We start from the raw sequence: 135340 nt of genomic DNA, 5'->3' as shown, positions 1-135340 counted from the left end.
GACTTAGCAGCGAGTTTCAAAATTAAATGTGGATTTTTCTGATCCAAGATATCCACTTCAGTAGTGTTCATGACTCACACACTTAGGTTGGAAGTGATATCAAGGAAGGTGTCCTCACTGCAAGGAATGGTAATACCCCCCATTGGATGATGGTATCCGAATTCTTCTTCAGCCTGACTCAGCAAATCCAAAAACAAAGGTTCGTTCAAGTATGATATCGGAACCAGAAATCGTTTCTTTTGGCTCTCTCCGACATAAACTGCAAAGTAGCCTTTTGGGATATCTGATGTCTTTGAGTAAGCAATTCGAGGAAATTGGAAACCCATGGTTCTATACACCAAAGTGATCAAAAGAAGAAAGAAATTCAAAGGACTTTGGAAACAGAGAAAGCTTAATTCGATGCTTGCAGTTGCAAGGAGAGGAGTTGAGTTTACTCAAGAATGCGATCATGTGTTGTATATATAGATGAAGAAGTGGTATGTGGAATTGTGGAAAACCATCTGCTACATGAATGATTGGTGAAGAAGCCTTGAGATGGGCTCCAGGTAGGAGCACTAGGTTGTGAGAAACCACATGGGTTTGTCTTCGTACTCAAATCACATATTAGTGGTACCAACCTGTACACTTGGATAGAAATATTGTTCCCTACCTCCTTTAGATGATATGTAGCAGATAAGAGGACTACCACAGATTTCAATCCATTTAACAAACTCTTGTGAAAGATAAGCATGGGCTATGATAAGAGGCTTCAATCATCGATCTGCTACATGCATGAAGCTAGTAAGTGGTGAAGAGTGGTGGATTGAGGGACACTGACTTGTGATCTCATGGGTTTGTCTTGCTATTCTCGTAAGCTATAGTCCTCCTATAGATTTCATGTATATATGCTGCTGGAGAAACTGTGTTTTTTTTGTCAAAACATGTCTTCCTTCCCAAGAAAGTGACTGCCAGAAGTGAAATTTATATCTAAGAAATAAGAGACAGGCTTTGGATTGATAATTAATGCTGCTCACAACAAGAATTGGTGGAGCTAAGTGATTAGACAATTTTCCGTGGGGCCAGAGCAATGAGAGCATGAAGCCAGCCTAGCATACGGTTTGTTATTTCATCGATCTACAATCTACGATCTAGTTTCAACAACCTGAGGAAGTATTTGTTTTGTATGATTGGTCTGGGAATAGAGTTCATTTGATGGTCAAGCATGAGGAGAAAACCACACAAGTACATATTTGAATACTTCAGAATCAGTAGATGAGATGAGGAACATTGATTCTGTATTCTTTAATGATTAGAATCATTCCATGACTAGTAAAATGTGTAGTTCCATTTGATTTCAATAATTTGGATTAGCTGTGACCACTGCCTACTCATTTGTTGTGCATGTCCTTTAAAGTACCCTGGGAACTAATTCTTTTGCTTCTGTTTTGATACTGCTAGCTGCTGATTTAAATAGTGAAGAGGAGGAACAATTAATGGTCATTGTGGTTGGTTAAAAAAGAAATCAGTTCATCCAAAATAAGATACTAGGTGTACTCATCCATAAGAATAACGAAAATGTGAATAATGGACATGTTAATTCCAAAGAGTGTCCAAGGAAGATAAAATGTTACATTTTTCAATATATTTTTGGGTTTGGTTCTGTTTTATCTAAGTTCATTCTATACATTTTTTTTATGGGTCCTCTGTTTTCTAATTCCTTATCTAGTGTTTGCAGTTAAGGAACCTAACATTGACTCTCCAACTTTGATCGATTGAGTGACTGAGTGTAGAAACATCTATTGGTGAAGAAGAACTGAGATGGGTTCCAGTTATGAACAGCAGCTTGTGAGAAATCATATCCTATTATAGAAACATCCATCCCTACCTCCTCTGCATAACAACCAATTCATTTTACAGACACGAATTGCTAATATTTTTGGATGGGGCAGTACAAAAAGCTATATGCAGCCTGACTGAGATCACCAAGCCAGCCAAGCACTTTTCTTCATCCATGTTCTCTAGATTCAACAAGCTGAGGAAGTATATATATATATACACTTAATGGTTAATAGACGTAATAGTCAAATGTAAACTTAATCTGCAATTATAAAGTATGTTTGCTTCTCTAACCCAAGAATAAGATTTAGATGATCAGTTTGATAGGTATAAAATATATCACCCAAGTAGCACACAATACACTCACGTCTATTATTAAAAAAGAAGAAACCAAAACAACTTCGAAACCGAAGAATATCGGAATCGCAACCGATGGTCATTCGTCAGCTGCCACTTCTCAACACATTCAAGGAAACAGAATTTTTTTCCCATTCAAGTTCCCATTTGGGATCCGACAATACATACAAACCAAAGCGTTGATATTCTCCCCACATAGCGAAGCAGAGGGGGGGAGTCCCCTTAAAAAGGGAGATGAAGAGAGGGTTTCGGATAAGGGAACGCCACAACTTGCACACGCTTGTAAACCTTAAAAGGTACTTGACATGTAGCCTTGGGAATATCTGAAAGCACAAGATTTCGAGGATGGGGTCGCCATGAGTGTTGTTGTTGTTGTTGTTGCCATTGTGGTGCTTGAAGTGTTGGTAGGCGTGGATAAAAGAAAGGCTGCGGGTGAGAGAGGACCAAGACTTGCACACACACCTGCAACTCATTACATCCTTGATCGCTAGCCTTGGCAATATCTTAAAGCATAAAATTTCGGTTGGGAGCTGGGGGATATTAGATTCGATGTTTGTATTCTGTTTTGCCTGCAGATGTTCCATGCTTAGTGGAGAATGAAATATTGAGGATTATACCGAAAGACGAACAGTCGATCCACCCAATTTAATTGTATTGTGATATCCCTAGATTGAAGGTATTAATGACAAGACATATGGGTTTTCTTGGTCTGCAAGCTAGGTTTCTTAATTATTTCTGAAGTAGGTATTGAATAACTTTTAAATATAATTTGTTCTTAGAAAACAAAATAGTTATGGAAAATTTATTATATTGTACGTCCTAGACCACCACATGTATTATGATTCGGGCTAATGTGATTTTTATTTTTTTTGATATGTTCGAGCTAATGTGATTGGTCCATATAAAATGTGTACGTTTTTTATTGGTCTATTAATATTTCTTGTTTTTTATTAGTCCGAATAATATCGTTTTTTAATGGACTAATAATCTAATTTGCGGGTGGACTTGAAGGCAACCACAAGATGAATTCTTCAGGACAACCGATTTCTAGGTTTCCTACAACTAGTCAATAAAGCAAATCAATAGTTAATGTAACCTCGCTCGACGTTTTGTGCTTGACTTTTGTTATTTGGCTTTATAGATTAGCATATCAGTTATGATGTGTAGTAATAGTGTAATACTAGGTAGTAATACACTAATAGTGTAATACCGTATTTGGAGTGTTATTCGAACATTCAGCTTTTCTGAAACTTTGATTACAAGGGTGGTTTTGAAATTTGTTTTCAGACATTGTACTGGCTCCATGGATAGGATCTCAAGACTGTATAAAGGAATTCTCTTAGGGGAATTTGAGGCCTAAAAACTAGTCTGGTTTCTGTATACTTGGCTTCAAAAATGCTCTTTTCTTTTCAATTTGTGTGCTGAGATTTTTTGTTTGGATTGAGTGATGATGAAAGCGGGGAGGAGGTGGTTGTATTATTGAATTGTGGTTCTCGTGAAACAAAAGTGCTAGCTTGTGTCCCTCTATAACCACTTCAATTTTGATTTCAGCATGGTTGTTGCACCAGTTAACTAGCTAGTTTTCTGAGAGGATTGGGAATAATTTGAATCATCAGTTCAGGGTCAGTAAATCTGAAAAGTAGTTGTTCTAAACTCCAAACTATGTTTTTGTGAATCCTCATATCTATAGCATTTTGCATGGGTCTTATGCTTGGTAGGCCTTCCCTTTTATTACGATGGAAAAGATTGGGATTTTTTCATGTAGGCTCCTTGTTAATTAGTAACTTAGTATCATGTTGTATGGTTTCGAGACCTGACTAATTTTACTGTCTCTGCATGAATTATGGCTTTTGTTGTTACTTAACTTCTAATTTCTGTTTTCTTTCTTTAGGGTGCTAGTTTGATTGCTCAGTTTAGATTTAGTGAATTTCATAAGAAGAGGGTCTGGCCACTTCTTAATCTTCACTGCATATTATTGTAGACACAACAAGATATCTTTTTTGTCGTGTACGCATTTTCATTTTGTTGCGCAGGCTGCTCCTTGTTATTATGCACCCAATAGTAGGTCAAGAAAGGGATTTTACTGGATAGTGTAGGTCCTGGACAGTTAAATCTCCAATTTTCATCTTTCTTCTGGCTATGCTGGTTGCATTCCATGATTTAGTGTTATATGCGTACTGCAGTTTACTTAAACCAAATAATCAAAGAGGTGGTAGGTTCTATTGATTTATGTTTCTCCATTGCTCTTCGAAGAAGCCAGCAGTTCAGGGCTTCTGTAGTCACTTATGAGTACTAATTTATTCTGGACATGATGACTTAACCTTTACATCTTGGTTCTGTAATTCGAAATGTTTTCTCCTCGATCTGCATTTGTTTAGATCAGGCATAAGTACTGATGCCTGTCAACTGGTTTGAAGTTACATATTGACTTGTCCACTATGTAATTGTTTTTAGTTTCTGTGGGGTGTAAAAAACCTTGGTTCTTAACTGGTTGGCATATCAACTTCTTGTGACGGGGGAAGTGATTATGTAGGTATTTATAGCAGCTCAAAGATGAGGATTTAATTAGTTTAATATATATGGATATATATCTAGCCCAAACTTATTAGAGTTTCCTAGCCTGATCAATATTTGGTGCGCATGTAGCTAATCATTTCTATTTTTATCTCAAATTGTTCATGATCTTTTAAATGAGATATCCCTCTCTAGTGAAACTGGTTTTGATGTTGATTAATTGCAGCCTATTCCTGTTATGATAATGAGGTTGTTGGCTGTGAGTGAAATGCTCATGAACAATGTTGATCTTCTTATCTTTACGGGTTAGCTTTGCTGGTGGCTTGGGCTCCCAAAGTTGTGGTGTAATTGTATTACTATAGAGGATTGCTCGACTTGAATCTGATTCTCCATTACTGATTAATCATGCAGAAATTGTTGGGATCAGTAATGGAGAATCACCTAACTGAGATCTGACTCCCAAAGTTGTGCTGCTAGTATCTAGTATCTAATCTGAACTTCATCAATACCCATATATATTACTTTGTAATATATCAATGTGGATATGTATTTATTTTCTTTAATTTACATCATTATTTTAAATTGTGGTTCCATCACCTTACTACTAGCTAATTAATTCTTAGAGATTATAATGCCACCACAGAGGAAAAGCCCAACTTCATTAATGGAAAGCGCACCACAGGTACTTCTTTGTTTCTTTCTATGTTTGGTGTTCTTTCTTTCTTTACCAGGAAGAAAGTTTTCTATTGTATTCTTAACATTTTTTTATTTATTTTTTTTTTACCATTTTTCACCTGCCATGATATTATCCTTTCCCTATGGGTCAAGCACGCTGTTAATATCAGAGTGTATAAAAGATTAAAGCCAATATATGACTCTTTCTGCAGTGCAGATTGACGTGGTCTACTAATCAAAGATTAGATAAGCCATTATATCATCAAGTGTTTTAATATGCTGCGATTTGGTAATAATAATAATAACATGCCACAAAGCTACAAGAAGAAAATGATATAGTGAAAACTAATACAAGAAAGTTGATCAGGAATTCAGGATATGAAGTAATTGTTTTGCATTCCCATATTTTATAGAGAATGAGAAAGTTTTACATAGGAGTAAAACACAGAACTTGACTGGCTTGAATTCACAAAATTTTGGAGTCTCATGAACCTTTAGACTAATTGTTTATGCAATTTTCATATTTGCCTGAACTGATTCTTCTTCAAAATTTGGAACTCTTTCTTCATCAGCTCAGAAGCAGCTTTAGGAATACAGCCGGCCAGTTTCCCCTCCACACAAGTGATTTGATGCAGTGGATGATAATTATCAACCCAAGCCTCTTCTTCATCTTGACTCAGCAGCGAGTTTCGAAATGAGTATGTTTTGGATCCAAGCTCCGCTTCATTAGTGTTCACTTACACACTTAAGCGAGAAGTGAGATCAATGAAGGTGTCCTCACCACAAGGAATTGTGATACCACCCATTGGATGATGGTATCCGTATTCTTCTTCAGCTTGACTCAGCAAATCCTGAAACAAAGGTTGGTTCAAGTATGATATTGGAACCACAAATCGTTTCTTCTGACTCTCTCCAACATAGACTGCAAAGTAGCCTTTTGGGATCTCTGATGTCTTTGTGTTGGTGATTCTAGGCAATCGAAAACCCATGGTTTCTGTATACTTAATTGATCAAAGAAGGAAGAAAAGATTTCAAAGGACTTGTGAAACAGAGAAAGCTTATTTTGATTCTTGCAAGGAGAGGTGTTGATGAGTCTCATGAATCTGATCATGTGTGTATATATAGAGAAATGGTATGTTGAAAATCATCAGCTACATGAAATTAGTGGTGAAGAGGCATTGAGATGGGCTCCAGGTAGAAACACTAGCTTGTGAGAAACCACATGGGTTTGTCTTCCAACTCAAATCATTATAAATGGTACCAACCTGCATACTTGGAGAGACATTGTTCCCTACCTCCATAGCAGACAAGAAGAGGGCTACCACAGCTTTCAATCCATCTACCAAACTATGTTGAATGATAAGGCTGCAGGGTTATGATTTAGAGGCTGCCTTGTGAGAAAGCATGTAATCACGTGGGTTTGTCTTGCCATTCTCGTAAATCTTTATCCTTCAACAGATTTTGCATATATATGCTACCGAAGAGTCCAATCTTGTAGAAACATGTCTTCCCTCCCAACACCTTGTCCATAACGCAGGAGAGAAGCTAGCAGTAGTGACATTTCTGTATCTAAGAAATAAGAGCTTTAGACATGCAGTTCTGCCCAACATTGACTATCAATGCTGCTCAAGAACAAGATTTTGTGGTGCTAAGAGAACTTTCCATGGGGCTGAAGCACAAAACCAACCTAGCATTACGTTTTTTGGCTCATCTACAATCTATGATCTCCAGCATCAACAACATGAGGCAGCAATTGATTCATTTGATGGTCAAGCAGGATGAGAAAACCGGGCAGGTACTGATTTAAAGACTTCAGAATCAGTAACAGAGATGAGGAACATTGATTATTGCTTAATTATCTAGATTTGCTGTGAATTATACCTATTCATTTGTTGTATATTATGTGTTTTATGTACCCTTGGAAGTTGGAACTAAGCTTTTTGCTTGTGTTTTTATAGTGCTGGTCCAAATGTCTTTTGATTTCTCATTTTTCTGCATCTCTATCTCTTCTCGCTCCATTTGATTCCAGGTAGTTTAACTTTCGCGTTCTTGTTCTTCAATTTTCTTCCATTTTATTTTCTTCGTGTTCTGACTCAGTGATTCAGCATTTATATATGAATGCAAATGAAAAATTCAAATTCTTGCTCACTAGCTATTTGATAAATTATTGCTGTTTTTTTCTCTTTTTTTTGGTCATTCCTTAGTTCATCCATTGTTTATGGCCAAGCGACTTAAGTTTGAGTGCTTGAATTTATTGGTTAAATTAAATAACCGAGCGTTGGTCTTAGACCATTGAGAAAAAGTTGATAGGAATAAATTGTGAGCATGCACCAGCTGTTTGATGAAATGACCCTGTGAATCTCTTCTATTGTTTTGTTCTGCTTATGTTTGTTTGAACTAATCGAGTATTCGTTACATTTTTCTATTTGAAGAATGGAACTCAGATAACTTATCAGGAATGTTAGTTTATGATGGTTAATATGTTCTGACATTGTGGGCAACGTAGCTATACATATTTTCTGTTTGTTCATAGTTGTAAACTGAACCTACCCATTAGGCTATCGTGAATTTTTGAATCTGTTTATACTTGAAAACGATACCCTTTTTATAACTTGAACTTCCCGATTTAGCATGTTCTTGAATCTCTTACTATTACATTACCTACTTTAAACAGTCTTTGAGTTCATAGTTGGAGTCTTCTTTTTGAACAAATACTAGAGCTCATATGAGATCACCATTTGTCTGCTTCATAAATTTTATCTTTCTCCTCAGCTTGTAGCTTGAAATATGTGTCATTCAAGTGGAAAATCAATCATCTCCTTTGAATCAGCGAGTGCAGAGATCACACTGCATATATAGGTTAGTGTACGTTGGTTCAGCCAAAGCCTTTGTCTACTGCTTTTGTAACTTTTTTTTTTTTCCATTTGTCTGATGAGTAAACGCAAATGCTGCAAAGCATGTTGACCCTGAACTCTTGTTTTTTTTGCTATCCTTGTTACTATCCGTATTCATTGAAATATATGGAGAAGCCGCTGAAATTCACTTTGTTAACTTTTCAATCATGTTTAAATTCTGGACATCAATTTCAAGCTCTTCAGTCAAAAGTCATAAATCAGTAACATTGGTGAATCCTGATTTGATGTACTCTTATCTTTTTCTCTGGCTTTGAAAAAATTCACAAAGAAACTTCAATTATCAGTTTCACCAAAGCTGCTAGTTAAGAACAATAGAAGATTGCATTATACCTTTTTAAAATTGTCTATGTCCCCTGCTTCTATCCAGAGAGTCATCTTGTTGCACTTGTCTACTTTGTATTCATCATCGTAAACCAAGACTACTTATACCTGTAAGCAGTCCTGTTCACTTGGTTTCAAATATCACATGGCCGGTAAACTGTATTCTACACGCATTCTTACATGAACCAATACGTCTGTCTCTACTAATCTACCACAATGCAAACAAGTTTGGTCTTGAATGCTGCAGTGGTAAATTCAGCCTAACAACTTGAAATCTCTTCTGCAGATGTTTTTAGTGACAAAGGATCGCCTTTATTAATTTTGGATATCTGGATGTCAGAATGTTACAAGGCACGTCATGATTTAGAACTACTGAATGTAAGCCATTACACTTTATTTGTTGTGCAAGTATGATGCCATTTAGTAAACTATATATGGCAGTGTTGTAATGGACAATAAGAGAAGAAGTTCATGAGAATTGGACTATATATATTATATATTTCCAGAATATGATCCTGGGAGAGATACGTTTACATGGCATTGAAGACAAAATTTCACTGTTCGTGAGTTCAAAAATGGAGTTGTGATTTTCGGACAAAATGTTACTTTAGACTCATATGATGTCGCCATGTGTCTGATTCTAGCTACTTCATGAGTTTTGTATCTCTCAGCTCCATAGCAGCTGCTGAGTTAAAGAAGATCACTGTCATATTATCATTCAGTCACACACTTAAACTGGAATTGAGATCAAGGAAGGTGTCTTCACTGCAGGGGATCGTGATATCGCCCATGGGATGATTGTACCCAAACTCTTCTTCAGATTGACTCAGCAAATCCAGAAATGAAGGTTGGTTCAAGTATGATATTGGAATCACAAATCACTTCTTCTGGCTCTCACCAACAAAGACAGCAAAATAACCTTTTGGGATATCCAAGGTCTTTGAAAGTTGTCTGTTTTCCTAGAGATAGAGATTGAATAAGACTTCTCTTCGGGTTAACAATTCCAGGCAACTGGAAACCCATGGTTTCTATGTTCTGAAGAGGGAGAAGAATGAAAAGACTTGAAATGATCTGGGAAAGAGAGAAAGCTTTGATGTTTATGAAGGAGAACACTTGAGTTCCTGATGATTTATTTGTATGTCCATATGTAGATGATGAAAGGGTGTGCAGAAGATCATTTGCTACATGAATTGAGTGGTTAAGATGAGCAGCAATGAGAGACACTAGCTTGTTTGAAATCAAGAAATCACATGGGTTCGTCCTGTCATTCACGTATCTTATTTTTGAAACATCCTTCCCTACTTCCTTAGATTCTAGACAAGACAAGGACCACCTGAAGTGAGATATCTTTCTTACAAAGGGATAAGAGCCATGCATGCTTAGACTTGGAGTTCTACTCTAAGCTGGTGAATAGTATTTCTTTGCAGACAAGAATCAGTGGATCACCAGCATGTGGTTACTTGATGTATGATATCTATGATTTCCAGTTCCAACAAGCTGAAGAATTATTTCTAGTTGTCTAGTCAATCAAGAAAAGTCAACTCATGGTTTACCATGACGAGAAAATAGCACAGGTATAATTAATTTAGATATCAGTTTCAACTTTCAAGTTATTTACTCAACTTTTCTTATCCTGCTATATATTAAGAAACTTGTACACACTGAGACACACCTACACACACATTATATTTATATATACTTATGTGCTTCTCGATCTGAACAAGGAAACACTCAAATCTGCTTTTAAGAAAGAAATTCAGATAATCATTTTCCTACTCCGGATCCTACTGGAACTGATTCTCAGTGTAATGATGGTTTATATGTGCCCATAATTCTAGATGTTCTACTGCATTTGTATGCATTTAGTTACCACCGAGTTCAAACAAATTGCCCCAGCCAGTCATTCTGAGCTGTTCTAAATGAAATCCGAGGAAAATGAATGTCACCAAGGAATGGCTTTCATTTAGCCTAAATGATTTAGGGGAGATGCAACAGCTTTTTTACATTGATGTTGCATCTCCCCGAAATGAAAGCCATTTATCAATCAATATAAGTTAACATCTAGTTATCCATCAGAGTCACAAGTTTGGTTTTGAACGCTTTGTTGAATATATTTGTGAAATTTTAATTTATTCTACTTTGTATTTGAACAAAATATAATCGAAACCACAACTTGTTGATTTGATTAATTTACAGTAGCAAATGAAGCATGAACAGATGAACAAAAACCTCAGCAAACGTTGTGCTTTTAGTTTCAGAATTGTTCTTCTATCGATCTTTTCATTTATTTTTTACATCAACCAACACTTCCCTTATATAGGGTACAAGATTAACCTACAAAATATCTAAGCTAAAAGCATATTAAACTAGATTAAAAAGTACTTTAGATACAAAATATCTAGTTTAATTTGAGTGGAACAAATAGTAATGCAAGTTGCTGTAAAATATCTTTCACCGCAGCTAAGACCTTCACTGCAGCATGTTTCGCGGCAACTAAAAGACTCAACCTTCGCGACGATAGACTTAGTTATTCCGCGACCTGTTATTCGTGAATACTACTTCTCAGCGACCTCACGACTTACTATTCCCCGCAGTGACGTTATCTCGCGAGCATTTCGTCGCGGTGACTTCACCTCGCGACCATTTCTCCACGGTGACTTCTCCTCGCGGTGACTTTTCCTCGCAGTGACTTTTCCCCGCATTGACCTCATCTCGCGAACGCTCTTTCGCGACCATTCGCGGATGGAGCAGGGAAGCATTAATTCTATCACTCCCTCTTAATGCTTTGCTTCTTCATTCCGAGTAGGCCTCTAAGGTATTCAAACCTCTCTCTTGGTAGAGCTTTGGTGAAGATATCTGCAACTTGGTCTTCAGTATTGCAGTAGACCAAATCCACTTCATTCTCTTCAACTGCATCCCTGATGTAGTGAAACTTCAAGGCAATGTGTTTCGCCCTACTGTGATACACCGGATTCTTGCTCATGGCAATTGCAGACTTGTTGTCGCAGAGAATGGTTGTTGCAGAATCTTGTTTCTCACCAAAATCTTCAATGACTCTTCTGAGCCAAATTGCTTGTGAAGTAGCTATAGACGCAGAAACATACTCAGCTTCAGTTGTAGATAGGGCCACTGATTTTTGCTTCTTCGAAGCCCAAGAGAATACACCAGTTCCAAGTGTGAAAGTATACCCAGATGTGCTTTTCAAATCATCTACACTGCCTCCCCAATCACTATCACATAAACCAAAGAGTTTTGGTTCCACATTCCTCTCATACATGATTCCAAAGTCAATTGTACCTTAAATGTATCTCAGGATCCTCTTCGCAGCTCCATAGTGTACTTTGGTTGGCTTGTGCATAAATCTGGATAACAAACTTGCAGCATACATAAGATCTGGCCTTGTTGCTGTTAAGTAAAGCAAACTTCCCACTAAACTTCTGTATATACTCTCATCTGCACTACCACTTCCATCTTCTTTTTGAAATTTTTCATTGACAACTAGAGGTGTTGCGACAGATTTGCAACCAAGCATTTTGAACTTCTCTAGAATTGCCTTTGCATATTTTTTCTGTGTAATGAAGATTCCCTCCACTGATTGAACTATTTCAATTCCCAGAAAATAATGCATGATTCCCAAATCACTCATTTCATATTTCATCATCATATCAGACTTGAAATTTGAAATCATTTTTTCACAACTTCCAGTAAATACCAAATCATCAACATATAAGGAGACAATAAGAATACTTGATTTACCTTCAGTTTTGGTGTAAAGGGCAGGTTCATTTTCACTCGTTTGAAACCCTTTTCCTGTGAAATAGGAATCGATCTCACCGTACCAAGCTCTTGGGGCTTGTTTCAAACCATAAAGAGCCTTCTTCATTTTGTAAACTTTCTGCTCTTTACCCTTGATGGTGAAACCTTGTGGTTGTTCCACAAACACTTCTTCTTTTAACACTCCATTTAAAAATGCAGACTTTACGTCTAACTGGTGAAGAAACCAGCCTTTTTGTGCAGCAATGGAAATTAGACCTCTTATGGGCAAATGCCTTGCTACTGGTGCAAAAGTTTCATTGAAATCGACTCCAGGTATCTGCGAGTACCCTTTTGCTACCAATCTTGCTTTGTTTCTTTGTACAGAACCATCAGCATTTAGCTTGGTTTTGTAAATCCACTTTAAACCAATAACATCTTTGTTATCTGGTTTATCAACCAGCTCCCATGTATTGTTCTTCACAAACACATCGATCTCCTTTTTCATCGCAGTTCTCCATTCATCTTCTTTCACAGCTTTTTCAAAATGTTCAGGTTCGAACAAGCATACATTGCAGCTTTCATACACATCATTCAAGCTTCTTAACCTGATCGGTGTTGAGCTTGGAGTTGATTGTGCATTTGAAGGTGCTGGCGAAGGTTGTTGAGAACTGTGAGGCGGTGACTGTTGTTGTGGATCAAGTTCCAACTGTTCTGGAACCTCTTGTTCATTTTGAACAACATTATCTTGCACATCTTGTTGCAGGACTGAACCTTGATTCCAATCCCAAGATGATTTCTCACTGAAGAGAACATCTTGGCAGATAATTATTTTTTTCTTTTTCAAATTGTAGAGCCTATAGCCCTTTGTATGTGAGCTGTATCCCATGAATACAGACTTTTCGCTTGATTCATCAAGCTTCTTTCTCAGCTCCTTTGGAATATGTGCATAGCAGATTGAACCAAACACCCTCAAGTGATTAACACTTGGTTTTCTTCCACTCCAGGCTTCAATTGGTGTCATTCCTTGCACAACTGTTGTTGGATGACTATTCATCAAATATACTGCGGTGTTGACAGCTTCTGCCCAAAATTCTTGAGGCATCTTCTTGTCATGCAGCATTGATTTCGCCATTTCCACGATTGTTTTGTTTTTTCCTTTCAGCTACCCCATTTTGTTGCGGTGTATAACTTACTGTGAGTTGTCTTTCCAAACCAATGTCTGCACAGAAATTTCCAAACTCATTTGATGTATATTCGCCTCCTCGATCTGTCTGATCTTAACACTTTGATCTTGAGATCAGATTGTCTCTCAACCATTGCTTGAAACTTCTTGAATACTAAGAACACATCAGTCTTCTGCCTTAGGAAATAAACCTAGGTCATTCTTGAATAATCATCAATGAATTCCGTCAGAAGGTATCTGTTTCCAGCTTCTGTTATGGTCTTCATTGGGCCACACACATCAGAATGGACTAACTCAAGTGGAACTTTGGCTCTCCATGCTTTCCCTTTTGGAAATGAGATTATGTGCTGCTTTCCCTGTGCACATCATTCACATACATCAGTAACTTCTTTAATTTTTGGCAATCCCTGCACCATTTCATTTTGCTGCAGTTTCTTGAGACTTTGAAAATTCAAATGTCCAAGTCTTCGATGCCAGAGCCAAGGATCATCCTGTAGCTCCATTTTTTTTGCACTCTCTGTTGCATATTTGAGAGTCAAAGGAAAACTTCTGTTCCTCTTCATCTCAACTTCTATCATCAGCTTCTTGCTGCTCCCTCTCCCGAAGATCTTGCAAGTGTTGTCACCAAAGTGTAGGTGATATGAGTGCTCAATGAGTTGACCAACACTCAGCAGATTCGAATCAAGATCTGGAACTAACATAACATCTCTGATGAACATTTTTCCATTTTTGGTTTCCACCGCAATACTTCCTTTGCCTTTTGTGTCAACCAACATTCCATTTCCCATCTTCACTTTTGTGATGTTGTAGTCGATATCATACAGAAGATTAGCATTCGCAGTCATATGGTTACTGCAAGCACTATCAACAAGCCACACATTCTCACTCACTTGTGTAGTTGCAGCATAGCTGACAGAGAACATGTTGTTATCACCTTGTTCTTCGATGCAATTTGCTTGTTGATGATTGCCTTTGTAGTTGCAATCCTTCTTGACATGACCAAACCTGTTACAATTTGTACACTTTGGTTTTCCTTTAAACCAACATTCACCAGTATGAAGTTTTGAACAAATAGAACACTTTGAATAACTTGAACTGCTACTTCCTTCATTATTTTTCTTTGCTAACTGATCTGATTTGCCTTCCCACTTCTTGCCTTTATTTTTCCAGTTCTTCTTCATCTTTTGTTTTCCCTTTTCTGAATTAGAACTAGATGACTCATCATTTTTCTGATTTGAGCTAAGACTCAGTGTTTGAAAAGCTTTCTCAGATGGTTCATCATGGCTCATTAACCTCTGATCAAAAGCCTTAAGTGTTCCCATCACATCTTGAACACCAAGAGTTTCCATATCCCTAGTCTCCTCTATAATACAGATTATAGCATCATATTTTCTATTTAGACTCATAAGGATCTTCTGGACTACTCTCTTCTCCGTAATGGACTCACCATAGGTTTTCATTTGGTTTACAATATCAGTTAGTCTAGTACTGTAATCATTTAGCAATTCAGTCTCATTCATTCTAGTATACTCAAAATCTCTTCTCAAAGATTGAAGTTTAACAGCTCTAACCTTTTCTGAGCCTTTGAACTCAAGCAGCAGGACATCCCAAGCTGCTTTCGCGGTTACTTCATTCGAGATTCTTGGAAAGATCTCTTCTGAGACTGAGTTTTGTAGTATCCCTAGAGCTTTTGCATCTTTCTTTATGTTTGTCTTCAGCTCCACTCTCTGAGCATTAGACATATTTTCACTTTCTGGAACTGTATAGCCTTCATCCACATAACTCCATAGTTCATGTGAGATGAACATAGTTCTCAATTTGATCACCCAGAAGTCGAAGTTCTCTCCACTGAAGATTGGAACTTTGATTTCTGATGAGTTACTTGAACTAGCCATATTAGATCAGTACCTTGTGTTTGATTTTTTCTTCCTTTTTTTTTCAACAGTTGATACAACCCAGTTGATATTGATCAACAGAGCTCTGATACCATGTTGAATATATTTGTGAAATTTTAATTTCTTCTACTTTGTATTTGAACAAAATATAATCGAAACCACAACTTGTTGATTTGATTAATTTACAGTAGCAAATGAAGCATGAACAGATGAACAAAAACCTCAGCAAACGTTGTGCTTTTAGTTTCAGAATTGTTCTTCTATCTGATCATTTATTTTTTACATCAACCAACACTTCCCTTATATAGGGTACAAGATTAACCTACAAAATATCTAAGCTAAAAGCATATTAAACTAGATTAAAAGTACTTTAGATACAAAATATCTAGCTTAATTTGAGTGGAACAAATAGTAATGCAAGTTGCTGTAAAATATCTTTCACCGCAGCTAAGACCTTCACCGCAGCATGTTTCGCGGCAACTAAAAGACTCAACCTTCGTGTTAATGCTTGGATCCGTGGGGATCTAATTAACGATAAGTAGAGAGAGAGAGAGAGAGAGAGAGAGAGAGAGAGCGACACAAGCGAAGTATAGTGGTTCGTTTCCCGCCTTAGCGGGAAACTACGTCCACTTGAAAGCTTAACTAGTGTGTTTGGGCCTTGCGGCCCAAAGGGGATTACATGAGATGTAATGGGATGTGGAGTAAGTGGGAAGGAGTCTCCTTTTATAGGGGAAGGAGGCTCCCTCATTTACATTTTCTTAGATGTGGGATGTAGAAATCACTATTCTAGTCTAAAAAGCATGTTTGTGAAGGCAACTTGGCAAGGCCGGAAAGGTGGCTTCCCAGCGACGGATTTGCAACTTCCGGATACCGTAGCGTAGCTTGAACATAGGGCTACAAGATGCAAGTAGCGGTTGGGCCTCACCATGGCTTGTGGGTGTCCCAAAGAGGGTGTTACTTATGCTTGGTGAGATAGCAAACTAGTCATGCTAGTAGAGGTATCTACAAGTCCCCGATGTCCCCAAGTAAGAGGAGCTTCTTGGTTGGGGAGTTATAATCATGAAGTCATCAAGCATAAGTAACCGGGCGGCACGGAGCCCCTACAAGTCCCCGAACTCCGTAAGCAAGAAGGGACTCGTTAACCTGCACAACAAAGATAAAAACACGCATATGTAGAATGCTCGTTGCATGGATATGCGTTGGCATATATGCACGTATGGGGTGCGTGATACATGTTGATGTATACACGCGAATGGTGCCGAGTACGATCGATTATGACGTACAAACTCGAGAACGGGTATGGTCGTGTGAGCATATGGATTGCATATGATAAATGTGTGACGCGCGCAAGGAACGAACGAGGTTGAGTTTATCATGGATTGCATATGATAAATGTAAGTTGCATCAGCGGTGCGAAGGTAAGCGTTTGTAATTCGTGAATGATGAATAAGTGAACGCTTGTGTTTGTTTGGTTGTCACTCGTATTAATGGAACGCGAAAAGAATTCAATTTGTCGCAAGTGACAAATGGTAGAAGAATTCAATGTTCCATTAACGTGTGGTGTGTCGAGTAGACATGAGTGTAAAGCTAGAGGACTGCCGGGAAGGCATGAGCGGAAAGCTTGTGAGCGGGAAACTCGGGGTTGCCGGGAAGGCATGAGCGGAAGCTCGTGGGTTGCCTGGGAAGGCATGAGCGGGAAGCTCAAGGGTTGCCGGGAAGGCATGAGCGGGAAGCTCAAGGGTTGCCGGGAAGGCATGAGCCGAAGCTCAAGAGTTGCCAGGAAGGCATGAGCTGAAGGCATGAGCGAAAACTCAAGGGTTGCCGGGAAGGCATGAGCGGGAAGCTCAAGGGTTGCCAGGAAGGCATGAGCTGAAGCTTGTGAGCGGGAAGCTCGGGGGTGCCACGAAGGCGTGAGCGGAAAGCTCAAGGGTTGCCGGGAAGGCATGAGCGGGAAGCTCGAGGGTTGCCGGGAAGGCATGAGCGGAAGCTCGTGAGCGGGAAGCTCGGGGGTGCCACGAAGGCGTGAGTGGAAAGCTCGAGGGTTGCCGGGAAGGCATGAGCGGGAAGCTCGAGGGTTGCCGGGAAGGCATGAGCGGAAGCTCGTGAGCGTGAAGCTCAAGGGTGCCGTGAAGGCGTGAGCGGAAGCTCGTGAGCGGGAAGCTCGAGGGTGCCGTGAAGGCGTGAGCGGAAAGCTCGTGTTGCCGGGAAGGCATGAGAGGTAAGCTCATGAGCGGAAGCTCGGGGGTGCCGCGAAGGCGTGAGCGGTAAGTTCGTGAGCGGAAGTTCGGGGGTGCCGCGAAGGCGTGAGCGGTAAGCTCGTGAGCGGAAGCTCGTGGTGGTGGGAAGGCACGAGGGGGAAAGCCTGGCGGTGTCGCTGAGGCACGAGCGCGAAAGCTCAAGGGTTGCCGCTGAGGCACGAGCGCGGAGCTCGGTGTTGCCATGAGGCATTAACGGGTAGCTCGATGGTGATGCCTTAAGGCATGAGCGTGGCCGTTGCTAATTATGCTGGGCTGTATGTATAAGTCCCCGAAGTCCCCAGTCAAGGAGGGTGTTCTTGCGGGTTGATACCAAAGCGTAGCTTTGTGCCGTATATCAAGCATAATTAGTGCGAGTGCGTCGTCCATCTAGAATTGGTCGGAGCGAACGCTTTTGCCTTTTCGGGTGGGCCCCTGCTAGGCCCTGCGAGGAGTCCCCCACTCCTGGCTATAGATGTTACGTCCCGAACCCAAATTCACCCGTTTACTGGTCATTTGGACGGTAAACGACAACTATTTTCACTTTGACTGTCGTTTCAGCACTTTTAGTGGCCCTAAAAGTTGACTTTTTGTTCGGGTCAGAATTTGAGAAAATTTTCTTCACGAAAGTTGTAGAGGATGTTAAACCGAGCGCGTGCATATGTGGTTCGTAAAAATCGGAGCTCGTATGCGAAAGTTATAGGCGAAAAAGGAAAAGTTACTGTTCAAGGTAAGTTTCTATATAAAGGGAAAATCACTGTGGTAAGTTTCCAATTGGAAACTTACCGGGCTCCCTCTCTCTCCTCTCCCCCGATCTCTCCTCCTCCGGTTCGGGGGATTTTTGAATTTCCGGCCTAATTTCCGATTCCGGCCACCTGACGGCGTGCCACTGGTCATTCTGGGACCGCCTCTTCCTTCCCTACACGCTGGTACCCTGGGCTTTCGACAATTTGGCCGAAAAACCTCGATTCGAAGCAAATTCTCCTCCGGGTGCAATTTTGGTTTTTCCGGCGATTTCGCAGTTTCCGGCCGTCTCCGACCACCAAACTTGGACTGAAGGAGCGCCTTGAGCCGGCGAACATTTCCCCTAAGGTCTCTTGCTCCGATTTGCATCGTGGAGGCCGAATCGACGAAGAACATCCTTGGGTCCGAAGCAATTTTCTGGGCAAACTTCATCAGCTTAATCCGAGCTCTTAAAGGTAAAATTGTGAGATGTTGTAGTTGAATGAATGGTTAGTTTTGTTGAGTAGAAGCTACTGTCCAAATTTGGTGGCCATCGGAGGTGGTGGCCGCCGGCGCGTGGGCCCCACTCGCCGCCACTGTGGGTGGCGCGTGGTGGCACGTAGGGCTGACATTTAATTCCAATTTTTAGCCCATTAAATCCTATAATTTGAGTAGAGCTTGTTTATGAAGTTTGGTAATTTTTGGAGGAGTTTGGAATTGTTTGTGAATTTTGAAAGTGTGGAGTTTCGGTTGTTGATTTGTGGGAATCCGGCCTTCGGATTTCCCTTATTCCGTCATGGAATACCTTAATCGATGGATTGATATAAATGGTGAAGTTTGGCTTGAAGTTGAAAGGAGTTGGAATTGCTAGTTTACGTGGGGTTTTCGGGATTCAATATAGAATCGTATTGTTTTATTGAATTGTTGTTTACGGAATACAATTGTGTACAGGACGAGATACTGACTCATCGCTCGACGAGGATCCTTACGCTTGGATACCACGCTAGCCGTATACTGTGAGTGGACGTTTGTTTTTGAATATTGATGCATGCATTTATTTTTCGAGTTAATGTTTTATTAATTATCATATTATTTTAGTTTCGAATACGATTTCGGTTTTGGAATATTGCTTGGATTTTCCATCATGATTTTTGGAACGTGAGTTTTATTCACTCGGATTTGAACTTGTGATTTAAGTGATTTTCGACGAATTATTTTTCCGAGGTGATTTCCGAAATTTATTAATATATTTTATTTTATTCGTCGATATTGAGATTTCTGGAATATTTTTTTCGAAATGGGATTTCGATGGAATTATATTTCTTGTTTATTTATTGACTTTCGATTTTGGCATTGGGAATGCCTTATTGTTAATCTAGTTATTCTTTTAGCGTGTGGGACACGCTGTTGCTTTATACGACTTTTACGAGAATTTCCGGGTACGGTTGGGAATCGTACCCGTGTTTTCTTTATTCGTGGGACATGGGGAAGCCTTATAGATTTACTGGATTTTAATGGTTTTTACCCGCCATACCTGGGTCGTCATATTTATTGCTAGCTAGCCTATTAGTACTCCTCCCTGCTTACTATGTGTTTGTGGGTGAGTAAGAGCAGAGCATGGGATGCTCCAGAGTGTGGGACACTCCGACCCGAGCCTGGGAGGCTCCCTTCTCGTATGGTGATAACTTCTTCCCCATACTTTTTCGTGACTTGACTAGCGGGGCTAGTCCATTATTTTCGTAACCAGCGGGGCTGGTGTGTTTTCACGAGAATTTTGGATTTCGATGTTATCGTAACCAGCGGGGCTGGTGTGTTTTTACGAGAATCTTGGATTTGTTGATAAATGTGTTTTTCTTAAAAGTTGCATGCATCGGGTTTTTAAAAGGGATAAATGTGGAAAAGCACAAAACCCACTTTTCTTTACAATTATTTATTTATTTATTTTGTCCACTCACGCTAACGTTTTATGTGCTTTTCCCCTGGGCCCTTCGGTTTCAAATGCCCAGTTTGCAGAGTAGCTGGTTCGGCATAGTAGGATTCGGGGCATAGCATCTGCTGCTGTTGTTTTCATATTGTAGGTTAATCGTTGAACCTACTTGTATTATGAATTCTTAATCTTCTTTAGATTGCTCTGATAACCTGTGGGACAATTGTTGTAAAGTTTGGGTGTTGCCCCTGTGTATGTTGAAATGTTCGGTTTTTAGTTGTAAATTGTGGAGTTGTTGGATTTTGGGGAGCAGGGTGGCTCCAGGAGATTATGGATGATTTGTTAGAAGTGTGATTGTAATTCTACAGGTTGGGTAGTCCATTTTTAGGGGTGACTCTGCTGAATTTTCGGTAGAGTTATTCCTAAGGTGGGCCCCACAGGGCCACCTCGGATTTCAGGGTGAAATTCGGGGCGGGTCCTGTCAACTTGGTATCAGAGCATTAGGTTGTTAGGTCCTGTAGACTTCTTTCCTTCCTACTACTCTATATGCTTAATGGCGCCTAGTACCTCCCGAGTGATGGCCCGACCGCGGCGGATCCCCATCATATACTCTTCGGTGCTAGTGTGTTCATTATGTATATAAAGTAGATAGGTTAATGTCCTAATCCTTGAGCTTTGTTATCCTTCTCTTCTTCAGGTGCTATGCCTCCTAGACGCCGAAACCGCAGGGAGACTACTCCCGCTTCAGGAGATGGGAATGCTCCTGAAGGACTAGCGAATGCCTTGGGGCATATTTTCCAGCAGCTGACTGCAGCGCTTCCTGGTTCCAGAACCGATTTTACCATGGAGCGAGCGAGGAAGCATGGAGCGTATAGTTTCTCCCATGCTCCTGATGCTATGGATGCTCAGAATTGGCTGAACAAGATGGAGAGGGTTTTTACTCAGATTAATTGTCCGGAGGACCGGAAAGTGGGCTTGGCAGTAGACTTTCTTGATGGTGTGGCTTTTGATTGGTGGAATATGACTAGCAGGGATTTAGAGAATGATGGCCCAATCACTTGGGAACAGTTTAAGGAACATTTTACTGAGCGGTATTATGGTACAGCTATCCGTGACAGGATGAAGTTTGAGTTCTTACATTTAGAGAAAGGGGACAAGACTGTGACGGAGTTTGAGCAGCGGTTCACCCAGCTAGCCCAGTTTGTGCCTGATTTGGTTGGCACTGAAAGAGAGCGGATCTATAGGTTTGTTGATGGATTGGGGGGTAAGTATCGTGAGCAGTTGACAGGAGTGCCATTCAATACTTACTCTGAGGTAGTTAATGCTGCTCTGCGACTTGAGACCATGTATTTGTCCGGTGTTCGACCTCGAGATGCGGGTGGCCCTAGCCAGGGTCCATCCAAGAGAGCTGCTTCTACTTCTGGTTCAGGATCTTCTGGAGGTGGTAGACGTGTTAGCTCGGATTCAGTCACCCTATCTGATTTTGGAGGACTTAATATGGGAGATGGTCAGTCTGAGTGGCAGTTCAGTGACGGCACTAGTCAGTACGGTGGTACCTCAGAGGGATTCCATACTTGGAGGGATCGTCCCCAGCGTTGGACGAGGGATGTGACGTGCTATCAGTGTGGACAGCAGGGTCATTATAGGAGGGATTGCCCTACTTTGACTCAGGATGTTACTCCAGACGTCGGTCAAGGTTCTAGTCACGCATCAGGAGGTTCATCTAGCGGCACTTCCACTAGTTCTGTCAGGGGCGGCACTCAACGAGGTAGTGGTCGCCGTGGACGTCCTACGACTCAGACGAGACTTCATGCCATGTTTCAGCGAGAGGATCACGTTCCTCCATATACTCCTGACGGTACGATATTCTTTTCCTTGTATTATTTTCTTATATTGTTTCACCGGGGAACGCGTAACCAATAGAGTTGGTTTAGTTAAGCGTTTTATTGTTCGTGTGAATTTCGAGGACGAAATTTTATAAGGAGGGGAGATTGTTACGTCCCGAACCCAAATTCACCCGTTTACTGGTCATTTGGACGGTAAACGACAACTATTTTCACTTTGACTGTCGTTTCAGCACTTTTAGTGGCCCTAAAAGTTGACTTTTTGTTCGGGTCAGAATTTGAGAAAATTTTCTTCACGAAAGTTGTAGAGGATATTAAACCGAGCGCGTGCATATGTGGTTCGTAAAAATCGGAGCTCGTATGCGAAAGTTATAGGCGAAAAAGGAAAAGTTACTGTTCAAGGTAAGTTTCTATATAAAGGGAAAATCACTGTGGTAAGTTTCCAATTGGAAACTTACCGGGCTCCCTCTCTCTCCTCTCCCCCGATCTCTCCTCCTCCGGTTCGGGGGATTTTTGAATTTCCGGCCTAATTTCCGATTCCGGCCACCTGACGGCGTGCCACTGGTCATTCTGGGACCGCCTCTTCCTTCCCTACACGCTGGTACCCTGGGCTTTCGACAATTTGGCCGAAAAACCTCGATTCGAAGCAAATTCTCCTCCGGGTGCAATTTTGGTTTTTCCGGCGATTTCGCAGTTTCCGGCCGTCTCCGACCACCAAACTTGGACTGAAGGAGCGCCTTGAGCCGGCGAACATTTCCCCTAAGGTCTCTTGCTCCGATTTGCATCGTGGAGGCCGAATCGACGAAGAACATCCTTGGGTCCGAAGCAATTTTCTGGGCAAACTTCATCAGCTTAATCCGAGCTCTTAAAGGTAAAATTGTGAGATGTTGTAGTTGAATGAATGGTTAGTTTTGTTGAGTAGAAGCTACTGTCCAAATTTGGTGGCCATCGGAGGTGGTGGCCGCCGGCGCGTGGGCCCCACTCGCCGCCACTGTGGGTGGCGCGTGGTGGCACGTAGGGCTGACATTTAATTCCAATTTTTAGCCCATTAAATCCTATAATTTGAGTAGAGCTTGTTTATGAAGTTTGGTAATTTTTGGAGGAGTTTGGAATTGTTTGTGAATTTTGAAAGTGTGGAGTTTCGGTTGTTGATTTGTGGGAATCCGGCCTTCGGATTTCCCTTATTCCGTCATGGAATACCTTAATCGATGGATTGATATAAATGGTGAAGTTTGGCTTGAAGTTGAAAGGAGTTGGAATTGCTAGTTTACGTGGGGTTTTCGGGATTCAATATAGAATCGTATTGTTTTATTGAATTGTTGTTTACGGAATACAATTGTGTACAGGACGAGATACTGACTCATCGCTCGACGAGGATCCTTACGCTTGGATACCACGCTAGCCGTATACTGTGAGTGGACGTTTGTTTTTGAATATTGATGCATGCATTTATTTTTCGAGTTAATGTTTTATTAATTATCATATTATTTTAGTTTCGAATACGATTTCGGTTTTGGAATATTGCTTGGATTTTCCATCATGATTTTTGGAACGTGAGTTTTATTCACTCGGATTTGAACTTGTGATTTAAGTGATTTTCGACGAATTATTTTTCCGAGGTGATTTCCGAAATTTATTAATATATTTTATTTTATTCGTCGATATTGAGATTTCTGGAATATTTTTTTCGAAATGGGATTTCGATGGAATTATATTTCTTGTTTATTTATTGACTTTCGATTTTGGCATTGGGAATGCCTTATTGTTAATCTAGTTATTCTTTTAGCGTGTGGGACACGCTGTTGCTTTATACGACTTTTACGAGAATTTCCGGGTACGGTTGGGAATCGTACCCGTGTTTTCTTTATTCGTGGGACATGGGGAAGCCTTATAGATTTACTGGATTTTAATGGTTTTTACCCGCCATACCTGGGTCGTCATATTTATTGCTAGCTAGCCTATTAGTACTCCTCCCTGCTTACTATGTGTTTGTGGGTGAGTAAGAGCAGAGCATGGGATGCTCCAGAGTGTGGGACACTCCGACCCGAGCCTGGGAGGCTCCCTTCTCGTATGGTGATAACTTCTTCCCCATACTTTTTCGTGACTTGACTAGCGGGGCTAGTCCATTATTTTCGTAACCAGCGGGGCTGGTGTGTTTTCACGAGAATTTTGGATTTCGATGTTATCGTAACCAGCGGGGCTGGTGTGTTTTTACGAGAATCTTGGATTTGTTGATAAATGTGTTTTTCTTAAAAGTTGCATGCATCGGGTTTTTAAAAGGGATAAATGTGGAAAAGCACAAAACCCACTTTTCTTTACAATTATTTATTTATTTATTTTGTCCACTCACGCTAACGTTTTATGTGCTTTTCCCCTGGGCCCTTCGGTTTCAAATGCCCAGTTTGCAGAGTAGCTGGTTCGGCATAGTAGGATTCGGGGCATAGCATCTGCTGCTGTTGTTTTCATATTGTAGGTTAATCGTTGAACCTACTTGTATTATGAATTCTTAATCTTCTTTAGATTGCTCTGATAACCTGTGGGACAATTGTTGTAAAGTTTGGGTGTTGCCCCTGTGTATGTTGAAATGTTCGGTTTTTAGTTGTAAATTGTGGAGTTGTTGGATTTTGGGGAGCAGGGTGGCTCCAGGAGATTATGGATGATTTGTTAGAAGTGTGATTGTAATTCTACAGGTTGGGTAGTCCATTTTTAGGGGTGACTCTGCTGAATTTTCGGTAGAGTTATTCCTAAGGTGGGCCCCACAGGGCCACCTCGGATTTCAGGGTGAAATTCGGGGCGGGTCCTGTCAATAGACCTCAGAATGGTCGGAAAATTGTTTGATGAGGGGAGCTGCGTTTAAGCAGTGGGCGTTAGGTAGCGAACCTAATCTTAGATACCCAAGCGTCGGGGTTAACTACCGGATCAATGGCTGCCGTGGGCTCTGTTAACTGGTCCCTTTACTTTTTTTCTCGAAGGAGAAAAACTTGACTGCAATGCCGCGTAGCGGTCATTGTCATTATGAGGCGTTGCCTTGGCGGTTGGTTGTAGACCATAGACTCGTAAAGTTTGTATCTGTATGAAAAAATGACAAACACATAGAGCAAGTAATAACATTTTGTTCGAGTGTCCCATGTTTATTTAATGGAGTTGCAATTAAAATAGAAGCATGGCATATGTGTATAGCATGTACTTGTAATGTGGATGCTAATATCATTTTTGCATTTTTGTAGATATGCCTAAGGATCATTGAGATCGGTATGTGAAGCATGGCATATCTAGCATGTGAGGTGTAGAAAGTGTTGCCAAATCTACGAAATGTTGTAGGCATGCTTAAAAGTTATGGAAGCATGTAAAAGCATATCAAGTGTGATATATTTGTAGGCATGCTTAAAGTAGTTGTTAATGCTCAAAGTCTGGCGGTAGCCAGACCTTCGTTTAACGCAGGTCCGTTGGGCGGACCGCTACTCTGTATACTTGATGATCTTCGCTAGCTGTCAAATGAGAGACAGGGCGTCAGAGGGAGACCGCGTTGGGCGGTCTTCACTTCTCCGATGCCTAAGTCAGTCCATGCATATAGGCAGCATAACAATAAATGAGTAGTAGAATGCGTAATTAATGAATAGAGAAGAGAGGACCTATTTATAGGTGAGGAGAGGTCTGATCTCATCTCTGTTTTCGATGTGGGACAGATGTGCTTCAGTTCTTAGTTTCAGTAGCTTCTGGCGCCATCTTGGAGCAGCGCGTGGCGGCGCATCGGCGGTGATATGGGGACGACCCTGCGCTCAGGCCGTAGCCCGCCTGGTGGTCTATCCGTAGGACATTACTTTGGTGGGAGTTTGATACTTCTGGTGGTATAATGAGCGTAGCTCATTATAGCTAATTATGCTTGCAAATGTACATGTAGGTACAAGTCCCCCAAGTCCCCAGTCAAGGAGGGCAATCTTGGTTGGGGAGTTGATCGGCGGTTTGAAGCGTTTCTTTCGCTAGACTTTGCAAAAGCATAATTAGCGTCAGTGCGTTGTCAACCATGGATTTATTGAGCAAACGCTTTATACCCTTTCGGGTGGGCCCCTGCAAGGCCCCCCAGGGAGTCCCCCACTCCCCGGCTAAGATGGACCTCCGGAAGGTCGGTAAATTGTTTGTTGAGGGGGAGATGCACGGAGCAGAGGGTGTTGGGTAGCGAGCCCAATCTTAGTACCCAAATGACGGGGGTCAACGTACCTGATCAGGGTCGTCGTAGACTGTTGACTAGTCCCCGTGTCCCGTAGGGACAGTCTGACCGTAATGCCGCGTGGCGGACGTTTTGGCAGAATGAGGCGTGGCCTCGGGATCCGCCTCTGGCGGATAACCCCCCGCTGGTTGAAGCAGGAAAACAGCGTCCAGTAGACGTGTTTGGCGGTATTCTATTGAGCGGTACAGCACTGAATAAAGCACGCGACATGTCAGATAAAAGAGGGTGCCGGTAGCGTTGTGTGGTGTAGCGGAAGATGCCCAGTTTGCAGGCTGACAAGGGAGACGCTCCACTGTCGGAGACCGATGGTGATGAGACCGGCGGGGCCTCGCCCAGCGGAGACTTCGTCACGAGATGAAGTGAGAAGTTCCGCTGGCGGAGTGTCGCGCAGCGGAGACTTCGTCACGAGATGAAGTGAGAAGTTCCGCTGGCGGAGTTTTGGTCAGCGGAGACTTCGTCACTAGATGAAGTGAGAAGTTCCGCTGGCGGAGTTTCGCTCAGCGGAGACTTCGTCACGAGATGAAGTGAGAAGTTCCGCTGGCGGAGTTTCGCTCAGCGGATACTTCGTCACGAGATGAAGTGAGAAGTTCCGCTGGCGGAGTTTCGCTCAGCGGAGACTTCGTCACGAGATGAAGTGAGAAGTTCCGCTGGCGGAGTGTCGCGCAGCGGAGACTTTGTTACTTGTTAAGTTGGCGCAAGTGGTTGCTTCCAGTAGACGCTTCGTCTGATGGTGGCTGACACGTGGCAAACTGCGAGAGGGTTAGCGTCCGGAGGCCGGGTCTCGTCAGTCCGGCCGTCTTCTCGTCATTAATGCCAGTAATGATGGATTGCGGAACCGAGGCGTCGCTTCGGTTAATCCGGAGAATTTACTGCAGGCGTGGGACACGTGGACGGTCGGTAGGTGATGTCGTTTTTTCCTTCGACGGCCCAGAATCCCCTGAAGGGGACATAAAAGAGGGGGAACGTATCGAAACTTTGTCAGTTTGGCAAAACTTCAAACCCTACTCGTCTTCAAGCTCTTCGCGTCTGAGATTCAAGAAAGAGGCTGCTGTGTTTTGGTGGAGTTCTCGTGCTCGGAAAGACGAAAGCTTCTGTCGTCGGAGACCAACGCGCACCACAACCTCACAAAGTTTAGCGCTGAGGTTAGCATTCTGGTTCTCTGTCCGGTTTCTTTTGCTTTATCGATTTCTGGGTTATTTGCTATTTCTGGGATTGGCGTCTTCTTTGCTGTTGTGGGAGGGTATAAAGTGTGATTTGGGGGTGGGTTAAGGTGTTTGACAGAGAGTTGGTATATAGGGTTTTGCTAGATGGTCGAATCTGGGTTGAGTGTGTGTTCATATTTTGGTATTTTTCTGGGTAGTTTGTTCTTGGTGTTCTTTGCTATAACTGGTGTGGGGATGGGTTAGATCCGTTTTTGAGCTAACTGATTTGGGTTTTAGGGTTTGGGATGGCTAACGTCGTAGAGATTTCGAGCAGTGAGGACTCCGGGTCTGACGTGTCGTTCAGCGCGGCGGATAGAATTTTTATTGACTCGTTGCATCCGTCTGCCCGTGCTGGAACCTCACTTCCAGAACCGCTAGAAGTTGAGCCCTGGGAAGTAGTTATGGGTCGTGGGTCGCGTCCGGAGAGTTCTAGGGCGGGGGAGGCTACCGCTGCGCAGGAGAGACGTGAGGAGCGGTTGGCGAGTAACAGTGCGGCCAGTGGTTCCGCTGAAGGGGTAGATGTGACGGGTGAGGATACCGAGTCGGCATGGGTTCTCCAGGATGGGACCCCCATTGATGAGGCTGGAGGGAGGATGAATGCCGTCGCCGTCAATCGGTTGAAGCGGGCGTACCGGTTGCCTGGCGTGGTAAAACTGCGTCCGCCGACGGTGGATGAGAAGGCGTCCATTCTTCCAGCGGGGTTTGCCGCTGTGCATGAGGCCATATTTCGTCAAGGGGTGACATTGCCGCTCGTGCCCAATCTACAGATTTTGGTGTGCGAGTTCGGCCTTGCTTTTGGGCAGATCTGCCCCAACATGTGGCGGCTGATGTTGGCGATGACCTCACTGTGGCGGCTGTCCGGCTGCGAGGGGCCAACTGTGGCGGAGGTACTGCACTTCTACGAACTGGTGTACGTGAAGCGCCAAGGTTGTAGAGGGCAGGTGAATTTGAGTCGCCGCCAGGGAGCGCCCAAGCTGATTGAAAACTTGAGGGACTCGATGTCCTACTGGCGAGGGACCTTCTGCGTTGCCACGGCGGGGTGGGAGTACCAAGCGGAGTCCAACGAGGGGGAGCCGACGTTTAGGATTAAGTCGGAGTTTCAGCCTATCCGAGGTTGTCTGGCGGTCTCCGCTGAACACGTATGGTTTTACGTTATGTATAGCCTTTGTACCGTACGCTAACCATTATTCTTGTTTTGTAGCGGGCTTGCGGTATACCCTGACTCGTGAGGAAGAGTGCCACGTGGCGCGCATCAGAGGCTGTTGGCGGAATCGAAATTTGCTTGACTTCCGCATGCTGACCGGTTGGGAGTTGTTGGTCGATCTGCAACTGACTCGCGCCGTTGGTAAGACACCTCCGCCAGACAGTATCTTTTGCTAGGTTGTTCGAGGCTGATGTGTTCGCATTTTATTTGTTGTAGAGACTCCGCCAGGGAACAAAGCAAGCCGCGACGTTTTCGAGAAGGCCATGGACCGTGCTGAGATAAACAATTTCTTGGAGGCCATGTACGCCTCAGGGCAGGCGGCCCAGGAGACGGTTGTAAACCCGGAGACACTGGCGCTGAGCCCATCCGAGGTACCGGTGGTGTTGCCCATGCCGCACCACTCCCACCTTGGCGCCGACGGCCTGCCAGTTATTCAGGCTGGTGCCACTGTGGAGGGCGGGAAGAAGGGGGCCGCTGCTCCCGCTCCGCAGAAAGAGAGGGTGGTGGCCCTCAGGCGTGGCTCACAGAGGGCGGGACAGCCGGCGGGGACTGTCACGGTGCCCGCTGGAAACACACGGGTGCTCCTGCGGAAGCGCCGACAGAACGACTCCGCCGAGGAGGATGAGGATGAGGATGAAGGTGAGGTCATCCGGAGCCGCCAGCAAAAGAAGGTTCGGCAAGCTCCGCCAAAGGCCCCGGCGGTTTCTGAGAAAGAGGCGGTTGTGAGCGATCTGGACTCCTTCGCCGCCTATGCCGAGTTCATGACCGACAGTGAGCGGGAGTTTCTATTCCATCTCTGCGAGCGGTTGGGCTTTGGCGGCCTAGCGGGGATTTCGCGCCCCACGGCGAGTGACAAGTCCCCCTTCAGTTCGGCCTTTGGTCACCTGGCGGTTGGGCTGAACGAAATGTTCGTGGCAGCGTCGAAGCAGCCCCGGATCGAGGTGCAGCTCAGGGAGGAGGTCAAGAGGCTTGAGGGGGAGCTTGCGGATGCCAAGGACAGGCTGGCGGATGTGGAGCGGCGTCTGATGAAGGCTGACTGCGATGTTGCGGACGCTCGCGGCAAGCTGGAAGTCGCCATCCAGCGGAATGTGGAGCGAAATGATCGCGTTTCCAAGCTGGAGCAAGACAGGGCCCTGCTGCAGGAACGGGTAGCCGCTAAGGAGAAGAAGATTGATATCCTGCAGCGGGAGTCTGCCGCCAGGCAAGGGGAGGTGAAGAAACTAGAGGGTGAGGTGGCCCGCCTAAGGGGCGAAGGTAGCCGTGCCGCGGCCGCCGCTGTGGAGAAATTTAAACAGTCGGCGGAATATAAAAAGGCGATGAATGACGCGGCGAAGGCGGGCGCCCTGGCCAATGTGGAGATGCTGCGCCAAAAGGGTGCCATTGACTGGACAAAGGCGTCCCAGCCCGCCGTGGCGCCAGCGCAGACTGTTCCGCCGGTGAAGAATGCCCTGCCAGTGCCGAATGTCCCTGACGCTGGCTCAGGCAGCGGAGAAAATACTGCTCAGCCGGTGGATGACGCTCAGCGGACTCCTCCCACCCAGTCGGATGTGTCCCGTGCCGGTTTTATGGCAGCGCATACCCGGGCAGATGGGACTAAAGAGACTCCAAGTCCCACTGCGCGAGAGCCGGAACAAACAAGCCGGGCGCAGTCGCCGCCGCATGCCGCCGAAGAGGACGCGGAAGCCAACCCTTGAGACGCTGAACTTTCCTCCTCTTTTTTTTTTTTTTTTTTTTTTGTGTAGCTGCTGAGGCTGAATATTGCGTGGAATGTAAAGAATATTTTTGGGTGGGGAGTCCCAGCCCTCAATATACGAAATGAAATTGGAATTTTGGCTAGTGATGAGATGCTTGTACCGCTAGAGGTTTGACGTAGAATTTTCTTTTGCAATCAATGAAACATTAAAGGAATTAAGATTGGTCCAAGTGCACAACGTAGCGGACGTAGTCCGCTGACGATTACTGGCGTTGCCAGTTGCCCTCAGTGCTAGACTTGGTAACAATGGTTTGAATAATTCCTCGTTTCATTGATAACTGACGGATCAGTGTTTACAAAAGCGGGGATGTACCCGTTGGGTAGCTTCCCTTAGCTAAATATTGAACAAAAATTTAGCTAAGTCAAGATGCTCCTGGGTAGTGACATGACTATTTATAGTAATACCGAAGGTGTTCGGTATTCCAAGGGTGGGTAGTTGTGACACCACCCTTGTCCATTAAGTAGAAGGTGCCGGGGCTAACGACTTCTACTATTTTGTACGGACCTTCCCAAGTTGGGCGGAGTTTTGTCGGCGGTGGAATGACTTCCTTCATTACCCAGTCCCCCAGTTGGAGGTTCCGGGCCTTGACCCTGGCGTTATAGAAACGTGACACCCGCTGCTTGTTTTGCAGGTTGTGCAAATGGGCCTTGTGTCGTTTTTCCTCTAGGAGGTCCTTGTCCAGGTTGATGTCGTCACTGTTGGTTGTTGGTTGGTAGCCTTCGATCCTAGCGGTAGGTTGAGTTACCTCAATATGCAGGACAGCCTCAGTGCCGAACATCATACAAAAAGGAGTTTCACCAGTGGCGGAGGCCGGGGTTGTTCTGATGGCCCATAGTACTTCTGGAAGCTTCTCCGCCCATAATCCCTTGGCGGTGTCGAGTTTCTTTTTTAGCAGCTTCTTGATTATCTTGTTTGCTGCTTCGACCTGGCCATTGGTTTGGGGTTGTGCGACAGATGCAAAACGCATCTTGGTGCCAAGATTGGCGGTGAAGGAGATGAGTTCTTTGTTGTTGAATTGTGTGCCGTTGTCCGTAATGATTGTATGTGGGACACCATAGCGGCAGTAAATGTTCTTCCAAAGGAAGTGAATGACTTTGGCGGTAGTTATTGCCGTCAGTGGTTCTGCCTCTATCCACTTGCTGTTGTAGTCGATGGCAACGATGATGTACTTGAACTGTCCCTTGGCGGTTTGGAATTTTCCCATCAAGTCGAGGCCCCATGTAGAGTGAATCCATGGACCGATGATGATTGAAAGTGGTTCCGCCGGTGCATGTGGGAGATCAGCAAACTGCTGGCACTTGTGGCAAGACCTTGATACCTGCCGGGCGTCATCACCGAGCGTAGGCCAAAAGTAGCCCTGTCGCATTGTACGATTGGCCAGGGATCTGGCGCCCGAGTGGTTTCCGTACTCCCCGCCGTGGATTCCCGTCAGCACGACCCTTCCCTCCTCTGGGGTTAAACAGCGGAGGTTGGGGTGAGTGAACCCCTGGCGGTAAAGCTTGTCATTCTGGATATTGTAGCGGGTTGCTCTCCGCTGAAGTTGTCGTGCCTTGACCTTGTCTTCTGGCAATGTCCCGCTGCACTTGTATTCGATAATTTCGCTCATCCAGCTGGGATTGATATCAATGTTGAAGATCTCCGCCAGGGTTTTTGTGATGCTAGGGTTATCAAGACATTCCACCCTTGTGTCCGCTGGGCTTTTTGACCATTACTAAATTTGAGATCCACTGGGGATAGATGACTTGGCGGATAAATCCAATGTCCTGGAGTTTGGCGACCTCCTCTCCGATTGCCCGGTACTTTTCTTCATCGAAGGCCCGCCGCTTCTGCTTGATGGGATAAAAGGAGGGCTTGATGGTCAGTTTATGAGTGATAATTTCAGGGGACATGCCTGGCATGTCCGCGTAGGACCAGGCAAAGACGGTGGCGTTATGGCGTAGGAACTGAGTGAGTTCCGCCTCCACCTCTGGGTCTAGTTGGGCGCCTATGCGGACTGTCCGCTCAGGGTGCTCGTCTGAGATGCAGACCACTTTCAAAGACGTGTCCGGGTTGACCGGCTCCTTCCTTACATATTTCTCCTCCTCATCCCTCAGATCCTCAAAGATGTTTGGAGGCGGTGCCTCACTACCTACAGTCAGAATTTCATGGCGGCGTGCCGACCGTGCTATAGTCGTTGAATAACATTCGCGTGCCAACTGCTGGCTTCCCCTCACACTGCCCGTGCCATTAGGCGTGGGGAACTTCATGAGAAGCATGTATCCGGCGATGATGCACTTAAGCTTGTTGAGCGCCGGTCGTCCGAGGATGGCATTATACGAGCTGAGACAATCAACGATTATGAATTCCGCATGTACCTCCGCCATACATGGGCTAGCGCCAATAGTCAACCGCATGTAGTCAGAACCGAGCAGTTGCGTGACGTCATCGGAGAAGCTGAGCAGTGGCTCATGGTCTTGGAGCAACTTGTTATTCCGCTTGAGGTGGCTGTAGCAACCGCTGAAGATGACGTTGACAGCGGACCCGCTATCCACCAATATTCTCCCCACTGAGAACCTGCCAAGAATGGCGTCGACCAAGAAGGGGTCATCATGGGGTAGATGCACCCCACGCTCCTCCTCCTCTGAGAATGTAATAGGTTCCCAACCCGCCTTTGGGAGTTTTGCGGCTCTCTCGTAGCGGATATTGCAGACTTCCTTCGGGTGATTAGCGCGTACATAACACTTCCTTGCCCTGTGAGACATGCCCGTGATTGGAGCACCGCCGTCGATGGTGTTAATGCGGCCTAAGGTCTCTACGTTGGCGATCACAGGTGGCGGTTGGCGCACCTTGAACTGCTCTATCTTGCCTTCACGGTATAAGGTCTCAATGGCTGTTTTCAGTGCGTTGCAGCTGTTAGTATTGTGGCCGCTGTCTTCATGGTACTTGCACCACCTGCCAGTGTTTCTAGGTTTGCCCGTCTTTGGGTATTTTGCTGGGGGTGGTGGTGGGATTTGATCCTTGCACTGATTGTATATTTCCTCGTACGAGGTCGTGAGGACCGTGAACACTGCATACCGCTGGGAAGACTCCGTCTGCTTGTTGCGGTTATCCTCCTGGGTTGGGCGGTTGCCCTTGTTGTGGTATTGGTCCTTCTGCTGCTTGTTCTGGTAGTGGCCCTGTTGCCATTCCCTCTTCTTGTCAGTTGGTGGTGTGGCGGATGCCTTATTAACGGTCTCATGTTGACTGGAGATGGGTTGTGTTATCTTTGCTGGCATCGCCGGCGGCGGTGGGGCTTCTCCATATGTAATGAATTCCGCCTGGGCGTGAATGACTGCCTCACTCATGATATGGTCATATGCCGCATTTGGATGGTTGTAGTTGAGGTGATAGAGGAACGGTCCCTTGAGGAGTCCCTGCTTGAAGGCCGCCGATGCCATTGATTTGTCTAGATCGCGGCACTGAGATGCTGTCGCTCGCCACCTTGTGACGAATGCCTTTAGTGATTCGTCCTCCCCCTGTTTGACGCTGAACAGCTGACTTGTGTTATGACGTCCGGCGGACAATAAGATGAACCGAGAGAGGAAGGTATGCGATAGTGCATGGAATGAGTCAATGGATCCCGGCGGACACTCGAAGAACCAATTCATTGCCTCTCCGTCTAGTGTTTCGCTGAACAAGTGGCACAGGGTGGGGTAGTCAAATCCTTTGTTGTTGGTGACCTTCTTGAAGGTGTCCATGTGGACGAAGGGGTCGGACGTGCCGCTGTAGTGTGACATCTTTGGAGTTTTTGCGCACGCCGGTCTGATAGCTTGCAGAATTGCAGCGGTGAAGGGTCCTGGTCTGGACGTGAAAAGTGGGCTTTGAGTTGGCGCCGGGGCGCCCGACTCCGCCCGGACCAACCTCTGTTCCAACTGTTGCATCCTCTCCAGAATTTGGGCTGTGGCGTCGCCGGTAGATCCGGCGTATGTACTCCGCTGGGCCAGCCTACGCCTTGGTGCAGGCGGATTGCCCTCAGTTCCTGCTCTAGCCTCCGAGCGGTTGGTGCGCGGCACTGACTCCGCCTCCTGTTCTAACATTAGCTGGGGGTCGGGCGGCGGTCCCATCCCCAATAGTTCAGGTGGGTCCAGCGGAACCTGCATATGTGTAACGCCCCAAGCTGCACCTCACCAGCTTAAGCACGTCACAGTGCCGCGAGTCTCTAAAACATAAACCGAACTCTCGATTTACATCCTAGAGAACCGCTAGGCATTTTGTTTGAAAAACTTTTTGTATAAACACAGCGGAAGCTACAAATATGCTTGAGGTGAAAAACTTGAGTTGCTGAAATCTATTTCACTCGTTCAGAACTTGGATAAAGACTCACACAAGGTTGAATTTCACTTGAAGAGAATTCAACTAAATGATGACACGAGACTAGATAACCACAAGTTCCAGAACACAAAGTTCGAGAAATAGAATTTAGAATAAGGTTCACACGGTAATTTACCGAACTTGTTCTGCACACCCAGCTCCATCCGCTATTGTCCCGTCACCAGTGCACAGTACCTGCATTCATACTGTTGTAGGGGTGAGTTTTCGTCCTCGCTGCTCAACAGGAACTCTAACTCGACTAGGTTTGAAAATCAACAGATAAATGTTTGGAGCTCCAGTATGAACACATGCTTTAAACCAAATATTTAAAGGAACGACAAACTTTAATGTTTTTCAACTTAAAAACCGATGCATGATGCTTAAATAAATACGGCGCCAAATCCAAGCATTACCTGATGGCCGGTCCCATAGACCCACTACACGACCTTACCTCAATTTAATTTATCACCAGGTAAGCGTAGCGAGAGCGTCCGCTACCTAGCTACACACACGGATCGGGTCGTCATTGCGATCGCTCACCGTCCGACCGGTGTAACTAACCCTCCGGAGGTTTTGGGGATCGAACCCAAGGAAGTCAGAGCCACCCTTCGCTCTCAAGCCATCACATTTCTCACATGGTTTGGTTAGTATGCATTGCATTTGAACATGACCAAACCATACCAACTAACATGCATCATTTAATAACAATATAAGAAAATCACTAACCGAGGAGAGTCCTGAATCCCTACCTGGATTCCGATGCTTTCTCTCACGTACTCCGAGAGTCGCGAACCTTCCGTTCCGTTCCTCGGGTAACTGGAGTCCTAAATTCCGACATTTCGATAGTCAATATCTTTTGAACAATTATACGAAATCTCAACGATTAATATATCGTCCAAACCAACTTTTCCTGGTTTGACCAGGAGTTGACCATTTGACTATGTTGACTGGCACTTTTTAGTTTGACCAACATTGACCAATTTGACCACATTTGACCAATCGATACTGGTTCGATAATTAACCCAAATTACCGAACATTTACTTGAAATTACAATATCAACCAATTACGACTATGTCGAAGTAAATCAAGCAACGACTTAATTTCAAACATATTAGGCGTACCCGAAATTTACTAAGGCCACCCAATATGCTATTTTCATTTCTTTACTTATTAGCCTCACAAGGGTGTGTCCAAACTACTAAGGACACCCAAAATCACACGTGACCAAGTTCACTCTTCACAACCATTTCCTTGACAATTTACCTTATAAACCATAACAAAACATCAAGTTTACCAATTATCCACTTCAAGATCACAATACCCGATTATCAACTCTCAACAACTTAATAAACTTGAACACACAACCAGGGTAATCCGAATTCAACCACAACACTGTTCATAACACATACAAACAATCAACTCCACCAAACTTAATTCCTAATTCGAGCATAAACTCCAAAAGCCATCAGTAAACTAACTTAACACAATCGATATCAGATAGAGATTTCATCTCACCATACCAAACCAAACTCAGTTCCCTATCTTCCAAGAACCAGACCAAGATCAAAACTTGATTCGAGGTTTGAAATATACCTTCAAAATCCCACTGCAATCAAGCCAAACCACCTGCCGAAACTAGGTAGCTGAGGGACTGAGGATGTTGACGTAATCTACCCAGAAAGCTGGCCAATATCTTGTCTACAGTTGCAGTCGAGCAAGAAACAAAGCCCAGCAATGCCGGAAAAGCTACCGGCGTCGAAGAATTTCGACGGAGCCGAAGTCACCCAAGAACGAAAAACATCAAAACTTAATCCAATTCGTAAACTATGTACACAAACGTGTAGAGCATGACGAGGGGATAGTTTTTCATACCACTTGCAGCTCCGACGGTGGCCGGAAATTGCAGAACTCGCCGGAGAGACTCAGACCTTCTCACTGACGTTTCTCCCTCCTCGTCCGGTGCATGGGCAATCGAAGACCATAGGCGTGACGGCGACGACGAGACGAGGCGATAGACATAAATTTCTCGGCCAACGGTGGCCGGAGGTGAGATTTCCGGTCGGGTTTCTCTTCCGGGTCGGCGCTCTCCCTTCGGGTCAGAAGCTTCGAGCTTCTCTCTCGATCCTTCTCTCTCTCTCTCGTGTTTTCTGATTCAATCTCTGTCCTTGATCTGATCAAGGGCTTTATACACCTCAACCAAAATTGTAATCAAGGGCCAGGATGAAGCGGTGGATAGATCAACGGCCAGGATTGCACCGCAGAAAATCCTATTTCTTTAATTTATTTTCTAAAATTCCACAACTTTGGAAAATCGCTATAAATAGCTCGGGTGTCCAGAAAATTCCCCGAAAATTTCCACGAACTCATGGTGTCGTGTACTTTATTATCCAACTCCTAAATTGAGGATTTCACTTTATGAAATTTTCTGAAAATTTTCTCAAGCATCTTGACATTTATCGAGATCGTAAATAAATAAGTTGTTGAACGATCTTAATTTAAGCTCGATAAATTTTCCGGGGCTCACAATATGTATGATTGGTCCTGGCGCTAATGTGCCAGTGTTGGGCTGACTACGCCTTGTGCTGTGCGAATGCTCGCTCTGCGCTGGATTGGCGGTTCTTTCCAACGTCCTTTTCAGGTCATCAAAACGTGACATCAGTGTAGCCACCTATTTTTGAGCCTCAGTCTTCTCTCTGCGTTCCTCTTCACGCTCTCTATTTGCCTTGTGAAGGTCTGTCAGTGCCAGCTCGTACATGGCGGCGAGGTCCTGGCCTGGTGGGCGGCTGCTGCCTGGATTTGCCTCACCGCCGGGGTTGGCTGGGGTGTTGAATAGTGCGCGGTTAACACCTACCGCTGGATTGGAGGGTTGGGGGATGGTGGATTGGTCTGCCTGCTCTTCAGCGTTTCCCCCGCTACCGCTAGTCATGGTAGTTGTGATGGGATGACCTTTTGTTGAAGGGTTCCCACAGACGGCGCCAATGTTAATGCTCAAAGTCTGGCGGTAGCCAGACCTTCGTTTAACCCAGGTCCGTTGGGCGGACCGCTACTCTGTATACTTGATGATCTTCGCTAGCTGTCAAATGAGAGACAGGGCGTCAGAGGGAGACCGCGTTGGGCGGTCTTCACTTCTCCGATGCCTAAGTCAGTCCATGCATATAGGCAGCATAACAATAAATGAGTAGTAGAATGCGTAATTAATGAAGAGAGAAGAGAGGACCTATTTATAGGTGAGGAGAGGTCTCATCTTCTCTCTGTTTTCGATGTGGGACTGATGTGCTTCAGTTCTTATTTTCAGTAGCTTCTGGCGCCGTCTTGGAGCAGTGCGTGGCGGCGCGTCGGCGGTGATATGGGGACGACCCTGCGCTCAGGCCGTAGCCCGCCTGGCGGTCTATCCGTAGGACATTACTTTGGTGAGAGTTTGATACTTCTGGTGGTATAATAAGCGTAGCTCATTATAGCTAATTATGCTTGCAAATGTACATGTAGGTACAGTAGTAAAAGCATGTGATTGGCATGACACTAGCTCAATTTGAAAGAGCGTAAAAGATAAGATATAATTACTTATCTTATGCCGATTTGGAAGCGGAATTGGCTGAGCATGACGGTCCATTGCATCGGCGAAGCACCATAGTAGAAGGCTAATGGTTTCGTTGATTGAGACGGTGCCTTTTCCTTGGCATAAGATAGATGATTAGCATATAAATTTGTAAAATTTATTAAATGTTTGGAAAGTGCACTTGGCGGAGAACAATGATAAGGCCTTAATTGCTATAATGCAACCTTAATTCACCATTTAGCCATATAGTAAATGTCCATAGTTGTTAGCCAAATAGCCACCCTCAAGTATAAGGGCCAAGTTATAGTGTAGGGATTTTGAGTAGGGGATATCGTACCCAAGGGATTGGAAAATCCACTCTAGCTAAGGAAAACCTAGAGGATGCTAGATAAATATGCAAATGTACAAGTCATAAACAAGAGCTCACAAGTGAACCAAAGTTCATGGTGAATATATGCAATATGGTGTAGTGGTTTGATTTTTGGCTTTGAAAATGGTTTCGAATCAAATTAACACAAAATGAAACTTGAAATGTAAACTAGGCTATGTTAAACTAGATGTGATAAAATGGATGGAAGTTAGAGCTTTAGGTTGTTCACCATAGCCTCCCTTGACATGCATTGATGTTCAAACTATAAGTAATGCAATCCCAAATATCCAATTACCCTCTTAGCATCCGGATAAGACTACTAAGGCCTAAACTTCTTTTATTTTATCAATTTCCACCGGATAAGTGCGAAACTAACTACCCAAGAACAAGTTATATTACCGGATAAGTATCAATTCCTTGCTCCTAGATGCATAAAGATTTGAGTTTAGATAATCAAGCAAGCAAACCAATCCTAGATCTAGGTGATTTTAACTCACTACCCTCACATGCACACCTAGTGTGCTATCATGCTTTCAATGTCTAAAGCTAGCTATTCTCTAAACATTGTTCATGTAATGACAAATGCAAAGTATTCAAATTAGCTAGATTCAAATACAAGCATTCACTTCTTGAATTAGCATGTGAAGATGATCATGGTAAATGCATCAAATAAGACTCAAACATCAATTCATTACAAGTTTGGCTAGGGCTTTCAACCCTAGCCCCAACAAACTAACTACTCACTCATAATCAAATACATAAGCTTCAACATGTTTATGAACATCAAACTAAAAAGTATGGATAGAGAAAAGACTAGTGATAATCAAGTTGAGGATGGTGTAGATGAACTCATGAAGGCATTGACATGGTGAAAATGGTGATGGTGATGATGATTCCTCAAGTGATGCTAGACTCCTCTCCTTCTTCTTCAAAGGTTGATGATGGAATATGAGATGTAGAGATGATCAAGTGGTGAAATGGTGGAGTAGTGAAGCTTTTTGTCTATGAAATGGAATGGGTAGATGGAAAAGATGATGAAGGTTGTGGTGGTGGAAATGGAGATTTTATGAAGGAGATGAAGAGAGAAAGAAGATGTTATGGGATGGAATGGTTGATGTTGAGAGTGAGAAGAGAAGGTGTTTATATAGGGAAGAAAAAGAAGAGTGAAATAAAAATAATGAAAGTGGTTTGTAAAATATGGAAAAGATGGAGTAATGATGAAATGAAATCAAGGCATGAAGGTGCAGAAATATGGAAGTGATGATGATATATTAAAGATGATGGAGTAGAAAAATATATCCAAGGAAAAAGAGAAAAGCATCTAGCTTTCTTCATGTGGGTAGGAATATGTTGAACTGTTTTTTTTTAGGTCACTTTCTGCCCCTTTATTCCTTCAATTATTTCTCCACCAAGACTTCAGAATGGGCCTCCGATTTCTTCATATCAAATGTTCCTCTATGAGTGTAGATCATTGTGTCAAATTTTCAGAATTTATTTCCGTGCCATTGGGCTGAAATTGCTGCTGGACTCCCTACAGGTCCAGTTTTCCAGTTTTGCTTCTGCATAAAATTGGGCTGACTGTTTGAAGGCCTTCCACTTCTATTTGGCTCTTGCACTCTTCATAAGAAATGTTTCTTAGGATGTCTAGAATGGATCTGGAAGGTTTCAGCTCATTTGAAGTTCATTTGGTCAGGTGGTCGCTCATTCTTCCTTGCTTGGCTTGGTTTCTCCTAGCCGAAGTAGGAAAATGTGTAAAGTTGACATTTTTAGTGCATTTCCATTTTTCTCCATCATTTTCTAGCATGATAAGGAAAACATAATAAATATATATAAATAAACACAAAGGTTAAGCAAAAGTACAAGATTAGGGAAGTCAACATTAAATTTGGACTTTAGAACAAGTAATTTCCATGTTTTAGGGGACAAATATGTATATGAATTATGATCCAACAGTAGTGTAATGGCGACTTGCCACATAACATGTATATACACATAAGTGTAAGCAATTCGGACATAAGGATTATGTGCATGAATAACTTGAGTTTTCATTTGACAATGAAATATAGCCAATCGACTTCAAATATGTGCCCACTGGCTTGTATCATATTTAATAGGTATCAAACTATGTATATATGCAGCCATTGTAATTGATGATTTAGATGAGGCCTAGTGGAACTTTGGCGGTGGAAGTACATACATGCATCACGAGCCACGTACTGGATATTATAGATTCCATGCAGGGATATGTATGTGAAGTAGAGATGGCATGTCACATACACCGCTAGGCAGCCACTAAATGAATATATGGGCATGTATACTAGTGTGGTAGCCGACATGTGCATGTGTACTAGTAATTAAGCTATAGCCGTGTTTAGGCGTATAGAAAATATAGTCCAAGTTCAATTATATGTGGCCATGCTATTATGGTATAGTTTGTGTGATAACTACCCTGGTAAGTGGCACATGTATAGGTACTGATAATTTGATGACAAGTACACGCATGCACGTGAAATCAACATATAAAGCATGTGCATGCTAAGGCATAGTTTTGCATGCTGTACGTGTGCACAGAAGACACGCATAAGCTATATGTGGCATGGAATTGTCAATCATGCATCTGTTGACCAATTGCCCTACACGTGAATAACCAGATAAATGGATAAGAAGACTTATCTTATTGGTATCTCTGTTGCAAATGGCCTGGACTCGATGGAGAAGCCAGTCGTTCAAAGCAAGAGCAGAGTGTAGCCAAAGAAGACATCAGGGTGGTCGGAAGATTGAATGGCCGCCCGGAAACTTGAAACTCTGCCAGAAATCGCAGGTCTGGGAGGATTAAAGCTCCGCTGGTCGCTGGGATTTGGAGCTCCGCCTGTCCAGATTTCGACGCCTACGAGGATGGAGCTTGGCGGTGCCGACGCGCTGCTGTGCTTGGAGGACAGAAGTCCAGTGCTGCCGCTGACCGATCTCGGCGGTGCCGCTAACATACGGTGAGAGTTTGGTGCTGCTACTGGCCGAGTGCGGCGGTGCCACTGACAGAAGCTCAGAAGCCTAGCCTTTCCGCTGACAGAGGTGAGCGGAAAAAGTGCCGCGGAGTTTGCCGGTGGCTAGCCTTGCTGCCATTGATGATGCTTAGCGGTGACTGCCGGTTGGCAGAGCTTGGTGCTCGGCGGAGATGGCTAGCGAAATAAGCTTTGGTCAGCGGTAGCCTTGTCCAGCGGAGCGGAGCCTTAGAGTTGGGCGGAGATTCGGAACTGAATGGAGCAAAGGTGCTCGACTGTGCAGTTTTGGCAGTTGGTTTTGCGGCTGGCGGAGGTTTTGCCGCCGACGTCTCCTAGTGGTGTTGTAGCTAGCTGAGGACTTGGTGCTCAGCTGAGAGTCGGACCGAAGAGCTTAGGGTCAGCGGTGTACAGTTCGGCGGTGTATAGTTCGGCGGAGCGGAGCTCGTTGATGGAGTGGAGCATGGTCAGTGGGTCATTGACGGCGGAACCTTTGGATATCAGCGGAGAGCCGGAGATTGATGCTCCGTCAAGGCTTTGTTAGTGCTTGGAGCTGGCTGTGTCGTGCTTGGAGGATGGGATCCGCTTATGACGTTGGCGGTGCAGCCTAGCGGTGGCCTGCCGGCGGAGGTGGCTAGCGGTGAAACTAGGTGCTACAGCTTGACAGAAGCTTGGTGCAGACTGACAGAAGCTCGGCGGTGGCAATCGAGCTGAAATTTGAAACTGGCGCCAGTCCCCGCCAGCGGAGGATGATGATTGAAGATAGGATGGGTGCCCATAGAGGTTTTCTGGGTGTCCAGAGTGAATCACCAAAATTTTTTTTTTTTTTATATATATACCGCTAGGATGGGATTTTTTTTTGTAGGTCAGCGTTGACTTAGCTTTGTTCGGTGTTGACCGCTCATGATCAGCGGTGACCAGACCTGACCGGCGTTGACCAAGGGTTGACTTGGTAGATGGCACAAGTTGCCGCTAAGAATATCAATTATATAACTCAAAGAAAGAAATTATTTTGAGCTCGGTTAAGATGACTTAACTCAATGGTAACTGACGAAGCCTTTGTGTTGGCTTCCCACAGACGGCGCCAATGTTAATGCTTGGATCCGTGGGGATTAATTAACGATAAGTAAAGAGAGAGAGAGAGAGAGAGAGAGAGAACGACACAAGCGAAGTATAGTGGTTCGTTTCCCGTCTTAGAGGGAAACTACGTCCACTTGAAAGCTTAACTAGTGTGTTTGGGCTTTGCGGCCCAAAGGGGATTACATGAGATGTAATGGGATATGGAGTAAGTGGGAAGGAGTCTCCTTTTATAGGGGAAGGAGGCTCCCTCATTTACATTTTCTTAGATGTGGGATGTAGAAATCACTATTCTAGTCTAAAAAGCATGTTTGTGAAGGCAACTTGGCAAGGCCGGAAAGGTGGCTTCCCGGCGACGGATTTGCGACTTCCGGATACCGTAGCGTAGCTTGAACATAGGGCTACAAGATGCAAGTAGCGGTTGGGCCTCACCATGGCTTGTGGGTGTCCCAAAGAGGGTGTTACTTATGCTTGGTGAGATAGCAAACTAGTCATGCTAGTAGAGGTATCTACACTTCGCGAAGATAGACTTAGTTATTCCGCGACCTGTTATTTGCGAATACTACTTCTCAGCGACCTCGCGACTTACTATTCCCCGCAGTGACGTTATCTCGCGAGCATTTCGTCGCGGTGACTTCACCTCGCGACCATTTCGCCGCGGTGACTTCTCCTCGTGGTGACTTCACCTCGCGATGACTTTTCCTCGCGGTGACTTTTCCCCGCATTGACCTCATCTCACGAACGCTCTTTTGCGACCATTCGCGGATGGAGCAGGGAAGCATTAATTCTATCACGCTTCAGTGGCAATCAGGCCAAGGAGCTACAAAATAATGGAAAAAATGACTAGAAAGATGAGGAAGATTCTGAAATAGAATCGCATATGATCTTGGATAGCAAGCTCTACAAAGAAGTTTACATGGGGTGAAAAGACAGAATTTGACTGTTTGAGTTCAAATTTGGAGTACTGTCTTGAACTTTGGACGAATTTCTTTAAAGTTTAGAGAGTTCATAGGATGTTGTCATTTTCCTTCTTCACAACTCTTATATCTTTCTGCGAGTTGATTCAATTTATCGTCATCGATAGCCTCTTCTTCATCTTGACTCAACAAGCAGTTCTGAAATAAGGATGTTTCTGATCCCATATTCACTTCATGATCATTCACTCACACACTAAAGTGAGAAGTGAGATCAAGGAAGCTGTCTTCACTACAAGGAATTGTGATACCACCCAATGGATGATTGTATCCCAATTCTTCTTCAACTTGACTCAGCAAATCCAGGAATAAAGGTTGGTTCAAAAAAGACATTGGAATCATGAATCGCTTCTTCTTGCTCTCCCCAACATGTTAAGAATTCCAGGCAACCGGAAACCCATGAATTTTATATTCTCAAGTGAAGGAACAAGGAAAATAATTCACAAGACTTCAGAAAATTTGATGCTTTTTTTTTTTTTTGAGAATAAGAAAGTTTGATGCTTAGCAAGGTGAAGACTGAAGACTTGAGTTTCTGGTGAATCAGATGATGCATGCCGGTATATATAGATGACAGGGTATGTGGAAAATCATCTGCTACATGAAATGATTTACCAAGAGGCCCAAGGAGATTTCACATGGTAATGATACCTGACTGTTTCATTGTGTACAAACATGATTCCCTACCTCCTAGAAAAGGACTGCCAGTTTCAAAAATCATTTGAAAGATAAGCCTGGGTTATATTGTGCCAAGAGAAAGCATGAGTTGTTCAGACTTCATCATCTGCAACATGAAATGAGTGCTGAAGATGGCAGTAAAGGGGACATTAGGGGGTGAGAAATCAAGAAATCACATGGTTTTGTCTTGCGGGGATCTTTTTGCAGAAACATCCATCCCTACCTCCTGTACATGACAACAAACTCATTAACAGACAGAAATTGTTCGTGTTATAAAGGATGGTATGCAGCCTAACTGGGATCACCAAGCCAGCCGAGTGTTTATGTTCTCTAGTTTCAAGTGGAGGCTGAATCGACGACCAAAATGATCAGAACTCTGTTGGTTTTCTTCGATACTTTTAGTATTGAGCGTCTTTTTTGTGATTCTTTTTCTTTTTAAAATAGTGGCATTGATCCTGAATTACATGCTTTCGATCTCAAATTTTTTTACACTAATTAGTGGTGCAATCATGGTAACAAAAAAAATATTGTTCTTCATTTGAACTCACGTTTTGAAGCAAATTCGCTCCATCTTTTTCGGAGCTGAGTATACCAAAACCCTAGGGTTTTTGGTAGCAGGGCGGCGGCAATTGGGTCGTTCCTTGCCTGTCAGGGGGGTCTTCCGGCGCCGTTTGTATATGGTGTGAGACGCTCGCGTGTGCAGCGGAGGGGAGTATTCTCGGATTTGGGATCGGGGACGACCGGCATCTCTGGACGAGAAGTGGGTGTGAGGCAGCGACGGATATGGTTTCTAGTTGTTGGCGGTGCACCTTTGTCGGCATCTCTTCGAAGGAAATTCTGGTTTTTGCAGCAGGTTGGGCTTGTTTAGGCTGCAAGGCTCTCTTCCAAGTCGGACCCAGGTCCCTCAAGGTGGCGGGGATGGTTGAAGATTGAGGTCGTCTGCCGGAATGGCAGTGGCGGCTTGCTTGCTTGGTGTGGTAGCAGTGCCTCCAGCAAGCTTCCTAGGGTTCCGGTGATCGACGGTCTGAGTTGCAGATTGAGGGCAGTAGGTGTTGGATGGGCTTCTGGTTTCCGTCCATTCTCCCTCCTCTCTCTTGTTTGGGCCAAAGGTTGGGCTGGGGCTCTTGTTGGGCTTGTTGTGGGCTGGACTTCTATATGACTCTAATTTGAGGCTATTCATTGCTTTGAACGGTGGAAGGGTACACCAAGATGGTCTTAGGCCCCAAGCCATTCATGGTAGATGCGGAGATTTAGGGTTGTATTTTGGAATAAACATAATTGTTAGTTGTTTTTTCTTTGTAGTTTCCTTTTGGTTAGTAGTTTTGCATTTCCTTTTTGGATTTTAGTTTTCGCATTCCCTTATGGGTATTAGTCTGACTATTTGTGTAGTCAGTTGAGCAGTGATTGTAATGGGTGATCTTCGGATCCCCTAGATTGACCTTGTACGGTCGTCATAATCTTTTGATCATTGGAATATATTCCATTTCCCTAAAAAAAAAATCATGGTAACAAAAACCCCTGGTAATATTGTGATTACGCAGCGTACCTTTTGGTAATTAAGGAATGTGTTTACGTCTCCCTTCTAGACCTGTAAATGGATCGGATTTTGATCCGGACCCACTCCAGATCCGTGACTATTGGACGGGTTTAGTGATGCGCTCAAAGCAAGCGCATAATTTAACCCTGAAATGTCATTAGTAGTATAGAATAAATAGGGATCGTTCTATTCCGGGGATTGAGGGTACACCTGTCATTGTCAAACAATTAAACAATTAAAATTAAAACAAAGTATAATATTTACACATATGCACATTATTTACGAATTAAAAGGGGGTTTTTTTTTTATTTTGATTTTCTAAAATTAAACTAAGTAAAGAAAATAATTAAAATGCTAAAACATAAAAATATAAATGGAATGCAAGAACAAAGATCAAAATCGAAACATATGATTAAAATTAATTCAAGTTCATCATTGTTCATCATAGTCATGCAAGAGGAATTGATCATGTGAAACGTTCAAAGCAAACAATTTCCCATATTTTACTTTCAACGCTAATTAATCTAAGTGAAAGCACATAGACTAATCCTATCAAACATGCATTCAAGCCCTAGAAAGCTAGTCAATCATACATGTCTAACGCATTAAGCATCTAGAAAGGCTATCAATTCAAATGTGCAACTTAGTATGAAAAAGTCCACCTAATTGCAATCTTCTTTGATTAAATTCGGTTTTTGTACAAAACCTTTACTACTTATTGATTCAAGAACACAAAACCAAAAAGTTGATTCATGTTCTTAAATTCGTAGCACCAATTATATAAAAACCCTAGGTGTTTGCAACCACATAAGATTAAAATACAAAAGTTATCTATCATGCAAATTTAATCAAACACTCACACATAAGCAACTATAAATCGCAAAACATGAATCTGAAAATTAGTAATTAATCATAAAATTTCAGAATTCGAAAATTGTTCAAACATATGTGTCAACTAAGGCATAACCAACGAAAATACAAAGCAAAGGTTACAAGGAGAATCGGATTACACCAAGAGATGGAGATGGTGATGAACGAAAAGGTGATGTGGTCTCTTGAATTTCGAAAGCAATCTTCAAGGTGGAGGATGGATGGTGTTCACGGCTTGTCTTCTTCTTCCTTGGCCTTGCTTGCACTTCGTGGTTGCCCTAGAGGATGGAGAAGAGCACGGCTAGGCTAGAGAGTTTTCTGAATTTTTCTCAAAGTGTAAATTGTATCGGGAGAGGACCCTTGACGTTGAGAAGAGGGGAGACTATATAGGGAACGGCAACTTGGTCTCCAAGGCCGTGCAAAACCCTAGAGAAACTCACGGCAACAATGTCTAACTCCACATAATTTCCTCCAATAGAATCTTGCCAAGTAAGCCCTATGACATGTATCAACCAATCACATAATTTTCTAGAATATTTCCCTTGATTTTCTTGCCGAAATACCATGATAATATTCTGATTTTATCTCTTGAAATTCGGCAACAACTCCTTTAGAGAATATAGGAATGTATCTAGACTTCCTTTGAGAGCTCTTTGTGTTCAACACATATTCTCTTCCCTTAAAAGTCTCCCAATAAAATCTCCACGAAATCTTCTTATTATTTTCTGATTTTCACGGCAAGACTCCTTCTTTCTCTCTTGCTTTGGACGGCAAACCTTTTTAGGGTTTCTTCCATGCGTCACAAACCCTAATTGCTTGGGCCTTGATGGGCCTTGATCCATTTTGCCGAAAATTCAAAGTATTCTTGGGCTTCGTTGCTTCATCTTCAAGCCTTCTTATTTTCCAACGCAAAACACTTCATTTCTTTCATTTCTTTTCATAGTTGCGTTGGAAACTTCATTGGTAAGCTCTCCTCCAGTTCGCAGGATTTCCTGGTTGCACTAGGAAAGCTTGTTTCTTCATTTCTGCTCAAATGTGTGGTTCAATGTTCTTCATTTTTGTTCCCCTTGACGTTCGCAAGCTCCTCTTTCCATTCGTGTGTTCATTTCCACTTTTTAGCTCGGAGGTCCTGAAAATAGAAACTAGTATGAGAAATAGAAACTTTCCTAATTTGAAAAATAGAAACTTACTAAAAAATGAAAAATAGAAAGTTACTAAAAATGAAAAATAGAAACTTGCCAGAAATGAGAAATGAAAACTACAAGAATAGAAACTTTCTAAAAATGGAAAATAGAAACTAAGAAAAATGGAAACTTTCTACAAATAGGAACTTTCCCAATCAAAGAATGGAAACTTTCCTAAACAGAGTTTTACTAAGGAAATGGCGCAAGAAATGTAAGGAAATGCAGTTAAAACGTCGCATTAAAATGCTCCTATCATTTAGATCGAAAGTTTTGATCCGTTGATCTGTTAATGATCCGAATCCGTTAACCCGTTTATTTAACGGATCAAATACGGATATAGGTCGATCCGATCCGTTAATGATCCGGCCCGTTTTTGTAATAATAAATTTTTTTTTATTAATATATTATTAGTTTTTTAAAATATAAAATATAAAATATGAAGAATTTCTAATACAATTTTTTTGTAAAAATCTAAAGGACAGTCTATCACCCAAGATTCCAAGAAGCATTAAAAATTTTGATAATGTAATTCTACTTTTGGTGATACTTTTCATATTGTTTTAATATTTTATTAATATCTTATGAGGTATCATGATATAAATTTAATGTTACTATTTAAAATTTTAAAATATTTGAAATTATAACGGGTCGGATTAGCGGATCGGGTATCCGTTAACCCGGCAGATACGGATTTGGATCGAGCTATCAACGATCCGCCGAGTTAACGGAGCGGGTTTGGATCAAATTTTTTTTTTAAGTAAACGGATTTGGATTTAGGTCGATCCGATCCAAATCCGGTCCATTTACAGGTCTACTCCCTTCTACTAATTGACTTATAACAATTAAGTCTGACTTACATATTGCGTAAGTCGAACTTAGGACCATCCGCCACTAATAGTACTGCTAGCTATTTGAAGGAAAAAATAAAAACAAACAAAAAAAGAAGAAGAAAAACAAAAAAACAAAACAATTTGGCAAAATAATGGGTTAGCAGTCTAGAATGTTCGGCACCCTTCGATTCTATTCCTTTGTTGATACAAAATTCGGAAATTCCCCCCTTTTCTGAGGAATAGAATTGGATTTGGATTAGGACTTTAGCATGTCGCTACTCTGTTGAGCTAGGATTGGGTCAAATTGAGGTGCCATAGATGTGGTGTTTTTTCTGGGGACGAATTGGATTATTGTTGGTTTTATCTTATGGTCAATGTGCTGAGCGATCCTTGCATGTGGTCTGGCTTTTTTGGGACACAGTGTGGAAGAGGGCGTTGGTTGTTTTAGCGGTTGTCTATGAGGTGGTATCAATATTCTCGGGATTCTCGGTAGCCCGAGAGGTTGGGCAGTATAGGTGGTTAGGGGTTGGGCCCTTTCGGCTCATGAATGTCATTTTTGGTGATGGACCCGTAACTGGTTTAGGTTCTAGGGAGGAGAGTGGGGAATTCTTATCCACCACCGGTCATTCCCATGTCATGTAACTTTGATTCATTTTAATAAAGGTTTCTTATTCTAAAAAAAAAATAATAATAATAATTATGTCAGACTTACATATAACAATTAGTGCATAAGGCGAACTTAGGGCTGTCCGCTTACAAACTAGCACTAATACTGAGATCAAATAGTACAAGAAGAAAACAAATAACAAAATAAATTGGCAAAATAATGGGTAAATAGTTGGCACAGAAGTCTAGAATGTTCCGCACCCTTCGGTTCTATTCCTTTGTTGACACAAATTCGGAAATTCCCCCCTTTTCTGAGGATTTGGATTTGGATTTTGAGTTGGCTATCTCCCCTATATAAAGCGGCCTCCTCTTCTCTTTCCACCACAAATTTTCTGAATCGTTTTTCAATATTGAAATCCCAATCATGCAGATATTTGTGAAAACCCTAACCGGCAAGACCATCACCCTCGAGGTCGAGAGCTCCGACACCATCGACAACGTCAAGGCCAAGATCCAAGACAAGGAGGGCATCCCTCCTGATCAGCAGAGGCTCATCAGGCCGGAAAGCAGCTCGAGGATGGCCGTACCCTCACCGACTACAACATCCAGAAGGAATCGACTCTTCATCTTGTGCTCAGGCTTCGTGGGGGTATGCAGGTTTTTGTGAAGACTTTGACAGGCAAGACAATCACTCTGGAGGTTGAGAGCTCCGATACCATTGAAAATGTCAAAGCAAAGATTCAAGACAAAGAAGGAATCCCATCAGACCAGCAGAGGTTGATCTTTGCCGGAAAGCAATTGGAGGATGGCCTCACTTTGGCTGATGATTATATAACATTCAGAAGGAGTCTACACTCCACCTTGTCCTTCGACTCCGTAGTGGTGATATTTGAGAAAGTTTCTTGGTGTTTCTGATAGGGTTTATTTTGTTTTGTTTAGATATGTTGGTTGGTAGTGGTGTACTAATTCACCGTTTGGAATTGTTTTGTTTTAGGGTGTCTATTTGGTTCCTTCTATGTTGTTTTTTAAATTGTCAAGAGTCAAGACTGCTGTGTAGTTTCTTTTACTTGGTAATAATATTTTTCGTTTTAGTTATATGGATATCGGTGTTGGTTTGGATCTCATTGTCTTTGTGGATAAGGTGTGGATATATATGCACTTTGAGAAGGTGTCTGCAGGCTTGAGTTGCTGATGAATTTCTCTCCTTTTGAGAAACAATTATTGAAAACCAAGCCTTGTATAAGATACTAGATCATATTTTGTCCTGTAGAGTCCTTGTTATTACTCCACTCCCAACAGCAGGTGATTTTGATAGCTACCTTAGTTTCTAGAATGCTGGCTTAGCGCTTCTGTTGTCACTTACATTGTTTTGTATCTGTTCTACTGTTAGGCTTGGTAATTTTAAGTTAGTCTTTTACTAAAGGCTGTTTGATTTTCAGATACAGTCCGATATGATGCTAGCTATGCTCCTTTGCATTCCATGATTAATGCAGTTTTATTTGTTTCACTACAAAAAATATGTCCTTTTCCGACTGAATTTTTCCGACCAAATCCTTTTTTGGTCGGAAGTGACATTATTTCCAACCAAAAATTTTTCCCCGTCGGAAATACAATTTTTGGATGACCATTATTTCCGACTAGGCCTGGGATCGGTTTGGCTCGGCTCGGGAACATGCCTATACTGATACCGATACCGAGTTTATAGTCGGCTCGGTTCGGTTCGGGACGCCGGAATCTCATCTGCAATACCGATTAGGCCCGAATCCAATCAGTTTGGTACCAATCGGTACCAATCGGCCTGAACTGCTTTGAATAGCAAAATTTCCAGAACCTGAAAAAATGCAGCATTGTAAATTTGCAAACATTTCTAATTAGTTCTCCAATGAACTTCATGCACATTTCTGTCCAAAATGCAAATCAAAGCAGAACTTGGAACTACAAAAGTACAAATAACTAAAATAACTAAATAAGTGGTTAACAAATCACATAATAAAATCAGAACTCAGAAGTGCATAACTGCAAAAAGCCAAATAGTTCCCAGTTCCCACTGTTCTAAGCCTATCAGCTTAATATTACATGGAAATGTTCACAAACCAGTGAAACCACAGTAGCAAACTAGCAATTGAAATAAGTTCATGAAAATATGAAAGTATGAAACAATCAAGTTGAAAAATGAAAACTGAAAGAGTCCATCCTTGCGGCATAAACCAGAAAGTCAGAAACTGATCACATCAAGGCAATAGGCATCAACTGTTTTTTGAATCATCAGACACCATTTCATCCTCGGAGTCATCTTCACTGAGTTGAACAACTTCATCATCAGTTCCAATACCATTCTTTCCCTTAGCTTTTGGAGGAGGACAAGAGGTTGAAGAGGCTGAGGTTACATGATCTACATACCAAAGTACAAAACACAAGAAACTATAGTCAGAATGTAAAAAATAAATGCAGAAACTAAAATGTAAAAAGCGAAAACTAAAAAAACAAACACAGAAAGTTAAAAATCTGCACCTTTCTCACACTTTTCATAGAACTCATAATCTTTGATGCATTGTTCATCTTCTATGCAGCTAATATCATTCCCCCTCAACCAACTTTGTAGACAAATCAATGCTTCGACAGATTTAGGAGTCAATGAACTCCTAAAGTTGTCGATTACTCTCCCTCTGGTGCTAAAAGCGGACTCCGATGCAACTGTGGAAACTTGAACAGCCAACACATCTTTGGCTATTGCTTGAAGTGTAGGGTACTTGGCTCCATTGATCTTCCACCATAACAGAATCAGGAACTCGAACCCTTCCTTCTCATTTGTGAATTCAAGAGGGTCCAGCAAGTATTTGTCTACTTCATGTGAAACCATAGCCTCATCAAGCTCAGAAATTACTTTCCTCCAATCATTGATGTAAGATTGTCTTCCTCTGCTGTTACTTCATAGAATACCCTAAGAAACTGCATAAACACTTCCGCCTTATCCCATTCATCCTCAGATGGAGGCCTCACTCTAGGCCTCTTGCTTTTACTTGGAACCAAATTTCCTTCCTCATCATACTCTTCCTCAGGCTCTTTGAAATAGGCTGAAAAGCCGCTGTCCGGTTGCTCCTCCATCCTTGCAAAGGCTGCTTTGAACTTCAAGGCAGCTTCCAACATTAAGAATGTTGAATTCCACCTCGTGGGAACATCCATAGCAACCAATCCTCTGCAAGGGATCTGTTCTTGTTCTACACATGCCTTAAAACTATCTAACCTTGCTGGTGAAGACCTAACAAACTTCACCGCATTTCTAATGGCCAACACTGCTCTATTTAGTCTCTTCAGCCCACTACCAACAATCAAATTACAAATATGGACAGTACACCTAACATGCATGTACTTACCCTCTAAGATTGATTGTGGTTTTTCTCTTTTGTTAAGTTTGGACCTAACAAACTCAATAGCACACTTATTGGCTGCTGCATTATCTACTGTGATGGTTAAAACCTTGCTAATCCCCCATTGAAGCAAACAAGACTCAATCAAAAGACCTATGGAATTCCCACTATGATTAGAAATAGTGCAAAAATTGATTATCCTCTTATGCATTTCCCACTTATCATCGATAAAGTGTGCTGTTAGCACCATGTAGTTGAAATTTTGAACACTTGTCCAAGTGTCAGTGGTTAGGCAGACCCTATAGTGTGCTAAATCAGTTTTCAACTTCTTCTTTGTCTTATCATACAATGTAAGAAAATGTTTAACCAAAGTTTTCCTACAAGGGACCTTAAACATCGGCACTGCAACATGACAAAAATGCCTAAACCCTTGCTTTTCAACGAAGCTAAAAGGAAGCTCATCAACTACTACCATTTCTGCACATGTTTTCATAACTTCATCAGGATTAAATGCTACCATTTTCATAGAATTACCCTTACTTTTATCACCAGCAAGCACTTTCTGATTTTTATCTATCGCTCTCCTTCCGGGATAATACTTACATGATTTGTTTATGTGCCTAATCATCCCTTGAGTTCCATTTTTGTAAGAATCACAAGCATAGTCTCCTAGAGGACCCTTAGGACAATTTATACACTTAGCCCTCCTAAATTCTTCTACAATATCTTCTTGACCCTTTACTTTAGTGACTTTTACATCTTTATATTCCTTAAAGTGCTCCCACACCCAACTACGTTTTTTATCAGCTCGAGGATTGTTACTAACCTTGTCAGATGAGGAAGATGGAGCTCCTGCTTGAGTGACATCTTCTTCAGCTCTGTCAGGGATTGAGGGAGAGGTACCAGTTGAAGAAACAACTAGACTAGAATCTCCTTCTTTCTGTCCTTAAGCTTTCTTCTTACTGCTTTTAAACTGAAACAAGTAAATTACACAACAGTCAGATTACACGATTACATATTAACATGCAAATGCAATACAATGCAGCTTATGAAGTTATGAACACGAAAACAGAAAGTACAGAGGCTCAAAGACTTTGGCTTTTTCTACAAACCTTCTGCGGTTTCTGCAAAAGTCAGGTACAACATATATCACCAAAAACTACCATTTGTGACCTTGTGACCTTTTCTGCCATCATTAATATCATTCATTTATTTTTAATCTAGCTTTCCTTTTTCTCTTTTAAAAACCCAGAAGAAAAGGAGGAAAAACAAAAACCCAGAAGCATATTTTTCTCTTTTTTTTTGCTGCAAATGTAAAAATTAGAGGGAAGATTAGGAAAGAAATTGGGTACCTGAAATGGGGATTGATTCAAGAGAAGAAGATTATTCTAATTTAAGAATAATTAAATCACTGATTACCAAGAATTGAGGAATTAGAGGGGGGTAATTTAAGCTTTCCACATAAACATAAACAAAAAAAAGAAATGGATGGTCTGAGCTTCGCTGGTGTACAAGAGGAAATGGTGAAGCAAGGTAGGCTCGTATAACAAAATTAGTTTTCTGGGGTTTTTTAAATCCAACCACTAATCAACCCCAAATTCAATCATGCATGAACGAAAACAGAAAAATCTGAGAAAGTGAGAGACTTACCCGCAGTTTTCCCATCGATTCAGAGTGGGAGGCTCGAAGAATCGAGTTGAGTCAAATCGAGGCTACTTCTTCACTCTTGAACTCTGATTTGGTCTCTGTGAGAGGACTGAGAGGAGTGACTGAGTGAGAGACTTCGATTCTTCGATGGAGGGGAGAGAGGAGTGAGAGCCTTCGAATTTGAATCTCCTCTCTGGGCCTTCGAATCTTCGATGGAGGGTAGAGAGCCAGAGAGGAATTTAGGGTTTGTGTTGTGAGTTGAGAAATGAGAACGGCAAAAGGGGAAAATGCGAAATGATTTGGGATTTGGGAGTATTAGGGCTGAGTGGCTGATCACATACGACAAGTCGTGAAAATATCAGAAAATCGGGTCGGGTTGGACAATACGGTACCTATTTGACCCATACCGATGCCGACCCGTTTACTTACTATTCGGTACGGTACGGTTCGGTATTATGTGGAACTGGAATTGCAAACCGACCTGATCGGTATCAGCTCGGATCGGACGGTTTCAGTCTCGGTTTGTCGGTTTGGAGTTCCCAGACCTATTTCCGACGACAAACAACCTCTCGGAAAAAGTTTAGAGTGGGGTCGGAAATAATTATAATTTGGCAGCAAAAGTTCCCGCTAATTGTTTTTCCGACCAAGTGTGATGTCGTCGGAAAATAAATGGTCATTTTCCGATAAGATTTTGTTTCGTCGGAAATTATAGGGTTTATTTCCGACCACATATTCACCGTCGGAAATACCAAAAAAAAAAAAAAAAAAAAAGAGGGTTAAAAGTAGCCAATATATAGATTCCTGCATTTTTTTGTCTTCATATTCTTGCAAATTTGGTCATAACATATATAATGAAAAACCAGAAATAGGTTCATCATCATTCAATGCAACAAAGTATAGCCACTATTAGAAAGGTCATATAATAGTAAAAAAGTACACAGTAAGAAGTAATCCTTTTTGTTTTTTTAAAAAAGTGAAATAAGAACTAACTCTTCGCCCTTATTCGAAATTTTATTGATAAAAAAAAATACAAAAGGGAAAGGGGACTAGACCAAAACCACTCCCAAGGAACACAAAACAACAAAGAGATACAATTCAAATTTATGTGAATTACAATTCAAATTTATTCGAGTTTTTGTTTGTGCTTTACTGTATCAGGAAGTTAATGCTACTTAGCTTCACAAATTCAATTCTAATGTTATGTTTTCTTTAGACTATGGACATGTAGACATGCCGTAATTTATCTTTCGCGTTTCTATATATCATATCGTTTTATCTATATTTTATTGTGGTATATATGGACATGTTTTTGCCTTGAGAACCTTGAAGTGGTGCCTACAGCATACTCAGATGATAGGGTGTAATGTTAGACAAAATAGTCACTTTAGCTATAGAAAATTTTAGCCACTTTTCTGTGTTAACTATGGTCTTGCTTGATTTTAACAAAATCAAAAGGAAAAAAATACGGGGATTTGTAGGATTTGGATATGAGAAATGTTTATGAATTTGTGAAAGATGAGGGTGACAACGACTCCATATTTATAGACAGTTTGAAATGATATCATCAAATTAGATATAACACGTGGCAGATAAAATATAAACCGTAATTTGAACAGCCACTTAGAGTTTAACAAGTGGCGACAAAATCACATTCAAATTCAAAATAAGAAACTATATCTATACACATGGCCAAAATATCTTGTCAATAATTTCATTGTTTGTCAAATATGCCGAAATAACACCACAAAAAAAAAAAATGAAATAATTTTTAAATATTTATGATAAAAATAGAAAATGTGAAATTTTACTTTATTTAATTAAATTAACACATTTTTAATATAATATTTATAAACATTATATTCATATTATATTTTAATCAAGAATAGTGAAACTAACACCTCATGGTTGGAGATGAGAATTAGGTGCTATATGAATAGTGCAAGAATAAGGTGCTAAAATGAGGATAGCACCACCAAATAAGACTTCATGGTTGGAGTTGCCCTAAGGCATACCACGGCTTTATTTGATATACAATTAATGACCAGATGAAAATCTCCATAAAAACTATGTCGACATACTTTACAATTTCTTTTCATTGTCTAAAACAAATAGATTTTCAGTCCAAATTTTTTAATATGTCAATTAGTTGAAATTAATTAGACGGTTGCATGTCTAATGCATATGTGTATATTTTTCAAGAACAGGTTGAAATATATCAATCGAGGTTTAATTTCCCTTGATAGGATGTAATTTCACAGTGAAGGGACGTGCCCAACTGACCCTACCAATTGTCATCTTAAATGAAGGGGGTGTATCCTCTAACTTAGAGGAAGGAAGGCCCAGGAGGACAACTCAAGGACAACCTCCTGCTTATTTGCATGATTATGTTGGGAAATAATCATACCCTAGTTTAATTATGATTCTTTGCTTTAAAGACGTTATGTATCAAACATTTAATTCCCATATATTTTATTATTTCTTTCCAGAATAGGATAGGTTTTCGTCACTAGTTATGTTGCTACTTGTAAGACTTTGAGTTATTGAGCTATATGATATAAGAAAACGTGGCTTTGGCTACAATTACGTGTGAGCTCTTTAATCATCATGTTTCTGGGGTCAAGTGGTGGAATTAGAGACATGTGTCTGACTTAATTTCCCATTAATCTGGTATCAGAGATTAGGCAAGAGTTTGGCGGATTCCATGTCTCAGGTCGGGCGAAGAAGGGGAGGTTTCCGAATGGAGGGTAGTGCCATGAACAACGACATGGCTTAAATCAAAAGGATGCTTCAACAACTTGCGGTACGTGTCGATGGCATCGAACCTCGACGACGGGGTAGTAAGAGTTCCAATAGGGAGAGAAACGTTACCACCTATCATCAACGTGTTGATCGCATCGAAACTTAATTTCCACCAAGATTGTGATGGTTCCGAAGAGGAGGTATGCGTTGGCTCTATTCATAATTGTGCTCCGTTGTGTGAGTCGAATGAAGAGGGACATAGTGCTTTCAACCATTCCAATTGTAAGTTTTACTATCTTTAATTTTCCATTTGTTGAGAAAGTATTTTTATAAAAAGAAAAAAATAGTTACATGAGTTTTGATAAACCACCGAAGTATGATTGTTATGAAGATTCTCAAGTTTGTGATCGTGATGTGAAGGACCAAAGGAAAAATGATTGTGTTCCAATTGTTAGAAGTTGTGATGAGTCTCTAGTAAAAATAGCAAAGAACTTGACATTGGAAAACAACTTGAAGAAGAAGATGAAAATTTGTTTGTATTAGATATGTTTACCGCTGCCTTTGTTAGTTCTCTTCATGAAGCTATTGATCCAAAATTGAATGCTTATTTGATGCCTTCACTCATGGAAAGATAATGTAGTGTACATTTTAAAAGAGAACTCAAATAGAATGGAAGAATCTTGGAGAGCAATGGTTCATTCCATTATAGGCAAATTTGCTCAATGAAAGATGGTCTTGTATATGGTAAGAAAAGAGACAAAGATGAATACGACAATAAAGACACAATCCAGTCAATATTGTGGAAAGATATTGAGCGTAAATTTGTTGCTTTTGTTGAAGTAAATGCATTCATTATGCAGATTCCCAAAGATATTTAGTTATCCCTGTCAATCAAATCAAGGAAGGTGAGAAAAATTTTGGTTGCAAAGTTAATGTTGGAGAGAAAATTTATGGAGCTAAGATTAAGCATTTATCTCAAATATCTATTTGTGGATTCGATTGCAAGTTGATGGTTTAACAAAAGATCTGAAGCAATGGAAGACTTTGTTAGGATTTTCTTCATCCAATGAATCGAATTCGAGGGCTAAGTCTTTCCAACCAAGGGAGTCTGATGTAGGAGCATATGGGCCAACATCAAATGCATTATTTTGTCATTTAATGATATATTCATTATTTTTGATATTTCATTATTTATATACTTTTAGAGTGCCTTTACATTTAATTTAGGATTTAAATTTAATTAGCTTTTCATTTTAGCTTAAGTCTACTTATTCTGCAAGTATTGTAAACCCTATAAATATGGGTATTGTAATTTTTTTTTTTTTTAGAGCAAGACGAAAGAAGTTTTATTACTCAGAGAGTTCAAATGGTACAAAAGGAAGCAACAAGACTTCCCAAATCTGGAGGAATAGCTCCCTGCCAGGGATCAGATAAACCTGACAACATGGCTTGCTTGGCCATTCTATGTGCAGCCGTGTTAGATTCACGGTAAGCATGCTGAAAGAAGGAACCCGGCAGACTACAAAGCTGAACCTGAATATCCTCAATCACCCTCCCTAAATGGGATGTATCTTCATCACCTGAATTTATAGAATTGACCAAAGAGAGGCAGTCACTCTCAAAAATAACAGGCGATTGATTAAACTCTATTGCCCATGCACACGCTGCTCTGCCTGCAAGCGCTTCCACAGCTTCAGGGGAGTACACTAGCTACATCCACACTAAAGCATGAACCCCCTACAACAGACCCATTAGGATCACGAACAATTATCCCAACACCTCCCTTCTTCGCCTTAGCATTAAAGGCTCCATCAAGGTTCACTTTGATCCACCCTACAGGAGGAGGTACCCAAGCAACTGCTACACGCTGAGCTTTGAAACCCTTCAATGGTTGAAGAGTACAAACAAGGAGAAACTAGAAGAAGCTTGGAAGTAGACTTGATGCAGAGAAAAAGCCCTAGACTCCCAAACTCTCTGATTTCTTTCTTTCCAGATCACCCAAATAAGGTAGAGTAAAAAATCAAAAAAGGTCATGTGAAAGAACCTGGATGCAGTACGTCACCTAATCAAGAAGAGAAGCATGACACTCTGAACTAGAAGGCAATATCCCAGACAACCCTGGGACCTGTCCCACAATGTCGTGCATAAAAGGGCAGTCCCTACAAATGTGCGTAATGGATTCATCCCCCGCATTGCAGAGAACACAACCGTCCTCAATCCGGACCCTCCATGACCTTAACTGCGTCACCGTTGGAAGAATTGAAGCACAAGCCTTCCATATATGAATTTTCACCTTCCCAGGAACTCTGCAGCCCAAATACGCTTCCAAGTGTCTACATAGTGTGATGGGTTAGAAGCAGAAGGAATATCAACGTGATTTAACTGAACAGCAAGCTTATAGGCACTTTTGGTAGTGAATCTCCCTTTCGCATCAAAATGCCAGATTAACCGATCCGAAACAGCTCATTCACTTAAGGAAATAGAACATATTAAGGAAGCATCTTCTAGTCCAAACCAACGAGCTATCAAGGTGGTGTGCCAAGACAAACCTAGTAGAAGCGAATCTTTCACAAGAGTAGGAGCACCCTCTTGTCTAATGATAGGACTGAAAGAGAAAGGTCTAGGCAACCATGGATCATCCCAAATGCGAATAGAGTTCCCATCCCCCACCTGCCATCTCAACCCTCTCCGTATCACGGACCTTGCTTCATAAATACCCCTCCAACAAGAGGAAGGTGAAGATGTTAGTGATGCACTCCAAATATCACCACTAGGAAAGTACTTCGCCTTGTAGAGACGACCAAGAAGAGAATCCGGGTAACGCATTAAGCGCCAACCTTGTTTAGATAAAAGTGCTAAGTTGTGAGCATACAAATCATGAAAACCCATGCTTCCTGCTTCTTTGGGCTTACATAAACCCTCCCAGGACATCCAATGAATTTTCTTGTATTCCGTCTTACTACCCCACCAAAACCTGGCACACATTTGATGGAGAGACTGACAAAAATCCTTTGGTAGCAGAAAGTAACTCATAGCATAAGAAGGGAGGGATTGAGCTACCACCCGAATTAATAAGTCTTTCCCGGCACCACTAAGAAGCTTTCCTTGCCAACCTTCAAGTTTCTTACTTAACCTTTCCTTAATATAAGAAAAAGTTTCAGATTTATTCCGCCCAACATAGGTTGGGAGACCCAAGTACTTTTCATGCTTAGGAACAATAACCACACCTAGAGACTCCGCAACGCTCTGCTGAAGCTGCACATCCACCTTTTTGCTAAAAACAATACTACTCTTAGCAAAATTAATTTGCTGCCCCGAAGCCTTTTCATAGTCCTTTAAAACTGATAAAATATGCCCACACTCCTCTTGTGTGGCCTTTCTGAATATGAGACTATCGTCTGCAAACAGAAGGTGGTGAATGATGGGAGCATTCTGACAAACTTGAATACCTTGAAGCAGTCCAAAGGAAGCCTTACGCTCAAGTAAAGCTGAAAAAGCTTCAGCACACAACAAAAAAAAGATAGGGTGAGAGTGGATCCCCCTGCCTTAATCCACGTGTAGGACTCAAATACCCCTCCGGTTGTCCGTTAATCAGGAATGAGTAACGAACCGAAGTTACACACTGCATAATAAGCTGAACCCATGATTCATCAAAACCGAAGCGAAAAAGAACCGCCTCCAAAAAACACCATTCCATACGATCATACGCCTTACTCATATCCAACTTCAAGGAAAACACCCCATCAGTTGAAGATTTACAGTTGTGAATAAAGTGGGAGACTTCATTAGCTATCAAGGAATTATCAGTGATCAACCTGCCCGGAATAAAAGCACTCTAGAAGGGTGAAATAAGTTCAGATAAAATCTTCTTTAACCTGTTGGCAATAGCTTTAGAACAGATCTTACAGAGCATATTGCATAGTGCAATTGGACGTAAGTCAGACATAGCAACAGGATTCTACACTTTAGGAATGAGGCACACATGAGTGTAATTAACCTCACCCAATAATCTGCCAGAGTGGAGAAAGCTCTGAACAGCCTTAACCACGTCGTCGCCAAGAGAGTCCCAATATTGTTGGAAGAACAAAGGGGGCATCCCATCAGGCCCTGGTGCCTTGGTGGGGTACATTTGGAATAAAGCCTGCCTTACCTCCATCGCAGTATAAGGAGCACATAAAGCTGCATTCATCTCAGATGTTACTCTGGGTTGAATTAGGTCTACCACTGAGTGCATATGACCATAATCCACTGATTCCGCTGCAAACATTGTGGAAAAATAATTCAACACCACGTCCTTAATACCCTCTGCAGAAGACTGCCACACTCCCCCTACATCAAAAAGACCGTGAATTCAATTTTTTGCACGCCTGTTCGAGGCCTTGCGGTGGAAGAATTTGGTGTTGCCATCACCATCAGCCAACCATGTTATTTTCGATCGCTGTTTCCAGTAATCATGCTCCTCAGACATAAGCTTTTCCAGCCTAGCAGATAGAGTAATATTTTCTTCTTGAAACTCTGTGGTCAAAGGCAGGCTACACAGCTGTTGTAACCTACTTCTGATCCCCGTAATTTCCCGACTCCTATTCCCAAAGGTGAGTCGCTGCCACTTGTTCAGCTCAAGCCTAGTACTCATAATCTTTTTAGAAGCCTGAAACATATGACTACCAGGGTATGCAGCGCTCCAGCCTTCCTGCACCACCGTAGCACACTCCTCATGCTTCACCCAGCAGCTTTCAAATCGAAAGCGATGCCTCCTACGTTGAATCAAGGCCGGAGAAGAATGAAAAGCTCCTAGCAACAAAGGTATATGGTCACCGTGAATAGGTTCCAAGTGTAGCAACCTGGCTGTGGGGAACAAGTCATACCAACAAGGTGATGCAACTGCTCTATCAATTCTGCTTATGATTCCTGCACCTTTCCAAGTGAAAGGGGCTCCCACATACCCTGCATCATGAAGATCACAGTAGGAGAGACAATCCCGAAAGCTCTACATATGCCCTTCCCTTCGAACCACTTCTCCCTCCTTCTCATCCGCATGGAGGATCTCATTAAGATCACCTATTACCACCCAAGGCAATGAACTCTCATCACCTAAACGGTGCATTAAAACCAAGAGCGATATCGCTCTGCAGTTACTGGGTTGTCATAAAATCTCGTAAGCCTCCAATGGATACTCGAACCATTATTCTCCCGAATCTCAACATCAATATGATTGAGGGACTTGGACCTGAAACGTACATCCAGACCATCAACCCAAAATAGAGCAAGACCACTAGATTGGCCTACACTAAAAACTGCTTCACAGTTGAGTAACCCTAATTCCAGTCGCAAGTTCTGCATGTAATTCTTATCATGAACCTTTGTCTCACAGAGGAAGACAAAAGAGGGCTTCTTTTGCTGGATGACCAAGCGCAGAGCCTGAACCGCCGCATCATTATTGATGCCGCGACAATTCCATGCTAGCTAGAATCTCCATAGAGATCGATGGATGTGCAAAGAAGAAACGAAACCCTAGAGCTCCAGTTTTCTCTCTCTTGATATAAGATATAGGTCTCGCCGGACTGAAACAACCCGCCGTACCACAAACCCTAGAGGAGAACTGGGAAAATGTTAACAGTGACCCCCGGCTTCTCTTCTTCTTGCCATAGGTTGAATGATTGGTATTGTAATTGTTATTAGGGAGCTTATGGTTTATGCATAATGAGAAATTTTGAAAAATAACTTTTTTTAGGCTTTCGTATTGAATTTTAACCATGTTTTTTGAAATTAATGAAAAATTATCATATTGAGGGATGAAAAGTCATAACTATCCTAATCAAAGTTCTAATTTCTATCAAACCCTATAGCTTTCAATTGCAAACACTATATATATTTTTTTTTCTTTGCAACTCAAAGCAAAAATACATATTTACAAAAATTGCATGTCCAGGATATGTGCAAGAACGAAATTTTTTCAAGTTCTTGGTTATTGTTTTATCCCATACAAATGTAGTATTCTACATGATTAAACAATACGAAACCACCCATATTTAAGAAGAGTATATAATGAAGGCACATGCTTCCCTCAACTCACACCACGATATATTACACGGGGGGAAAATCATCCATATTTTCAATATTTCTATACCCATGCATCAAACTCCCGCAAACATGTCTGTGTGGATTGGTTTACTTTTGCTCCAGAATTCATACCGGATGCCCTCATGTACGATCATATTCGTATTTAGTTAATAAAGTTTCTCCCTTTTCTTCAAAAAAAAAAAAAAATCAAACTCCCGCAAACATGTCCACCCCATGCCAGGTTAGGAATTCACAATAATCATGTTCAGTGTAAAAAATCTTCTCCTCTGTATGTATGGGGTATGTTGTTTGTCTCATTTTTTTTTAAAGGGGTTTGGAACCCAGCCTAAGTAGGAGGCTCAGCTCCACTCCCGATTCCATTTATTAAAAAAGAGAAAATTACAAAAGAAAAAGGGGGACTAGACCAAAACCTCTCCCCCGGCCTAAAAAAGAAAACAATAGCAACTCTAGACTAAAAAACAAGACAACAAACTGACAAAGGCTATAGTAAAATATATGGGTGGCCATAGCAAATGTGGATCACCCAGAAATGGTATCACTAGCCATAAGAAAACAAAAATCAAATTGTAGAGACTCACTGCAGCTTCAATAGTGCACCATATAATTAAACAATTATAGGTGGCTATGCAGCAACAGTAACAAAGTGCAAGCAAGTCGGTAGGATTTTGTCGCCTTTGGTTCACATGTTGCTCGATCCATTTCAAACTTTATTGATATGTTTCTAGCTTCATACTCTGTCAAGACTAAAGCTTGCTCCAAGTATAAATTCTGAAGGTAATTAAATAGACTGTTTCCAAAATCTGTTGCTTCCAAAATCACCGAAAAAGTATACCTGCAACCCATATCTAACTGCAGAATCACAATTAATTCAGCGATAATGAAGGACTCCTAAGGCATCATCACGAAGCTTAGAAACAATCTCCATTAGAGCCGTAGGGAACCAGCAAAGAGAAGGAATTGCCAATCCCAAATTCGCCAAGCAATCTGTCACTGAGTTGCCTTCCCTATGAATATGACTGCAATGAAATTGCATCAAATTGAGACGAGATAAACAATTGCGCCAATGAACACGCAGACAGGCACACTTTCACAGCCAATCCTTCGTCAAGATGAAGGGTGGTGTAATTTCCCAGAGGCATGTCCCTATCAACACTATGTTCTCATTTTCCTAGCTAGTGACAAAAACCACTCCCTAATTCGCCTTGTTTAGCGTAATTTTTTGCTTCTTGTTTTCAACCAATGCAAAAGATCTCTTGTCATCTTCATCTATCTCTTTCATTCTGTTTGTATTCTTGAACCAATTCTAAGTCTGGAAAATATCCTTTCATAACCATATCAGGGGTAATTAACTTCTCAAATTGAATTTGGATAAGATAACCATTTCCTAAGCCTATGATTCTTTACTGATCCTTCATCATTTGAGCTTTGCAATTGCAAAGAAATTTGTATTTATGAGAAGGTAGGAAAGAAAAAATAATAATAATGCTCCTAGTCATAGAAACTTTTTATATTATTTTTTCATTATTGAAGTAGGAATTTAATAAGGAGAGTTGTGACTTTTCATCCCTGGATATGGTCATTTTTCAATGATTTAAAAAAACATGGTTAAACTTTCAAAAAAAAAAAAAAAACACACACATGGTTAAAAGTTAATTTCAATGCAAAATATCATTCTTCAAAATTTCTCATGAATATTATCAGTTTATTTGCAGCATAAATTTGCCCTTCTTTACGAGTTTGCTACTCTTTATTTCTAGTATTTGTTGATTGACTGTTGGAGGCTTGTGTGTTCGATACAAAAAACAAAAAATATAAAATACGTTCGTACCAAGCATTAAACTGAGCACAACTACCAACCAACTCCTTCCCAACTCCTCCCACACGTACACACTTTGAGTAATGACATATATAGTTTGATAGAGATATCACATTAACCTTACTACAAGATGTGGCCAGTGATGTTTCAATTAATTACAGTGATCAAGGAAAATTCATTTTGCTTAAAGTTAGTCTCGTTAGGTTTAACAGAAATAGTTGGAAGCATTTTCCATGTTGGAGAGTATTTTCAATTTTCTTGAAAAAAGATACATAACAAGTGAAAGTGCACACATAATTTGGATACTATTTTTTACAAGTTTCTAACAAAAATATTGCAGAAAAGTAGTTCCTACATGGACTTGTTTATGCATGTAATTCTCACACCTAAATTAAGCTTGTAGTCCAGAAGTTTCTAATGGTTTAAGAAGATGTGGCACATATAATTTTATATGTTTTAAGCACATAAAATTTTATATGTTTTATCGACAAAACATCATCAGAATTGATGTAATAACTAATAAGTAATGATTGATGTGATCGACCCACCCCACTCCCTTCCCTATATAATCCCCATCCGCGTTGCACTTCACTACTCACTCAAGCTCTCCCAAAACAAGTGATTACATACCCATTCCAAGCTCATCATCCTCAGAGTGCATTATGGCTAGCTCGACCGCTATGAAGCTTACTTTGGTCGCTCTCTTGTGCATGGTGGTTGCTTTGCCCCTTGCCCAAGCCATCACATGCGGCCAAGTGACGAGCAACGTTTCACCTTGCCTAAACTACGTGAAGAATGGCGGCGCTGTCCCTGCCGCTTGCTGCAGCGGAGTTGGAAACCTTAACGCCATGGCCAAGACCACCCCTGACCGCCAGACCACCTGCAATTGCCTCAAACAGCTTGCCGGTAGCACGAAAGGAATCAACCCTGACCTTGCAGCTGGTGTTCCCGGCAAGTGTGGAGTTAACGTTCCGTTCAAGATCAGCCCCTCCACCGACTGCGCCACGTAAGTAGATATACTACTCGATCGTTGGCAATTGGTTTTAGTTTGTCTATTGTACGTGTTTTTCTCGAATGGAACCTGAAGTTAATTTTTTGTTTTCTTCTTTTTGATGTTGCAGCCTGAAGTGATGAGCTAATCGATGGAAAGTGAACTTCCCAAGTGATAGTATAGAGCGTTAAATAAAGCGTGGGTGATTACATCCACAGTGATAGTATTACCAAAAGACTCTATATGTCATCTACTAGGTTATAAACTAATGATCGATGTAATACTACTTAATTTCTATGAACTTACGCTCTTTGCCTTTTTTCCTTGCTTATAATTTGAGTTGAGACAAGATATAATCATTATTTGGCTGAACTGTTTATGTGGTTGTGGTTATGGTTATGGTACTGTGACTACAATTTCTATATTAGCATATTGGTTATGATCTGTAAGATACTGGGCAGTAATACTGGATGTGAAATGTTATTCATACTCGATCAGTGTGAAATTACCATGGGTTGTTTTGAATGGATTCGGCTCCTCTAAAGTGAGGATAGTGTGAATTTATTTCAATTTCATAAAATCTGAACTCTCTGTCTAATCTAATGATTCTGATAATTAACACATCACTCTTCTACCAATTTTTAATTTTTTGTCTAAACCCTAGCCCTAGTTATTTCTCCTCTACGTCAAGTTCATTCTTTGTGCTTCCTTTTCTATTTGTCTTTGCTTCGATGGCTGCGTCACTAACCATGGAATCACTTCTTGCACTTGTGTAAAATTCAAAACTATACCTAATCAAATAATCACAAGCAAAATTCAGATGCAAGGTTCGATTCCAAAGATAGTAATCATAAAGCACTTAAGAAGAATATATGATTTATATCTTACGATAGATTTCATATATTCAGTTTTGTCTTGTTATTCGTTTTCAATTAAATAGGATCACAAAGTGAGTTTCGATTGAAACGTGGTGAAATTGATGGGTTAACCATCAAGTAGGAAACTTATAACTGATTTCGTGGTCTGTATGTTTCAGTCTAGGGCAAAATTGCAGGTCTGCATGTTTCAGACCCCATTAAATCAAATCCAATATCCCTCTCATCGAGAATTGAAAGGTTTCTCGCTGAAAGTGCCTTAGAAAATGCATAAGCGAATTTGACAACCTGTGATGAAGTTTGTCAAATCAAATCATCACTTCTGGAGGGACTTCTAGTTGAATTCTGTCTTTTGTTTTTCCTCTTTTGGTTACTATGTGGGCGAGTTTCCATGAAAGCTAGCACAGAGAACCAGCAACTTAGTAAGTGAATTTGGGGTTAAGACTACGCATAGAAGAAGAAAGCTACGTGAAGGGGTTTAACTCTATTTTTTTTTTTTTTTTTTGCGGGAGTTAAGTTAACGATAGTTAACAGCAGGTTGGGGTTTAGGCAAAAAATTAAAAATTGGTAGAAGAGTGAAGTGTCAATTGTCATGACCGTTAAATTAGACAGAGAGTCCAGATTTTATGAAATTGAAGTAAATTCACACTTTCCTCACTTTAGAGGAGCCGGATCCGTTTTGAATCTTAATTGCACACGTATGGAAATTTTGTTTTGTTTCGAAACATTGTGCTGTGTTTCTGGACAGGCTGCATATTAAGACGTGCAAAGGAATTTGCTTTGGGGTAACTGGGGGCCTAAAGATTAGTATGTTAGATTTGAGCTTCAATTTGTAATGAACAAACCACAATCAATAACACAACATAGATGTTTGATGAAAAACGGGGTCGTCTTAGGTACCTTGATGTATGCCATACCTTTATTTTTTTATTTTTTTTACTTTTAGTAAATTAATATAGTGGAAACTTACTGAACTGGTCAACAGGTTACCCAATTAAATATCGACATGTGTCATTTTTAAAAATAAAATTTACCATATTAACAACACACTCTTTCTTGATATGTAACATTGTTACAAATCATGTAACAAGTATTGTTAAAATAATAAATTACACATAGTTGAACTACAATTACGACTTATGACAACAGTTGTTGTGGTTATTGTAATTGAGTAGTCAAAGATGTAAATATCATATTTGGACAACTTTTATCAAATTTAGAACCTTGATTATCAAGTGGAGAAGCTCCTTACAATACTGAGTTGTTACATATCTTTTGGTCTAATTTTAATTTTACCATGTTCACAACACAAATGTTGTCGGAATTGTAAAATGGTTGGTAATCTTGTGAATGGTATAGTTTTTGAAGTAATTATTACAATCAGAACAAAAGTTACCGCTTTTACACCAATAGTTGCGAGTTATGGTAAAATATGTAGTTCACTACAAAAAAAAATTGCAATAGCCACGGCGCCTTGCCGTAGCGAAAAGCTATTTTGCCGTAGCAAAAAAGCATTTGCGACGGCTCTGCGACGGCAAAGCTTCCGACGCCGTTGGTGGCGTCGCCAATATCTTTTGCCACGGCATTTTGCCGTAGCAGACCACTTTTGCGACGGCAAAATTTTTGCGACACTAACTCTGCGACGGTTTTATGCTACCCCTAATGCCGTCGCCATTACAAAATATACTACGGCAAATTGCCGTCGCAGCATAATTAATATTAAGATAATTATATTACTTCCCGCCAAAATTTGTTTCCTACTAAATTTTTTTCCCGCCAATTTTTTTTTGGCTGCCAAACTAATTTGCTTCCCGCCAATTTTTCAATAGGAAATTTTGCTAGGGTCTCGTTGCCGTAGCTTCAGTGTGGTGTTATATAGAAATATATTCTTGGCTACGGCAATTCACTGATGTTAGTAGCCAACCAATATTTTTTTTTTTAACAAAACCTGTATTTTTGCAATATCCAAAAATGGGATAAAAATATCATGAATACACAACACATATATTGTTCATTAGCTCATCTATTTCATTGCAATGTAATTAAATTGTTGCAGTGTCAGTATAGGTAATTAGAAGAAGTACAAATTAAGTTATATATGCCCAAAATCAAGTTCCTAATGAAGACAACTAAGAGTAACACTTAACAAAAATATGCAATAACATATTGAAACTCAGCCCATTGCTCTATCACTGCTTGAATCTGGATTCCTTTCTTCTCCTACAGACTCTCTCCGAATTTCATGGTCACTAGTTGCATCTGGAACCTAAGACATCAAAAAAAAAAAAATTAAATATATCATGTATGGCTTTGCATATCACCCTTTTTCAATGTCACACCATAACCTAATTCCAATAACCAAACACGCAGATTCGCAGGTTGCATCATTTTTTATAATCATATTACAAGGAGAATGGCAATATGAGAGGAAATTTCAAACCAAGTGTCATCAAAGCTAGTGTTTCTTTTACAAGTTGATACTAGTATGTATATTCATCATTGATAAAATAACAGCAAAGGGAAAACAGATCAAATAATAGAACAATTGTAGGACTGAGGACATATATGATCATAATAAAACATTATGATCCCCTTGCCTACTATACACATATAGAACTAACAAAAGTGACATACTTAAACAAGGAAAAACATCCCACTAAAAAGACCTTTTAGAGACCTTTATACAAAACCAACATATGATCTATATAGGGAAGCATATTAAACTAAACAATTCTTGTCAAAGCTGAATATACCATGAAATTAGATTGCTAGCAAGGTAAATATGCAGTAACCCAACTTTAGATAACAGAATTCTCGTACAAGTCAAGCTTTAGATAACCATTGTCTTTTCCTTGTTTTCTTCCACACCAGAATTGTTTACCACTACCCTGTTCAGGAACCCCCAAAAAAAAAAAAAAAAAAAAAAAAAAAAAAGGAAAGAAGAAATGCTTAATCACCACACAGAAAACAGAAAAAGTACAATTATAATAGAATCAACCACTAAACTTGAACCAAAGTATTACAATTAAGGAGTTACAATAGCCCATGGACAACGTATTAAAAAAAGAGATTATACAGACATTAGCCCATCGACATGAAAAAGAAAAAAACTGTGCAATTTGGGAAACCAAATTAGTTAAATGGAGAATAACAGACTCTAATTTTGAGAAAGGCCAATACGAAAGTTAAAAATCAACAAAAACATTACTCAAATCTACAGGAGGAGAAAAACAACAGAAGAAGCAGAACCATTAGCAAAATTACACAACCAACAGATGCATACAGCTGCTATAAGACATTAAGAGCTTAATTCGAAAAGAAGGGTTATGGGTGCCAATCACTACTAGAAATATGCCCTATGGCCACAGCCATAATTTCATGGCCATTGATGGTATTAGGGACAGATTCTTGTACCTATTGGTCTTTAGCCACAGATTTCCTGTCCGAGACGATTTGTACTGACTCCCAATGCTGCTGAACAATTTACACAAACTCCTCCATTGACTGCTGTTACTTCTCCCTTGCATCAAATTGTTCACATAACCCTGCAAAAACAATTTCTCTGTATTAGAAGAATAACATGTTCAGAAACAATCACAAGTTCCCTATATTGAGCAGTCAACAATAGAAGAAAATGCAGAATAACATATCCAAGTACTTACATGTATTACCAGCACAGGATATTTCACCAGAGGGAATTTATCAATGTTCTGCACATTAAATAAAATCAGGTTAGGGACACATACACAGGCTTCAATATTATCTAGATAAAGTAATTTGATAATACTCATCAGCTAAAGGACACATACACAGGCTTCAATATTATCTAGATAAAGTAATTTGATAATACTCATCAGCTAAAGGACATCACCATGTGGATATCAAACCAACAACTGCACTTCACAGAATACATAGAGGATAATCGAGCTGGTGACCGAGTCACTTTACCTGAAATATCAAATATTTATAACGTAAGCATTAAATCAGACAAGGATTTGACTCTAAAGCTAGATACTCAACCATTAGAATGATGGTTCCCAACAATTTAGAAGAAAAAATTGTGACCACTTGTACCTGTCGAATTGTAAAAAAGTTCCATAGCGATTTGAACATTTGTTCAGAGTCTATAGTGACAAAACCATTGTGTATCCAGTAGCTTATATAACTTTGTTTACAAGCAGCACAACTCTGAGCAATTTCATTCTCATGTGGGGGAAACAGAAGGTCCATCCCTCCACCATGTATGTCAAAAGAGTAACCCAGATAAGCAGTACTCATGGCACTGCACTCGATATGCCAACCAGGTCTTCCAGTGCCCATGGACTGTCCCAGAAGGGTTCACCTTCCTTTGCAGATCGACTGTAACATAACTTCTGCAGTTGAACTAATAAACAAAAATAAGAGAGCATAACCAATAGCTACCATCAGTTACTTGAGTTCAAGACACTACCTTCCATAAAGCAAAATCAGCAGGATTTTTCTTCCTTGAATCAACAGTGACTCGCTCACCAGCTCGATTATCTTCTAATATCAGACTATGCAGCACAATTGCTCTTAGTCGAGGCAAACGGGCAGCAAATACGGCCACTTCCGACAGATTGACCATAGAGGATTATGTCCTCCTGCTTGGTCTCATATCTCTCTTTGAGACACTTATATGCAGCTTCACTATCTGCATTAGTACGTTCACTTGGCTGTAGAAAGGCATACAAACTAGCGTCACAGAGATGTCTATGGAGCACTGTATATATGAACCAAATCCAAAACCGACTGGAAAGCAGAAATTAATTTTCTAACACATCACCAGATACCTGATTTTGTATGCTTATCTCAATCCATGATGCAAAACTAAGATACCCACTTTCAAAGCCATATAATCAAATGGCCCAGGAGAGAAAATTAGAGCAGGAAGAATTAATTGTCGAGATTTTGTTCATCTTCCTCCGTTGAAAACTGCGAATTGCAAATCAAACGTATCAATTAAAGTTTGAAAGGGTTGAAATTTCATACCAACGAAGAGCGAGTTAGGGCTAGATGTGAGAGAGGCTGAGAGAGAAGGCTTTGGGGGTTTTCTTTTGGTTCGGAAAGATCTGGTTTCAGTCTTCAGATTCTTCTCACCAGGGATTGATCCCCAGCACTGATTCTTCTCAAGGAAGAGAGTGTATAATTATGTCTGAAGATTGAAAGCTAGTTCAAAGAAGAAACATATATATAAGACTTGAGCACACACACACATATAACAACAAGAATGATTCAATTCAACTTTCTGCTGCACCTGTTAATTTAGTCATTATTCATTAACAGAATGCACTCAATGCAGTAACATGAATAATTGAAGGAATTTCACTCAATCAAGACTAAATCACACAATCACACATTCACAGTAAACTTAGAAGTAAAAGCATAATTAGTAATTAATTAATTAACAATCAACAGTTAATTCTTCTCTTCAAACAGAAGAACAATGCGAAGAACTGAAGAATAATCAACATCAACACCAACACCAATAATCAATGTTTCAACAATCAACACCAATTCATGTATCCAAAATAGATCAGCAGAGTCAGTAGTCAGTACCCAACTACCCACTAACCAAAATAATGAAATACAAATTCAAACTTCCAATCGTATCGAAATTTCCGTCGATTTGAATGGAATTTGTAAGAAAATGAATTAAAGGTAGAATCTTTACAATGAAATTAGTTTCCTTTGTACAGAAGATCATCATGGTTTCAAAGGGTATCAAGCAATGACATGGTTTTGGGATTGATTTTAGCAGACTGAAGATTCATTGCGGTTGAAGTTTAGAAATTAGAACTTACCGTTTCGAGGCAGAGGCACGGAGCAGAGGGAGTCTGAGGCAGAGACGCGGTGGAGCTGCGGTGGCTTGGGGGAGGGCGGAGAGCGAAGACCTGCGGTGGAGCTGTGGTGGCTTGGGGGAAGGCGAAGGCCGAAGAGCTGCGGTGGAGCTGCGGTGGCTTGGGGGAGTACGAAGAGCGAAGACCTGCGGTGGCTTGGGGGAGGGCGAAGAGCGAAGAGCTGCAGTGGCTTGGGTCTGTTTTGCTGGTTTTGGGGATCGAATGAATCGATCTGTTCTGCGGTGGCTTGGGGGAGGGCGAAGAGCGAAGAGCTGCGGTGGCTGGGTCTGTTTTGCTGGTTTTGGGGATCGAATGAATCGATCTGTTCTGCGGTGGCTTGGGGGAGGGCGACGAGCGAAGCGCTGCGGTGGAGCTGCGATGGCTTGGGGGATGGTGAAGAGCGAAGAGCTGCGGTCGCTTGGGTCTGTTTTGCTGGTTTTGGGGATCGAATGAATCGATCTGTTCTGCGGTGGCTTGGGGGAGGGCGAAGAGCGAAGAGTTGCGGTGGAGCTTGGGTCTGTTTTGCTGGTTTTGGGGATCGAATGAATCGATCTGTTTTGCGATCAAAAGAAAAGAGCTTAAAAAAAAAAAAGGCCTAAATCCGCCCAGCCAGAAAGAAAAGAAGAGAGTTTGTGTTTAGGTTTCAGATCTCAGGGGAGTTTGTGTTTAGTTCACAGGGAACTAAAATCTAGACGCGCCTAATTTTCGTCTCTTGGCGCCTTGGAGCTAGGTTAAGTTTGTAAATAAAGGCTACGGCAATTGCAGCGAAGTAAGTATTAGGAAAAATTTTGCTACGGCATTTTTAATGCCGTTGCCATTTAACCATTTTCATGCTACGGCTCTCTTTTGCCGTCGCAAAATTTTTAATTTTTATGCTACGGCTCCCCTTTGCCGTCGCAATTTTTTTTTTTTTTTGCGACGCCTTGTTTCCCGTAGCAAATCTAGGACCATTAGCTACGGCATTTTTGCGCCGACGCTAACTGGGGTGGCCATTGCAATTATTTTTTGTAGTGGTTATTGAGTAATTATTCCATTAATGATAAAAATATAACGATTTACCACTTTGACAACAAATTTGTTGTTGCACTTGTTAAATTGTCCATAAATTAGTACATTAGTTTAGGTTGAGTAATTACTATAAATAGGACAAAAGTTACCACTTTTACATCAATTGTTGTGATTGTGGTAAAATGTGTAATCAATGTAGTAATCATTTTATTAATGATAAAAACATAAAGATTTACCGCTCTGACAACAAATTTGTTGTCATACTTGTTAAATTGTCCATAAATTAGTACATTAGTTTAGGTGGAGTAATTACTATAATTAGAACAAAATGTTTCGTTTTTTCATCAATTGTTGGAATTTGTGGTAAATTACGTCGATTAAAAGTAATTACTAATTCGACGATGGACATTACACAATATATTACTTTCATTTCGCAAGGGAGAACTTTATTACACAAATGAGGACGGGTAAAGCTATAGACATTAACATTTCTCATACATGTTCTATTTTATATAATATTTATCACTCTGAGGACTCATGTAACCACTTTGAGGATAATTAGAAAAAAAAATCCTCATTAAAGTAAATAAGGTCTTCGTTAGAGTAAAGTAGGTTCTCATTTGAGTAATTAAGTCCTAAAAGTGGTAATTGTGATAGATTCTCATTAGAGTAAAGTAGATTCTCATTTGAGTAAATAAGTACTAAAGTAGGTTCTCATTTGACTACATTTAAAACAAATATTATTTATTTTTACACTAATTGTTGTGGTTGCCATAGAATGCATGTAAAAAGAATTATATTTGGTTAAGGAAACTACTAATGATATAATTAATTGGTAATAAAGACTACTTAACTAATACTAATTTTGCGAACGTAGGTTAGAAGGTTTTGTTTTTAATAAGAAAAAAACATAATTTTCAATTGTGTAATTTTTTTTTTTTTTTTTTTTTTGAACAAAAGACTTTTATTGATAAAGACCTCAAGTGAGGTACTGGAGATCGTGACTGAGAACATCACGAATACATTCAGGGACTAGTCCCAACCATACAGAGTTGTGGTTTGCCTCAAAACCTATTCCCGCCAATCTATGTGCTACCAAATTACTAGATCGGGGTTGATAGCAAATGCGAATGTTGGGGATGCATTGCATGGCACATTGTATATCATCTATTAAACCTCCATTAGCTAACATGTTGTGATCTGGGCTGAGAGCTTCAGCAATAGCCACCGTACTATCACTCTCGATGACAGCCTGCTGCACTTGGAGGGAAACCAGAAAATCTACTCCTGCTCTAATGGCTAAAAGTTCACATTGCTTAGGAGATGCAGCATGTTGAACTGGTCTTGCAAAAGCTGCAACAAAATTTCCTGAGGCATCCCTTAACACTCCCCCTATTCCACCTGTGGTTTGTTGAGGTAAGAAGGCTGCATCCACATTCAGTTTGAAGGCCCCATCTTCAGCAGGCTTCCATCTTGTTCTTGGTTGTTTGTGAGGCTGCTTCACAGTACCTCGAGCTCTCTGATACTCATCACACCATGCAAAACTGCTTAATATGATATCTTGAGCTGTCTGCCTGGTTCCTGCCCAGAGCACATTGTTCCTGTTCTTCCAAAGGGCCCATATTATCATCATTAAACGTGCAAAAAGATCTGAGCTTAGAGTTAATGCCCGTTCCAACATCCAATCCTTAAAGTTGATCGATGGCAGTAGGGTAGCTTGTAAATGAAATGGTGGACCTGAAAGAATAGTTGAAGCTGTTTGACACAGACAGAAAAGATGTGCCACATCTTCGATCTGGTGGTTACAGAGTATACATCTGTTGTCTCCACTATAACCTTTAGTAAGTAATCTCTCTCTTGTGGGGAGTAGGTTGTTGCACGCTCTCCACACACATATGCTTACCTTTCCAGGTACTTTGGCCTTCCATAAACATCGCCAAAGTTCTTTGTATGGATCACCATTGGAGGTAGACGTGAGAGTATTTTGCATGACTTCGACCCTTGCAATCCAATTTGCCGACTTGACAGAGTAATGTCCTCTCTTTTCCGGACTCCAAATTAACCTATCCGGACTATGATTTCTGCTCAAAGGAATACAGAGAATACGAGAGGCTATATCATTTGGAAAGAGACTATGCACTTCCCCCGTTTTCCATTGCCGGTTTGGAGCATCAATAAGATCAGCAACTTTGTTAAAAGAAGTGTTTTGGGGTCTAGTGGCTTGATACGAAGCATGTACAGGAATCCATCGATCACACCAAATATCAACCTGTTCACCATCCCCAATTTTCCATTGGACACCCGCCTTAAGCACTGCCCTACCTTGGAGTATACTCCTCCAGGAGAACGAAGGAGAATCACCCAGTTCAGCCTCCCAGAATGAACATTGTGGAAAGTACCTAGCCTTGTACAACTGAGCAATTAGAGAGTGAGGATTGGAGAGAATCCTCCACCCCTGTTTAGCCAGCATTGCAATGTTGTAAGCATAAATGTTTTTAAAGCCCATACCTCCCTCATGCTTGGTTAAACATAGTCTCTCCCAACTTCTCCAATGGATTTTCTTTTTCTCCTCTGTGTCACCCCAAAAAAATGAAGCACATAGTTGATGTATATCATCACAAAGACTTTTAGGCAGCAGGTAGCAATTCATGGCATATAGGGGCATTGTTTGAGCAACTGCCTTGATTAGTATCTCCTTGCCAGCACAACTAAGAATCTTGGACTTCCAATTAATCAACTTCTTGGACAACTTGTCTTTGATATAAGCAAACTTTGCTGTTTTGGATTTACCAACTCTCATTGGTAGACCGAGATATTTATCATGTTCATCCTTCCTTACCAACTCTCATTGGATTTTCAATTGTGTAATTGTCCATTAATAACAAGCATTAATCAAACAATAATTCACTAATAATAAAATTAATTAGTAATATAGACTATTTAACTAATAGTAATTCGGTGAACTTAGGATAGAAGGTTCTTTTAATTTTTTTTTGAAAAAGGAAAAATCATAATTGTCAATTGTCAATTGATCGATAATCAAACATTAATTGGCTTTATTGTTTTCACTATCTTTATTGTTTTCAATTCAATTAGTAGTTTGTGTTAACATTTTTGCTTATTGGAAATGAGTAGCATAATTAGAAAGGCTAAGGGCTAAACAAGTTACCAATTTATTAAATATTTTGAACCATTGGATATATTACTAATCCAATAGTCCAAAATATTTAACAAAATGAGGGTATGACAAACACCAAGGTACCCAAGAATTCTCCGATGAGAAACTGCAGTAGCAATTTGAAGCATGAACTGATGAACAAAAACTCAGCAATCTTGTGTGCTTGAATTTTGGATCAAGTTCAACGCAATTACATCAACTATCTCTTCCCTTATATATGTATGGTACAAAGTTAACCTACAAAATATCTAGAAAAGAGAGAATATTAAACTAGATTAAACAAGTATCATGAAATTTAACTGCAGCAAGTGGAAGGAAAATATCATTAACTGCAGCTAAGTATTCTGCAGTGAATTCACTGTTGCAGTTACCTAGTTGGACTAGGAAAGCATTAATTCCAACATAGTATAGTGTCTAGATACTTTGCTTCCCAAGTGCTCTTTCTTTTCTACATATGATGTTTGTATTGCATGGTCAGTGTTACATGTGTGCTCAAATTTTGTTTGGAGTGTGTAATGATGAAAGGGGGGAGGGGCGTGTATATAGTGTGGTTCTCGAGAAGCAAATATGCTAGTTTATTTTCCTATCGCCACGTCAGTACTATTTAGCACATCTGTTAACAGGTATCCATTAGGATTGGGAGCTCCTGGTTCAGGGTCAATAAATTTCATGAAAAGAGGTTCTGAACCGTGTTGTGATTCCTCATGTCTATAGCATTCGCAGCCGTCTGTAGATCATCATCTTGTGCCTGGCAGGCTTTTGCTGTTATTATAATGGCAAGATATATGGGATTTTGTTTCATGCATGTAGGCTCCTCGTGAGTATCATTGTACAACTCCTAATTCCTTGCACGCCTCTGTTTACAATGCACTTCAATGTCTGGGAATAAAGGAACTTACTGTTTTGAGAATTTGAGATATTTGGCTTTCGCATTGCTCTTTATATTGTTATAGAGGTTCCTTTCAATGGTTAGTATTATTTTGGGGCGGAGGACTTAGTCCCAGGTGTACGAGTCTGTACTGCAAGTTCTTACTAATTTTACTGTTCCCGAATTACAGCTTCTGTTGTTACTCAAATTCTAATTAAGAATATTTGCAACATGTTGGTCACTGGTTTTGCTGGAGGTCATATATTGCTCCATTTAGGGTTAATGAATTTCATTAAAAAAGAGTCCATTGCTTGGTCCTCATTGGCTTTCTGGTAGATCACTTTTGTTATTGTGTTGTGTCTACTGACAGGATATATGAGACTGTAGACTCTTTTCTTACTTGCGTACTTGATGGTTAATTAGATATCCTATTTCTTTGGTTTTTTTGTTTCTTTTTTTTTTCCTTTTTTTCTTTCTCTTTTTCTTGCTGTGCTGGTTACATTCCATGATTTAGTGTTATATGTGTCTTACAATTTATATGATTTGAAAGACATGGTAGATTATTTTGATTTATGTTTCTGCATTCCTCTCTTAAGTACCCAGTGCAAGTTCAGGGCTCTTTTGTCACTTCAAAAATTCTTTTGGTGTGTTTGTTAATTTATGAGTACCAATTTATCCTGGACACGAATACCGGACCTTTACGTATTGGTTATATACTTCAAATTGCTTTTTCCTCTGCATTCTGTTAGATCAAGCATATATCTGTTATCTGGGTTGCATATTGAGTTACGGACTAGTCCACTGTACTAAATTTAACTTCTGTGATGCATTAAAGACCTTATTCTTAATTGGTTGGCATATCAACTTGTTGTGACTGAAATTTTAATAGCTGCTCAAAGATGAGGGTTTACTTTGATGAATATCGGTTGAGCTATATATTATATACAACCATGAATATCTAACCCCGAGCATCATCATGATTGAAATCTTATCCTCAAGTGGTCTATCATTTTCACTTTTATCTTAAAACCTTCATGATTTCTAAAATGAGACCAGCAAGGACGGAGCCAGGATTTAGAAGCAGACAGAGCTAAGCTTCCATTTGATAAAACTTTCTAAATATGTGAATATAAATAAATTAAATTTTGTACAATCCAAAATCAACTTATTAGACCAAGTAGATTTTATTGCTATATATAAAAAAACGATAAAGTTAAATATGCAATCTGACGACCTAATCTTAAGCTGTGCTCTACGATTCTTTGTAGCAAATTCGTCAATTATTGACCCCTTGCTCTACGATTTTATCTTTATGTTTTAATGAGCTTTATCTATTAATTTTTTTTTTTTTTTTGATAAAAAGAGGTCAGCCCATTATATAGATTCAGCAAGCAGTACAAAAACGAAACACCCCAATGGGGTCGACAGAAAGAATCGTTCCTTAGGGAACCCTAAACACCTATTCTATGACCAGAACAAGCCCCAGGCCACCCCGAGTACACCCACCTTTTAAGGAAGATAACGCATCTTTATTGCAAACAAAGATCAAACATTCTCCGAAGCAAAAGTAAAATGAACCCTCAGAGAATGTGAACTTTGCGACCTATTAAAGAAACTAAATGCTAGGAATGGAAGATGACAAGTCACCTTCCATTCCTTCCAAAATTAAACAAGCCCAGCAGGCCCTCCAAGTCCAGGAATGAGAAGCCCAAACAGGCCCTCCCAACCAAGACCAGACCCAGGCCCCAGACCACCATTCAACACAAACCCTAGACAGGTAACTGCCAACTTGATTGTCTCCGCCACCTCCACCGACATGATCGCCGCCACCGCCATCTCCTCGAGCGTCGTGATCAACATCGACCCTGTCACCAGCACCGTCATACGCAGCCCTATGATCTGCAATGGAGGAGGTTGTCAAACTGCTATGGCCATCGCCGACCAACAAAACGCCGCCATCGAAGCCCCAACAAGCCAACACCACCCCTCTGCCCTCGCCACCAGATTTTAATTCCCATCTATCCGGCCAACCACCAATCACCACCGCATCTGCAGCAAGACCTCGCCCCAAACCAATGAAATCATCGTGGCTTCTATCCGGATCCCATTCCTTGCTCCGACCACCGTTAAACCTGCCCGTCCAAATTCGAGGCTTGGCGAGCTCAATCAACGGAGGTCTAGCACCGCCCACTCTGGTACCCAGTTCCGGTCCACGTACCGCATCCACCTCAAAAACCCGAGAGAGGCTCCAGTCCGCATCCCAAAAACCAAAACCACCAGTAGCCGCCACCACTGGATCGGAGCCCATAGCCATTGCAGGTCCGCAAATCAACATGACCAGGAACAGAAGTCGAAACCAGAGTTCGACAGGTTCAGAAACACGTAGACGAAGAAGAACTCCGCCTCCATCCTTCCCAGGCTGACCAGAAAGAGATGAGAAGCCATCTACCCAGGTCAGAAACTTGGCGCCGCCACAAGCAAACCCTAGCGAAGCCATTTTTTATCTATTAGTTTTTATGACTAATCAAGGTGTTGAATTCTCTTCTAATTACAACACAGGCTATTGAATTCTAGACTATTTGACTAGGCTAAAATAGATATGGATGTGATATTTAGGATGACTAAGCCTTATTTAAAAAAATATATATATATTGCCTGTGCTACAGCCCAGTTAAGCTAGCATAATTCTCCGTCCTTCAGAACTGCCTTTAGTGAACTCGTTCTGATGTTGATGAATTGCAGCCTATTCCTGTTATGATATAGTGGCTGTAAGTGAATTGCCCATGAAGCCTATTCCTGTTATGATATAGTGGCTGTAGTGAATTGCCCATGAAGCCTATTCCTGTTATCTTGAATGGTCAGCTTTGTTGGTGGTTGAGCCTCCAAATTTGTGCTGTTATTGTTTCTGAATGAAAGGATCACATAACTCGCATCTGACTTACCATTACTGATTAGCCATGCAAAACAAGGTGCTAGCCAGATAGCTGGGGAACAGTTGGAACACGTACCATTTGCATGTGAAATATCAAAGCCAGGTACTTACCAAAACACATAAATAACTTGATCAACATGGGGAGTGATCAACTCCCTATTTTATGTATGCCTTGCCTTAGTTTTGATAAAGCAAAAGAAAAGCCATCAACCAAGAAAAACAAAAGTGAGAGAGAGAGGAAACTAAGTTGTTGAATATTGACCTGAAACCGGGCACATGAGACGAGTACGAGTACTACATATATATATATTTTTTTGTTATCAGTGGCCAAACAGTTCCATCAGGGATGCTTTCTTTGGCGGTTTCTGAAATTTAGGAACTTGGCTAAGGAATACATGGCTTGAGCTGATTAAGGTTGACTTTCTCTACATTTGTTTCTTTTTCTATGATTTCGATTCCATTGTTCCACAAGAATAAGTTTCTTCTGTACTTTTTTGAAGAAGTTCCGATTGGAGTCCACCCAAAATACAAATCAAAGCTATCTCCAGTCGCATTCTCCACCCGCAGTACTAAAAGAGACTTTCTTTAATTTGATGAAGAATACAGCTGGAATAGCTTTGATTTGTATTATGAGTTAATTATGTATAATAAGAATGCAATGCAACATCTGGAGAGGTTGGACATGGCATTTGAGGATCTTAAGATACAGTTTGGGAATTTGCATGTGATATGTAGGAAACATTGCTTTGGGACTGCAAAAGGGGTTAAAATTCTATGAGAAGAAGAAGCTGCAAAGCCACAGAAGTTACTTTTAATTGTTGTTCAAATTAAAAGCAATGAGAAGCTCAATAAGGTTACCAAAATAGTCATGCGCTCCTCTCAATTCAGGTTCTATGGCTCTAAGATATTATGCTCATTGTAAGTGCTGTTCCCATAGTTTTAGAGATTGTGCTGGGTGCCTCTATATGTTCTGTTTCTAATGAAGATCAGTTTTTCTTGTTGTTTGTATTTTAGAATAATATGACGATCTGAATTATTCAGACGATGTAATTCTTCATTGTAAATTTGTAATGTATATTAGGTAAGCTACAAGTTTTGGTTCTATCTTTACTAATTGATGCATGGATTTGTGAATCTTTTTACATTTTCTTTTTTTACTGGTGGCAACCATTGTCCGAACTTGAGAACTTCTCCCCTTCACTGTTGTAATACAAGAGTTGTTTTGAAAGGAGCAGGCTTCTTGGTTTCTCTTGAATATAATTAGTCAAGTCCCTTTCATGCCCCTTGTGGCCTCTTGAGCCAGTAGCATGCTCCCTGTATATGATCCTGGCGTATCATCTGATGACTCTCGTTTCTTTGTGAGTGGAACATTGACTTCCTTTCGCACTTTCATTTCCAAAGGTAAGAGAATGTGCATCCATTTGCAAATTCATGTCCGCAGTTGACATATTGAAGATGTCTTGGCTGGAAAGCAGTTGGAGGATGGCAGGACCCTTGCATAAAGGAGTTGACTTTTATGGGGTGTGTTTTTTTTTTTTTGGGGGGGGGGGGGGGGGGAAGGAGCCAACTCTTCGCCTTCTCCTCAGGCTTCGTGGTGGTATGCAGATATTTTTGAAGACCTTGACTAGGAAGACCATCAATTATGTAATTCTCACTGCATATCATTGTAGCCACAAGAAGAATTTTTTTGTTATTGTGTTGTATATCTATGTAGACCATTTTGCTGCACAGGCTACTTGTTATGCACCCAATGTTAGGTGAAGAAAGGGATTTTACTGGATAGTATAGTTAGTTATCTCAAAATTGCCTTATTCTTTCTAGCTATGCTGGTTGCATTCAATGATTTAGTGTTATTGTTCATACGGAAATTCATTTTGTTCGAGTAATCAGAGATGTGGTAGATTCTTTTGAGTCATTTTTTCACACTGCTTTGTGACGAAGCCAATGCTAGTTCAGGGCTTCTGTAGTGACTTCAATAACTGCTTTTGGTGTTCTGGCAATTTATTAGTACAAATTTATTCTGGACATGAAGACCTAAACTTTACATCTTGGTACTGTATATACTAAGAAATGGTTTCTCCTCTGCATTAGCACTGATTCTTGAGTACCAATTTATGAGTACTGATATCTGTTACCTGGGTTGAAGTTGCATTTTGACTAGTCTCTGTGTACTTGTTTTAGTTAAAATAACTTTGTATAGATGAACTGAAGATTTGAAAACACTTCAATATGCATTGTCTGGTGTAGGGGGTATATATAAGGTGCAACGGCTGGGCTGGGGAGAAATCCTTCAAAGGCTAATTGTTTATCGCTGAATCAGAATTTGCCTAGCCAGTTGACCTTCAGGGTAGTAAATAAATTTGCAGGTTCTTAATTCATAGGGAACATCTACTTGTGTCTCATATGTTTAATATATCCTGTTAATGGAAATTTTGTAGACTAGATTGATCTGTTTGTTGTAAATAATTATGGCTAATATCATGTAAATAGATGGAGAGTCATATATGCCTTTCACTATAGATTAGTGATTGATAGGATTGTGAATAGGAGTAATTGACGTTGCTATTAAACGTTGTCTATTTGTATACATCATGTACTCCTATATAAACCCCTTCATGGTAAGATGAATACACACATTCTATTCTCTACGTCTATACTCTCTCTCTCTCAAATTCGTTTACTATAGTTTTACAACACGTTATCAGCACGAATAGTTCTACCATTGAGACAAGATTGAGGATCATCAACCCAAGCTCTAGCCAGAAAAAAAAAAATCCCCCTGCTGCAGCCTGTTTGCACGCCCCGAAACCTCTTGATCGGGACCTCAGATCAAAATCTTTCCTTCATCAAAGTTGTTCGTCTCTGCCTCTTCTATCTGACCTCCAAATTTCAGCCCTATTGGAGTCGTTTTGAGACCTGTACACCATTCGAAGTGGGAGCTGTCCAGAAGAGGCCAATAGCTCTTGGATTGGCTGAGAAGACAACCTTCTCAGTTCTGCACACATAAACTGAAGCTTTATCCGTCCTTCATCAAGTAATGTTTTCCAAAATTAGTTCATGCTTATTGAGCCTAATGATTGAATATGAACAATCACCATGATGCATGAACCCTAATATTTGGTATATACATATTTATATATATTCGTTTATGTGTCTTGGTTTATTTGGCTTGGATTGTTTGGTTGGAAAAGAAAAAAAAAGGTTAGGATTCTTCGAGTTGAAGCATTTGGTCCAGTAGTACCATATAGTGCATACCAATTAAAAAACAAGCAAAAAGAAAAGGGATTCTGCTGCTCCTGGGATTCGAACCCAGCCACGTACAACATGCATTAGCCTAGCACATTGTACACTATGCCACTATGGCTAGCTGGAATTTATCAACACCATTTAATATTAATACTGCCAGAAGCAGATTCAACTCCATATAATTGGTGATTGATCAATTGATTCAACCCATGATTTGATTTTGATTGATTTTATCCAAAGCAATTATCATAGTAATTTATGCTCATTACCACAATCACTTCATTATCACATTGAGACAATTCTGAATTATTGCGTGAATTATGATAGAAGAATTATGGGCTTAATTTTTTGTTACACTAATTTGAATTATGCCATTATAATTCCTTATGCCAGAAGCATTTACCCAATTTATTACCTATACGAAATGCCAGAAGCATTAATGGGATTTGAACCCATTTCCTTAGGTATATAACTGCTGCATTAATTTATTTATGTTACGATTTAATAACATATATTGAATTTGGTTATGTTATAATTGTGAATATTAATAGAGGTTGAGTCAGAAGCTCAAATCAAGCCCAAAGTCATAACAACAAATTCGAGCCAGAAGCTCAGGCCCAAGTTGCAAGGCCAGAATAGAAGCTCACTACATGTTACCATGACAAAAGTTATGAATCTTCTCAAACTAGGCTCATCCAGTTGGATGCGATGTCTAGGAAAGGTTCAGATGAGGCTGTGTACTTAAGCGAGCCTCGCTCCACCTAAACCTCATCTTTCCTTACCTGGTCGTATTCAATTGGAGTTACCGAAATGGTTGAGTAATAACTTTTCATTCCTTGGCAGACTAGCCTGAGCCCAGCAGGCCCACTCTCCCTCTGCAGGACCTAGTAGCCCAGCAGGCCTCACATACTCTTTGACTATTGCATGAAAGCCTAGGTCACGAGCCCGCAGACTAAGCTCAATAGGCTTCACTATCAAGCTCACTCCTTCTTTGGTCCAGCAGAATCAAAATAAAAGGAAAAATGATTTCATATTGTAAATAGATTCACCATATTTAATATGTGTAATTAATTGCCAGAAGCATTTATTCACATAATTGTGTGATAATTAATCTGTTATATTACTACCATGCAATTAATATCTCAATTGATTTGTGATTTTCATTTAGCCAATTTGTGAGATATTATTACAATTTGCTCTATTCAGTATCATTTTGTTACTTGCCAAATTTTCGCATTAGAATATATGTGTAGAAAATGCAGGTATCTAATGAACCAGTAGTTCATACATAAATCGAACTTGTAGTTTCGATAATGCTGTTTAAGAAACTTGAAGTTTCCTTCATATATTCACCACACATGATAAAACCAGTAGATTTTACATGTCTAATCCGATTTTTCATACCATGTTATAGAACCTGAAGTTCTCATTACTTGCTTATGGACAATATTACCCGAAACACTAATATTATTTGTTCCTTTCCTATAAGAAATGTCAAATCTCAACATGTTTGACTTTGTTGCTTTGGAGGTTTCCGGAAGAAACTATCTAAAGTGGACTCAAGATGTGAAAATTCATCTGACTACAAAGAAGATGACATCAACAATCGATACTCATGACAATGTCGTCACTAAGGTTTTTAAGGCGAGTGCCATAATGTTCAAAGGAAACATATGGAGAAAACACTTCAAGTTGAGTATCCGATGAAGAGGATACACAGACTCTTTGGGTCGCTCTAGAAGAGCACTGTCACCATCAGATGACCATTTCTTACTTGAAGCAAGACATGATTGGCAGAACGAAATTAACCCATATAACCGTCTGCCACTTGGCCAAAGCCCAAGAGGCCATGTAATCAGGCTCCACGTGGCCAAGGCCCACGTGGTAGGAACCATGATGCCATAACTCAGCAAGCCCGAGTTGAAAGGAACACTGGTCCGGCCCGCTGCCACCAGAATCAGCATGATCTTTGTTATCAATGTGGAGGAATTGACTGCTGGTCCCGCACCTGTTGTGCGATAGCCTAAGCAGTAGATGAGTATTACGCCGGTCGCGGAACTCGAAATACCAACTTTATTAAAGGGTCATTTTCTATTGATTCCACACTAGAGATCATGGATTTTCAGGCAAGTTACTGAACATACCGAGGATTAGAACTCGAAGACATGGGTATAATTGGCCCCTTTGTGCCATATCTATTTCATCTTAATGAAAGAAACATCTTCGGATTTTGGTGATTTATGTTTTCAATTATTTTGGATTATAGAAATGTGGTTATGTTCGAATATATTTAATTCAATAAACTTATTCATACATGTGATCCATTGAATTAAATAAATGAATAGGCATATTTTGTGGGGAAGTTTGTTGTCTGGTTAAAAGTGCTATTACGCACACCATACTCCCAGATCGGAGATATTTTTCAAACTTATTGTCTATTCATACCTCTGTGACAACCGTATTAGGTCAATCCAACCTGATAGAGGGTTATGGCAAAACCCACTATATGTTGTCCAATGGTACTGAACCTACCATTAATGAGGCCTTATATTCTCCACGTTCTAGAAGAGCGTTATTGAGTATTAAGGATATTCGAACCAACGGTTATCACGCTGAAACCACTGAGAAAAATGAGTGTAATATCTTTGCATAACCTCCAAAGTGTGTGGCCAGAAGCGTACATTGGAGAAATTGGAATCTATTAGCTAGAAGCTAACTAATTCAAGCAACTACTTGCTATGGCATGACCGTTTGGGACACCCAGGTCAAAGTATGATGCACCGTATTCTCAATTCATCGCAGGTGCATCCCCTTCTGAATAAGGGTCTTGTATATAATGACACGCTATGCCATACTAGACCATCATATGCAAAGACTAGTACATACACCACCATTTTTCTACACAGAATGCAAGGGAAATTTGTGGACATATATATCCAACCACCATGTGGACCAGTTAAATATTAATGATTTTTGGTTGATGTATCGACAAAGTGATCACATGTTACACTATTGTCCGCAAGCAAACGATGCTTTTGCTAAACTCTCACCCAGATCATGAAATTGAGGGTTCACCACTCGGATTATCCCATAATGTCTATAAGACTTGATAATACCGGAGAGTTTACATCGAAGTCTTTCGATGATTATTGCATATCCCTTGGGATTGATGCTGAACATATAGTTCCCTATGTTCACACCTAAGATGGTCTCGCAAATAGAATCTTGGTAATGCGCACCAAGCTTCTAGTTTTTGCGTGGGGCTATGCAATCTTGCATGCAGCTATGTTGGTCCTGTTGAGGCCCACTGCTACCCAACCTTACTCCGCGATACAGTTGGTGACTGGGTACGAACCTGATGTTTCGCACTTACGCGCATTTGGGTATGCAGTCCGCGTGCCAATTGTGCCGTCACAACGTACAAAATTGGGTCCTCAACAAAGGATGGGCGTGTATGTCGATTATGAATCCCATCCATTATGTGCTCTTTAGAGCCCTTGACAGGCGATCTCTTTACCGCTAGATTTGCGGATTGTCACTTTGATGAGACAGTCTTCCCGCCGTTAGGGGGAGATAAGAACGTCACCGTTCCTGATGAACGGCGTGAATTAACATGGAATGTCCCCACAATGTCTCATCTTGATCCCCAAACCGCACGAAAATAGTGAAGTGCGGACAATTCTAGATCTATAGAGTATAGAATACAATATGCCAGACATTTTCTCTGATCTAGCAAAAGTGACGAGATCATATATACCTGCTGCAAATGTGCCTGCAAGGATAGACGTCCTTGTAGGATGTGTCGTCCTAGATGGACGAGGTACGACCATGGCGGCTAACCAGTCATATGTCCCTGCCCAGAAGTGAGGTAGACCATTAGGTTCGAATGATTCTTATCCCCAGAAGAGGGTAAACTTGGCACAAACAAATCCTCTTGACATCGCAATCTCAAACCGATTCATCTCACGAGATAAATCCGGATTATGGGTACGTCCTAGAAGAGACCATGTTGGGGGACGCTTCAACATTTGAACCCACTCCCGAGAATAGAGAAATCTCGGTAAATTTAGTGAGATTTGGAATCGGATTGAGATTATCATCAATGATATATTAGTATTTGCGGTGGCCACCGAAACTATAATATGCGATGACCTCGAACCTTGCTTTGTTGATCAATATCAATGAAAAGACGACTGGCTAATAAGGAAATAAGCAATCCTGGTCAAAATAGATTCCTTGACAACGAGAAAGGTGTTTGGACCTGTTGTTCCTACACCTACCCATGTGAAACCCGTAGAATTTAAATGGGTATTTGTAAGGAAGCGTAATGAGAAAAACGAGATTGTGATACACAAGGCTCGTCTAGTGGCGCAAGAATTTTCTCAACGCCCTGTGATTGATTACGAGGAGGCGTATTCTCCCGTAATGGACGTCATAACGTTCCACTACGTTATCAGTTTGGTAGTTTCTGAAAAACTGAATATGCAGCTTATGAATGTGGTCGTAACTTATCTCTATGGGGATCACGATACAGAGATATACATGAAAGTTCCTGAAGGACTTATGATACCCGATGCAAATAGTTCTAGACCACTGAACACGCTCTCCATTAGTTTTGAGGCGTTCACTTTATGGATTGAAACAATCCAGACGGAGGTGGTATAACCGTCTAAGTGAATATTTAATCGGGATGGGATATGTGAATAATAAACTATGCCCATGCGTGTTTATTAAGGAAGCAAGTTCCTAGTTTGGAATTGTGGCGGTCTATGTCAATGACATAAATTTGACTGATACTCCTGAAGAGATCAAGCAAACCGCAAAGCACCTGAAGTTGGAATTTGAGATGAAAGGCCTTGGGAGAACAAATTATTGTCTCGACCTGAAGTTTGAGGACAGTGCAGATGAAATTTTGGTCCATCAACCAAATTACATCTAGAAGATGTTAAGATGCTTTAATGAGGATAAAAGCAAGCACACCCATGGTCGTCTGAAGTCTAGAGAGAACCGTATCGTCCTGCAGATGATAACGAAGAGATATTGGTGCCAGAAGTCTCATATCTAAGTGCAATAGGCGCATTATTGTACTTGGCTCAATGCCCTAGATAGGACATCTCATTTGAAGTGAACTTGTTAGCTAGATATAGCTCTGCGCCAACACGCCGCCACTGGAATGGCATAAAAAAACATTTTTCGCTACCTTAGAGGTACAACGGATATGGGCTTATTCTATCCCTATGCAGCAAGGAATGGATCAAACCCCCTTGATCCTCAGAATGATGCTCGCCTTGTTGGATATGCTGATATAGACTATCTATCAGACCCGCACAAGGCATGTTCCCAGACTGGTTATGTCTTACCATTGGGAATACTGCAATTTCTTGGAGGTCTACAAAATAGATACTTGTTGCTACCTCTTCGAATCATGCTGAGATACTAGCTCTTCACGAAGCAGTATGTGAATGTACATGGCTAAAAGCCGTTACAAAGCATGTTCGAAGCACATGTGGACTGCATTCCACCACTGATGAACTAACCATTATCTACGAGGATAATGCTGCTTACATAGAGCAGATAAAGATGAGTTTCATCAAAGGAGACAACACCAAACATATTGTATCGAAGTTCTCCTTCAATTAGCAACAACAGGAGCATCAGAAGATTGAAGTTAAGCATATTTGATTTGAAGACAATCGTGCAGACCTCTTTACCAAGTCACTACCAAAGTCTACATTCCAGAAGCATGTTCAAGGTATTGGTCTACGTAAACTATCTGAATTACCTAACATGTAATTTTCAGGGGGAGTCGAAATCAGGGGGAGTATCTTGAAGCATACCCATTTGACCATCGTGTACTCTTTTTGTCCTTCGTCCAGGGTTATTTTGTCCCACTGGGTTTTGTTACCTGGCAAGGTTTTGACGAGGCACATCTTTGGCATGGTCACCCCACTTACTGCATCCGGAAGATGCTTTGATTTGACATATATGCATTTGCTCATCTTTTCCCTTCGACCACGGGTTTCTCCCACAGGGTTTACCGGGCAAGGTTTTGGTGTAGCAACTCTAATGCATACCTCTCGTAGACATAGTATCTACTTATGATGCTGATAAGAAGACTTCACCTATCTCTGTTGTGATACGACTACTCCACATTCACGCGCGTTGTGCTCTTTTTCTCCTTCGACCAAGGTTGTTTTTCTCCCACAGGGTTTTTATTACTTGGCAAGGTTTTTGACGAGGCAACTTAGAAGCGCTCAGCCTAGGCAACACTATTGACATGAAATATCCAAGGGGGAGTGTTGTAAATAATTATGGCTGCTAATATCATGTAAATAGATGGAGAGTCATATATGTCTTTCACTATAGATTAGTGATTGATAGGATTGTGAATAGGAGTAATTGACGTTGCTATTAAACGTTGTCTATTTGTATACATCATGTACTCCTATATAAACCCCCTCATGGTAAGATGAATACACACATTCTATTCTCTACGTCTATACTCTCTCTCTCTCAAATTCGTTTACTATAGTTTTACAACACTGTTGATATTTATATATCATTCACTTTTCTAAACTGGCAGTCATTCATTGTACCCTTGTTCATTGCAGCTCATATAACACAGGATGATTTTGTTAAAGTTTAAGTAGTATAAAAAGGGCAAATACTTAAAACATTCATTGACAGTAGATATATGACCAAAAAAAGAAAAGATTTACAGTATATATCTGAGCGTAGATCGATGAACAAACTATAATAATGCCAACTGTTTTGAGTTCAAAATTGGTGTCATTTCTTTCTGGACTAATGCTGTTGGAGATTTCACATGATAACATAAGTTTTTGCTTCTTTGTTAGGAAAATAACAGATCCAACCAAAGGTTTTGATCAGTCGATTGAGTTGAACCAAATCGTTTATACCCTTTGTACCAGGATTTGCATACATAGCTACAGTGTATAATGGAGTGGAGTGGAAGCCTTGGGAATATCTGAAAAGATAATATGTTGAGCAAGGCATCATGATCAATGCTGTTCCTATTGTTGCTGTTGAGGCCCTCAAGTTGCGGCAGGCATGGATAAAGTAATTAAGTATTACGTGTGAGAGAGGACCAAGACTTGCATACGCTCCTGCAGCACTAGATGATTCACAGATAGCCTCGGCAGTATCTTAAATTATATATATGATCTCGGTTGGAAGCTCTGGAGTATCAACTTCCATGTATCTCTTCTTTTTAGTCTGAATCTGAAGGTCTATCTGTTATGGTAATGAATGGCTAAACTAAAAGGCAAATATTTGATAGTCTGGCCAGTATAAATAACAAGACAGGTTCCTCATTCTACATGGTTTCCTAGTTATTTCTCAAATATTGAAATTTGATAGTGGCCGGAGGTCTAAATTACAAGACGAAGGAAACCCTCATTACAAGATTTCCTAATTATTTCTCCATTAGTAATGGATGTTTCTTGAAACAAATTTGTTCTTCAGATATCGTTTACATCTCCATAATTGGGGTTGCAAGGGTGCGGGGCAGAATGAAGAATCAAAAGCCAGTTAGAGAAATGGCCGCTTGAAACTAGCTTGCCATATGAAATTTGATCTTATAAAAAAAATGTGTTCTTAAATCTCAATTATTTGTATGCTTGAACTATATACTTGTTCCTGAAGATACTTCTTGCCCTGGATAGGCCATATCGGTTTCGTTCAAATTAAAAGAACCCTTAATTTTTGTTCTAAAACTTTCAGTTTGTTAAAAATGTCACATGACATGATGTCCATATATATGTCCTCTCTCACAACCTCCATTCAAGCTTAATGACCCTAATTTTAATTCATATAGTTTCAGTTTTGATACAATACAGGGTGCATTTTAAAGCTTGAAACAATATCTTCAAATACATATAAAGTTTTATTCATAAACATTAACATAGATAATCTCTACAAGCAGTCAAAAGCTGTTAGTTTTATACTTTATTACGATATAATTGCACTTGAGATAGGACACGTGAGGTGCACGTACTATCTTTTGAATCTATTGTGTAAATCCCATATCGAGAAACAGCGGCAAAGCAAGACTGTTCATATAGGCTGATCTTGCAGGAGAGATTGTCCCTTCGGGGACATCCGATAAAATTGGAACGATACAGAGAAGATTAGCATGGCCCCTGCGCAAGGATGACACGCATAAATCGAGAAATGGTCCAAATTTTTTTTCCCAAATCCACCTCCTTTTTCTGCATCTCCTTCAGTCCTTCTCTTTTGATTCGAGATACTTAACCTTCGCGTTGTGGGTTTTCGTTTTTCTTCCATTCTATTTGCTTTTTGTGACTTCCAAGCATCAGTGACTCGGTTCTTCACGATATATGGATACATATCACAAACTGAAATTGATGCTCACCAGATGTTTGATGAAATGCCTGTGAGACATTGCTATTTTTTTTTTTTCATTATTATTATTATTATTTGAACTGGGTATTCCCTAGATCAAGTCTAGTTCTGGGGGTTGAAAAAAAAAATCAGATATACGCATCCTATTGAGAAACTTAAACACAGTCAGTCAGTCATGTTCATGATGGTTTTGAACTTTTGATGTACTGCAAATTTCTCACTCTCTATTCCTGTTACAAGGAAGTTGCTTGGCAGCATACAATGCCATTGTGAACTTATTGTTTATATATCGTTGTAAACCCATGCCCGAGTAGTCATACTGGCGTTTGTTTGTGTTACTTCTTTGGGAGAGATCTGGGGTGGCGCATGAAAACTGAGCATGGAGTGGATCATCGTGCTGTGCTGTGGTTCATGTTGTCAAAGAGTGGAACTGTATGATCAAAGTTATCACTATTGCTTCTGTGAAGCTTTGTTCAGATGCCTGGAACTTTGCGAGGATTTGATTTAGTGATAGTGATGAGTTTGTTTTAAGAGTGTGATAATGTCGGTCTGACACAATCTTGCAAGGTAGAACAATATTACCCCGCCGCATTCAAAGTTCCATGACATGTTGAAACATAATAGCTTGAAGGTGTTGGATGAAATGCATCAAAGGCGTCCTCTGCCTTCCATTATCCGTTTCAATCAAATCTTGACTCAAGTTTCCAAACTGAAACATTATTCAGTTGAAATTCCAAGAGAAGAAGAAACTGCAAAGCCACTGAAGTTGCTTTTCATTGGCACTCAAATTGGAAGCAATGAGGGGCTCAATAAGGTTACCAAAATAGTCATGCTCCTCTCAATTCAGGTTCTATGGCTCTAAGATATTATGCTCATTGTAATGTGCTGTTCTCATAGTTTTAGAAATTGTGCTGTGTGCCTCTATGTGTTCTGTTTCTAATGAAGATCAGTTTTTGTTGTTGGTTATATTTTAGAATAGGGAAAATAACTATTATCTGAATTATTCAAACGATGTAATTCTTCATTGCAATGCATATTAGCGCTTAGCTACATGTTTCAAATCCAACTTTACTAATTGATCCATGTCATTGTGAATCTTTTTACTTTTTCTTTTGTGACTGATGGCAATCTTTGTCTGAACGTGAGAACTTCTTACCTTCACTGTTGTAAAACAAGAGTTGTTTTGGTAGGAGCAGGCTTCTTGGTTTTTTCTTGAATATAGGTAGTCATGTCCCTTTGCATGCCCTTTTGTCATCTTAATTAAGCCACTAGCATGCTCCTGCATATGATCCTCACGAACCATCTGATGACTCTCATTACTTTGTGAGTGGAAGACTGACTTCCTCGCACACTTTCGTTTCTAAAGGCAAGAGAATGTGCATCCATTTGCAAAGTCATGTCCGCCCTTACAGATTACAACATCCAAAAGGAGTCAGACTTTTTTGGTGGGGTGTGTGGAGTGCTTTGCCTTGTCTTCAGGCTTCATGGTGGTATGCAGATACTTTTGAAGACCCTGACTAAGAAGACCATCCAATTTGTAGTTGTCACTGCATATCATTGTAGACACAACAAGATTTGTTGTGTTAGTGTGTTGTATATCGATCTATGTAGACCATTTTGCTGTGCAGGCTACTTGTAATCATGCACCCAATATTAGGTGAAGGAAGGGATTTTACTGGATACAATAGTTAGTTTTCTCCAAATTGCCATATTTTTTTCTAGCTATGCTGGTTGTATTCAATGATTTTACTGGATATGTAGTTAGTTATCTCCAAATTGCCATATCTCCAACTCCTCTAGCTATGAGTACCAATCACACTGTGTACTTTCTATAGTTAAACTTTGTATAGATGAACTGAAGATTTGAAAACACTTGAATATGCATTCACTGGTGTTGGTGGTATATAACTATATAAGGTGCAACGGCTGCAGGGCTGGGCTGGGCTGGGAAGAAAACCTTCAAAGGCTAATTATTTATCGCTGAATTAGAAGTTGCCTAGCTAGTTGAGCTTCAGGGTAGTAAATAAAGTTGCAGGTTCTTAATTCATAGGGAACATCTACTTGTGTCTCATATGTTTAATATATCCTGTTAATGAAAATTTTGTAGACTGGATTCATCTGTTAATATTAATCAATCACTTTTTTAAAACTGGCAGTCATTCACTTTTTTAAAACACAGGAAGATTTAGTTGAAGTTAAGTAGTATAAAAAGGGCAAATACTTGAAAGTTTCATAGACAGTTGATACATAATGACCAAAAAAGAAAAGATTTACATTAGATATCACTGAGGGTAGATCGATGAACAAACTATAATAATGCTGGCTGTTTTGAGTTGAAAATTGGCGTCACTAATTCTTTCTGGACTAATGCTGTTGGAGATTTCACATGATAACATCAGTTTTTGCTTCTTTGTTAGGAAAATAACAGATCCAACCAAAGGTTTTGATGATCAGTCATTTGAATTGAACGAAGTCGTTCATACCCTTTGCACCAGGATTTGCATACACAGCTACAGCGTATAATGGAGTCGAGTGGAAGCCTTGGGAATATCTGAGAAGATAATATGTTGAGCAAGTCATCATGATCAATGCTGTTCCTATTGTTGCCCTCAAAGTTGCGGTAGGCATGGATAAAGTAAGTACTACGTGTGAGAGAGGACCAAGACTTGCATACGCTCCTGCAGCGCATTAGATGCTTCATGGATAGCCTCGGCAGTATCTGAAAGTATATGATCTCGGATGGGAGAATCAACTTCCATGTTATATTAATGAATGGCTAAACTAAAATTAAGGCAAAAATATTGAGTCTGGCCAGTATAAATAACAAGACACAAGGGTTCCTCATTCTACATGGTTTCCTAGTTATTTCTCAAGTAGTATTGAATTTATATATCTTGAAATTTGACAGTGGCGGAGGTTTAAATTACAAGACATATATAAGGGTTTCCTTTCCTCCTACAAGATTTCCTAATTATTTCTCCATTAGACTTGGATGTTTCTTGAAACAAATTCATTTTCAGATATTATTTACATCGCCATGATCGGGCTTGCAAGGGTGTGGGGGAGACTGAAGAATCAAAAGCCAGTTAGAGAAATTCCTATTACAAAAACCCTTGATGTTTGTTCTAGACTTCCAATTTGTTAAGCATACATGTTATGATGTACATATCCTCTCTCACAACCTCTATTGAAGGTTAATTTTAATTTTTATAATTCCACTTTTGATATACAAAACTGGGGGCATTTTAAAGATTGAAACATATCTTCGAATCATATGAAGTTTTATTCATAAACATTAACATAGATGATCCCCATAAGCAGCCAAACTTTGTTAGTTTTAAACCTTTATTCGCATAGAATTGCACTTGAGAGAGGAAACGTGAGGCACGTGTGCTTTTAAAAATATTTGTGATACTAGTCCCACATCGGAGATAGGAGTCCGAAAAAGGCTCTTCATATAAAGACAGCTTGCATTGGAGTTCGTCCCTTCGGGGACATCCGATAAAATTGGAACGATACAGAGAAGATTAGCATGGCCCCTGTGCAAGGATGACACGCATAAATCGAGAAATGGTCTAAATTTTTTTGGGTTTTTTTTTTCATCTTTCGATTCCAGGTAGCCTACCTTTGCTTTCTGGGTCTTCGTTTTTTCTTCGATTCTGTTTGCTTTTTGTGACTTTGAATCATCAGTGACCCGGTCCTTCACTACATATGAATTCATATCACAAACTGAAATCGATGCTCACCAGCTGTTTGATGAAATGCCTCTGAGACATTGCTACTCCTTTTTCTTATTATTTGAAAGAACAAGATGTAGATAACCCATTCGTTGTATGCATCCTATTGAGAAACGTAAAATCAATCATGTTCATATGATGGTTTTGATGTACTGCAAATTTTTTACTCTATTCTTGTTACAAGCAACCAGTTAGTTGGTACCATATAATACCATTGTCAAATTTTGATCGAGTCTGTTTGTGTTGCTTCTTTTGGAGAAATCTGACGTGGTACATGAGAACTGAGCATGGAGTACGTCAATCATGAACTTATTACCACTACCAATGTCATGCTGCGCTGTGCTTCATGTTGTCACTGCCACAGATGAAAAGCCCCTCTTCTAGCTCGCTCCATATGATTCGAGGTGAATTGCGAGTTTAAGCATGCAATTTCAATTCAGTTGTATGAAGTTGTATGGGTGTAAATTCAAAGCATACCCCTAGTAGCAGTTGGAGAAGAAATGATGTAGCTCTTAGACAAGTATATGAATGATAACTGTGTTGGTGATCTTAGTCGACAGGTCTCCAAAAAATGATTTCAGGACTACATTATTGGATACAGATTACAAAGTGACAGAAAATTAACCCCTTATCAAGCCAAGGCTATGCCCTAAACTATGTTGTATTCAAAAAATAAAGAATGTAATGACTAATGACTATTGACTATTGAAGATAATAATGGTTTAAATTGAAAAGTTTGCTTATGAACTCTGGACATTAAACATCATGATTAGCTTGATTGTTAAGGTTCTTGGCATATACTTGAGCCCAAACTTGACTAAAATCCGAGCGACATTGTTCCCACTCTTCTTGCTTTTGCTTCAGTCGGACTAATATAACAGGCAGAGCCGCATCAGCATTTTCCCTCAACAGATCCACCACTTCAAGCCCTTGTTTACCATACAATCTCTCAATGCACCTCAGATTGAGAACCGTCAAGTGATCTTCAAGACAAATTGATGCACTAATACTATTGTTTTCAATCTTCTGTATTAGCTGTTCCACACTCCCTATCGTTGAATTCACAGAACTTAACAACATATCAAGTTCGAACATGTCATTTTCACACTGAAATAGGCTCTGCTCACATCGGCTTTTGTGTATTCCTCTTGAACAGGAAGCAGCTGAAGGAGTGATGCAGACTCGATCATTCAGTACTTGAGAATCAAGCAATGTTCTTCGGGTAGCAGCAGGAATCGGGTAATCCTCTGGCAAAACATGGTAACTTGGAGTGCAAGTCTCACAGTTAGAGAGGTCAATAGAACAGGAAGGTTCACTTGGAAGAAAGTGAGTGAATTCATCAATCAAGTCTGGGTGATCTCGGAAAAGTGCTGCAACCTTTGGGAAAATTCTGGACTTGTTTTCACCTTTTAAGATTTCAATAAAAGATAGATAAACATGATATTCATCTTGAAATCGTGCCTTTACCCTTTTCACAAAAGTGAGAGCTTCTTCGGATACGAAATCAGGAGTGGTTGGTGTGATGGTGATTTCATATCCCTTTGGCAAGAAGGTATTGAAACCCATTAGTAAATCTGGATGCCCTTCAAATAAATTTTTCACCATATCTATCACACTTTCAAGATCAAGTCTTTGGGTACTATAGTCTTTCAGGAGTTGAGTGAAGTCGTGGTAGATTTTCTCTTCGTCTTCAAGTACGTCCCTTACTGCCTTTAGATATGTGAAGTAGTCACCTCTGGTAAGTTTTCGGATACCTCCTTCTGTTGTCTTATTGATCATCTTGGAAGTCCCTGAAAGCTCTTCTTCTTCTCGAAACGAAATCAGTCCCGGAACCATGTCTGATCATCAAAACCCTAACAAAATCAAAATCAAAATCAAACATATATATAGCTGCCGTTCTAAGACAAGCTCAGAGAGAACAAAAGAAAAAGAAAATATGATAGTTCCAAGAATTAAGGTACGTATGGAGAGAATTTTATCACATTGTTAAAAAAAGTGGAAAAAGAATCCTAAAACTAAGAGTATGAACAAGAAGAGAAGTGTCTTACTCCCAGCGACCTTTCTTTTCTTTTCTTTTCAGCTTTTTCCACTAAGTCACAACCCTAACGGCCAACCATTATTGTAGCCATCTTTTAATCTATAGCTAATTAGTCTCCTAAATAGGAAACAAATAACAGTATTTAATCTAAAATTCATATCCTAATAATCTTACTTTGTTAGGATTGGATCTTGGAATGAATTCTAACTATACATAGGTCTCAAATAGTTTGGCTTACTCAAGTTTTTTTTTTTTTTTTTAATATTTTTGTCAGTACAATAAACTGCAATTAAGTTTACACAATCACAGCATCCCGAAGGGACTAAAATTACTATAAGAAAACAGCAACTAACTAAACAATCGCTTGAAAGAAGAAAAACTGATATGTCACTGAGTCCATCAGCATATTGATTGGCAGCTGCCCAAGTCCGATTGACCAAATTCAGCAATAATTGGGTCTTGATATCGATAAAGTATCGAACGAATGACTAAGCTTAACCAGGCTATCGAGCTTCCCCTTTAATCTCAATCGACTTGGGAGGTAGGTAGACTCCCATCCAGGACTAAATCATCACCCCAAAGGACCAAAGTGACCCCATCCAGCTGCACCTTATATCCATGCGTTCAGTTCTTAGTACTCTATGAATCGATTACTTCTGTAAATTTGAATCAGCTTTGAAGTTTGAATCGACAAAGAGTGCTTTCCTTATAGCAAGATGCGCATAAAAGAACTCATCAACATAGAATTGTTTATTTAAGATTATCAAGAACATTAGAACTGCTTATTTAAGAGATATGTTTTTAAGGGACTGTAATTTCAGTCTTTAAATTATATATATGAGATTAATATTCACTTGTCGGCACAGTTCATTAATACAGTCCCTTCAAAAACAGTCCAGTTGGCTTGGTCAACAAAAAAAACTGCAGAGAATAGTCGTAGAGCAAAAGCAATTAATGCAGTCCTGTTCTTTAATTTCTTAGCATTCTTTTTGTACATATTGGTAAATCAACGAACTTTAACTGGTGTACGTATTCCAAGTGTGTGAGAAGATAATTTTTTTTTTCTTTAAATAGGTAAAAGATGGTAAAGTAGGGTAGGAATTATGACTAAAAATTTCAACAAAATAGACCGAACATAACTGTAATTTTGGTATCAGCATCATTCAGAATCAGAATCTGGACCGACGTCCACAATATCAGGAATTGAGTCTGTATCCGAATCATTAGTTATCCCATATGCAAATCCCTTGCTGTTCTCAGGATCTGCGACCATATTGGTAACTCCTTGATATTGCTCCATTTCCATGTCTTCAGGAAGAGGTTCGACCATACTGTCATCTCCATTTCCTCTAATCTTCACATAGTCAATGGTCGCTGCTACAATCTCCTTTTCCCTTCTGGCTTCATTTTCTTTGCTAAGTGAAGCATCTGCTGAAATAATTTGATTGCCATGAACTGCTGCAATTTTGGATGGTTCTCCAATCTGCATGGTCTTGCCTAGGTCATTCCCGGGTGCTACCATTTCTTTACTGGTTTCAATCCAGCTTGAGTACAGTTCATCGTGATATAAATTAGGAGCATCATGCACCGTTCCCTGCATGTCAGTTGAATGTGAGGTTCTGTGCTTTAGACTACCAGAGTAGATATTTCCTGGGTATTTGTGGTGAACTCTTTCATCAATGCTAGTCGTATTGGAGAAATCTGCCAGTGGGAGGGCCCTGGGATGTATAAGCACCTCTAAGACTAAGAGAGCATGAGCACAAAATTCAGCGAGTTTGGTACCACTTTCAAGCTTGCCTGCAAAACCACGTTCATTTGTTACATCAATTAAAAAAATATAAGTACAAGCATAAAAAATAAAGTTGTGATTCATTAAGAAATAGCTACTAACTTATACCGACACAAAAAACATTTTGAATATATATTAATGCCTATTTGGCTATTTCCTTTATTCAGAGTTGTATTGCTTCTTCCATGCTGTTTAGATTGTCAATAGGCATGGAAGAGCAATCTACCAAGTAGATTATAAATAATGGTGAAGAGTTAAGAGTGCACCACTATCGATCCAAGTTCTCTCCCAAGGTAATACCCTCTTTTTGCTTCCCCCTTTTTATATATTTTTTTTTACTTCCCTCCTTTTGCCATACATGCTTATTTGTTTGTTACAGATAAATCCACGAGATAATCAAAAGAAAGAATGAGAGTACATATTCTTAAAGGAATTACCTCTACGGAAAAGATCAACACCCTGAGCTAAGTAAGGGGGACGGACACGAGATGAAGACAAGAAAGACGCCAAAAGTGCACGCAGAGCTGCAAGCTGTATATCACCCCAAACATCAGTAGGTTCATTTGGCTGATAAATGCTTGTGTTCTCACTAGCAAGTCCCCCTTTCAAGGAATTTGTAGCTATGTTTATTAGAAGAAGATCAACATCTGATCGCCATCCTTCAGATTTAAATACACCATCCTGTTGAAAGAAATAAATATATTGTCACTCATAATGTAATCCTTATGAATCCAAAAAGAATGACCCAGAAGCCAAATTGATCCTTAAGATACATGATCTTTGAAGGACTAAGCCCTTGTTATATTTGGATTCTGGACAGCAAATAAGACAAATATCTGGCCACTTATAACAAACCTTTTAGCCAAAGGAAATAAAGATTACAGAGTTGCATACAGTCAGATTCGAGGACCACATGATAAGAAATTGAGATTTTTTTAAAGAAGTTTCCACCCAAAACTAATGGCATCAACACTGTCACGGCATTTTGGATTTAAATCAATTCAAAGTTTCGATGTGGTAATCAACAAGGTTGAACAGAAGGAGGTACGTGTGTCAGATGATTTCCAGAAAATCTGATTCATTGGTACGGAAGAATGTAATATCCCAAAATCAAGCTGAAGACAACCTTTTCCTCAGGGTTTCAAGCTAAGCATTTATGGCATTAAATCCAAATATTCTAATATCCTATAGAATAATAATCAAGTTACCTAGAAATGTGCATGGATTCATTAATGTTTTGTGGGAACAATTTTGAAAAAGGAATTGTAATCCTCAGCCTGTACAAATTAAATAAAATATTGTATTCAATATTTGGTTGTTGTCATGGTATATCAGGCCTTCCATAGAATTTCCTTCTATTAAATACCACAAGGGACTTTCAGAAAAAAAAAAAAAAAAAACCACAAACGCCATACACACAGATGCACTCACCCAACATTCTCTATAAAGATGTGGAGAACACATACCACAGTCAGAAGAGCTTCTAATGCCTCAAGTGCGGCTATTTGCACAGAAATTGAACATCTTGTATTGTTCTTGGGGGTTCCCAACTCCAAACTACTTGGGTTATGCACCTCGAGAGATGTGATCGAAGTTCCATGCTTCCTCTTTCTATTGCTAGGTTGTGGTGTTTGGAGCAATGCTTCGGTTGAGGGCTTTGCGCTGGCACTACTATTCTCCGTAACAATGGGATTCAAATCAACAAAAGCGCTGTTCACGACTTCCTGTGCAAGGCATACTCCCACTCCTGGCAAGGATAGAGCTCCCAATTAATAAAACTAAAAGTGACTTCCAGGATAACAACACTAATGGTAATCCTAGTTGAGTGTAAAAGAGAAAGGAAAATGCCAATTGCCGAAACAATTTGCATCTCAAATATATTAAGAGGACAGATTGCAGTGTGCCATATCAGATGTAAATAACACAGTTAAAAGGGCATTTCAACTTAAATGATCAGCAAGCTAATACATCTAGACTTGCACCTGTAGATACTTACACTGGTTTATAATACAGTTGAAGGGTGGTTTATAGTCTAAAGGGATCTACATCTGTTGTAGATTGACTAAAGGGTGGTTTATAGTTTTGATGTAAATTGACTCATCTCCTCACATAACTAGATGAAACTCCAATGCTTCTCTCTTATTATCTCACACAGCTACATGTGAACTTGCCTCTCTCTACCGTACAATATCAATTAACATACAACAATCACTCCTTGATTATCCAGTAGTCACCAATTCTCTGGATAGACTATTTTTTACTTTTCAGTTACAAATTTTGGATTAGCAGGTATGTGTTATGACTTTTGAGATAGCTCCAATTTCAGTAATATGCAGCAATGAATAGATTTTTTATACATGTATGACACAAGATAGCCAATATCTATAAACGAGGTAATGGCTCACACAAGGCTGTTTGCCTCAACTAACTAATAAGGCTGTACAAATTAGTTGGGCTCTAGATGGATTAGGCTTTCTGGTCTAGTTAAATATCTTACTCTATCCCACTAAAACTTGATAAAGAATACACTTTCTGAAGTTACTGCATACCGACACCCGTGGATATCAGCAAAATCTTTGTGATTGAGTAGACCTTGACCCTCAATTCTGGCAATACACATCTTTTTAAGTACACTGAAAGCAAATGCACTATATGTGCTTCATGCGGTAAAACTTGACTGCAAAAGAGATGATAAGATGGTTAGAAAATCACCATTCTAAGAAGTCACAAAAATATCTCTCCTAAGCTCAAAAGCACATACACATAATAAATTATTTACTAGTGGCGACACATATCAAGTAAGCATCCTTCAATATCAAAAGTTCAGGCATTAGAAATGCCATATTACTCAACTGTTTTATTAAACAACACACTCTAGAATGAAATAAACCTTGATGAGGTATGACCATGAATTAGTGTTCAACCTCTAGTATTCCTAAGTTCAAAAGTGACTCAGCAGATTGAAATCATTCACTAGTGGAGATTCATATCAAGCAAGCGTCTTTCATTATCAAAGTCAAGAAATAGATATCAAAAATTAACCAAGCCTTAAACAAGACATTATTCTAGGACAAGATAAAATTTGACAAATGAAAATGTGAGATTAATGTACACTTTTGACCTATTTTCTATTAACTTATGAGACAAGAGGTTATCCTTCTTGGTATAATGGCCTGACTCGTTTCAAGAGGAATGCTCGCATCGTTTTGCATGGAATGCATTGAAGTGAGTGGGTGCTTCTAGCATAAAGCATGTACACTTGAAATACATTATCACATGCCAGATCAATAAATTGTCTGGATTGCTTGTGCGTAGACAGATAATTATATAGGATTGTTGAAACACAATAAGATACAGCTCAAGACAAAAACAGTTTGTTCTTTCACTGAAGTTCAAAATTTCAGGCTAGACACTTTTCACAATGTCTGGCAAATGCCAAAAAGGGCTCATATATTCATATAAACATTCCTTTGTCATAACTCAGAAGTAAAAACCTACAACAGCTGTACAGACTCATCTTGGAAATAATAGAGTAAAGTTATAATTAGTAAAATATGGGAGAGAAAAAAAGGTGATTTTTTTTTTCATAAGCAGCAAATGTGCATTTAGAAGAAAGAGAAAATACAAAGTAGGGGATAAGTTGTCCACAGAAAAACTAACAAGCCTAACAATGATAAAGGAAAGTAGAAAATAAAGAAACCCATAGTAATACAATGAGGGAAAAAAACAGACAAAATACTAGAGCACACTGGCTTTCCAATTCAGCAATAAAGCATACAAAAAACTATCACTAAACTAAAAAAAAAAAAAAAAAAAGGTGGTGATTAGCACTCCCAATTTGTATATCTGCATTGCTTTTATTGTGATTCTACATATAACTTACTAAAGCATAAAATAAGGGAGTGAAATGTGCAAACTACATAATGGAGTTTGATAATCGCCACCTAAGAAAAAAAAAAAAAAAAGAAGCACCTAAATATACCCAGCAAAATTCTTACTGCACGTAGCAACACAAGTTTTAGCTAAACATTCCAATATTATATGAGCATTATATCACTACCATGCCTTCCACCAGTGGCGGATAAGACCAACCCCACCCTCCTCCTCCTCCTCCTCTCCCTCTCCTCAACACACAAAAGGTAAGGATAACCCACATGACGAAGGCCCAAAATGATCGCATAACTATTTGATAAGGATAGACACTCAAATCATAACTCTGTAGGTTACCTGCGGACACCCTTAAAGATTGCAGTAAGGAGGTCCAAACTATACGAGTGCAAACGTGGAAGTTCCGAACAAACGAACTCTTGCTGCATGGCAGTCATAAACAGCCGCAAGGAGCGTGACAAGGAGCCATCCACATCCAATACTCTCTCAATAAGGGCTAATAAGGAGTGAATAGGGGCGGTCACCTACTAGTGAAAACACATTAGATTAGGTCCTTGTGGAATATCAAATTGATTTTACATAATTTATGAAAGACAGAAGAAGAATTGCAACAGAAATTAAAAACAATTAAGTACATTCAGCTTATTCGTAAAAGGTATAAGAAGCTAGCTACAAAAATTAACAAAACCTGAACAGGGTATGAACTGGTTAGCATTGTAGAGCAGCATATCATCAGTGCAGAGACACTGGAGACCAACGAACTATGAGACCTCTTTCTTGCGTCTTCTGAGGCTTCTCCTGTTAATGTATGGTCCCCCAAGGGGGGAGGGGGGTCTTTCCCAGGAGGAACCAAAAGTCTAATACCTTCATGACGTTTAGTTTCTGCAATCCCAGCAAATAAGCAATTTGGTAATTTACCTCGAGACAGCAAAAGCACAAAAAGTTATATCATAACGCAATCTACCTTCCTCAAAACCCTGGAAAACATCATTCAGATGACGATTAATTGACAATAAAATCTTCTGAATCATTAATGACCAGCTTTCCTCATCTCCTTTTGATTTTGGTATTAATGCCAGGCAATGAGCAAGTTTCTGAGATATTGAATACCACACAGAAGTTACTGGGGATATCATAATTTGGTTGCTGATTCATTATTACCATGCTAGAGAGCTACATCAAGCAAACAGGAGTTTACCTTCAGCATATTGAAACTACATTTTCCAGACAAAATTTTTGAAGCAATAGCATCTTCAACCTGCATAAAACATATGAAGGAACCATTTAGTGTTGATCTCACAACCGTGGGGTTCTCAAGAGGATCTGATATGCAACATTATTTCAAGTACTATAAAATTTTCTAGCTTTCTTCATGTAAACACTACATCTGATATGCGTCTTTGTTGAAAAATCTCTTCAGGGAGGCTGGAGTGTTGTGGGAGAATTCAGTAGGAAGGGTTGATTTGCTAAACCATAAACTTCTGCTTTTGGCAACCAAAAAAAGGCTGAGGTCCTTTGGGGTTGTGGGGTGTTAGCTGTGCTCTGGGTCGTTTGATGGAAAGAAATAAAAGAATCTTTGAAGTTTATAGAAAAAGAGGTGGGATTACTTTGGGAGAGAGTTAGGTTTTGGGCGTCTCTTTGGGCTTCTATTTCTGGAGAATTTAGGAACTATAGCTTATCTTCTATCTTATTAGGTTGGACTGCAGCTGTAGTCTAGGGTCTGTCTAGCCTGTTTGCCTAGCTTTCTTCTATGTGGACTCCTTGTAATTTGCTTTTCTTGATCTTTCAATAAAAGCCGTTTCTTTTCCCAAAAATAAATAAATAAAAAAGAATAATAAATATTGCATTTTATACCCTCTAGCACAATGCAAGAGGACATATGTCAAGCCAACTGTTATTAAGATTCCTGCATTACCTATGATGGGCCACTAAAGCAGTACAATATACTTCCAGCTTCTACTGGACCAAGTCTTACAAAAAGATCATTTGTGCAGATCGACCATGAAGATGCATCAAATGACCACCATGCAAGTATTATAGTATGCACATTCAGAAACTGCACTAAATGGTATTCAGTAGTCCAGAGAGACCAAGATATATAATCATTTAGGTGTTTCCATATGAATGCATATTCTGATATAGACAATTGCATTTATGCTTGTGTCCCCAACTGTACAGGAAACAACATTCTTGGGGATTATAATATATACATATATAAACATTTACGGATCTGGTACTTTAATTAGAAATCATCTTTGAAGTTGTGTATTGGGTCATATCTTTAAGGTTCCAATGATGTGAAGCCTTGGAAAGCACTTCTCAACCGATTGCCAATTGGTTTTGCATTGGAGGTCCAACGTCTTCATCATTATCATAATTTGTATTTGAAAATATTGTCAATACAATTTCAGTAGCTAAATACAAGTCAAATGGGGACACTTGGAATTGATTATTGGTATATTATACATTCACAATCAGGATTCAGGAATTACATAGCTTTTCTATTCCACTTCAGCAAAATTGACAATTGAGTTATTTAAGAAGGGAACCTAGAGCTCAAACAAGTGAAATAATTACATTGCAAACTGTTAAAAAAAATATTACATTGCAAATCATTTCTAAGTCTAACATAACAAAGATTCACACAAATCTTGTATCAAATGTTGCTTCAAAATGTACTTGGGATTGCAATTTTTTATTCTCTAAAAGCGATAACATATTATATTATTATATGTCCACATGAATTGTATTTGGTAATATATATTGGCAATACCAGTAGTGGAAGTCAGAGGTTCTGTAAAGAAGGATAAGGAACTTACACTGTCATAATGACGACTGATGGAAATTGGAAAGAAAGATATGAATATGCATAGCAATCGAACTGCTTCTTCCTGCATGTAACACACCAAGACCGCATGAAACATTTTCTTTAATAGGAATAATTTTCATAACAAGATAAAAGGGGAAATGAGAACAGAGGAAAACCAGACAACAGAAAAAGGAAATTAAAAAAACCAAGACAACAGCAGCTCTCCAATTAGAAGAAATAGCAAAAAAAAGAGTTCTCCATAATTTACAAAAACTGAAGTCCATAGAGACGCTAAAATATGAAACCTCTGCTTCAGCTTTGCCATCCCACACCAATGGGAGACAGGCAGAGATTTGTCTCTCCAAGGGCTTCGACTTGAACCTCTCAACAATGGTTGTGCATTGCAACCATTTGTATCAACATCATATTTACTCCTCAACATTTTGTGCCACAAAGCATCTGGCTCAAGAGGATATCTCCATAACCACTTTCCTAGTAAGGCCTTAGTTCTTTAGGGTAAGTTTCCCACCCCAAGGCATCCTTTTGCCTTGCTTCTGACAACTACTCCCATCTAACCTAGAATTTCTGTTATCATCTCCATTCTTCCTTCTTCAGTGTTAACCCTAATGAGCATTTTTTCTCAATTGGTTTTCAGCCCAGTAAAAACACAAAAAGGTTCAATTACTTTTAGAAGATTGACCAAGTTCCGATTTTTTTGGAGGAAAAAACAAATATTGCATTGTCTGGAAAATGCCAATTGTAAATCTGTAATTTCCACTTTTTCCCTCCCAAGTCTTGAACCTTCAATCAATTCACCTCTAGCTCTATCCACCATTCCACTCAAACTATCTGCAACAAAAGTAATAAAAATGGAGACAACAGATCCCCTGCATAGCCCCCCAAACTTACCCCTTGGCCTACTAATGATGACAGAGAAGCGTGCAAATGAAACTCTATTTCAAAATTTCATGCAAAAAAATTAAAATTAAAATTAAAATCACTAGAAAATAAATATTTGATGGAATCACTCAGCGCTTCAAACCCGATAACGCCTTTCTTTCACTAAATATGCTGTTCCATACTAAGGAAAAGTGTGTATTAGTAACTTACCCAAACAACCTCCGAGTGATCATCATCTAACAACTTCAAAACTGATGGAATGAGTTTCCCAGCATGGGCAGTTCCATCTTTCTTAACAAGTGGAAATCCACCCAACCTAAAAAAGCAAAGGAAAGTAGCGTCATAGGAGTGCCATTACTATCTCTAATATCGTTTGTCAAGATTACACAGTAACACTATATCTAAGGACAAGATGACCGATGCAATTCCAACTGAAACTTTTAGGTTACTAATGCTTCAGATATAAGATTTCCATCCAATATTTACTTTTTAGAAAAATACAAATTTGAACATCCTTGCTGATTAGTTTTATCTGGCATTAGAAAAATCGAGGGAGTAAAAAAAAAACAATTTCAAAATCTGATACAGGCATGTACGATGCACACATTGTGAGTATGTGGCTGAGTGTTCGTGTGTGTGCGCGTGAGAGAGAGAGAGAGAGAGAGTAGCACTTTTTTTTCTTCATTAGGATCTAACTATAAACAAACTAATCATGTTCTTCTTGCGTGCCTTGTAAAACAAGTACATATTATCTGAGTGTTCGTGTGTGTGCGCGTGAGAGAGAGAGAGAGAGAGAGAGTAGCACTTTTTTTTCTTCATTAGGATCTAACTATAAACAAACTAATCATGTTCTTCTTGCGTGCCTTGTAAAACAAGTACATATTATCTGTGTGGAAAGCATTCACACGTACCTTGTAAGGAGATCTGACATTGAAGCACAAGAGGCCACCTTCACGAATTGAGAAGTTGTCGGAGACTGTTTAGCCAATAACAACAACAACAAAAAGGCATAAGGAAATTTTATGTATATGTCAATTTCATTCACCACAAAACAAGTCAAAACAAGAAGTACGGAAAAAAAAAGGCTGAAGCTGCAGAATAGCCTTCAAACTACAATTACAGTTTAGGGTAGTACAAAAATACAAACTCCAAAATTGATTCGCAACAGAAGATGTGTGCGGCCTGAAAGATATATAGTTCACAGACTGAAATGCTTAAGACCATTCTCCCTCGCATTTATTCGAGAAAGATCGTATGTATTGGTTACCTGAAGAGGTGATACAAGCTTCTGGTACCAAACAGAGTATGATGCCGAGAATCGATCAGAGCTGCATTCCTGACAAGTCACTCCTAGCAAACAAATTCCGGCCCAGCATTTATCTGGCTAAACCAGCAGACAATATAAGCAAATTAATTAACATTCAAACAAGAACCAGATTCCGAAACTTTTCGACTAGTAAAAACACCAAAGTAGAGTAATACTGTAACAAAATGGCTACAAATTTCGAGTCCTGTGCACATACCATGTCACTGGAAACGAGCAGCAGCAAGCGGTCGACCCAGGAATCAACGGCGGATCTCCAGTGAGTGATAAGCTTCTGGTCCGTGGGATCTTGTACGGACTCGGAGAGGAGGTTGTGGGTTTTGATCATGTAGACGAGGTTGGAGAGGTCGAGTGAGGTGCGGGAGGGGAGGTTATCGTCGGGGAGATGGTCCCTGATGAGGGTGTGGAGGAAGCGAGGCTTGAGAGAGGCGTCGTGCATGTCCTTCACATGGTCGAAGGCCGACGACATTGGAGCCAGGAGGGTCTGAAATTGAAAGTGAGGTGAGGGTGAAGAGAATTTGAATGAAAGGAATTAGGGTTGTGGGTGGTGAAGAAAACGTGAAGAGATGATGAGATGGGTTTAAGGAAGAAGACGGTTACTTTGCCTCCTCCCTCCCAGGGTTTTAGACCGTTTTGGAATTGGATGTACTAGGGTTTTATGCCACCTAAACTATTATAATGATGATGTCCGATATATATTAGATATCTATAGGTTGCTACAACGAGGATCCGTGGCGCAATGGTAGCGCGTCTGACTCCAGATCAGAAGGTTGCGTGTTCGATTCACGTCGGGTTCAATCCCTCCGATCCTATTCTTTTTTTGGGTTTTCTTTTTCTCTGTTATTTGTATAATAATTAACACATCACTTCATTCCCATAAGGATAATCCTTTTTGGTTGCTTTTTGTAATTTGTAAAATAATTAAACTCCACTTCATCACTGTGAACTGGGATAAAGACTGATTTTTTTCCTCGAATGCATGACGAGTTTCACTAAAGATATCTGTAACCACTGAAAGTGAGATTCACTGCTGCAATTACAATGTTGAGTAGTTAGACGAACTACATTCAAGTAATATCTAATCATGTATTGTGGCTTCATCTTCCTCCGGTTTCACGAAGAATTCAATATAGGCAATTCGACTTGGTTGTTGATATCCAGCAGAGTCTATGCGCGGGTGTGAAGTAGTTGGTCTTGCCACTGAAACTAGGTGCTGTACTTTCAGCAATCCACCTCTCCCAATGGTCAACTTGCTTCCTCTGTTATCTTTAATGACAGTGCTGGGAATGTTTGAAGTTGTTGCTCGAAGGAACTTGTATTTATACCTAAGGATATCAAGGTAAGACCAACACGGTGAAAAAAGTGGAAATGCAATGTACAGTGAATGTAATTTTCAAAAGTGATGCAGATATACCTGTAAGCTACTTGACGATCACATTGAAATGCTACCAAGAGATCAGTATTGACATAGTATGTAAAGTCTATCTGCAAGCACGACAAACTCTAAGAAAATTGTACTCATCACAGTAAGTGCTTGCATGTATGAAGGAAACAGGTTTTACCTGTAAATCTCCATGGCCTTCACCTCTAAAGGTAACAATAGGGGGATTTGGTTGTAGGCTGATCTGGATGCTTGATCCAGGCCATTCAAGATCATCAATCGCTTCTTTCAGTGCTGCAGACTGTGGTTTAGATTCCATGTAACACAACAGAAAGGTAAAAGTACTTTAGCATCAATCAAGAACATATTCAATATATAAAGAACATTCATTCATGTTTAAGTTCTAAACTTTTCACCACCACACATTGTTCAGTCATCAGTGAATATGTTACTCTCCTTCACAAGTATCAAGAATTGTTTTTTTCTCAAGGTTAATGCCAAATAAGTTGCATATGGTTAGAAGACCTCCCATTTTCGTCTTATTTGTGGCACTCTTGCACTTTTGCAACAGGGAAAAATCAGTAATTAGCCTTTCTGCTTACACTAGATTGATCACCGAAGGAACACCAAGTAATACAGCACACAGATCTTGACATCCACTTAAAACATACATCATCATCTTATTGGTAAACAAAGGTTTAACTAATGACTCAGAGACATACAAGCATACGCAATGTCCACATGAATCCTTCAATTATATTGAACTATCAGATGCCTTGAAATACCTCAAACTTTATGATAGCTATGCAATATAAAGGCGGTAAACCAATATGTATAATAAGGTGCCTAACAGAAGTTGAGTGGTAGAAATTAGAAGTTGATTTGAAGATACTGTAAGTTGCTTTTACAAAATGGAAAGAAGGTTTAGTCAAAATTTCCAAGAGTATATAGACTCTTGTCACCCCAACAATAGTTAATGTAAACCATTTCCTGTTCTACCTTCAAGCACAAATCTTCCTTTTGTAACATTTAATCCAGCATATATGGGTTAGAAGGCGGTTCGCCAAATGGAAAAAGGAGATGTTGGATTCTAAAAGTGACAGATTTTTACTAGAAGCTTCTCTGGGGATGCCTCAGTTGCATCATTGATACATTTGAAGCCTAAAACAAACCCATGAAAGGTGCATCTTCTATTCTAAACCCTAATAACTATTTTAATTGACAGCATAACAATTTTACTCATGTACCAAATGAGCATACCTTAACAGTAAAAGAGATCGGGGTGCTCCCTGCAGGTTCAAAATTGTAGTCCCACGAAACTGTATCAGGGATTCTTGTCCTGATCTCGGCGTAAATGCAAGATTCCAATGAATCAACAGACCTAACAAACAAATACGAGAAACACTGTAATGACCAAATTTATTCACTCCATGTAAAGAACTAAAGATAGCATACACGTAGCTCTATTCCCTTGCTGTTGTACTGCGGTTCATCAACAAAAACACAACTTCCCCCCAAAAAAAAAAAAATCAATATTAAAATGTACTAATATCACAATTAAGCATTGCTTCACCACATAATTCCCATTTCAGAAAAACATTAAGCAAACGAATAAATTGACTTTAGACTCATGAAGTAAACGAATAAGCTGCGATATTCAATTACAAGAATGGGGCATATGAACGTACTTGACAAGAAGCTGCATATCAGGACCGGGATATTGAATCTCAATTACACTCGATTTCCCAGGAACTGAAAATGTGTTCAAGCAATCCACAAAGAGGCCCAAACTCACTCCAAACCTGGGCCGCCCATGCCCTCTGAATTCGTAACGAACAAAAAGCTACACAAATCACCACAATTCCATTCATTTCCGGCGAGATCCAATACGATTTTAACAGCAAGTAAAAAAGTGAAACTCGTAGCAGTGCTGGTAACTAGTTAAACTACCTCGCGCTGCAGATACACTTTGGCCTGGAGACAACCGGTTTCCTCGACAATCAAAACGACGCCGTGCTCCGATAGCTCCACGACGGCGTCCTAATCGGAAGTAGGGAAGGAGAGAAGGTGGTGAAAGACCCTAGATGAGGAAATAATTGAGTTGGGGAGTGGGAGTGGGAGTGGGACTGACCTGATGGCGCTTCCATCGGACAGTGGTGAAGGCGTCGACCATGCCCTGGACGTTGTCGAGCTGGCACACCAGATCGGGGGCTTCCTCGGCCTCTGATTCCGACGGCGACGCGTTCATCTTCCTCTCCTCACTCCTCACTCAACTACTTCTTTGGTTAAGGCCACAAAGCGGGAATTTCCCTCCTTCCCTCCTTTTCATTATTCTAGGCTCATTACCCGTGCTGTTGAAATTATTTCATCAATTTTATATTTTTTGTGTTTTTGTAGATTTACCCTAATAGCCTTTGAGATTATTTTATTATAAGTTTTTATTTAGGACAATGATAAAAGATGTCATTGTAAAGTGCTTTATTATAATTCAGACACAACAAATGTCCCAATGATAATTAAGGTCACCTCTTTACAACCTGACACTGAAAATATAAATAATTACAAAGACTGCCACTGACAGCCCTCTCTCTACCCCTCCCGTTACCCAAGCTCGTCTAAACCATTATCCATCGGACTCAACCTTGCCAAAATCTCTCTCTTCCTCTCTCCCCCTCCCTCCCTCCCTCCCAATATGATAATGCGATTGCAATCACCGCGATCTGAGTCGCCGTTTCCAATTCATCGGGGTTTGATTGGACTAGGGCTTTACGACAGCGCGACGGCGGAGGAGGCGACCTAGGTTGGTGTTTGAGTTTCTAGAATTATGTTGATGGCGGAGAAGAGTTCTAATTGGAGTGTCGCCGGTGGATTTGCCGCCGAGGATTTCGACGGCGAGGACATGTCGATCGATCTTGATACATTCTATCGCCTTCTCGAGGAAGAACCCCCGATAATTATCTGAATTGGTATTTCATCGTTGTATTTTGATTTAATACTTCGAAGATGCTTAGTTTAAACTAATTGAGGAAATTGGAAGATGAATTTGGTTTGCGTTAGGGTTTAATGAGATGGGAAATTGGAATCTTAGTCCAGTCAGTGGGTCTAATCGAAATGGGTTTTCTTAAACAAACATCAAGATTCTAGAATTAAGACTCGGATGGTTTCCATTTGTGGTTCTGAATTGGGCTTGAAATTAAGATTCTGATCGTGAACTATGATCGAATAGGGATGAAGAATGATGGGTATGATTTGCATATTGGTCATACAGAATGTTGTTATGTAGAAATTTTCTGGCTTTAGGCCTGTTGGCCTTAAAATAATGAAGAATTTGGTGTATATTATAATCTGAAATTTTGTAACAGTCATCTTTCTGTGTTCATCTTTATGGTATTTAACTGGAAACTATGAACTTAAGGGAAAAGTTAAAATTTTGGCATTGCCCTTCTTAACTTCTTTAACATTTTTGGCTCGAGCTTTCTGGTTTGAAGATAATCAAGAATTTGGTGTATGATCCTTTTGACATTTAAACTGGTTACTATGTTTTCACTGGAAATGTGTTGCATACAAGGGGTTCAGTTAGTTTTAGTCTTTTAGAGAAGTGAATGTCTATTATCTTGTTGTATTTAAACAAAATGGGCAAGAAACAAGTTAACAAGGGATATGCTAGACAATTGTTTCTGCATTATAATGCATGGTTTAATGTTGTTCTTTCAATTGTTTACGCAGATAACTGAAAAAGCAAATTGAATTGGCTAAACAAAGCACAAATGGCATCAACAATTGGTCGATTGTTTCAAGATCAGAACCTCAGTGTTCACTCTAATGGTACTTATCATTTCTATGGCTATGTCTTTCCTTAATATCTAAACTTCTTTTCAGGATATTTTGGTCTAACTTTTCTAATATCAACAACAGGAAATTCTGCTGTTGGAAAGGGTGGTGCAAAACAACAGAAGAAAGCAGGGTTTGGTGGAAGGAAACCTCTAGGAGATGTATCGAATACATGATTTTGATTTAAACTCCAGCTTACTAAATCAATTAGTTTTTTTGTATCTTTTTATGGTGTCACTGTTTTTTTTTAGTTTTCTTAATGAAACATTATTGTTATAGATCTTTTGTAGCAATTCAAGTTTTAGACATCTTCTGAATTGATAAAGTCACTGTTACTGGTCGATATCATATTGCATGTCATTGGCCAAGTCACTGGTTATGTCCAATGTTGATAGCCAAGTCACTGTTAATCACATGTCACTAACCAAGTAAGTAACTGACCATGTCACTAACCAAGTAACTGTCAGTAGCCAAGTCACAAGTTAATAGCCAAGTCACTGTTAATCACATGTCACTAACTAAGTAACTGACCATGTCACTAACCAAGTAACTGTCAGTAGCCAAGTCACAAGTTGATAGCCAAGTCACTGTTAATCACATGTCACTAACTAAGTAACTGACCATGTCACTAACCAAGTAACTATCAGTAGCCAAGTCACAAGTTGATAGCCAAGTCACTGTTAATCACAGGTCACTAACTAAGTAACTGACCATGTCACTAACCAAGTAAGTAACTGACAATGTCACTAACCAAGTAACTGTCAGAAGCCAAGTCACATGTTAATAGCCAAGTCATTGTTAATCACATGTCACTAATTAAGTAACTGACCATGTCACTAACCAAGTAACTATCAGTAGCCAAGTCACAAGTTGATAGCCAAGTCACTGTTAATCACATGTCACTAACTAAGTAACTGACCATGTCACTAACCAAGTAACTGTCAGAAGCCATGTAACTAACCATGTAATTGACTATGTAACCGGTCATGTAACTTGCAAACTCAATGCTAACCTTCTTATTTTAAAAATTTTGAACAAAATTTAAACATCAGAAATGTCTAGACCAAATGGCCATGTCAAATCAAATCAAGTCACTGTTATGAGTAGTTTCTCTTTGAGATTATTATTCATTTTGTTCTGGATAGGTGAAAGATCAACAATGCAAAACTTGTAATTGTTAGGTGATTTAGCTTCCGTGATATATAAATCTGCCCAAAAGGCCTAAAGTTTACTCCATGATATATAAAGTTGTTGACCAATATTGTAGCTGTAATGATGTATTTTCAGTTGCATTTGACATAATAATTGCTTTGCCAATGACTTCACTGGCTAGTGATTTGGCCAATGACCTGAATTAGTGTGTATAAAAATAATAGTTACATGGCCAATGACAATGCCAGTAATTTGGCCAATGACCTAGCTAGATTAACAGTTACATGGCCAGTGACAATGCCAATAATTTGGCCAGTGACTTAAAGTTAACAGTAACTTGGCCAGAAATTGACAGTGACATGACCAGTAACGTGGCCACTGACTTGAGGTTAACAGTGACTTTGCCAGTGATTTGACCAGGAATTAACCGTGACATAATCAGTGACATGTTCATGACTATGACATGATCAGTAACTTGACTAGTGATATAACGAGTAATTTGAGGTTAATAATGACTTGGCCAGCAACTCCCTCTTGCACCGAAGCCCATATTCTCCAACAAGCTTCAGCTCAGCATCCAAATGTTCCTTCTCATGAGGACATCTTGCCTTCTTATAAGCCTTTCCATGCCATCTAATCAACAGAGGAAAAAAAAAAGGCAGAAAACACTTAGCAAACTTCACAAACAACAATATAAACTCACTTCTCAATACACGCCCAAATACAAATTTACAAATTAAACTCATCAAAACGCCAACAAGTTAACAAAACAAATTCCATCATTCTTTCATGTTTCAGCATCATATCAACTCGGCTCAAATGGCCAACACATGTATTGGGAGTCAGGTATAGCATCTATTCTAACTTTAGAATGACGGTGTAGACCAAGGGTAGTACCATTGGTCTGCCTTTTTTAAAAAAATTTGAAAGCAGAAAAGAAAAGGAAATGTATCTTACACATTGTTAATTTTAAGCAGACCAAGGGTAGTACCATTAGTTGAGACCATAGAGTACACATCTGAATGACATATGTACTTAAAAACGTATTTGTATAGCTAAGTTACTTTCTCTTTCAAATAAAAGTTCTCTGATAGGTAAAGTACATGTGAAGCTATCACCAAGTTAGAAAAGGTGTTATTCAAAACCAAACATATATGTTCAAATGCTATAGAGCTACCCATCAAATGCATGTAAAAACTGAAAATCAAGATGAACTCAACATTGAGAAAAAGCCAGAAATCTCACTCTAGGTCTTACATGCATTGGAAACCAAGTGCTTACTTGTTTTTCTTTAGTTGGAGGTCTCTGTCTAGTTCATGGAAAAACCTGCCTCTCAAGCACACAGACACACTTTCTATTTTTATCAAAGGAAAGTATTCATACCCGGGAGAACTAGTCTTGCTTCTTATAGTGCTTTTAATGATTCACAGGTGCATATCCTACCACCGCAATCATAATTTTTTTTGTTTTCAGTAACATTTGCACTGGATCGAGCTGTAACAATAATAGAATGTAAAGGTGAGAAAATCAATATAGGTATCTACTAGGCCAGTTCTGTGGTTCAGAAAGTCCACTCTCCAAAGCCATTGTTCTCTTCCCAACAAGAAGTCATTTGGTTGCTACAATGCTTACCATTACTTGTCAAATATAAACTATTGTTATTACTGTGCAGTCGGTATATTAATGCGAAAAAAAATTATCGAAACACTAGATAAATTCATAATATCTCAATGACTCCACACCCACTGACGACCTACCCATGTTAATAGGGTAGTATAGAGTGATGAGTAAAAGTTTAAACATATCTAGTAACTAAAAAATAACGATATGGCAGAGAGAAGGTGTAGAGAGGACACCGTGGGTTGCAGCACGCGTTCTCGAATCCTTGATTTTGATGCAATCTTTGGCCTCCACTCCAGCTTCTACTCCCAAATCCATGAAAACAAACGCAAAATATCAACATATTAGCATCGAAACAAAAGAAACAGCAACAGAAACAAAGTTAGCAAGTGGAACTCATAAAAATGGTTCAAGAAATTAAAGGAAAAATAGGTCTGCAATTGAAAATTGAGAGGACTCACCGACACTGGAGAAGCCGACGCCGCGGCGTTTCTTAGGCTAGAAGAGTGTCGTCAACGGGGGGTCCTTTCTTCTGGCCCATTGTTTGTTTGGGTTAGGGTTTTAGGAGCGGGAAATGAGAACAAAATTTGTGATGAGGAAGAAGAAGCTGTAGGTACAGATCGAGTCTCGAGCACCGAATCTCAACCGCAGCTCCCGTCGTCTTCATGATTGTCGTCGGCTTCCAGTTCGTCTCTAGGTCGCTTTCCAGTCGGATATGGAGGTCCAATGGTCACCGGCGACTCGACTCCAGCCGGAGAAGGATCGGCGCAAAACGACATCGACTTCGGAGACGGCGAGGGGGTCGATGGAGAGTCAGAGAGTCCTAGAGAGAGAACTGATCTGGTTTTGAAATTGAAACACAAATCGGGTAGGTTACTAATAGGGGTAAAATCGGAAACGAAAATATCATAAACTGACCTTTTTTAACATTACCTCATTATTAACAAGGACTAAATTAATATTACTAACAATTCATGATGGACCTTTTTATCAAGTGGGAAACTAGGTGACCTTTTTATCATTTCATATTCTAATTTGACCTTTTCCATAATTTCTCTTTTTTATTTTTCTTGTAAAGGACGTTTTATGACAAATCAAAATTTGGTGAAACTTTTGACACTAAATTTTGGCTTCTCTTTATAGTAGTAGAGGGATACTTTTTTCTTTTTTCTTTTTTATTTGTAAAACTAAAGGAACGAAACATGAGATAAATTAATTAAAAAAACACATAATACATGTGGTCAAGAGAGAAGTGTTTCCTTCTTCGTAAAATTACTAAAGCGTTTTTAAGTTTTTTAAAAGCAGAAAAGTTCTTCTATGCACCAACGGTGCAAGGGAACCACTAGATTTAGTAAATCTCAGCAGTTGATATTTATAGGCAATCTTTTTTTTAATAACAAAAAAAATACTTAATGTTATCGGACCGTCCATTAATGTTGGTGCAAGTGCAAGTCAGTACACTAAATACTCTCTCTTAAAAGCAATCTACAACGGATCACGAGCATCTTTAATCTAAGGTCTCATTCTCAAATCATGCACAATGTGGCATTGTAATGATGCAACACATGTTCAACTATTCCTTACATAATTTTTTTTTTAGGGAAAATCATCCAAACAGCACTCGAACTTTGCTCGACTATTAACTTTCGTACTTATGTTTTTTCAAATATCAAAATGGTACCTGACAATTTAAACCCGACCCAATTTTCGCATCTAACAACAGTAAAAACGTTAACCCCGTTAACTTTTGAGGGGTAAAATTGGTACTTTATGTATTCCAGTACAGTAAATCAATTTTAACTTATTTTTCTTTTCATCAAAACTCAAAATATTGAAAATACAATGACTCTCTCTCTCTCTTCTCTCCTCTGTTATCTCTTCTCTCTACCCTCTCTCTCGTCTTCATTCAGCGTTTATCAACAACCCCTACCAAGTCCCAGCCCTTGCCATTGCCAGCGACCATTAGACTAGCTCTCTTCTGCTTCGGATGAGCCTTCTTAACTGAGTCTTGCTTACCGCCGGCGTCCTCATTGACCTCGTCATCTTCAACCATCAAACACCTCCCAAATATGTCGAGGATTTTGGCATCGATTTCAGCTTGTGGAACTTTGGGGTTTATCGTCCTCACTCCATCCGAAAGAAGAATGATATTGAGTAGCAGAACATAATCTCGCTTGAGGAACTCTTACCCATCTTCTTGCATCAATTTTATCAATTGGGTATCAACAAATTGGACTCTCTCTCTCTCAAATTTCTGGGATTGTAACTTAGACTTTGGTGATAGAAGGACATTCCTGAAGCAATCAAGAATATTATGATGTCTCTCAAGATAGACGTTTCAGTGAACCACCAACACTACCTTCGCTCAATATAATAGAGTTATCGACACTTCTTCGTAATTTATCAAGACAGTGGAAAGACAAGCATCCTCATATTGAAAGACAATTTTCCCTTAACCACCAAGCTAGAGACATAACTCATGATATGTCATACGTACTTACTATAAATATATACGATTATTACTTGACAAAAGTAATAAATAAAAAAACGTACAAAAGCCTTAACTCATTTCTTTTGAACCTCTTCAACCGCATTCATCTCTTTTTCTCAAAGCTTCATTTTTCTTTCCCTCATTTTCCCCCCTTTCTTTCATCTCCCTCATTTTTTTATCTTCTTTCTTCTCATTATTTTTTAATTTCATCCTCCTTTAGATCTTCTTCATATCTAAACAAATGATAAAGTCAACAATTTGTTTTCTTCAAATTTTATAGTTTCTTTATCGTCGTTCTCCTCACCGCCATTATTGCCTCCTCATTTTAGAGTTATATATGTAGCAAAAATTGACTTCAACCACTAGATAATTGAGCAAGAGCTTCCTTGAATCAACGGATGATATAATAATACGTGTAAAAACAAAAACAACATTTGATATTAGATCCCATCTTTGCTTTTGGCTTTTTTAATTGTTTATGACATGATAAAATTTCAATGAGAATCTCGAATTACAATCAGCAACGGCAATGACAAATGTACCTCGAATTAGAACTTCGGATAAATTGAGATATCTATCTCCAAGTGCCGACAGAGCATCTTCTCCCAACATCACCATAGCATTGACAATCTCGATGACTCGTAGAAGGAGACATTTTTCAGCAATCAATTTAAGGTCCTTGTCGCTACAGAGCCGACGGATTTTGAATTTCATAATCTAGCACACAAATTGAATATCATCGAATAGCAAGAAAAAGTTGAGCTTGATGACCAGACTGTAGAAGAAAGCCATTGAGGAAGAAAACCTGCGAGAGCCGTTCTAGGCAACCATTTCTTCCTGGCGATGGCTTTCTTCGACAGTCTGGTCATCAAGCTCAATTTTGTTCTTGTTATTCGATAGTATTGGATGTGTGGTGAATGAAAGAGAGAGAAAGAGGCAGTGTTAGGGTTTTCAGGTTTTGTCTGAATGGAATATGTATTTGGGCTAGGCCTTCTATTTTCGGATTTTGTTAGTTATTTGGACTATTAAGTTCAGTCAAAACTATATTGGGCTTAATTCGCTATTAAAATTGAATTTTCAGTCACAAGTAGTTTTTTGGCAGAGTAGAGATGTTTATTCTACTTTTCTTGTCTCCTCCACCTCAGGCTTGAACACTCATCCACAAATACAAAAATATTCTTTTACAATAGATTTCGGCATTGCTAACAAAAGAAGAAAAATAAGTATTATTAGATAATCATCCTCCTTTAGATGTTCTTCATATCTAAACAAATGATAACGTCAACAACTTTTTTTTTGTTCCAATTTTGTAGTTTCTTTATTGTCGTTCTCCTCAACGCCATTATCATCTCCTCATTTCAGAGTTATGTAGCAAAAATTGACTTCAACTACTAGATAATTGGGCAAAAGCTTTCATGAATCAACGGATGATATAATAATACGTGTAAAATGAAAAACGGCGTTTAACATTAGATCCCATATGTCTTTGCTTTTGGCTTTTTAAATTGTTTATGACATGATAAAATTTCAATGAGACTGGGTTAGATGATTTTTTTTTTTAAATTTTTATATTTTGTTGGCATTAGAGTGGCTTACTCAATCTGCACGCTTATCTCTTAATTATTTAGATTAGATAATTTCACCTTTTGACAAAGGAATGTTTCTAAATACGGATCTTCACTCAATGGATTTGGGGCTAAAGGGAACAACTGTGATGGCCTGTTATTAGAAGGAAGGTATCATGGTTGGCATGAAGTCTAGGTTAAATGAAAGGCAGGTATATTTGTTTTTACTAATTAGCTCTATTCTTTTTTGAATTGATTGAGGTGAAATGTGGTTTTTTTTATACGTTAATGAGTTGGTCCGTTAAAAAGATGAGTTGGTCCATCGAATGCCTTGGCATGATGTCCACTGTGCTATTTGAGGAGTACCACTATGCCGTGATGTAGCTAAGCATTTCGTTTAGTGGTGAAACTATGCAAGAGTTGATATCTTGTTGTCATAGTATAAGTTTTCATTGATATCAAAGTAGATTATGTTTTGAACAAAACGTTGGTTCCTTTAGAGAATAATGAACAGGCAATTTCACTACTTATGCCACAGCACCACATGGTGATTTCTCATTACATTGTAAAAAAACCCTGGATGTGGAGATTGAAAATAAGAATGCTAGCAATAGTAAAAACATTAAAAGGCTGGATTCCTTCTCGTCAAGATCATCCTATCAAGATATCCCCCTACTTATTAGTCACCAAAACTAATAAGAAAGACAATCAAATCAAAGTTATAACTTACTACTAAAAATCAAGAATCTGAAATGAATTTCACCTCAAATCCCTAATTTCCCAATTGCACTCTCGGAATTCGAACTCCCTCATCCTCAACCTTTTTTTTCTTTCTTTCTTTCTTTGTCTCCTCGATCCCTTAATGGTATTTAGTGAAAATCAGACATCTATGACCTTAAATAGAGCAAAAGCAATTTTATGTTATTGGTATTTATACAACAAACAAAATTGGTTATTTGTTGTAGTTCTTATTACTTTCGATGATGAACGTGAAGCTCAGAAAATTGGTTTTATCATTCATTTGTTTTTTTCCTTTTTTGTTGCTAAATATAAAATTAGGCCTGAAAAGATCAATTGGTTAAAGAATATGAATCAAAAAATAAGAGTTCAGCCCATCAAAACAGTCAGTTGCCCAAAAATAAAGACCATTAAAATGGCTCGAAACTGAACCAAGCCGAAACATGATTCATATTCCATAATTATCAACATTATTGGCTTACTTTGTTTACTTGCTATTTGAACTTCGAGAGTAACACTAATTCCACCTCATTTGCTGTAATACCCGGTTGATTTCTTTTAATCAAAGCAAAACAGTATTGCTTACTTTCATGATTTCGCTGCTTTAACTTTAATGATTATGCTTGGGTTAACTGATTGAGTTGATCTTCATTGGCCGACACTCTCCCTCACTCACACCCTCTCTCTCTCTCACTCAAACTCTCACTCTCTTTCTCGTCCGAAACCCATTTGAAAACAGAGCACGGCTTCTCCGGTCTCTCTCTCCCTCCACTGGCCACCAAACAGCTTCAGACCATCTCCATTGGCTTCATCTCGACCTTGCGCAGCTGCCAGAGGCAGCCTTGAACCGCGACACGGCCACCAGTGGCGGCGGGAAGCTCCGCCCGGTTTGAGCTCGTTTTGGTTCCAAGCTTAATATCTCAAGCTACCGGTCACCGATCCTCACCAAACTTCATCCACGAGCTCGCCTCAACTTTCTGAACAAGCACCTAGAAGGACCAGACCTGGGTAGAACGATTTCACGTTCAACGGAGCTCGACAGGTTTAGATCGAAAAACAACCCACCTTCAAATCCGGATATCTCGAGTTACAGACGACCTTTTCTTTTGATTCTTGGCTTGGTGAACTCGCCTTGAGTTTCTGAAGAAGTCTACAGAAGGGATCGAAGCGAATGGTGGGAGTTTTTACGTCGATCGGAGCCCTCGCCGGATTCTGCAAATTTCCCGACCACCGAAGCTTTCGATCGATATATCTCGAGCTACAGACCATATTTTTCTGTGATTCGTGAACCAGTGAGTTCACCTTTAGTTTCTTAACAACTCTCCAGAAGGGATCGAAGCCTGAAATTGAAGTTTTGACGTCGAAATCGAACCTCGCCGGATTCTGCAAATTTTCGCCGGATTCTGGAAATTTTCCGGCCACCTCGACTGTTCTAGGTAATTTCCGACCACTTCATTTGGTTTTCAGACTTCATGCTAGTTATGAAAGTGGATCAACTCGTCATTTTGAACAAGTTTGTAGTTGACAACTTTTGCATCGGAGGTGGTTGACCGTCGTTGACCGCCGCGTTGACCACCCACTGACCGCCGCTTGTGGCGGCGTATTCGACCATATTTCGAGTTTTTATTATCTAGGTGATGATCTACGCATCCTTACGAGCGTTTTGATATATTACAAGGTCATTTTAGAAAACGTTGATAAATAGTGGATTTATGTTTTGACGTTACTATTTAACGTTTTTACGTTTTATCTTCGGTTTACGATCCGCTAAGATCCGACCGTCAGATTTACTTCAAATTTGAATATGTTGATCGTATGACTGTCCCGATGACTTTGTGTGGTCACGGGCGAAGATCCCACAATTGGATCTTCGTATAATTGTGAAATAGTGATTCGGAAGGCGATTCGTGAGAATCTGACCGTCGGATTTTCGTATAATTTTGAGGAGATGTTTGTTAGAGTGATTCAAGAAGATCTGACCGTTGGATCTTCGTGATAATTTTGGAGGATGATCCTAAGGGCGATCCGTGAGGATCCGACCGTTGGATCATCATATAAATTCGATCTGGCCGTTGGATCATCATTAAATTAGAATCCGACCGTTGGATTTCCGTATATGTGTGGTTTATGAATGATTGCTAAGTTAAGATCGTATCTGACTAGGTGATTGACGGTTTGAGTTAGTGGACGATTGTGGATCGTATTTTGAGCGGAATTGAAGACGCAGCGGGATTATCGAGGTGAGTAAACCTCACGTGGTTCATATTACGAACCGAGTACTTTTAATTAATTTATTTTTTGTCGTCATTGTGTGAACTATAGTTGGTATTAATGGGCATTCCTGTGTGAATGTCTATCTATATATATATTATTTATGTGAAATAATATGTATTGTTGAAATTGTGAGATATTATGTACTGTTATGGTTGTGTTGAGTTTATTGTTGAAAAGCAACAATATTGTGAGAGGTATTAAATTTATTGTTGAGAAACAATAAATTGTTGATTTGTTGAGATATATTGATCTGTGGAGATCAATAGGTCACGGGGGTGACCATGGCATCTATTAGTGAACCACGCCCTTGTACCGGGTAGGTGGAAACTAATAGCATTAAATCGTGAACCACGCCCTCGCGCCGGGTAGGTGGAAACGATCAGTTAGAGCTCTAGTCTGTCTGCCAAATGTTGAGTGACCTTATGAGGGTAACGGGGAGTGACTCATAAGTGTATAATATTTATATATATATATATTTATATATATATGAGAGTGAGAAAGTGAAGTGGTTTTGTGGTGATCATTGTAATTGTGATGTTTCTACATTTCTATACTTGAGTTAAAGGAAATGTATTTTATTAAATCAACAGTTCATTCTTGTTTACTCATACGAGCTGTCAAAAGCTTACCGGGTTTTGTGTTGTTGCAATCCCGGTACACTATTCAAATTGTGTAGCGGGTACTACTACAGGTCAGGAAAATCAGGAAGGTGATCGAGCTGCGTAGAGTAGCTGCAAGTGTGTTATTCTGATTTTCTATTGTGAGGTTTGTTATGCTCATTTAGAGCTTTACAATTTTACTTGTGAGAGTGAATTTGTAATAATAAACTCGAGGTCTTCGAGATTTTATATTTGAGTGGCGAGTGGTGTGTTTGTTCTGAGAAAAAAAAATTCAGAACGTTTATTTGATTAAGTTGTTAAATTCATGTTTCGGATTTGAATTTGTTATTCAAAATTCGGGGCGTGACATTTGCTGCATCTTGGACTTTATTAAAAGAATTCATATAATATCTTGATTAACATTCCACTATTTATTGCATTTTTTTTTAATCGAAAGAAAGGTCAACCCAATTTTATAATTCAGCAAGCAGTACCAAATGACATACCCTAATGGGGTCGATAGAAAGAGTCGTCCTTTAGGACATACAAAATCATATTCTAAAATAACTAGAACCTAGCATACCCAGAGTACACCCACCTTTTAGGAAGTCCATGCACCATTATTCTACCAAAAACCTAGATGTTCAGAAGTAGTTTAAAACCAAGCATATGGTATTTGTGACCTAAACAAAAATTAAACAGTACTAAGGGCCTAGAGCCTCAATCCAACCAACCCCACACCAAAGGGGTAGACCAAAGCAAAGGCCCATGAAGAAACCCCACCATCCAGTTCGAGGCCCAAGCACTCCTAGGTCCCAATTTATCCTGAATCAGAAAACCAAACCAAAGCCTAAACCCAATTAGGATTTGCCCTTGCAGCTAACTCAACAGAGCCTTTAATTTGCCGCTGCTGACACCTGCACCAACACGCAAGCTGCTCCGACGTCGGGGACTACCGATAGCCTGGGAGAAGCCGACTGTGACTCCTAAGCACCACCACACCGTGCCTCCAGCCAACTGATGACGAGGGTCCCAAAGATTGAGCCCAACGTCGTCAACCTAGAAAACAGGCAAGCAAATGGGAACTGGACGTCTGCATCTCCCGATCACTGCCACAGGTTCACATTTCGAGATCAAACATGTGGACATCTCCCCCTAATGACTACAATCATGGGAGTTCGGAACTTTCGCAAACGATGCTACCACATCTTTCTCGAAAGTGGATTTAGGCAATGACATAGTGAACAAGTCTGCCACACTGTCCTCATATCGAACCTAGTTCACTTTCATCTTAAGGAGAGTCTGTTATTGCTGATTATGCTTGGTGTTGTTGGCTTTGATGTAGTACTGCTTCATTTATTCAATACAAACAGCATTATCCTCATAAATGCTCATAGGCTCATTTGTGGTAGACTTCAAACCACAATTGCTTCGAACATGCGTAATTATGAATCCAATCCATATACATTCATGAATTGCATCGTGAAAAGCAATAATCTCTGCATGGTTCGAACATATAGCAAATAGGGTCTGTTTTGTAGACCTCCAAGATATCGCGGTCTTACCCATGGTGAACACTTAACCAGTTTAGGAATGACCTTTGTGTGGGTCAGAGAGATATCCAACATCAACAACACCTTCCAAAACACCAATGTTGTTTTGGAATGGGGATAGAGAACGCAAGCCAATGTTGGCAGCGTTCTGGTGTGTGATGGGTCCGAATCCATCATCTCTCTGTAGGGATAGAACAATTTCATATCAATCGTACATCTCAAGTATCGAAAAATATCTTTTACACCAGTCCAATGGCATCGCGTTGGCACAGAGCTATACCTAGCTAACAAGTTCACTGCAAATGAGATGTCTGGTCTTGTGCATTGAATTAAGTACAATAATGCGCCTATTGTACTTAAGTCGGGCACTTCTGCCTCTAGCACATCTTCGTCATCATCCGTCAAACAAAGAGGATCCTTTTCAGGATCAAGACTACGGACTATCATGGGGGTGCTTGAAGGCTTGACTTTGTCAAAATCCCTAAGCATCTATCAACACAATCCTCAAGTTCCAAACTGAGACACTATCGTGTTCTCCCAAGATCCTTCATCTCAAACTTGGATTTTAAGTGTTCAGCGGTTTCCCTTAACTCTTTAAGGTTCTCCCATGAAGATCATGTCTAACATGAACCACGATAGAATCTGGAACTTGTCTTATAGACGTGAGGGCATTCACATATCCTTTCCCAATCAAGTAGTCACTTTAGTGAGCGTTTCAACCTTATTGCAAACGCGCTCCGTGGTCTGGAGCCACTTGACTTGGGTAAATGAAGTTCACCATGAACCTTCATGTATATCTAGATCCCCATAGAGATATGTAGTGACCACATTCATAAGCTGCATGTTCAGTTATTCGGAAACTACCAAACTGACAGGGTAGTGGAGTGCAATGACATCTATTACGAGAGAATATGTCTCGTCATAGTCAATTTCAAGGCATTTTGTGAGAAGCCTTGAGCCATAAAGCGAGATTACCATCTCCTTTTCTCATCACGCTTTCTAATGAATACCCATTAGTCAACAGGTTTTATGTAGGAGGTATTGGCATCACTGGCTAGAAAAACCTTCATCTTCATTAGAGAATCCAACTTAACCTGGATCACATTTTTTCATTTAGGCCAAATTTCTCTACGTTGGCATTCATTCATCAACAAAGCGTGGTTCGATATCATTGGACTTAACAAACTCATGTGCAACAAAATGCGCGACTACATCATCAATCATGATGGAGTTTCTATCCCACGTCTCATGTACACTATTGTAAGTTTTCATAGAGCTCTATATTATCAGAAATAAGTTCTAACGTTGAGGCGTCCCCCAACAATAACCATAATTCGAAAGATTCTTATGAGACGGATTTTGAGTATCGATAATCAAAGGATTGAGTTGTGACAAAGTATCCTTCGAACCCACAGACCTTCCACGCATCCTAGTTGGGGCCATGGCCTATAACGCCAGAGTGCCACTCTCTATGGCGTTGGTGCCATGCCTACCTCCATGTAGGGTGGCGCTGCGTCCTCTCGTAGGGACGTCCATCCTTGCAGACATATTTGCAGCAGATATGTGTGATCTCATCACTTTAGCAGAGATTGAGATGAGACATAGTGGAGACAGACCACGACAATTCCTGTCGTTCCTGCTGAACATCCGTGTTCTTATCTCCCCCTAACGATGGGATCTCATCAAAGTGACAATCCTCAAATCTAGTGGTAAGGAGATCGCCTAGTAAGGGCATTAAGTGGCGGACGATTGTTGGAGTCTTAAATTTAACTTAGTTGCCCATTCGTCTGTAAAGACCCATCATAATGTGTTGTGGCGTTGTGGCGGCACAAGAGGCACAAATATGGCACACTCAAATATGCATAAGTACTATATACTGGTACCCAGTCACTAGCTGTAACGCAAAGATAGATTGAGTAGCAGTGGGTCGTAGACAAATTAGCATAGCTGCATGCAATATTGCATCACCCCAAGCAGATATAAGGAGATTGGTGCTCATTACCAATGTCCGGGCTACCATTATAGTCGTTTTTGCGAGACCATTTGGGTATGTACATGGGAATATGATGTCCAACATTAGTCTTATTGCAACAACGATCGAAAGTTTTTGATGTAAACTCTCTAGCATTGTCGAGTCCAATTGACTGAATAGGATGATCCTAGGAGTGAGCCCATTGTCATATGATTTGTGCTAAGAGTGCAGTATAAGCAGCATTTATAGGTGGACAATGGCACAACATGTGACCAGCGTGTTTGCATGTCAACTAACATCATGAAATATTTAAATGTCCGTAAGTTGGTTGAATTAGTCCACGGAATCCCCACAGATTTTATGTAAGAACATAATGTGTATTTTCATATCCTTTGCATAGGACGGTCTCAGTCCTAATTTCCCTAATGAACGGGGTTTGTAAAATGAGCGAGAGGTCTTAGAAGCAACCAATGAGGATTTTGGTTGGACCTGAGCGTCTGAAACGCTATTTGAAGCAAAGTTGGTGATTTGCATCATCACCTGGGGCTCCATCATTATGATGGACGCCATCCATGGCGTTATGGATAGGGACTGTGCCAGCCCTAAGCTGGTGGTGGACAGCGGGGGTCACACTTAGTCCAAGAATCAACTTTTGATTCATGCTTCATTTTGTTCGAAAGAATAGATGTCCATGTGAAGTCTTTAGTAGACGGATCATCATATCATGATTAGGATGACCTATCCTGTCGTGACAAAGCCAATATGTGTCTAAATCCAAGAGATCTTCTCTCATAACTTTATTGAATTTAATAGCTTGAATAGTGGTAACATAAAAATCCACTAGAGAGACACATAAACTTCTCTAAGATGCGCCTTTATTCACAATCATTAGAGGTAGTGCAAAGGTGGCTCTTTGATTGAGGCGCTTTGAAAGCGTCACTTGGATGGCTCTTTGTGTTGGTGCCATCACCAACATGGCCAGATTTGTTACCTCCCTCTCTCTTCCACGTTGACCTCTTCGGTTCCGTATTCGCTTATTTTGGCCGTTACCTTCCTCATTGAAGCGAGAATATGGACCAAGACATCCATAAATGTCCTTAGATTTAGGGTTCACTCTTGGCACCCTTCCTTAAGGGCACAACTATAATTGGACTCCGGAGTATGTTATATTCCCAGGGGTCTCGAATTATAGTTATTCACAAGAATGTTATCATGCTTTTCATCAACATTCATAGCTCCAATGAGTTCATGAAACCTTGTGATCCGTCCTGCAGTAACATCGATTCGATAGTTCTTAGCAACCATCAAAGCAGAGACGGGGAAGGTAGAGAGAGCCTTCTCAATCAACATCGCATCTGTGAAATTTTTTCCACAGAATTCCATTAAGGATTTAATGTGAAGTGCTTCCGAGTTATAGTCAAGAATTGACTTGAAATCACAGAAGCGGAGGCTATGTCATCTCACTTCAAGATCAGGAAGCAAGGAGTCACGGACGTTGCCAAATCTTTCTTCGAGTGAGACCCATAGCCTTCTGGGGTCTTCTTCATTCATATACTCGTATTGGAGTGAATCATCCATATGACGAGTCATTAGGAATTTAGGATGATGGCTTTCGCCTTATTTACCTCCAAGGCTGCTCTATTTGCTTCCAAAGCTTGAGTTTGCTCAACAGCTAGCACGTCCTGGCTAGGCTCAAGAATCGTATCCAGGATTCCTTCGGCTTTGAGATGCTGGTGGACATCATAAACCCACTTATAATATCCAGAGCCAGTTGTTCCTAATGGAGCAAAGTCCAGTTTGTTCAGGTTACTCATCCTGAAAAGAGAATGAGGAAAAAAAGGTTAGTTTTGGAGGGGAAAAGTTACCATGAAAACAATAGAAATTTCTGAGCATAATCGCTTCCAAGAAATTAGGAATTTCTTAGCATAATTGCTCCCAAGAAATTCGATTCCAAAATGTATTGGATTAGATCGAAACAATGACGTAAGTGGTCGATCATAAATTCTCTACAAACTCTAAGTTTGGATATCTCAACAAGCTCCAAGCTTGGAGATAACACGAACCCCCATAGTTCGGCTTAATTAGGTCTCCCCTATGAAGAAGAAAGGGGGGGGGGGGGTAGAAGAAGGGGGTTGCAAGTCCCTGAGAAAAAGAAGAGAAATTGAAAAAACTCAAAACCAAAACTTTTAGTAAAAAATACCTCGAAATAGTGGTTGGAAAGTCGCCAGAAAAGTCGTCGGAAAATCACCAGAAAAGTCACCGGAAAAATCTACTGGAGGTGGCAGGAAATAGGAGGTGGCTGACAGCGGTGGTTGGCAGCGAGGCCGGCAGATGGCAGTTGTTGCTGCAGGGATTAGCGAGGCTAACTTACCTGTGGGCTGCACAAGGCTTGCGCGAGGCTGGCGCTGTGCTATAGGCGTGTTTTCGAGGGCCTGTTGAGGACTTGCCGAGATGTTGTCGAGGGTGCTGTCGAGGAGAGGCTAATCTGCGTTGCCGGTCCGCGCGGGGACGCTGGCGAGGTTAGCGTGCACGGGGGCGCTGTTGAGGAGAGCTTGCACTGGGGCGCTATGCTGTAGAGGCTCGCGCAGGGCTACAAGCGTGCAGGGCTGCCGAGAAGCTATAGACAGCTAGAAAACTAACAACCTAATAGAAAAAAAAAATCAAAATCCCTTCCCCCACACTTAAATCTAACATTGTCCTCAATGTTGAAAGAATTAAAGCATGCAATGCACATAAAAGCATGGAAAAGAGATAAGTGAAAAATAAAAACAAGAAAAGTAAAGAGAAGAGTTTAGAGCTCCCTGGGATTTAGTGAAGATTAGCACGAAGCTGATGTTGAAGTCAAAAAGATCGCCAAAGTCATCAGGAAAAATTTCCGCGCAGATTGAGCACTGTTCGGTATTTCTCAAATATCTCTTAGCTCACAGCTCCGAATGATGATCTGCTTGGTGCGTTGGAAACTAGACTCGTGTAGCTTTCCGGTGATATGCAATAAGCCTATTAAAACTTCCAGGAAGATATCCAGAATCTACGTCAAAAAGAAGGTACAGAACCTGAAACACAAAAAGATAAATATTTAGCAAACTTAAAACCAAAAATTGTAGAAACTAAATAAACAAAATATAAAATCAGATTGGTAATCAAGTTAGAATCAAAATCAATGATCGATCCCCGGCAACGGCGCCAAAAACTTGTCGTATAATTTTAATTAAAACTCGCAAGCGCACGAATCGTCGTTAGTATAGTGTGCAAGTACGAGGTCGTTCCAACTGAAGATTGATAATCAATTTAAATCCTAACCTAATTAATCCAAACACAAAAACACATAAAGTCATAAACAATCAAACTAAAGAAGATATGGTTTTGAGGTTTTCGACGAAACAAATAATGTGAAAATTAAAGAAAGAAAGAAAGAAACAAATAATGATAAAACCTAGGGTTTTAGAATCAACCACTAACAATCCTATTTATGTTTCAATGCAATTAACAGATTCTTTTATTTCTTTTGATGACAATTCCCGTATCTAAGTCCAGGTACGGCACTTAGACCATAATTTTCCTTAAGTGTATGATTCTCTCCAGGTACGGCAGAGGTCGTATATCCTAACATGCAGTTTATCCAGGTACGGCATAAATTTAACACTTAGGACTCATTACGTACTAGAAAACAAGAGAATCATGCAAACCATTACTTCAGGTACGACAATAATGTAATTCACAACTCTTAATCACAAGAAGCTAATTTGAATTATATTGCAGGTACGCCTCAAATTCATCTTCTAATTACTAGATACAAAGCCCTAAGGTGATCAATCAAAGAACTTAAACATAAAGCATCAATTCAAATAGTGACTAAGAATTCATCATAAAGAAACTATAAATCCATCAATAAATCATAAGTACATAAGCAATCATGATAGGGCATCATCTTAACCCTAGAAAAAGGTTTAGCAAAAGATAACTAAATAAAACATAGGAAAAACATAAAAAGAATGGAAGGGAAAAAGAAAGGAAAGATGGATGAGTCGTCTCTGCTCCTTAGGCGTCTACATTGTGCTCCCGAGACTCTCCTCTCATGTAAATTCGTGCTCCCTTATATAGGGAAGATTTCTGCTCATCTTTGGCTTCATGTTTCCTTGTAAAACTTGGATTTAGATTCCTTTCTTCATTTGGAATGGGAAAAGCTTGAAATATCTCTTGTAAAAGTAGGAATAAGTTCCTCATTGAATCCTTATCTGAATTAACTTCCTTGAAACATTAGGATTGATGCTCTTGTGCCACGGAACTTGAGTTCTCCACGAATGGTTGTAAATTCCCGAGCAGATTTCCTGTCCGACCTATCTTCACTCAAATAATCATAACTTGCTCTAGAAGAATCGAAATCGAGATCCGTAAAATTCTACAGAAAGTTGACATCCGTAGCTTTCCAATGATATAAGGTTCATTGTCTGATTCGATCTGAGTAACTCCCAGTAATTCGAGGAAGTTGGATGTTCTGCACAGACAGATTCCCAGTCTCAGATTGCACATTGCCTTTCAATCCTACTTAGCTCATTTTGGCTTCTTTTCTTCTTTCTATGGAACAAACCTACAAAAACACTAAAACATGTAAATGAATCGAAATAAGGAGGACTAAGCATAAAAACCAAGATTAAGAGGCATAGAAATATAAGATAATATGAGCACATCAGGTGCTGTCGAGGAGAGGCTAATCTGCGTTGCCGGTCCGCGCGGGGACGCTGGCGAGGTTAGCGTGCACGGGGGCGCTGTTGAGGAGAGCTTGCACTGGGGCGCTATGCTGTAGAGGCTCGCGCAGGGCTACAAGCGTGCAGGGCTGCCGAGAAGCTATAGACAGCTAGCGAGGCTAGCTTGCGAGGGCTATGGGCAGGGGCGCGCAAAGGCAGGTAGGGCTATGAGCTGGCAAGGCTAACCCAGCTGGTTCGATCTTTCCGGTGGCCGGTTCGAGTGTTTTCCGACCAGTTCCGGTGGTTCTGCCGCCGGTTCTCGGCTTCTGGGATCGATGATTTCAAGGTGTGCGGCGGAGGTAGCTGAAGGTTACGATTTTAGGATTTCAGGGTTAGGGCTTCGTGCTGATAACATGTTTTAGGAAAACTGAAATTGGGAGAGAATTGACTTGTGTTTTCCTTGATAATATAGACCTCTTTATGTAGAGGATTACAAGCATAAAATCAAAGTTGTATATGGAAACATAATCGTACCATGATTTGATATCTACGAATATCTCCGAGAATATCTCTAACACTAACCTTGTTACAACTTGCACAAGTAACCTAGAGTTTGGGTCAGACACACATTCTCTAACAGAGATAAATTAATTGAAAAAAAAAACACATAATACATGTGCTCAAGAGATAAGTGCTTCCTTCTTCGTAAAATCACTAAAGCGTTTTTAAGCTTTTCAAAAGTAGAAAAATTCTTCTATGCACCGACGGTGCAAGTGAACCAGCAGATCTGGTAAATCTCAGCCGTTGATATTTATAGGCAACCTCTTCTTTTTTTTTAATAACAAAAAAAATACTTAATGTTATCGGACCGTCTATTAATGTTGGTGCAAGTGCAAGTCAGTGCATCAAATACTCTCTCTTAAAAGCAATCTACAACGAATCACAAGCATCCTTAATCTAAGGTCTCATTCTCAAATCATGCACAATATGGCACTGTAATAATGCAACACATGTTCAACTGTTCCTTACATAATTATGTTTTTTAATGTTGAAAATTAAAATTGTTAAACATGGTATGCTTTTGAGATAAAAATATCAAAATTGATATCATTTTCTTCTTCTCCACAAAAGCTCACACTTCTCAAGCTTCTAATGTTGAGAAATCTTGATGAAAAATCTCTATTTGTCACAGCCATGAATTCTATCTTGAACAAGGCAGATCTAGTCAAGGCCCGCAAGGTCGCAAATGCAAATGTCATTCGAGTTCTTATTGATTCGTCATAAGAACATTAGAGTTGACTATGATGAACCTCATTGTTCATCGAGCGTGAAAGGGTGCCTAGAATTTCTATCACTGCTTAAATACCTACAAGTTTTGTTTCTCCTATACTGCAAGTGAAAGTAAATATTAAAGTCCTAGTTACATTTTTTGTCATCTTTTGCATAAGAGGTGTTCTTGATCCAAAGATAGCTGATGTCAGTGCTAACTCGAAGAAAATGCTTATGATCAACATGATGTTTCAGGCTTTTTTTTTTTTTATGGGGCAGAGTTTTCAACGAGGATGGATATTTGTGTTTCATGTCGTGAAAGACCTGGGCTCAAATCCCTGACTTCCCAATTGAACTCTCGCAATAATGACTCCCTCATCCACAACAATTATTCTTTTTCTTCTTCTTCTTCTTGTATCTTTCTTTATTTCCTCCCTCAATGGTAATAGGTGAAAATCAAGACATCTACTAGCTTAGATAGAACAAAAGCAGTTGAACGTTATTGGTATTTATACAACAAACTATAGAGACCTAGATAGCTAGGAGACAATAAATTTGTGAGTGTGGTTATAGACACTACAATAGCAAATGACATTCATGACAACTCAAAGTTGTCGCGAAAATTGAAAAGTTCTCGCTTAACTGAACATGCGAGGATTTCAAGTTGTCACTATTAGTTGTCGCTTAATGTGTTTTACTGATTTTCAAAAGTGACAAAACTACATAGTTGTCACATTTCAAATATGCGAGGTAACTAATTCCTCGCTTATATCATGTTGTGAGGCACGTAATTATATCGCAAAATATTGTATGCAAGACTTGATATTTTTTGCCATTATTCGTATGCAAAGCCGTTATGTTGTAAACATTACTTGTGAGACTTATATAATTATCTAAAACACTATATGTGAGGTTTTGTATTATCGCAAATAAAAAATGCTAGACTTTGTTTATGTCATATACAATAATTTACAATGCATACTTAGTCGTTGTAGGAAATAATATGCAAAGCTACATATTTCTAACATATCATGATATGCAAGTCCAACATATTTGACAAAAATAAAATAAAAAATGTTCGGTGAAAATACTAATATGCAAGATTTCATGATCAACGTGTGTCACAAATGATTAAAGACGAGGCTAAGTTATTTATCTTACGTTATGAAAAGCTAGATCAC

General features: G+C 40.1%; 6 protein-coding genes, 1 long non-coding RNA gene, 3 other non-coding genes and 1 pseudogene across 13 annotated transcripts; 7 read left to right on the top strand and 4 right to left on the bottom strand.

The window, feature by feature from the left end:
* The first annotated feature begins 6359 nt into the window (after positions 1-6359).
* Positions 6360-9105, top strand: LOC133742683 (uncharacterized). Of its 2 annotated transcripts, XR_009862674.1 has the most exons (4): positions 6360-7156; positions 7320-7390; positions 8134-8220; positions 8884-9105. It is a non-coding gene; the product is annotated as an uncharacterized LOC133742683 (long non-coding RNA). The 2 variants fall into 2 exon arrangements; XR_009862675.1 differs by lacking the exon at positions 7320-7390 and having other exon boundaries at positions 6369-7156.
* An 11968-nt stretch (positions 9106-21073) lies between these two features.
* LOC133742679 (uncharacterized) lies at positions 21074-23580 on the top strand. Of its 2 annotated transcripts, none has more exons than XM_062170358.1 (2): positions 21074-22173; positions 23506-23570. In XM_062170358.1, exons 1-2 carry the CDS (start codon positions 21159-21161, stop codon positions 23559-23561), a joined length of 1071 nt encoding a protein of 356 aa, XP_062026342.1. In that variant the 5' UTR covers positions 21074-21158; the 3' UTR covers positions 23562-23570. The 2 variants fall into 2 exon arrangements, 1 of the variants encoding a protein (XP_062026342.1); XR_009862670.1 differs by lacking the exon at positions 21074-22173 and adding an exon at positions 22481-23030 and having other exon boundaries at positions 23506-23580.
* A 26369-nt stretch (positions 23581-49949) lies between these two features.
* LOC133743948 (polyubiquitin-like) lies at positions 49950-50542 on the top strand (annotated as a pseudogene).
* Positions 50543-65787: 15245 nt separating this feature from the next.
* Positions 65788-66513, top strand: LOC133743950 (non-specific lipid-transfer protein 1-like). Its single transcript, XM_062172035.1, has 2 exons — positions 65788-66209; positions 66325-66513. Exons 1-2 carry the CDS (start codon positions 65866-65868, stop codon positions 66332-66334), a joined length of 354 nt encoding a protein of 117 aa, XP_062028019.1. The 5' UTR covers positions 65788-65865; the 3' UTR covers positions 66335-66513.
* A 3912-nt stretch (positions 66514-70425) lies between these two features.
* Positions 70426-71642, bottom strand: LOC133744721 (uncharacterized). The gene is made up of 5 exons (XM_062172783.1): positions 71520-71642; positions 71144-71453; positions 70941-71017; positions 70732-70779; positions 70426-70614 (listed from the first exon to the last, which is right to left on the bottom strand). Exons 2-5 carry the CDS (start codon positions 71166-71168, stop codon positions 70426-70428), a joined length of 339 nt encoding a protein of 112 aa, XP_062028767.1. The 5' UTR covers positions 71169-71453; positions 71520-71642.
* A 20622-nt stretch (positions 71643-92264) lies between these two features.
* On the top strand, positions 92265-92367 carry LOC133707609 (U6 spliceosomal RNA). Its single transcript, XR_009845222.1, has one exon. It is a non-coding gene; the product is annotated as a U6 spliceosomal RNA (small nuclear RNA).
* Positions 92368-96026: 3659 nt separating this feature from the next.
* LOC133707618 (U6 spliceosomal RNA) lies at positions 96027-96129 on the top strand. Its single transcript, XR_009845230.1, has one exon. It is a non-coding gene; the product is annotated as a U6 spliceosomal RNA (small nuclear RNA).
* A 908-nt stretch (positions 96130-97037) lies between these two features.
* LOC133744720 (paired amphipathic helix protein Sin3-like 4) lies at positions 97038-98298 on the bottom strand. Its single transcript, XM_062172782.1, has one exon. It carries the CDS (start codon positions 98115-98117, stop codon positions 97038-97040), a length of 1080 nt encoding a protein of 359 aa, XP_062028766.1. The 5' UTR covers positions 98118-98298.
* Positions 98299-99256: 958 nt separating this feature from the next.
* Positions 99257-109669, bottom strand: LOC133746570 (uncharacterized). 2 transcript variants are annotated; one of them, XM_062174738.1, is made up of 13 exons: positions 109229-109669; positions 108973-109089; positions 108617-108681; positions 107916-108021; positions 106816-106887; positions 105195-105254; positions 104961-105090; positions 104685-104878; positions 104336-104520; positions 102658-102785; positions 101575-101855; positions 100546-100789; positions 99257-100116 (listed from the first exon to the last, which is right to left on the bottom strand). In XM_062174738.1, the coding sequence occupies exons 1-13, from the start codon at positions 109496-109498 to the stop codon at positions 99479-99481; spliced, it is 2490 nt and encodes an 829-aa protein (XP_062030722.1). In that variant the 5' UTR covers positions 109499-109669; the 3' UTR covers positions 99257-99478. The 2 variants fall into 2 exon arrangements, with proteins under 2 accessions (XP_062030722.1, XP_062030723.1); XM_062174739.1 differs by having other exon boundaries at positions 108973-109085; positions 109229-109368.
* An 85-nt stretch (positions 109670-109754) lies between these two features.
* Positions 109755-109826, top strand: TRNAW-CCA (transfer RNA tryptophan (anticodon CCA)). Its single transcript has one exon. It is a non-coding gene; the product is annotated as a tRNA-Trp (tRNA).
* Positions 109827-109976: 150 nt separating this feature from the next.
* LOC133745652 (uncharacterized) lies at positions 109977-112727 on the bottom strand. Its single transcript, XM_062173759.1, has 7 exons — positions 112542-112727; positions 112361-112450; positions 112099-112253; positions 111671-111791; positions 110592-110711; positions 110444-110514; positions 109977-110354 (listed from the first exon to the last, which is right to left on the bottom strand). The coding sequence occupies exons 1-7, from the start codon at positions 112656-112658 to the stop codon at positions 110108-110110; spliced, it is 921 nt and encodes a 306-aa protein (XP_062029743.1). The 5' UTR covers positions 112659-112727; the 3' UTR covers positions 109977-110107.
* Between the last annotated feature and the right edge of the window lie 22613 nt (positions 112728-135340).

The sequence above is a fragment of the Rosa rugosa genome, chromosome 4 (assembly GCF_958449725.1).
Source record: "Rosa rugosa chromosome 4, drRosRugo1.1, whole genome shotgun sequence".
Lineage (NCBI taxonomy): Eukaryota > Viridiplantae > Streptophyta > Magnoliopsida > Rosales > Rosaceae > Rosa > Rosa rugosa.
The sequence above is the reverse complement of the archived record's forward strand: the minus strand, read 5'-3'. Positions and strand labels throughout refer to the sequence as shown.

Coding starts and splice junctions, on each gene's coding strand:
- LOC133742679 (XM_062170358.1), top strand. CDS start 21,159: ATGGAGCGAGCGAGGAAGCATGGAGCGTATAGTTTCTCCCATGCTCCT. Junction 22,174..23,505: donor TCCTCCATATACTCCTGACG/GTACGATATTCT, acceptor AATTGTGTACAG/GACGAGATACTGACTCATCG.
- LOC133743950 (XM_062172035.1), top strand. CDS start 65,866: ATGGCTAGCTCGACCGCTATGAAGCTTACTTTGGTCGCTCTCTTGTGC.
- LOC133744721 (XM_062172783.1), bottom strand. CDS start 71,168: ATGGAACTTTTTTACAATTCGACAG. Junction 71,018..71,143: donor ACTTTTTTACAATTCGACAG/GTACAAGTGGTC, acceptor TTGATATTTCAG/GTAAAGTGACTCGGTCACCA. Junction 70,615..70,731: donor ATCCTGTGCTGGTAATACAT/GTAAGTACTTGG, acceptor TTGTTTTTGCAG/GGTTATGTGAACAATTTGAT.
- LOC133744720 (XM_062172782.1), bottom strand. CDS start 98,117: ATGGTTCCGGGACTGATTTCGTTTCGAGAAGAAGAAGAGCTTTCAGGG.
- LOC133746570 (XM_062174738.1), bottom strand. CDS start 109,498: ATGTCGTCGGCCTTCGACCATGTGAAGGACATGCACGACGCCTCTCTC. Junction 109,090..109,228: donor TGCTCGTTTCCAGTGACATG/GTATGTGCACAG, acceptor CTGCTGGTTTAG/CCAGATAAATGCTGGGCCGG. Junction 106,888..107,915: donor ATCACTCGGAGGTTGTTTGG/GTAAGTTACTAA, acceptor TGTTACATGCAG/GAAGAAGCAGTTCGATTGCT.
- LOC133745652 (XM_062173759.1), bottom strand. CDS start 112,658: ATGAACGCGTCGCCGTCGGAATCAGAGGCCGAGGAAGCCCCCGATCTG. Junction 111,792..112,098: donor GATATGCAGCTTCTTGTCAA/GTACGTTCATAT, acceptor TTTGTTTGTTAG/GTCTGTTGATTCATTGGAAT. Junction 110,515..110,591: donor AAGGCCATGGAGATTTACAG/GTAAAACCTGTT, acceptor TCGTGCTTGCAG/ATAGACTTTACATACTATGT.